Source organism: Ambystoma mexicanum, chromosome 10 (genome assembly GCF_040938575.1).
Source record: "Ambystoma mexicanum isolate Mex_15411 chromosome 10, UKY_AmexF1_1, whole genome shotgun sequence".
In the NCBI taxonomy this organism is placed as follows: Eukaryota; Metazoa; Chordata; class Amphibia; order Caudata; family Ambystomatidae; genus Ambystoma; species Ambystoma mexicanum.
In genome coordinates this window covers 1536449480-1536587979 of record NC_090932.1, presented here as the reverse complement: position 1 = coordinate 1536587979, position 138500 = coordinate 1536449480, and the positions used below count along the sequence as shown (strand labels likewise).

The 138500-nt window shown below is 50.7% G+C and overlaps 35 non-coding genes across 35 annotated transcripts; all 35 read left to right on the top strand.

The window, feature by feature from the left end:
- Positions 1-2963: 2963 nt before the first annotated feature.
- LOC138496527 (U4 spliceosomal RNA) lies at positions 2964-3104 on the top strand. Its single transcript, XR_011278030.1, has one exon. It is a non-coding gene; the product is annotated as a U4 spliceosomal RNA (small nuclear RNA).
- Positions 3105-6616: 3512 nt separating this feature from the next.
- Positions 6617-6757, top strand: LOC138496525 (U4 spliceosomal RNA). Its single transcript, XR_011278029.1, has one exon. It is a non-coding gene; the product is annotated as a U4 spliceosomal RNA (small nuclear RNA).
- Positions 6758-10265: 3508 nt separating this feature from the next.
- On the top strand, positions 10266-10406 carry LOC138496524 (U4 spliceosomal RNA). Its single transcript, XR_011278028.1, has one exon. It is a non-coding gene; the product is annotated as a U4 spliceosomal RNA (small nuclear RNA).
- Positions 10407-13914: 3508 nt separating this feature from the next.
- On the top strand, positions 13915-14055 carry LOC138496523 (U4 spliceosomal RNA). The gene has a single exon (XR_011278027.1). It is a non-coding gene; the product is annotated as a U4 spliceosomal RNA (small nuclear RNA).
- A 3508-nt stretch (positions 14056-17563) lies between these two features.
- On the top strand, positions 17564-17704 carry LOC138496522 (U4 spliceosomal RNA). Its single transcript, XR_011278026.1, has one exon. It is a non-coding gene; the product is annotated as a U4 spliceosomal RNA (small nuclear RNA).
- Positions 17705-21212: 3508 nt separating this feature from the next.
- On the top strand, positions 21213-21353 carry LOC138496520 (U4 spliceosomal RNA). The gene has a single exon (XR_011278024.1). It is a non-coding gene; the product is annotated as a U4 spliceosomal RNA (small nuclear RNA).
- Positions 21354-24861: 3508 nt separating this feature from the next.
- Positions 24862-25002, top strand: LOC138496519 (U4 spliceosomal RNA). Its single transcript, XR_011278023.1, has one exon. It is a non-coding gene; the product is annotated as a U4 spliceosomal RNA (small nuclear RNA).
- Positions 25003-32484: 7482 nt separating this feature from the next.
- LOC138496747 (U4 spliceosomal RNA) lies at positions 32485-32625 on the top strand. Its single transcript, XR_011278230.1, has one exon. It is a non-coding gene; the product is annotated as a U4 spliceosomal RNA (small nuclear RNA).
- Positions 32626-40112: 7487 nt separating this feature from the next.
- On the top strand, positions 40113-40253 carry LOC138496745 (U4 spliceosomal RNA). The gene has a single exon (XR_011278229.1). It is a non-coding gene; the product is annotated as a U4 spliceosomal RNA (small nuclear RNA).
- Positions 40254-43761: 3508 nt separating this feature from the next.
- Positions 43762-43902, top strand: LOC138496518 (U4 spliceosomal RNA). Its single transcript, XR_011278022.1, has one exon. It is a non-coding gene; the product is annotated as a U4 spliceosomal RNA (small nuclear RNA).
- Positions 43903-47410: 3508 nt separating this feature from the next.
- On the top strand, positions 47411-47551 carry LOC138496666 (U4 spliceosomal RNA). The gene has a single exon (XR_011278157.1). It is a non-coding gene; the product is annotated as a U4 spliceosomal RNA (small nuclear RNA).
- A 3507-nt stretch (positions 47552-51058) lies between these two features.
- On the top strand, positions 51059-51199 carry LOC138496665 (U4 spliceosomal RNA). The gene has a single exon (XR_011278156.1). It is a non-coding gene; the product is annotated as a U4 spliceosomal RNA (small nuclear RNA).
- Positions 51200-54706: 3507 nt separating this feature from the next.
- Positions 54707-54847, top strand: LOC138496517 (U4 spliceosomal RNA). Its single transcript, XR_011278021.1, has one exon. It is a non-coding gene; the product is annotated as a U4 spliceosomal RNA (small nuclear RNA).
- A 3508-nt stretch (positions 54848-58355) lies between these two features.
- Positions 58356-58496, top strand: LOC138496516 (U4 spliceosomal RNA). Its single transcript, XR_011278020.1, has one exon. It is a non-coding gene; the product is annotated as a U4 spliceosomal RNA (small nuclear RNA).
- A 3885-nt stretch (positions 58497-62381) lies between these two features.
- Positions 62382-62522, top strand: LOC138496648 (U4 spliceosomal RNA). Its single transcript, XR_011278140.1, has one exon. It is a non-coding gene; the product is annotated as a U4 spliceosomal RNA (small nuclear RNA).
- A 3910-nt stretch (positions 62523-66432) lies between these two features.
- Positions 66433-66573, top strand: LOC138496514 (U4 spliceosomal RNA). The gene has a single exon (XR_011278019.1). It is a non-coding gene; the product is annotated as a U4 spliceosomal RNA (small nuclear RNA).
- Positions 66574-70081: 3508 nt separating this feature from the next.
- LOC138496513 (U4 spliceosomal RNA) lies at positions 70082-70222 on the top strand. Its single transcript, XR_011278018.1, has one exon. It is a non-coding gene; the product is annotated as a U4 spliceosomal RNA (small nuclear RNA).
- A 3508-nt stretch (positions 70223-73730) lies between these two features.
- On the top strand, positions 73731-73871 carry LOC138496767 (U4 spliceosomal RNA). Its single transcript, XR_011278249.1, has one exon. It is a non-coding gene; the product is annotated as a U4 spliceosomal RNA (small nuclear RNA).
- Positions 73872-77378: 3507 nt separating this feature from the next.
- Positions 77379-77519, top strand: LOC138496512 (U4 spliceosomal RNA). Its single transcript, XR_011278017.1, has one exon. It is a non-coding gene; the product is annotated as a U4 spliceosomal RNA (small nuclear RNA).
- A 3508-nt stretch (positions 77520-81027) lies between these two features.
- LOC138496511 (U4 spliceosomal RNA) lies at positions 81028-81168 on the top strand. The gene has a single exon (XR_011278016.1). It is a non-coding gene; the product is annotated as a U4 spliceosomal RNA (small nuclear RNA).
- Positions 81169-84676: 3508 nt separating this feature from the next.
- Positions 84677-84817, top strand: LOC138496510 (U4 spliceosomal RNA). The gene has a single exon (XR_011278015.1). It is a non-coding gene; the product is annotated as a U4 spliceosomal RNA (small nuclear RNA).
- Positions 84818-88329: 3512 nt separating this feature from the next.
- On the top strand, positions 88330-88470 carry LOC138496508 (U4 spliceosomal RNA). Its single transcript, XR_011278013.1, has one exon. It is a non-coding gene; the product is annotated as a U4 spliceosomal RNA (small nuclear RNA).
- Positions 88471-91979: 3509 nt separating this feature from the next.
- LOC138496507 (U4 spliceosomal RNA) lies at positions 91980-92120 on the top strand. Its single transcript, XR_011278012.1, has one exon. It is a non-coding gene; the product is annotated as a U4 spliceosomal RNA (small nuclear RNA).
- A 3508-nt stretch (positions 92121-95628) lies between these two features.
- On the top strand, positions 95629-95769 carry LOC138496506 (U4 spliceosomal RNA). Its single transcript, XR_011278011.1, has one exon. It is a non-coding gene; the product is annotated as a U4 spliceosomal RNA (small nuclear RNA).
- A 3508-nt stretch (positions 95770-99277) lies between these two features.
- LOC138496505 (U4 spliceosomal RNA) lies at positions 99278-99418 on the top strand. The gene has a single exon (XR_011278010.1). It is a non-coding gene; the product is annotated as a U4 spliceosomal RNA (small nuclear RNA).
- A 3507-nt stretch (positions 99419-102925) lies between these two features.
- LOC138496503 (U4 spliceosomal RNA) lies at positions 102926-103066 on the top strand. Its single transcript, XR_011278009.1, has one exon. It is a non-coding gene; the product is annotated as a U4 spliceosomal RNA (small nuclear RNA).
- Positions 103067-106577: 3511 nt separating this feature from the next.
- On the top strand, positions 106578-106718 carry LOC138496501 (U4 spliceosomal RNA). Its single transcript, XR_011278007.1, has one exon. It is a non-coding gene; the product is annotated as a U4 spliceosomal RNA (small nuclear RNA).
- Positions 106719-110225: 3507 nt separating this feature from the next.
- LOC138496500 (U4 spliceosomal RNA) lies at positions 110226-110366 on the top strand. The gene has a single exon (XR_011278006.1). It is a non-coding gene; the product is annotated as a U4 spliceosomal RNA (small nuclear RNA).
- Positions 110367-113874: 3508 nt separating this feature from the next.
- Positions 113875-114015, top strand: LOC138496499 (U4 spliceosomal RNA). Its single transcript, XR_011278005.1, has one exon. It is a non-coding gene; the product is annotated as a U4 spliceosomal RNA (small nuclear RNA).
- A 3507-nt stretch (positions 114016-117522) lies between these two features.
- LOC138496498 (U4 spliceosomal RNA) lies at positions 117523-117663 on the top strand. The gene has a single exon (XR_011278004.1). It is a non-coding gene; the product is annotated as a U4 spliceosomal RNA (small nuclear RNA).
- Positions 117664-121171: 3508 nt separating this feature from the next.
- LOC138496497 (U4 spliceosomal RNA) lies at positions 121172-121312 on the top strand. Its single transcript, XR_011278003.1, has one exon. It is a non-coding gene; the product is annotated as a U4 spliceosomal RNA (small nuclear RNA).
- Positions 121313-124815: 3503 nt separating this feature from the next.
- LOC138496495 (U4 spliceosomal RNA) lies at positions 124816-124956 on the top strand. The gene has a single exon (XR_011278001.1). It is a non-coding gene; the product is annotated as a U4 spliceosomal RNA (small nuclear RNA).
- Positions 124957-128464: 3508 nt separating this feature from the next.
- Positions 128465-128605, top strand: LOC138496494 (U4 spliceosomal RNA). Its single transcript, XR_011278000.1, has one exon. It is a non-coding gene; the product is annotated as a U4 spliceosomal RNA (small nuclear RNA).
- Positions 128606-132113: 3508 nt separating this feature from the next.
- Positions 132114-132254, top strand: LOC138496492 (U4 spliceosomal RNA). The gene has a single exon (XR_011277999.1). It is a non-coding gene; the product is annotated as a U4 spliceosomal RNA (small nuclear RNA).
- A 3508-nt stretch (positions 132255-135762) lies between these two features.
- Positions 135763-135903, top strand: LOC138496491 (U4 spliceosomal RNA). Its single transcript, XR_011277998.1, has one exon. It is a non-coding gene; the product is annotated as a U4 spliceosomal RNA (small nuclear RNA).
- The last annotated feature ends 2597 nt before the right edge of the window (positions 135904-138500 follow it).

Sequence of the window (138500 nt, the reverse complement as noted above, 5' to 3'; positions counted from 1 at the left end):
CCGGGGCACTAGTGGTCCAGGGAGGAATATCGCTTTCTAGACCATCAATCAGTCCCACACCTCTAGTACACCGGAAGGGGTCCGAACAGTGGACGGAACGTCAGGCTGGTTAGTTGCAACAGAGCGAAAAAACAATTGTGACCCACTGATAAAAGGGACTGTCCAGTCAAGGTTGTACACAAATATCTACTTTAGTATTAATACAACAGACAGTTCTAACACACTACAAAATACAACCCACCCTATAAAGGAAAACAGGGGACAGACAGTTTCACAAAGGAGAGGGATGCACTCTGGATACTGACAGGAGTGCAGTCGGTAAAGCAATCAGTCTGAACTGTTCAAGGTTATTTGGTTGCAGCAGCAAGGGAGCAAGAGGTCGTAAATGTCACTAAGGGCCTTCGGAGAAGGACCAGGGGGACAGAACCACAATGTAACTGGTGTTTGAGATGATCTTGGTACTCGACAGCATCGAGTGGCTTCCAGCATGCTTTGTAGCTCCGGCGACAGAGTTCAAGAGGGACGACAGATGCGGATATCAGTTGGCAGGCAGTTTGGTAAGCGAGGCTGGGCGGACGGCTGCAGGCTGCCCTACCCGGCGGCTCGGGGTGAAGAATCGTTGTCTGTGTGCTGGTTGGTGGATCTGGCACGCTGGTCGAGGGTTCTCAGACGGCTTTAGTGACTGCAGCGTGAGAACAGCCACAGTGGTGCAGCCGGTCGCAGTTTGAGAGCTCGACTGCTTCGAAAAAGTCCTTAAAAGATGGACGCTGGTTGATGCTTGTTGTGGCACTCCTCCGAGCTTCTTCTCAATGCTTGGGTCGACGTTTAAGGCGGCCGACCCAAAGCTGAGAAGAGTGTTTGCCGGCAACGGCCTTGTCCTTTGTTCAGAGACTCTCTGGCACTTCCCACCTAGGAAGCTTGCTGGCTTAACCTAGCAGGGCACGCTGTGTGCTGGCTGGGTACCGGTTCTGGTGCTGCTTGATGGATCCTCTGAGTCGGGTATCTCCCTCTGTTCCCTGGGAGATGTTTTGGGAGGTATTTTGCTTCCCTCTTGGAAATCCTGGACTTCCTTCACTGGCGGAAGCCGTGAGGCAGACTGTACCATCACCGAGGGTCCGAATGAGTCCTTCTTCGTACTCCTTTTGAAGTCGTCGGATGATCTGCTTAGTGAGGGGCTCAGCCCTCTTTTAAAGCCAAATGGGCCCCAGTGATTGGAGCATGCTAAGCCTACCTTAAAGACCCAATCCTGGGTCCCCACCACCAATCTTCTGTCATGCGTAAGGTCATGACCAGAGTGCTTTGCAACAGGAAAGGTAAGGGGTGACAACATGTACTACTAAGCCGCACCCATCTTCCTGTCTCCTGTGGATCAAAGTGGCTCTCTGGTTAATTGAGCTCGAGAACAGACTGTCTGCATCAAATCACATATATCTTCCCTCTGAAAGGGGGTGGCCCTGCAGCGGTTGCCTACTGTAAACAGTTGTTCCACACATGACATTCAATGGCCTTCATACAGAGGGGTGGGAGCTAGCTTCAAGCTGACACATTGCATATGAAAAAGATGTTGGGGTTTCCTGCCCTGTGTTAGTTCTGTGAACAGGCCTCTTGGCAGGCCTGCTTCACTTAACTCTCATCAGTATGCGCTGCCATCAGAGAGAACCTAACAATAGGCAGGGCATATCGATGGAGCCTTTGCTATTTTAAGCAGGCTGACCAGGGCCGGAGGAAGGCGTTGCCTTCCCCCTTCAGAGATGCTTTGATGTACCCATGGCTCTCACATTGCAGCTAAATGTGACAGGAGGACCGCACCGGTAGACTGTGTCCCCCAGAGTGCACTTGACTATGTGTTTGTTGTGCAGTGTCCATTGGGAAATGTGTGCGGAATAGCCCCACACATTTCCAGGAGGTTTACCTACCAACATTCCATTTCTTTTTTAAAAGTATCAAACCAGCCCAGGCGGAGCGCACACTCCCCGTGCGGATGGTCTAATTCCTCACTCTTGGTCAGGTTCTTCAATTCCTACCAGTCAAGTGGTCTCTTCTGTCTGTGTCTGCACTTCATTTGCACAGCAAACAGGCATGTCTTTCCCATGGCAACAGTGTCTTCTCCAAGCTGCACACACAGACAGCCGTTTCTCAGGCTAAATGTTCTCTTCTGACCTCAGTGGCAGAGCCACACTAAGCAGATGGCTCTGCAAAGGCCCAGGGGCTACAGCAAAAAGCCTGAACAGGGCAAGGCCGCTTCATTTTTGGCAGTGGAGTGGAAGTAGAATTGCAGGGTCCGCCCTATGAGACAGGGTACAAGACGTGAATTACATAGGACCTTTTCACTTTTCCCAGAGTCCCCTGCAAAATCGGGTCTATTTTCAAGGACAAGTGCAATTATCACAAACAGGTAGGTATGTGATGGCATGGAAATGTATCGAAATTGTAATGGTTTGGTCAACAGTTGGAACGCTCAGAGACAAATTGATTCACTTCTTGTCAATGTCCTGGCTGCACTGCAGAAACAGCTGGTCGTCCTGGTGGAGCATCACTTCACCTGTCCCCAAAGGAGCCCATTTCTCGATGCTGTCCTCGGTCCTGTGCAATCCTCCAATGGCTCTTTGCATTCGCAAGCCTCTCCCATGTTGTCTTGGCAGCGGCCTGCCCAATAATCTCTCAGGAGGGCGGGGTCACTTGCCAACAGGCCACCGATCATGCTAAGGGAAAGAGCGCACAGGTAGCAGCCTGCTCATTTGCATGTTTACACCCAGAATCCTATGCATACCTTGCTACTATATTTGCTGTCAGTTTGGTGAGCGCAAGATGATACAGGTGTTCACCTCAACAAATCTCGGCACTGGAATCCAGGCGGTTTTATGAGTTTGACAAAGGATGCTCAGGATGGAGCTTGCTGGGATCAGTGCAAGTTAAATGGGAATCCATTCCCGGGGCGCACGGGCCTCTGGGTCAGGTGCTTTAGCTTTGCGCAGTGGCAGTATCGTAGCTCATGAGGTTTAACCGAGGCGCGATTATTGCTTATTGAAAACTTTACCCAATACCCCGCCATGACAGCTTGAAATATAGCTGGAATTGGTAATTTTTGACAGTCTCTACGGAGGCTGAACCGATTTGTTTGAAAAGGAGACAATGACGCTTTTACTCCACTGGAGAAGACCTAGCAAGAGGGGTGTGTTTTTCGGAACCCATCCCTTCTATTCTTTGTTCTCTCGTGGCCTACCCTCAACAAAGGGGTTTACTTCCAGAAGCTAGCGCATTCGTAAACTCCAAGCGGCGCAGCGAAGTCTATGGAACCGTGACCATGCAGCAGGTGCATTAAGCGCCTCAGTTGTCTCGCTGCCTTCCTGATCTCACGACATGAAAACCATGAGCTTTCAGAACCTAGCAGACAGTGACCTGTCTGCCTTCGATCCTCTTTGCCACATCTGCTCTTGCGAAAGTCATCAGATTGTTGGATGGTTACTCAGGGAGGTCTGGCTGCCACTGAAGCCAACCGCAGCAGAGGGGTCGCTTTACCTTTGGCCTTCGCTCACCATCTCAGTCTTCCCAAGAGAGGCAAAAGGGCATTTCTGTCCCCATGCATTCTATAGACACATATTCACGTGGAGTCAACAACCCGACCTCTCTTGGTGTGACGAATCAACTTCCGGGGCACTAGTGGTCCAGGGAGGAATATCGCTTTCTAGACCATCAATCAGTCCCACACCTCTAGTACACCGGAAGGGGTCCGAACAGTGGACGGAACGAACGTCAGGCTGGTTAGTTGCAACAGAGCGAAAAAACAATTGTGACCCACTGATAAAAGGGACTGTCCAGTCAAGGTTGTATACAAATATCTACTTTAGTATTAATACAACAGACAGTTCTAACACACTACAAAATACAACCCACCCTATAAAGGAAAACAGGGGACAGACAGTTTCACAAAGGAGAGGGATGCACTCTGGATACTGACAGGAGTGCAGTCGGTAAAGCAATCAGTCTGAACTGTTCAAGGTTATTTGGTTGCAGCAGCAAGTGAGCAAGAGGTCGTAAATGTCACTAAGGGCCTTCGGAGAAGGACCAGGGGGACAGAACCACAATGTAACTGGTGTTTGAGATGATCTTGGTACTCGACAGCATCGAGTGGCTTCCAGCATGCTTTGTAGCTCCGGCGACAGAGTTCAAGAGGGACGACAGATGCGGATATCAGTTGGCAGGCAGTTTGGTAAGCGAGGCTGGGCGGACGGCTGCAGGCTGCCCTACCCGGCGGCTCGGGGTGAAGAATCGTTGTCTGTGTGCTGGTTGGTGGATCTGGAACGCTGGTCGAGGGTTCTCAGACGGCTTTAGTGACTGCAGCGTGAGAACAGCCACAGTGGTGCAGCCGGTCGCAGTTTGAGAGCTCGACTGCTTCGAAAAAGTCCTTAAAAGATGGACGCTGGTTGATGCTTGTTGTGGCACTCCTCCGAGCTTCTTCTCAATGCTTGGGTCGACGTTTAAGGCGGCCGACCCAAAGCTGAGAAGAGTGTTTGCCGGCAACGGCCTTGTCCTTTGTTCAGAGACTCTCTGGCACTTCCCACCTAGGAAGCTTGCTGGCTTAACCTAGCAGGGCACGCTGTGTGCTGGCTGGGTACCGGTTCTGGTGCTGCTTGATGGATCCTCTGAGTCGGGTATCTCCCTCTGTTCCCTGGGAGATGTTTTGGGAGGTATTTTGCTTCCCTCTTGGAAATCCTGGACTTCCTTCACTGGCGGAAGCCGTGAGGCAGACTGTACCATCACCGAGGGTCCGAATGAGTCCTTCTTCGTACTCCTTTTGAAGTCGTCGGATGATCTGCTTAGTGAGGGGCTCAGCCCTCTTTTAAAGCCAAATGGGCCCCAGTGATTGGAGCATGCTAAGCCTACCTTAAAGACCCAATCCTGGGTCCCCACCACCAATCTTCTGTCATGCGTAAGGTCATGACCAGAGTGCTTTGCAAAAGGAAAGGTAAGGGGTGACAACATGTACTACTAAGCCGCACCCATCTTCCTGTCTCCTGTGGATCAAAGTGGCTCTCTGGTTAATTGAGCTCGAGAACAGACTGTCTGCATCAAATCACATATATCTTCCCTCTGAAAGGGGGTGGCCCTGCAGCGGTTGCCTACTGTAAACAGTTGTTCCACACATGACATTCAATGGCCTTCATACAGAGGGGTGGGAGCTAGCTTCAAGCTGACACATTGCATATGAAAAAGGTGTTGGGGTTTCCTGCCCTGTGTTAGTTCTGTGAACAGGCCTCTTGGCAGGCCTGCTTCACTTAACTCTCATCAGTATGCGCTGCCATCAGAGAGAACCTAACAATAGGCAGGGCATATCGATGGAGCCTTTGCTATTTTAAGTAGGCTGACCAGGGCCGGAGGAAGGCGTTGCCTTCCCCCTTCAGAGATGCTTTGATGTACCCATGGCTGTCACATTGCAGCTAAATGTGACAGGAGGACCGCACCGGTAGACTGTGTCCCCCAGAGTGCACTTGACTATGTGTTTGTTGTGCAGTGTCCATTGGGAAATGTGTGCGGAATAGCCCCACACATTTCCAGGAGGTTTACCTACCAACATTCCATTTCTTTTTTAAAAGTATCAAACCAGCCCAGGCGGAGCGCACACTCCCCGTGCGGATGGTCTAATTCCTCACTCTTGGTCAGGTTCTTCAATTCCTACCAGTCAAGTGGTCTCTTCTGTCTGTGTCTGCACTTCATTTGCACAGCAAACAGGCATGTCTTTCCCATGGCAACAGTGTCTTCTCCAAGCTGCACACACAGACAGCCGTTTCTCAGGCTAAATGTTCTCTTCTGACCTCAGTGGCAGAGCCACACTAAGCAGATGGCTCTGCAAAGGCCCAGGGGCTACAGCAAAAAGCCTGAACAGGGCAAGGCCGCTTCATTTTTGGCAGTGGAGTGGAAGTAGAATTGCAGGGTCCGCCCTATGAGACAGGGTACAAGACGTGAATTACATAGGACCTTTTCACTTTTCCCAGAGTCCCCTGCAAAATCGGGTCTATTTTCAAGGACAAGTGCAATTATCACAAACAGGTAGGTATGTGATGGCATGGAAATGTATCGAAATTGTAATGGTTTGGTCAACAGTTGGAACGCTCAGAGACAAATTGATTCACTTCTTGTCATTGTCCTGGCTGCACTGCAGAAACAGCTGGTCGTCCTGGTGGAGCATCACTTCACCTGTCCCCAAAGGAGCCCATTTCTCGATGCTGTCCTCGCTCCTGTGCAATCCTCCAATGGCTCTTTGCATTCTCAAGCCTCTCCCATGTTGCCTTGGCAGCGGCCTGCCCAATAATCTCTCAGGAGGGCGGGGTCACTTGCCAACAGGCCACCGATCATGCTAAGGGAAAGAGCGCACAGGTAGCAGCCTGCTCATTTGCATGTTTACTCCCAGAATCCTATGCATACCTTGCTACTATATTTGCTGTCAGTTTGGTGAGCGCAAGATGATACAGGTGTTCACCTCAACAAATCTCGGCACTGGAATCCAGGCGGTTTTATGAGTTTGACAAAGGATGCTCAGGATGGAGCTTGCTGGGATCAGTGCAAGTTAAATGGGAATCCATTCCCGGGGCGCACGGGCCTCTGGGTCAGATGCTTTAGCTTTGCGCAGTGGCAGTATCGTAGCTCATGAGGTTTAACCGAGGCGCGATTATTGCTTATTGAAAACTTTACCCAATACCCCGCCATGACAGCTTGAAATATAGCTGGAATTGGTAATTTTTGACAGTCTCTACGGAGGCTGAACCGATTTGTTTGAAAAGGAGACAATGACGCTTTTACTCCACTGGAGAAGACCTAGCAAGAGGGGTGTGTTTTTCGGAACCCATCCCTTCTATTCTTTGTTCTCTCGTGGCCTACCCTCAACAAAGGGGTTTACTTCCAGAAGCTAGCGCATTCGTAAACTCCAAGCGGCGCAGCGAAGTCTATGGAACCGTGACCATGCAGCAGGTGCATTAAGCGCCTCAGTTGTCTCGCTGCCTTCCTGATCTCACGACATGAAAACCATGAGCTTTCAGAACCTAGCAGACAGTGACCTGTCTGCCTTCGATCCTCTTTGCCACATCTGCTCTTGCGAAAGTCATCAGATTGTTGGATGGTTACTCAGGGAGGTCTGGCTGCCACTGAAGCCAACCGCAGCAGAGGGGTCGCTTTACCTTTGGCCTTCGCTCACCATCTCAGTCTTCCCAAGAGAGGCAAAAGGGCATTTCTGTCCCTGTGCATTCTATAGACACATATTCACGTGGAGTCAACAACCCGACCTCTCTTGGTGTGACGAATCAACTTCCGGGGCACTAGTGGTCCAGGGAGGAATATCGCTTTCTAGACCATCAATCAGTCCCACACCTCTAGTACACCGGAAGGGGTCCGAACAGTGGACGGAACGTCAGGCTGGTTAGTTGCAACAGAGCGAAAAAACAATTGTGACCCACTGATAAAAGAGACTGTCCAGTCAAGGTTGTATACAAATATCTACTTTAGTATTAATACAACAGACAGTTCTAACACACTACAAAATACAACCCACACTATAAAGGAAAACAGGGGACAGACAGTTTCACAAAGGAGAGGGATGCACTCTGGATACTGACAGGAGTGCAGTCGGTAAAGCAATCAGTCTGAACTGTTCAAGGTTATTTGGTTGCAGCAGCAAGGGAGCAAGAGGTCGTAAATGTCACTAAGGGCCTTCGGAGAAGGACCAGGGGGACAGAACCACAATGTAACTGGTGTTTGAGATGATCTTGGTACTCGACAGCATCGAGTGGCTTCCAGCATGCTTTGTAGCTCCGGCGACAGAGTTCAAGAGGGACGACAGATGCGGATATCAGTTGGCAGGCAGTTTGGTAAGCGAGGCTGGGCGGACGGCTGCAGGCTGCCCTACCCGGCGGCTCGGGGTGAAGAATCGTTGTCTGTGTGCTGGTTGGTGGATCTGGAACGCTGGTCGAGGGTTCTCAGACGGCTTTAGTGACTGCAGCGTGAGAACAGCCACAGTGGTGCAGCCGGTCGCAGTTTGAGAGCTCGACTGCTTCGAAAAAGTCCTTAAAAGATGGACGCTGGTTGATGCTTGTTGTTGCACTCCTCCGAGCTTCTTCTCAATGCTTGGGTCGACGTTTAAGGCGGCCGACCCAAAGCTGAGAAGAGTGTTTGCTGGCAACGGCCTTGTCCTTTGTTCAGAGACTCTCTGGCACTTCCCACCTAGGAAGCTTGCTGGCTTAACCTAGCAGGGCACGCTGTGTGCTGGCTGGGTACCGGTTCTGGTGCTGCTTGATGGATCCTCTGAGTCGGGTATCTCCCTCTGTTCCCTGGGAGATGTTTTGGGAGGTATTTTGCTTCCCTCTTGGAAATCCTGGACTTCCTTCACTGGCGGAAGCCGTGAGGCAGACTGTACCATCACCGAGGGTCCGAATGAGTCCTTCTTCGTACTCCTTTTGAAGTCGTCGGATGATCTGCTTAGTGAGGGGCTCAGCCCTCTTTTAAAGCCAAATGGGCCCCAGTGATTGGAGCATGCTAAGCCTACCTTAAAGACCCAATCCTGGGTCCCCACCACCAATCTTCTGTCATGCGTAAGGTCATGACCAGAGTGCTTTGCAACAGGAAAGGTAAGGGGTGACAACATGTACTACTAAGCCGCACCCCTCTTCCTGTCTCCTGTGGATCAAAGTGGCTCTCTGGTTAATTGAGCTCGAGAACAGACTGTCTGCATCAAATCACATATATCTTCCCTCTGAAAGGGGGTGGCCCTGCAGCGGTTGCCTACTGTAAACAGTTGTTCCACACATGACATTCAATGGCCTTCATACAGAGGGGTGGGAGCTAGCTTCAAGCTGACACATTGCATATGAAAAAGGTGTTGGGGTTTCCTGCCCTGTGTTAGTTCTGTGAACAGGCCTCTTGGCAGGCCTGCTTCACTTAACTCTCATCAGTATGCGCTGCCATCAGAGAGAACCTAACAATAGGCAGGGCATATCGATGGAGCCTTTGCTATTTTAAGTAGGCTGACCAGGGCCGGAGGAAGGCGTTGCCTTCCCCCTTCAGAGATGCTTTGATGTACCCATGGCTGTCACATTGCAGCTAAATGTGACAGGAGGACCGCACCGGTAGACTGTGTCCCCCAGAGTGCACTTGACTATGTGTTTGTTGTGCAGTGTCCATTGGGAAATGTGTGCGGAATAGCCCCACACATTTCCAGGAGGTTTACCTACCAACATTCCATTTCTTTTTTAAAAGTATCAAACCAGCCCAGGCGGAGCGCACACTCCCCGTGCGGATGGTCTAATTCCTCACTCTTGGTCAGGTTCTTCAATTCCTACCAGTCAAGTGGTCTCTTCTGTCTGTGTCTGCACTTCATTTGCACAGCAAACAGGCATGTCTTTCCCATGGCAACAGTGTCTTCTCCAAGCTGCACACACAGACAGCCGTTTCTCAGGCTAAATGTTCTCTTCTGACCTCAGTGGCAGAGCCACACTAAGCAGATGGCTCTGCAAAGGCCCAGGGGCTACAGCAAAAAGCCTGAACAGGGCAAGGCCGCTTCATTTTTGGCAGTGGAGTGGAAGTAGAATTGCAGGGTCCGCCCTATGAGACAGGGTACAAGACGTGAATTACATAGGACCTTTTCACTTTTCCCAGAGTCCCCTGCAAAATCGGGTCTATTTTCAAGGACAAGTGCAATTATCACAAACAGGTAGGTATGTGATGGCATGGAAATGTATCGAAATTGTAATGGTTTGGTCAACAGTTGGAACGCTCAGAGACAAATTGATTCACTTCTTGTCAATGTCCTGGCTGCACTGCAGAAACAGCTGGTCGTCCTGGTGGAGCATCACTTCACCTGTCCCCAAAGGAGCCCATTTCTCGATGCTGTCCTCGCTCCTGTGCAATCCTCCAATGGCTCTTTGCATTCTCAAGCCTCTCCCATGTTGCCTTGGCAGCGGCCTGCCCAATAATCTCTCAGGAGGGCGGGGTCACTTGCCAACAGGCCACCGATCATGCTAAGGGAAAGAGCGCACAGGTAGCAGCCTGCTCATTTGCATGTTTACTCCCAGAATCCTATGCATACCTTGCTACTATATTTGCTGTCAGTTTGGTGAGCGCAAGATGATACAGGTGTTCACCTCAACAAATCTCGGCACTGGAATCCAGGCGGTTTTATGAGTTTGACAAAGGATGCTCAGGATGGAGCTTGCTGGGATCAGTGCAAGTTAAATGGGAATCCATTCCCGGGGCGCACGGGCCTCTGGGTCAGATGCTTTAGCTTTGCGCAGTGGCAGTATCGTAGCTCATGAGGTTTAACCGAGGCGCGATTATTGCTTATTGAAAACTTTACCCAATACCCCGCCATGACAGCTTGAAATATAGCTGGAATTGGTAATTTTTGACAGTCTCTACGGAGGCTGAACCGATTTGTTTGAAAAAGAGACAATGACGCTTTTACTCCACTGGAGAAGACCTAGCAAGAGGGGTGTGTTTTTCGGAACCCATCCCTTCTATTCTTTGTTCTCTCGTGGCCTACCCTCAACAAAGGGGTTTACTTCCAGAAGCTAGCGCATTCGTAAACTCCAAGCGGCGCAGCGAAGTCTATGGAACCGTGACCATGCAGCAGGTGCATTAAGCGCCTCAGTTGTCTCGCTGCCTTCCTGATCTCACGACATGAAAACCATGAGCTTTCAGAACCTAGCAGACAGTGACCTGTCTGCCTTCGATCCTCTTTGCCACATCTGCTCTTGCGAAAGTCATCAGATTGTTGGATGGTTACTCAGGGAGGTCTGGCTGCCACTGAAGCCAACCGCAGCAGAGGGGTCGCTTTACCTTTGGCCTTCGCTCACCATCTCAGTCTTCCCAAGAGAGGCAAAAGGGCATTTCTGTCCCCATGCATTCTATAGACACATATTCACGTGGAGTCAACAACCCGACCTCTCTTGGTGTGACGAATCAACTTCCGGGGCACTAGTGGTCCAGGGAGGAATATCGCTTTCTAGACCATCAATCAGTCCCACACCTCTAGTACACCGGAAGGGGTCCGAACAGTGGACGGAACGTCAGGCTGGTTAGTTGCAACAGAGCGAAAAAACAATTGTGACCCACTGATAAAAGGGACTGTCCAGTCAAGGTTGTATACAAATATCTACTTTAGTATTAATACAACAGACAGTTCTAACACACTACAAAATACAACCCACCCTATAAAGGAAAACAGGGGACAGACAGTTTCACAAAGGAGAGGGATGCACTCTGGATACTGACAGGAGTGCAGTCGGTGAAGCAATCAGTCTGAACTGTTCAAGGTTATTTGGTTGCAGCAGCAAGGGAGCAAGAGGTCGTAAATGTCACTAAGGGCCTTCGGAGAAGGACCAGGGGGACAGAACCACAATGTAACTGGTGTTTGAGATGATCTTGGTACTCGACAGCATCGAGTGGCTTCCAGCATGCTTTGTAGCTCCGGCGACAGAGTTCAAGAGGGACGACAGATGCAGATATCAGTTGGCAGGCAGTTTGGTAAGCGAGGCTGGGCGTACGGCTGCAGGCTGCCCTACCCGGCGGCTCGGGGTGAAGAATCGTTGTTTGTGTGCTGGTTGGTGGATCTGGAACGCTGGTCGAGGGTTCTCAGACGGCTTTAGTGACTGCAGCGTGAGAACAGCCACAGTGGTGCAGCCGGTCGCAGTTTGAGAGCTCGACTGCTTCGAAAAAGTCCTTAAAAGATGGACGCTGGTTGATGCTTGTTGTGGCACTCCTCCGAGCTTCTTCTCAATGCTTGGGTCGACGTTTAAGGCGGCCGACCCAAAGCTGAGAAGAGTGTTTGCCGGCAACGGCCTTGTCCTTTGTTCAGAGACTCTCTGGCACTTCCCACCTAGGAAGCTTGCTGGCTTAACCTAGCAGGGCACGCTGTGTGCTGGCTGGGTACCGGTTCTGGTGCTGCTTGATGGATCCTCTGAGTCGGGTATCTCCCTCTGTTCCCTGGGAGATGTTTTGGGAGGTATTTTGCTTCCCTCTTGGAAATCCTGGACTTCCTTCACTGGCGGAAGCCGTGAGGCAGACTGTACCATCACCGAGGGTCCGAATGAGTCCTTCTTCGTACTCCTTTTGAAGTCGTCGGATGATCTGCTTAGTGAGGGGCTCAGCCCTCTTTTAAAGCCAAATGGGCCCCAGTGATTGGAGCATGCTAAGCCTACCTTAAAGACCCAATCCTGGGTCCCCACCACCAATCTTCTGTCATGCGTAAGGTCATGACCAGAGTGCTTTGCAACAGGAAAGGTAAGGGGTGACAACATGTACTACTAAGCCGCACCCATCTTCCTGTCTCCTGTGGATCAAAGTGGCTCTCTGGTTAATTGAGCTCGAGAACAGACTGTCTGCATCAAATCACATATATCTTCCCTCTGAAAGGGGGTGGCCCTGCAGCGGTTGCCTACTGTAAACAGTTGTTCCACACATGACATTCAATGGCCTTCATACAGAGGGGTGGGAGCTAGCTTCAAGCTGACACATTGCATATGAAAAAGGTGTTGGGGTTTCCTGCCCTGTGTTAGTTCTGTGAACAGGCCTCTTGGCAGGCCTGCTTCACTTAACTCTCATCAGTATGCGCTGCCATCAGAGAGAACCTAACAATAGGCAGGGCATATCGATGGAGATTTTGCTATTTTAAGTAGGCTGACCAGGGCCGGAGGAAGGCGTTGCCTTCCCCCTTCAGAGATGCTTTGATGTACCCATGGCTGTCACATTGCAGCTAAATGTGACAGGAGGACCGCACCGGTAGACTGTGTCCCCCAGAGTGCACTTGACTATGTGTTTGTTGTGCAGTGTCCATTGGGAAATGTGTGCGGAATAGCCCCACACATTTCCAGGAGGTTTACCTACCAACATTCCATTTCTTTTTTAAAAGTATCAAACCAGCCCAGGCGGAGCGCACACTCCCCGTGCGGATGGTCTAATTCCTCACTCTTGGTCAGGTTCTTCAATTCCTACCAGTCAAGTGGTCTCTTCTGTCTGTGTCTGCACTTCATTTGCACAGCAAACAGGCATGTCTTTCCCATGGCAACAGTGTCTTCTCCAAGCTGCACACACAGACAGCCGTTTCTCAGGCTAAATGTTCTCTTCTGACCTCAGTGGCAGAGCCACACTAAGCAGATGGCTCTGCAAAGGCCCAGGGGCTACAGCAAAAAGCCTGAACAGGGCAAGGCCGCTTCATTTTTGGCAGTGGAGTGGAAGTAGAATTGCAGGGTCCGCCCTATGAGACAGGGTACAAGACGTGAATTACATAGGACCTTTTCACTTTTCCCAGAGTCCCCTGCAAAATCGGGTCTATTTTCAAGGACAAGTGCAATTATCACAAACAGGTAGGTATGTGATGGCATGGAAATGTATCGAAATTGTAATGGTTTGGTCAACAGTTGGAACGCTCAGAGACAAATTGATTCACTTCTTGTCAATGTCCTGGCTGCACTGCAGAAACAGCTGGTCGTCCTGGTGGAGCATCACTTCACCTGTCCCCAAAGGAGCCCATTTCTCGATGCTGTCCTCGCTCCTGTGCAATCCTCCAATGGCTCTTTGCATTCTCAAGCCTCTCCCATGTTGCCTTGGCAGCGGCCTGCCCAATAATCTCTCAGGAGGGCGGGGTCACTTGCCAACAGGCCACCGATCATGCTAAGGGAAAGAGCGCACAGGTAGCAGCCTGCTCATTTGCATGTTTACTCCCAGACTCCTATGCATACCTTGCTACTATATTTGCTGTCAGTTTGGTGAGCGCAAGATGATACAGGTGTTCACCTCAACAAATCTCGGCACTGGAATCCAGGCGGTTTTATGAGTTTGACAAAGGATGCTCAGGATGGAGCTTGCTGGGATCAGTGCAAGTTAAATGGGAATCCATTCCCGGGGCGCACGGGCCTCTGGGTCAGGTGCTTTAGCTTTGCGCAGTGGCAGTATCGTAGCTCATGAGGTTTAACCGAGGCGCGATTATTGCTTATTGAAAACTTTACCCAATACCCCGCCATGACAGCTTGAAATATAGCTGGAATTGGTAATTTTTGACAGTCTCTACGGAGGCTGAACCGATTTGTTTGAAAAGGAGACAATGACGCTTTTGCTCCACTGGAGAAGACCTAGCAAGAGGGGTGTGTTTTTCGGAACCCATCCCTTCTATTCTTTGTTCTCTCGTGGCCTACCCTCAACAAAGGGGTTTACTTCCAGAAGCTAGCGCATTCGTAAACTCCAAGCGGCGCAGCGAAGTCTATGGAACCGTGACCATGCAGCAGGAGCATTAAGCGCCTCAGTTGTCTCGCTGCCTTCCTGATCTCACGACATGAAAACCATGAGCTTTCAGAACCTAGCAGACAGTGACCTGTCTGCCTTCGATCCTCTTTGCCACATCTGCTCTTGCGAAAGTCATCAGATTGTTGGATGGTTACTCAGGGAGGTCTGGCTGCCACTGAAGCCAACCGCAGCAGAGGGGTCGCTTTACCTTTGGCCTTCGCTCACCATCTCAGTCTTCCCAAGAGAGGCAAAAGGGCATTTCTGTCCCCATGCATTCTATAGACACATATTCACGTGGAGTCAACAACCCGACCTCTCTTGGTGTGACGAATCAACTTCCGGGGCACTAGTGGTCCAGGGAGGAATATCGCTTTCTAGACCATCAATCAGTCCCACACCTCTAGTACACCGGAAGGGTTCCGAACAGTGGACGGAACGTCAGGCTGGTTAGTTGCAACAGAGCGAAAAAACAATTGTGACCCACTGATAAAAGGGACTGTCCAGTCAAGGTTGTATACAAATATCTACTTTAGTATTAATACAACAGACAGTTCTAACACACTACAAAATACAACCCACCCTATAAAGGAAAACAGGGGACAGACAGTTTCACAAAGGAGAGGGATGCACTCTGGATACTGACAGGAGTGCAGTCGGTAAAGCAATCAGTCTGAACTGTTCAAGGTTATTTGGTTGCAGCAGCAAGGGAGCAAGAGGTCGTAAATGTCACTAAGGGCCTTCGGAGAAGGACCAGGGGGACAGAACCACAATGTAACTGGTGTTTGAGATGATCTTGGTACTCGACAGCATCGAGTGGCTTCCAGCATGCTTTGTAGCTCCGGCGACAGAGTTCAAGAGGGACGACAGATGCGGATATCAGTTGGCAGGCAGTTTGGTAAGCGAGGCTGGGCGGACGGCTGCAGGCTGCCCTACCCGGCGGCTCGGGGTGAAGAATCGTTGTCTGTGTGCTGGTTGGTGGATCTGGAACGCTGGTCGAGGGTTCTCAGACGGCTTTAGTGACTGCAGCGTGAGAACAGCCACAGTGGTGCAGCCGGTCGCAGTTTGAGAGCTCGACTGCTTCGAAAAAGTCCTTAAAAGATGGACGCTGGTTGATGCTTGTTGTGGCACTCCTCCGAGCTTCTTCTCAATGCTTGGGTCGACGTTTAAGGCGGCCGACCCAAAGCTGAGAAGAGTGTTTGCCGGCAACGGCCTTGTCCTTTGTTCAGAGACTCTCTGGCACTTCCCACCTAGGAAGCTTGCTGGCTTAACCTAGCAGGGCACGCTGTGTGCTGGCTGGGTACCGGTTCTGGTGCTGCTTGATGGATCCTCTGAGTCGGGTATCTCCCTCTGTTCCCTGGGAGATGTTTTGGGAGGTATTTTGCTTCCCTCTTGGAAATCCTGGACTTCCTTTACTGGCGGAAGCCGTGAGGCAGACTGTACCATCACCGAGGGTCCGAATGAGTCCTTCTTCGTACTCCTTTTGAAGTCGTCGGATGATCTGCTTAGTGAGGGGCTCAGCCCTCTTTTAAAGCCAAATGGGCCCCAGTGATTGGAGCATGCTAAGCCTACCTTAAAGACCCAATCCTGGGTCCCCACCACCAATCTTCTGTCATGCGTAAGGTCATGACCAGAGTGCTTTGCAACAGGAAAGGTAAGGGGTGACAACATGTGCTACTAAGCCGCACCCATCTTCCTGTCTCCTGTGGATCAAAGTGGCTCTCTGGTTAATTAAGCTCGAGAACAGACTGTCTGCATCAAATCACATATATCTTCCCTCTGAAAGGGGGTGGCCCTGCAGCGGTTGCCTACTGTAAACAGTTGTTCCACAGATGACATTCAATGGCCTTCATACAGAGGGGTGGGAGCTAGCTTCAAGCTGACACATTGCATATGAAAAAGGTGTTGGGGTTTCCTGCCCTGTGTTAGTTCTGTGAACAGGCCTCTTGGCAGGCCTGCTTCACTTAACTCTCATCAGTATGCGCTGCCATCAGAGAGAACCTAACAATAGGCAGGGCATATCGATGGAGCCTTTGCTATTTTAAGTAGGCTGACCAGGGCCGGAGGAAGGCGTTGCCTTCCCCCTTCAGAGATGCTTTGATGTACCCATGGCTGTCACATTGCAGCTAAATGTGACAGGAGGACCGCACCGGTAGACTGTGTCCCCCAGAGTGCACTTGACTATGTGTTTGTTGTGCAGTGTCCATTGGGAAATGTGTGCGGAATAGCCCCACACATTTCCAGGAGGTTTACCTACCAACATTCCATTTCTTTTTTAAAAGTATCAAACCAGCCCAGGCGGAGCGCACACTCCCCGTGCGGATGGTCTAATTCCTCACTCTTGGTCAGGTTCTTCAATTCCTACCAGTCAAGTGGTCTCTTCTGTCTGTGTCTGCACTTCATTTGCACAGCAAACAGGCATGTCTTTCCCATGGCAACAGTGTCTTCTCCAAGCTGCACACACAGACAGCCGTTTCTCAGGCTAAATGTTCTCTTCTGACCTCAGTGGCAGAGCCACACTAAGCAGATGGCTCTGCAAAGGCCCAGGGGCTACAGCAAAAAGCCTGAACAGGGCAAGGCCGCTTCATTTTTGGCAGTGGAGTGGAAGTAGAATTGCAGGGTCCGCCCTATGAGACAGGGTACAAGACGTGAATTACATAGGACCTTTTCACTTTTCCCAGAGTCCCCTGCAAAATCGGGTCTATTTTCAAGGACAAGTGCAATTATCACAAACAGGTAGGTATGTGATGGCATGGAAATGTATCGAAATTGTAATGGTTTGGTCAACAGTTGGAACGCTCAGAGACAAATTGATTCACTTCTTGTCAATGTCCTGGCTGCACTGCAGAAACAGCTGGTCGTCCTGGTGGAGCATCACTTCACCTGTCCCCAAAGGAGCCCATTTCTCGATGCTGTCCTCGCTCCTGTGCAATCCTCCAATGGCTCTTTGCATTCTCAAGCCTCTCCCATGTTGCCTTGGCAGCGGCCTGCCCAATAATCTCTCAGGAGGGCGGGGTCACTTGCCAACAGGCCACCGATCATGCTAAGGGAAAGAGCGCACAGGTAGCAGCCTGCTCATTTGCATGTTTACTCCCAGAATCCTATGCATACCTTGCTACTATATTTGCTGTCAGTTTGGTGAGCGCAAGATGATACAGGTGTTCACCTCAACAAATCTCGGCACTGGAATCCAGGCGGTTTTATGAGTTTGACAAAGGATGCTCAGGATGGAGCTTGCTGGGATCAGTGCAAGTTAAATGGGAATCCATTCCCGGGGCGCACGGGCCTCTGGGTCAGGTGCTTTAGCTTTGCGCAGTGGCAGTATCGTAGCTCATGAGGTTTAACCGAGGCGCGATTATTGCTTATTGAAAACTTTACCCAATACCCCGCCATGACAGCTTGAAATATAGCTGGAATTGGTAATTTTTGACAGTCTCTACGGAGGCTGAACCGATTTGTTTGAAAAGGAGACAATGACGCTTTTACTCCACTGGAGAAGACCTAGCAAGAGGGGTGTGTTTTTCGGAACCCATCCCTTCTATTCTTTGTTCTCTCGTGGCCTACCCTCAACAAAGGGGCTTACTTCCAGAAGCTAGCGCATTCGTAAACTCCAAGCGGCGCAGCGAAGTCTATGGAACCGTGACCATGCAGCAGGTGCATTAAGCGCCTCAGTTGTCTCGCTGCCTTCCTGATCTCACGACATGAAAACCATGAGCTTTCAGAACCTAGCAGACAGTGACCTGTCTGCCTTCGATCCTCTTTGCCACATCTGCTCTTGCGAAAGTCATCAGATTGTTGGATGGTTACTCAGGGAGGTCTGGCTGCCACTGAAGCCAACCGCAGCAGAGGGGTCGCTTTACCTTTGGCCTTCGCTCACCATCTCAGTCTTCCCAAGAGAGGCAAAAGGGCCTTTCTGTCCCCATGCATTCTATAGACACATATTCACGTGGAGTCAACAACCCGACCTCTCTTGGTGTGACGAATCAACTTCCGGGGCACTAGTGGTCCAGGGAGGAATATCGCTTTCTAGACCATCAATCAGTCCCACACCTCTAGTACACCGGAAGGGGTCCGAACAGTGGACGGAACGTCAGGCTGGTTAGTTGCAACAGAGCGAAAAAACAATTGTGACCCACTGATAAAAGGGACTGTCCAGTCAAGGTTGTATACAAATATCTACTTTAGTATTAATACAACAGACAGTTCTAACACACTACAAAATACAACCCACCCTATAAAGGAAAACAGGGGACAGACAGTTTCACAAAGGAGAGGGATGCACTCTGGATACTGACAGGAGTGCAGTCGGTAAAGCAATCAGTCTGAACTGTTCAAGGTTATTTGGTTGCAGCAGCAAGGGAGCAAGAGGTCGTAAATGTCACTAAGGGCCTTCGGAGAAGGACCAGGGGGACAGAACCACAATGTAACTGGTGTTTGAGATGATCTTGGTACTCGACAGCATCGAGTGGCTTCCAGCATGCTTTGTAGCTCCGGCGACAGAGTTCAAGAGGGACGACAGATGCGGATATCAGTTGGCAGGCAGTTTGGTAAGCGAGGCTGGGCGGACGGCTGCAGGCTGCCCTACCCGGCGGCTCGGGGTGAAGAATCGTTGTCTGTGTGCTGGTTGGTGGATCTGGAACGCTGGTCGAGGGTTCTCAGACGGCTTTAGTGACTGCAGCGTGAGAACAGCCACAGTGGTGCAGCCGGTCGCAGTTTGAGAGCTCGACTGCTTCGAAAAAGTCCTTAAAAGATGGACGCTGGTTGATGCTTGTTGTGGCACTCCTCCGAGCTTCTTCTCAATGCTTGGGTCGACGTTTAAGGCGGCCGACCCAAAGCTGAGAAGAGTGTTTGCCGGCAACGGCCTTGTCCTTTGTTCAGAGACTCTCTGGCACTTCCCACCTAGGAAGCTTGCTGGCTTAACCTAGCAGGGCACGCTGTGTGCTGGCTGGGTACCGGTTCTGGTGCTGCTTGATGGATCCTCTGAGTCGGGTATCTCCCTCTGTTCCCTGGGAGATGTTTTGGGAGGTATTTTGCTTCCCTCTTGGAAATCCTGGACTTCCTTCACTGGCGGAAGCCGTGAGGCAGACTGTACCATCACCGAGGGTCCGAATGAGTCCTTCTTCGTACTCCTTTTGAAGTCGTCGGATGATCTGCTTAGTGAGGGGCTCAGCCCTCTTTTAAAGCCAAATGGGCCCCAGTGATCGGAGCATGCTAAGCCTACCTTAAAGCCCCAATCCTGGGTCCCCACCACCAATCTTCTGTCATGCGTAAGGTCATGACCAGAGTGCTTTGCAACAGGAAAGGTAAGGGGTGACAACATGTACTACTAAGCCGCACCCATCTTCCTGTCTCCTGTGGATCAAAGTGGCTCTCTGGTTAATTGAGCTCGAGAACAGACTGTCTGCATCAAATCCCATATATCTTCCCTCTGAAAGGGGGTGGCCCTGCAGCGGTTGCCTACTGTAAACAGTTGTTCCACACATGACATTCAATGGCCTTCATACAGAGGGGTGGGAGCTAGCTTCAAGCTGACACATTGCATATGAAAAAGGTGTTGGGGTTTCCTGCCCTGTGTTAGTTCTGTGAACAGGCCTCTTGGCAGGCCTGCTTCACTTAACTCTCATCAGTATGCGCTGCCATCAGAGAGAACCTAACAATAGGCAGGGCATATCGATGGAGCCTTTGCTATTTTAAGTAGGCTGACCAGGGCCGGAGGAAGGCGTTGCCTTCCCCCTTCAGAGATGCTTTGATGTACCCATGGCTGTCACATTGCAGCTAAATGTGACAGGAGGACCGCACCGGTAGACTGTGTCCCCCAGAGTGCACTTGACTATGTGTTTGTTGTGCAGTGTCCATTGGGAAATGTGTGCGGAATAGCCCCACACATTTCCAGGAGGTTTACCTACCAACATTCCATTTCTTTTTTAAAAGTATCAAACCAGCCCAGGCGGAGCGCACACTCCCCGTGCGGATGGTCTAATTCCTCACTCTTGGTCAGGTTCTTCAATTCCTACCAGTCAAGTGGTCTCTTCTGTCTGTGTCTGCACTTCATTTGCACAGCAAACAGGCATGTCTTTCCCATGGCAACAGTGTCTTCTCCAAGCTGCACACACAGACAGCCGTTTCTCAGGCTAAATGTTCTCTTCTGACCTCAGTGGCAGAGCCACACTAAGCAGATGGCTCTGCAAAGGCCCAGGGGCTACATCAAAAAGCCTGAACAGGGCAAGGCCGCTTCATTTTTGGCAGTGGAGTGGAAGTAGAATTGCAGGGTCCGCCCTATGAGACAGGGTACAAGACGTGAATTACATAGGACCTTTTCACTTTTCCCAGAGTCCCCTGCAAAATCGGGTCTATTTTCAAGGACAAGTGCAATTATCACAAACAGATAGGTATGTGATGGCATGGAAATGTATCGAAATTGTAATGGTTTGGTCAACAGTTGGAACGCTCAGAGACAAATTGATTCACTTCTTGTCAATGTCCTGGCTGCACTGCAGAAACAGCTGGTCGTCCTGGTGGAGCATCACTTCACCTGTCCCCAAAGGAGCCCATTTCTCGATGCTGTCCTCGCTCCTGTGCAATCCTCCAATGGCTCTTTGCATTCTCAAGCCTCTCCCATGTTGCCTTGGCAGCGGCCTGCCCAATAATCTCTCAGGAGGGCGGGGTCACTTGCCAACAGGCCACCGATCATGCTAAGGGAAAGAGCGCACAGGTAGCAGCCTGCTCATTTGCATGTTTACTCCCAGAATCCTATGCATACCTTGCTACTATATTTGCTGTCAGTTTGGTGAGCGCAAGATGATACAGGTGTTCACCTCAACAAATCTCGGCACTGGAATCCAGGCGGTTTTATGAGTTTGACAAAGGATGCTCAGGATGGAGCTTGCTGGGATCAGTGCAAGTTAAATGGGAATCCATTCCCGGGGCGCACGGGCCTCTGGGTCAGGTGCTTTAGCTTTGCGCAGTGGCAGTATCGTAGCTCATGAGGTTTAACCGAGGCGCGATTATTGCTTATTGAAAACTTTACCCAATACCCCGCCATGACAGCTTGAAATATAGCTGGAATTGGTAATTTTTGACAGTCTCTACGGAGGCTGAACCGATTTGTTTGAAAAGGAGACAATGACGCTTTTACTCCACTGGAGAAGACCTAGCAAGAGGGGTGTGTTTTTCGGAACCCATCCCTTCTATTCTTTGTTCTCTCGTGGCCTACCCTCAACAAAGGGGTTTACTTCCAGAAGCTAGCGCATTCGTAAACTCCAAGCGGCGCAGCGAAGTCTATGGAACCGTGACCATGCAGCAGGTGCATTAAGCTCCTCAGTTGTCTCGCTGCCTTCCTGATCTCACGACATGAAAACCATGAGCTTTCAGAACCTAGCAGACAGTGACCTGTCTGCCTTCGATCCTCTTTGCCACATCTGCTCTTGCGAAAGTCATCAGATTGTTGGATGGTTACTCAGGGAGGTCTGGCTGCCACTGAAGCCAACCGCAGCAGAGGGGTCGCTTTACCTTTGGCCTTCGCTCACCATCTCAGTCTTCCCAAGAGAGGCAAAAGGGCATTTCTGTCCCCATGCATTCTATAGACACATATTCACGTGGAGTCAACAACCCGACCTCTCTTGGTGTGACGAATCAACTTCCGGGGCACTAGTGGTCCAGGGAGGAATATCGCTTTCTAGACCATCAATCAGTCCCACACCTCTAGTACACCGGAAGGGGTCCGAACAGTGGACGGAACGTCAGGCTGGTTAGTTGCAACAGAGCGAAAAAACAATTGTGACCCACTGATAAAAGGGACTGTCCAGTCAAGGTTGTATACAAATATCTACTTTAGTATTAATACAACAGACAGTTCTAACACACTACAAAATACAACCCACCCTATAAAGGAAAACAGGGGACAGACAGTTTCACAAAGGAGAGGGATGCACTCTGGATACTGACAGGAGTGCAGTCGGTAAAGCAATCAGTCTGAACTGTTCAAGGTTATTTGGTTGCAGCAGCAAGGGAGCAAGAGGTCGTAAATGTCACTAAGGGCCTTCGGAGAAGGACCAGGGGGACAGAACCACAATGTAACTGGTGTTTGAGATGATCTTGGTACTCGACAGCATCGAGTGGCTTCCAGCATGCTTTGTAGCTCCGGCGACAGAGTTCAAGAGGGACGACAGATGCGGATATCAGTTGGCAGGCAGTTTGGTAAGCGAGGCTGGGCGGACGGCTGCAGGCTGCCCTACTCGGCGGCTCGGGGTGAAGAATCGTTGTCTGTGTGCTGGTTGGTGGATCTGGAACGCTGGTCGAGGGTTCTCAGACGGCTTTAGTGACTGCAGCGTGAGAACAGCCACAGTGGTGCAGCCGGTCGCAGTTTGAGAGCTCGACTGCTTCGAAAAAGTCCTTAAAAGATGGACGCTGGTTGATGCTTGTTGTGGCACTCCTCCGAGCTTCTTCTCAATGCTTGGGTCGACGTTTAAGGCGGCCGACCCAAAGCTGAGAAGAGTGTTTGCCGGCAACGGCCTTGTCCTTTGTTCAGAGACTCTCTGGCACTTCCCACCTAGGAAGCTTGCTGGCTTAACCTAGCAGGGCACGCTGTGTGCTGGCTGGGTACCGGTTCTGGTGCTGCTTGATGGATCCTCTGAGTCGGGTATCTCCCTCTGTTCCCTGGGAGATGTTTTGGGAGGTATTTTGCTTCCCTCTTGGAAATCCTGGACTTCCTTCACTGGCGGAAGCCGTGAGGCAGACTGTACCATCACCGAGGGTCCGAATGAGTCCTTCTTCGTACTCCTTTTGAAGTCGTCGGATGATCTGCTTAGTGAGGGGCTCAGCCCTCTTTTAAAGCCAAATGGGCCCCAGTGATTGGAGCATGCTAAGCCTACCTTAAAGACCCAATCCTGGGTCCCCACCACCAATCTTCTGTCATGCGTAAGGTCATGACCAGAGTGCTTTGCAACAGGAAAGGTAAGGGGTGACAACATGTACTACTAAGCCGCACCCATCTTCCTGTCTCCTGTGGATCAAAGTGGCTCTCTGGTTAATTGAGCTCGAGAACAGACTGTCTGCATCAAATCACATATATCTTCCCTCTGAAAGGGGGTGGCCCTGCAGCGGTTGCCTACTGTAAACAGTTGTTCCACACATGACATTCAATGGCCTTCATACAGAGGGGTGGGAGCTAGCTTCAAGCTGACACATTGCATATGAAAAAGGTGTTGGGGTTTCCTGCCCTGTGTTAGTTCTGTGAACAGGCCTCTTGGCAGGCCTGCTTCACTTAACTCTCATCAGTATGCGCTGCCATCAGAGAGAACCTAACAATAGGCAGGGCATATCGATGGAGCCTTTGCTATTTTAAGTAGGCTGACCAGGGCTGGAGGAAGGCGTTGCCTTCCCCCTTCAGAGATGCTTTGATGTACCCATGGCTGTCACATTGCAGCTAAATGTGACAGGAGGACCGCACCGGTAGACTGTGTCCCCCAGAGTGCACTTGACTATGTGTTTGTTGTGCAGTGTCCATTGGGAAATGTGTGCGGAGTAGCCCCACACATTTCCAGGAGGTTTACCTACCAACATTCCATTTCTTTTTTAAAAGTATCAAACCAGCCCAGGCGGAGCGCACACTCCCCGTGCGGATGGTCTAATTCCTCACTCTTGGTCAGGTTCTTCAATTCCTACCAGTCAAGTGGTCTCTTCTGTCTGTGTCTGCACTTCATTTGCACAGCAAACAGGCATGTCTTTCCCATGGCAACAGTGTCTTCTCCAAGCTGCACACACAGACAGCCGTTTCTCAGGCTAAATGTTCTCTTCTGACCTCAGTGGCAGAGCCACACTAATCAGATGGCTCTGCAAAGGCCCAGGGGCTACAGCAAAAAGCCTGAACAGGGCAAGGCCGCTTCATTTTTGGCAGTGGAGTGGAAGTAGAATTGCAGGGTCCGCCCTATGAGACAGGGTACAAGACGTGAATTACATAGGACCTTTTCACTTTTCCCAGAGTCCCCTGCAAAATCGGGTCTATTTTCAAGGACAAGTGCAATTATCACAAACAGGTAGGTATGTGATGGCATGGAAATGTATCGAAATTGTAATGGTTTGGTCAACAGTTGGAACGCTCAGAGACAAATTGATTCACTTCTTGTCAATGTCCTGGCTGCACTGCAGAAACAGCTGGTCGTCCTGGTGGAGCATCACTTCACCTGTCCCCAAAGGAGCCCATTTCTCGATGCTGTCCTCGCTCCTGTGCAATCCTCCAATGGCTCTTTGCATTCTCAAGCCTCTCCCATGTTGCCTTGGCAGCGGCCTGCCCAATAATCTCTCAGGAGGGCGGGGTCACTTGCCAACAGGCCACCGATCATGCTAAGGGAAAGAGCGCACAGGTAGCAGCCTGCTCATTTGCATGTTTACTCCCAGAATCCTATGCATACCTTGCTACTATATTTGCTGTCAGTTTGGTGAGCGCAAGATGATACAGGTGTTCACCTCAACAAATCTCGGCACTGGAATCCAGGCGGTTTTATGAGTTTGACAAAGGATGCTCAGGATGGAGCTTGCTGGGATCAGTGCAAGTTAAATGGGAATCCATTCCCGGGGCGCACGGGCCTCTGGGTCAGGTGCTTTAGCTTTGCGCAGTGGCAGTATCGTAGCTCATGAGGTTTAACCGAGGCGCGATTATTGCTTATTGAAAACTTTACCCAATACCCCGCCATGACAGCTTGAAATATAGCTGGAATTGGTAATTTTTGACAGTCTCTACGGAGGCTGAACCGATTTGTTTGAAAAGGAGACAATGACGCTTTTACTCCACTGGAGAAGACCTAGCAAGAGGGGTGTGTTTTTCGGAACCCATCCCTTCTATTCTTTGTTCTCTCGTGGCCTACCCTCAACAAAGGGGTTTACTTCCAGAAGCTAGCGCATTCGTAAACTCCAAGCGGCGCAGCGAAGTCTATGGAACCGTGACCATGCAGCAGGTGCATTAAGCGCCTCAGTTGTCTCGCTGCCTTCCTGATCTCACGACATGAAAACCATGAGCTTTCAGAACCTAGCAGACAGTGACCTGTCTGCCTTCGATCCTCTTTGCCACATCTGCTCTTGCGAAAGTCATCAGATTGTTGGATGGTTACTCAGGGAGGTCTGGCTGCCACTGAAGCCAACCGCAGCAGAGGGGTCGCTTTACCTTTGGCCTTCGCTCACCATCTCAGTCTTCCCAAGAGAGGCAAAAGGGCATTTCTGTCCCCATGCATTCTATAGACACATATTCACGTGCAGTCAACAACCCGACCTCTCTTGGTGTGACGAATCAACTTCCGGGGCACTAGTGGTCCAGGGAGGAATATCGCTTTCTAGACCATCAATCAGTCCCACACCTCTAGTACACCGGAAGGGGTCCGAACAGTGGACGGAACGTCAGGCTGGTTAGTTGCAACAGAGCGAAAAAACAATTGTGACCCACTGATAAAAGGGACTGTCCAGTCAAGGTTGTATACAAATATCTACTTTAGTATTAATACAACAGACAGTTCTAACACACTACAAAATACAACCCACCCTATAAAGGAAAACAGGGGACAGACAGTTTCACAAAGGAGAGGGATGCACTCTGGATACTGACAGGAGTGCAGTCGGTAAAGCAATCAGTCTGAACTGTTCAAGGTTATTTGGTTGCAGCAGCAAGGGAGCAAGAGGTCGTAAATGTCACTAAGGGCCTTCGGAAAAGGACCAGGGGGACAGAACCACAATGTAACTGGTGTTTGAGATGATCTTGGTACTGGACAGCATCGAGTGGCTTCCAGCATGCTTTGTAGCTCCGGCGACAGAGTTCAAGAGGGACGACAGATGCGGATATCAGTTGGCAGGCAGTTTGGTAAGCGAGGCTGGGCGGACGGCTGCAGGCTGCCCTACCCGGCGGCTCGGGGTGAAGAATCGTTGTCTGTGTGCTGGTTGGTGGATCTGGAACGCTGGTCGAGGGTTCTCAGACGGCTTTAGTGACTGCAGCGTGAGAACACCCACAGTGGTGCAGCCGGTCGCAGTTTGAGAGCTCGACTGCTTCGAAAAAGTCCTTAAAAGATGGACGCTGGTTGATGCTTGTTGTTGCACTCCTCCGAGCTTCTTCTCAATGCTTGGGTCGACGTTTAAGGCGGCCGACCCAAAGCTGAGAAGAGTGTTTGCCGGCAGCGGCCTTGTCCTTTGTTCAGAGACTCTCTGGCACTTCCCACCTAGGAAGCTTGCTGGCTTAACCTAGCAGGGCACGCTGTGTGCTGGCTGGGTACCGGTTCTGGTGCTGCTTGATGGATCCTCTGAGTCGGGTATCTCCCTCTGTTCCCTGGGAGATGTTTTGGGAGGTATTTTGCTTCCCTCTTGGAAATCCTGGACTTCCTTCACTGGCGGAAGCCGTGAGGCAGACTGTACCATCACCGAGGGTCTGAATGAGTCCTTCTTCGTACTCCTTTTGAAGTCGTCGGATGATCTGCTTAGTGAGGGGCTCAGCCCTCTTTTAAAGCCAAATGGGCCCCAGTGATTGGAGCATGCTAAGCCTACCTTAAAGACCCAATCCTGGGTCCCCACCACCAATCTTCTGTCATGCGTAAGGTCATGACCAGAGTGCTTTGCAACAGGAAAGGTAAGGGGTGACAACATGTACTACTAAGCCGCACCCATCTTCCTGTCTCCTGTGGATCAAAGTGGCTCTCTGGTTAATTGAGCTCGAGAACAGACTGTCTGCATCAAATCACATATATCTTCCCTCTGAAAGGGGGTGGCCCTGCAGCGGTTGCCTACTGTAAACAGTTGTTCCACACATGACATTCAATGGCCTTCATACAGAGGGGTGGGAGCTAGCTTCAAGCTGACACATTGCATATGAAAAAGGTGTTGGGGTTTCCTGCCCTGTGTTAGTTCTGTGAACAGGCCTCTTGGCAGGCCTGCTTCACTTAACTCTCATCAGTATGCGCCGCCATCAGAGAGAACCTAACAATAGGCAGGGCATATCGATGGAGCCTTTTCTATTTTAAGTAGGCTGACCAGGGCCGGAGGAAGGCGTTGCCTTCCCCCTTCAGAGATGCTTTGATGTACCCATGGCTGTCACATTGCAGCTAAATGTGACAGGAGGACCGCACCGGTAGACTGTGTCCCCCAGAGTGCACTTGACTATGTGTTTGTTGTGCAGTGTCCATTGGGAAATGTGTGCGGAATAGCCCCACACATTTCCAGGAGGTTTACCTACCAACATTCCATTTCTTTTTTAAAAGTATCAAACCAGCCCAGGCGGAGCGCACACTCCCCGTGCGGATGGTCTAATTCCTCACTCTTGGTCAGGTTCTTCAATTCCTACCAGTCAAGTGGTCTCTTCTGTCTGTGTCTGCACTTCATTTGCACAGCAAACAGGCATGTCTTTCCCATGGCAACAGTGTCTTCTCCAAGCTGCACACACAGACAGCCGTTTCTCAGGCTAAATGTTCTCTTCTGACCTCAGTGGCAGAGCCACACTAAGCAGATGGCTCTGCAAAGGCCCAGGGGCTACAGCAAAAAGCCTGAACAGGGCAAGGCCGCTTCATTTTTGGCAGTGGAGTGGAAGTAGAATTGCAGGGTCCGCCCTATGAGACAGGGTACAAGACGTGAATTACATAGGACCTTTTCACTTTTCCCAGAGTCCCCTGCAAAATCGGGTCTATTTTCAAGGACAAGTGCAATTATCACAAACAGGTAGGTATGTGATGGCATGGAAATGTATCGAAATTGTAATGGTTTGGTCAACAGTTGGAACGCTCAGAGACAAATTGATTCACTTCTTGTCAATGTCCTGGCTGCACTGCAGAAACAGCTGGTCGTCCTGGTGGAGCATCACTTCACCTGTCCCCAAAGGAGCCCATTTCTCGATGCTGTCCTCGCTCCTGTGCAATCCTCCAATGGCTCTTTGCATTCTCAAGCCTCTCCCATGTTGCCTTGGCCTCTACGGAGGCTGAACCGATTTGTTTGAAAAGGAGACAATGGGCCTCATTACGACCCAGGCGGTAAGTTACCGCCTGGGCCGTGACTTTACCACCATGGCGTAAACTACGTTTACGCCATGGTGGTTGGCGGACTTACCGCCCCATTCCGACCTTGGCGGGGCGGTAAGTCCCCAATCCCCATTTACCCTTCCCCATTCCCATTTTTGCCCCATAGGGCATAATGGGAGTGGGGAAGGCGTTAATTACGCCACCGTAAATTACGGTGGCGTAATTAACTCCATGGTCCCTTAGCGCCATGGATTTTAAAACCCGCTGGGCCTCATTACGACCCAGGCGGTAAGTTACCGCCTGGGCCGTCACTTTACCACCATGGCGTAAACTATGTTTACGCCATGGTGGTTGGCGGACTTACCCCCCCATTCCGACCTTGGCGGGGCGGTAAGTCCCCAATCCCCATTTACCCTTCCCCATTCCCATTTTTGCCCCATAGGGCATAATGGGAGTGGGGAAGGCGTTAATTACGCCACCGTAAATTACGGTGGCGTAATTAACTCCATGGTCCCTTAGCGCCATGGATTTTAACACCCAGCGGGTGTTAAAACCTCCATGGCGCTAAGGGACCTCGTAATTGGCGGTAAGGGGTCGGCGCAGCTAACGCTGGCGTAAACCCCTTACCGCCAGGGTCGTAATGAGGCCCGCTGAAAGCGGGTGTTAAGACCTCCATGGCGCTAAGGGACCTCGTAATTGGCGGTAAGGGGTCGGCGCAGCTAACGATGGCGTAAACCCCTTACCGCCAGGGTCGTAATGAGGCCCAATGACGCTTTTACTCCACTGGAGAAGACCTAGCAAGAGGGGTGTGTTTTTCGGAACCCATCCCTTCTATTCTTTGTTCTCTCGTGGCCTACCCTCAACAAAGGGGTTTACTTCCAGAAGCTAGCGCATTCGTAAACTCCAAGCTGCGCAGCGAAGTCTATGGAACCGTGACCATGCAGCAGGTGCATTAAGCACCTCAGTTGTCTCGCTGCCTTCCTGATCTCACGACATGAAAACCATGAGCTTTCAGAACCTAGCAGACAGTGACCTGTCTGCCTTCGATCCTCTTTGCCACATCTGCTCTTGCGAAAGTCATCAGATTGTTGGATGGTTACTCAGGGAGGTCTGGCTGCCACTGAAGCCACCCGCAGCAGAGGGGTCGCTTTACCTTTGGCCTTCGCTCACCATCTCAGTCTTCCCAAGAGAGGCAAAAGGGCATTTCTGTCCCCATGCATTCTATAGACACATATTCACGTGGAGTCAACAACCCGACCTCTCTTGGTGTGACGAATCAACTTCCGGGGCACTAGTGGTCCAGGGAGGAATATCGCTTTCTAGACCATCAATCAGTCCCACACCTCTAGTACACCGGAAGGGGTCCGAACAGTGGACGGAACGTCAGGCTGGTTAGTTGCAACAGAGCGAAAAAACAATTGTGACCCACTGATAAAAGGGACTGTCCAGTCAAGGTTGTATACAAATATCTACTTTAGTATTAATACAACAGACAGTTCTAACACACTACAAAATACAACCCACCCTATAAAGGAAAACAGAGGACCGACAGTTTCACAAAGGAGAGGGATGCACTCTGGATACTGACAGGAGTGCAGTCGGTAAAGCAATCAGTCTGAACTGTTCAAGGTTATTTGGTTGCAGCAGCAAGGGAGCAAGAGGTCGTAAATGTCACTAAGGGCCTTCGGAGAAGGACCAGGGGGACAGAACCACAATGTAACTGGTGTTTGAGATGATCTTGGTACTCGACAGCATCGAGTGGCTTCCAGCATGCTTTGTAGCTCCGGCGACAGAGTTCAAGAGGGACGACAGATGCGGATATCAGTTGGCAGGCAGTTTGGTAAGCGAGGCTGGGCGGACGGCTGCCGGCTGCCCTACCCGGCGGCTCGGGGTGAAGAATCGTTGTCTGTGTGCTGGTTGGTGGATCTGGAACGCTGGTCGAGGGTTCTCAGACGGCTTTAGTGACTGCAGCGTGAGAACAGCCACAGTGGTGCAGCCGGTCGCAGTTTGAGAGCTCGACTGCTTCGAAAAAGTCCTTAAAAGATGGACGCTGGTTGATGCTTGTTGTTGCACTCCTCCGAGCTTCTTCTCAATGCTTGGGTCGACGTTTAAGGCGGCCGACCCAAAGCTGAGAAGAGTGTTTGCCGGCAACGGCCTTGTCCTTTGTTCAGAGACTCTCTGGCACTTCCCACCTAGGAAGCTTGCTGGCTTAACCTAGCAGGGCACGCTGTGTGCTGGCTGGGTACCGGTTCTGGTGCTGCTTGATGGATCCTCTGAGTCGGGTATCTCCCTCTGTTCCCTGGGAGATGTTTTGGGAGATATTTTGCTTCCCTCTTGGAAATCCTGGACTTCCTTCACTGGCGGAAGCCGTGAGGCAGACTGTACCATCACCGAGGGTCCGAATGAGTCCTTCTTCGTACTCCTTTTGAAGTCGTCGGATGATCTGCTTAGTGAGGGGCTCAGCCCTCTTTTAAAGCCAAATGGGCCCCAGTGATTGGAGCATGCTAAGCCTACCTTAAAGACCCAATCCTGGGTCCCCACCACCAATCTTCTGTCATGCGTAAGGTCATGACCAGAGTGCTTTGCAACAGGAAAGGTAAGGGGTGACAACATGTACTACTAAGCCGCACCCATCTTCCTGTCTCCTGTGGATCAAAGTGGCTCTCTGGTTAATTGAGCTCGAGAACAGACTGTCTGCATCAAATCACATATATCTTCCCTCTGAAAGGGGGTGGCCCTGCAGCGGTTGCCTACTGTAAACAGTTGTTCCACACATGACATTCAATGGCCTTCATACAGAGGGGTGGGAGCTAGCTTCAAGCTGACACATTGCATATGAAAAAGGTGTTGGGGTTTCCTGCCCTGTGTTAGTTCTGTGAACAGGCCTCTTGGCAGGCCTGCTTCACTTAACTCTCATCAGTATGCGCCGCCATCAGAGAGAACCTAACAATAGGCAGGGCATATCGATGGAGCCTTTGCTATTTTAAGTAGGCTGACCAGGGCCGGAGGAAGGCGTTGCCTTCCCCCTTCAGAGATGCTTTGATGTACCCATGGCTGTCACATTGCAGCTAAATGTGACAGGAGGACCGCACCGGTAGACTGTGTCCCCCAGAGTGCACTTGACTATGTGTTTGTTGTGCAGTGTCCATTGGGAAATGTGTGCGGAATAGCCCCACACATTTCCAGGAGGTTTACCTACCAACATTCCATTTCTTTTTTAAAAGTATCAAACCAGCCCAGGCGGAGCGCACACTCCCCGTGCGGATGGTCTAATTCCTCACTCTTGGTCAGGTTCTTCAATTCCTACCAGTCAAGTGGTCTCTTCTGTCTGTGTCTGCACTTCATTTGCACAGCAAACAGGCATGTCTTTCCCATGGCAACAGTGTCTTCTCCAAGCTGCACACACAGACAGCCGTTTCTCAGGCTAAATGTTCTCTTCTGACCTCAGTGGCAGAGCCACACTAAGCAGATGGCTCTGCAAAGGCCCAGGGGCTACAGCAAAAAGCCTGAACAGGGCAAGGCCGCTTCATTTTTGGCAGTGGAGTTGAAGTAGAATTGCAGGGTCCGCCCTATGAGACAGGGTACAAGACGTGAATTACATAGGACCTTTTCACTTTTCCCAGAGTCCCCTGCAAAATCGGGTCTATTTTCAAGGACAAGTGCAATTATCACAAACAGGTAGGTATGTGATGGCATGGAAATGTATCGAAATTGTAATGGTTTGGTCAACAGTTGGAACGCTCAGAGACAAATTGATTCACTTCTTGTCAATGTCCTGGCTGCACTGCAGAAACAGCTGGTCGTCCTGGTGGAGCATCACTTCACCTGTCCCCAAAGGAGCCCATTTCTCGATGCTGTCCTCGCTCCTGTGCAATCCTCCAATGGCTCTTTGCATTCTCAAGCCTCTCCCATGTTGCCTTGGCAGCGGCCTGCCCAATAATCTCTCAGGAGGGCGGGGTCACTTGCCAACAGGCCACCGATCATGCTAAGGGAAAGAGCGCACAGGTAGCAGCCTGCTCATTTGCATGTTTACTCCCAGAATCCTATGCATACCTTGCTACTATATTTGCTGTCAGTTTGGTGAGCGCAAGATGATACAGGTGTTCACCTCAACAAATCTCGGCACTGGAATCCAGGCGGTTTTATGAGTTTGACAAAGGATGCTCAGGATGAAGCTTGCTGGGATCAGTGCAAGTTAAATGGGAATCCATTCCCGGGGCGCACGGGCCTCTGGGTCAGGTGCTTTAGCTTTGCGCAGTGGCAGTATCGTAGCTCATGAGGTTTAACCGGGGCGCGATTATTGCTTATTGAAAACTTTACCCAATAACCCGCCATGACAGCTTGAAATATAGCTGGAATTGGTAATTTTTGACAGTCTCTACGGAGGCTGAACCGATTTGTTTGAAAAGGAGACAATGACGCTTTTACTCCACTGGAGAAGACCTAGCAAGAGGGGTGTGTTTTTCGGAACCCATCCCTTCTATTCTTTGTTCTCTCGTGGCCTACCCTCAACAAAGGGGTTTACTTCCAGAAGCTAGCGCATTCGTAAACTCCAAGCGGCGCAGCGAAGTCTATGGAACCGTGACCATGCAGCAGGTGCATTAAGCGCCTCAGTTGTCTCGCTGCCTTCCTGATCTCACGACATGAAAACCATGAGCTTTCAGAACCTAGCAGACAGTGACCTGTCTGCCTTCGATCCTCTTTGCCACATCTGCTCTTGCGAAAGTCATCAGATTGTTGGATGGTTACTCAGGGAGGTCTGGCTGCCACTGAAGCCAACCGCAGCAGAGGGGTCGCTTTACCTTTGGCCTTCGCTCACCATCTCAGTCTTCCCAAGAGAGGCAAAAGGGCATTTCTGTCCCCATGCATTCTATAGACACATATTCACGTGCAGTCAACAACCCGACCTCTCTTGGTGTGACGAATCAACTTCCGGGGCACTAGTGGTCCAGGGAGGAATATCGCTTTCTAGACCATCAATCAGTCCCACACCTCTAGTACACCGGAAGGGGTCCGAACAGTGGACGGAACGTCAGGCTGGTTAGTTGCAACAGAGCGAAAAAACAATTGTGACCCACTGATAAAAGGGACTGTCCAGTCAAGGTTGTATACAAATATCTACTTTAGTATTAATACAACAGACAGTTCTAACACACTACAAAATACAACCCACCCTATAAAGGAAAACAGGGGACAGACAGTTTCACAAAGGAGAGGGATGCACTCTGGATACTGACAGGAGTGCAGTCGGTAAAGCAATCAGTCTGAACTGTTCAAGGTTATTTGGTTGCAGCAGCAAGGGAGCAAGAGGTCGTAAATGTCACTAAGGGCCTTCGGAGAAGGACCAGGGGGACAGAACCACAATGTAACTGGTGTTTGAGATGATCTTGGTACTCGACAGCATCGAGTGGCTTCCAGCATGCTTTGTAGCTCCGGCGACAGAGTTCAAGAGGGACGACAGATGCGGATATCAGTTGGCAGGCAGTTTGGTAAGCGAGGCTGGGCGGACGGCTGCAGGCTGCCCTACCCGGCGGCTCGGGGTGAAGAATCGTTGTCTGTGTGCTGGTTGGTGGATCTGGAACGCTGGTCGAGGGTTCTCAGACGGCTTTAGTGACTGCAGCGTGAGAACAGCCACAGTGGTGCAGCCGGTCGCAGTTTGAGAGCTCGACTGCTTCGAAAAAGTCCTTAAAAGATGGACGCTGGTTGATGCTTGTTGTGGCACTCCTCCGAGCTTCTTCTCAATGCTTGGGTCGACGTTTAAGGCGGCCGACCCAAAGCTGAGAAGAGTGTTTGCCGGCAGCGGCCTTGTCCTTTGTTCAGAGACTCTCTGGCACTTCCCACCTAGGAAGCTTGCTGGCTTAACCTAGCAGGGCACGCTGTGTGCTGGCTGGGTACCGGTTCTGGTGCTGCTTGATGGATCCTCTGAGTCGGGTATCTCCCTCTGTTCCCTGGGAGATGTTTTGGGAGGTATTTTGCTTCCCTCTTGGAAATCCTGGACTTCCTTCACTGGCGGAAGCCGTGAGGCAGACTGTACCATCACCGAGGGTCTGAATGAGTCCTTCTTCGTACTCCTTTTGAAGTCGTCGGATGATCTGCTTAGTGAGGGGCTCAGCCCTCTTTTAAAGCCAAATGGGCCCCAGTGATTGGAGCATGCTAAGCCTACCTTAAAGACCCAATCCTGGGTCCCCACCACCAATCTTCTGTCATGCGTAAGGTCATGACCAGAGTGCTTTGCAACAGGAAAGGTAAGGGGTGACAACATGTACTACTAAGCCGCACCCATCTTCCTGTCTCCTGTGGATCAAAGTGGCTCTCTGGTTAATTGAGCTCGAGAACAGACTGTCTGCATCAAATCACATATATCTTCCCTCTGAAAGGGGGTGGCCCTGCAGCGGTTGCCTACTGTAAACAGTTGTTCCACACATGACATTCAATGGCCTTCATACAGAGGGGTGGGAGCTAGCTTCAAGCTGACACATTGCATATGAAAAAGGTGTTGGGGTTTCCTGCCCTGTGTTAGTTCTGTGAACAGGCCTCTTGGCAGGCCTGCTTCACTTAACTCTCATCAGTATGCGCCGCCATCAGAGAGAACCTAACAATAGGCAGGGCATATCGATGGAGCCTTTTCTATTTTAAGTAGGCTGACCAGGGCCGGAGGAAGGCGTTGCCTTCCCCCTTCAGAGATGCTTTGATGTACCCATGGCTGTCACATTGCAGCTAAATGTGACAGGAGGACCGCACCGGTAGACTGTGTCCCCCAGAGTGCACTTGACTATGTGTTTGTTGTGCAGTGTCCATTGGGAAATGTGTGCGGAATAGCCCCACACATTTCCAGGAGGTTTACCTACCAACATTCCATTTCTTTTTTAAAAGTATCAAACCAGCCCAGGCGGAGCGCACACTCCCCGTGCGGATGGTCTAATTCCTCACTCTTGGTCAGGTTCTTCAATTCCTACCAGTCAAGTGGTCTCTTCTGTCTGTGTCTGCACTTCATTTGCACAGCAAACAGGCATGTCTTTCCCATGGCAACAGTGTCTTCTCCAAGCTGCACACACAGACAGCCGTTTCTCAGGCTAAATGTTCTCTTCTGACCTCAGTGGCAGAGCCACACTAAGCAGATGGCTCTGCAAAGGCCCAGGGGCTACAGCAAAAAGCCTGAACAGGGCAAGGCCGCTTCATTTTTGGCAGTGGAGTGGAAGTAGAATTGCAGGGTCCGCCCTATGAGACAGGGTACAAGACGTGAATTACATAAGACCTTTTCACTTTCCCAGAGTCCCCTGCAAAATCGGGTCTATTTTCAAGGACAAGTGCAATTATCACAAACAGGTAGGTATGTGATGGCATGGAAATGTATCGAAATTGTAATGGTTTGGTCAACAGTTGGAACGCTCAGAGACAAATTGATTCACTTCTTGTCAATGTCCTGGCTGCACTGCAGAAACAGCTGGTCGTCCTGGTGGAGCATCACTTCACCTGTCCCCAAAGGAGCCCATTTCTCGATGCTGTCCTCGCTCCTGTGCAATCCTCCAATGGCTCTTTGCATTCTCAAGCCTCTTCCATGTTGCCTTGGCCTCTACGGAGGCTGAACCGATTTGTTTGAAAAGGAGACAATGGGCCTCATTACGACCCAGGCGGTAAGTTACCGCCTGGGCCGTGACTTTACCACCATGGCGTAAACTACGTTTACGCCATGGTGGTTGGCGGACTTACCGCCCCATTCCGACCTTGGCGGGGCGGTAAGTCCCCAATCCCCATTTACCCTTCCCCATTCCCATTTTTGCCCCATAGGGCATAATGGGAGTGGGGAAGGCGTTAATTACGCCACCGTAAATTACGGTGGCGTAATTAACTCCATGGTCCCTTAGCGCCATGGATTTTAAAACCCGCTGGGCCTCATTACGACCCAGGCGGTAAGTTACCGCCTGGGCCGTCACTTTACCACCATGGCGTAAACTATGTTTACGCCATGGTGGTTGGCGGACTTACCCCCCCATTCCGACCTTGGCGGGGCGGTAAGTCCCCAATCCCCATTTACCCTTCCCCATTCCCATTTTTGCCCCATAGGGCATAATGGGAGTGGGGAAGGCGTTAATTACGCCACCGTAAATTACGGTGGCGTAATTAACTCCATGGTCCCTTAGCGCCATGGATTTTAACACCCGCTAAAAGCGGGTGTTAAAACCTCCATGGCGCTAAGGGACCTCGTAATTGGCGGTAAGGGGTCGGCGCAGCTAACGCTGGCGTAAACCCCTTACCGCCAGGGTCGTAATGAGGCCCGCTGAAAGCGGGTGTTAAGACCTCCATGGCGCTAAGGGACCTCGTAATTGGCGGTAAGGGGTCGGCGCAGCTAACGATGGCGTAAACCCCTTACCGCCAGGGTCGTAATGAGGCCCAATGACGCTTTTACTCCACTGGAGAAGACCTAGCAAGAGGGGTGTGTTTTTCGGAACCCATCCCTTCTATTCTTTGTTCTCTCGTGGCCTACCCTCAACAAAGGGGTTTACTTCCAGAAGCTAGCGCATTCGTAAACTCCAAGCTGCGCAGCGAAGTCTATGGAACCGTGACCATGCAGCAGGTGCATTAAGCACCTCAGTTGTCTCGCTGCCTTCCTGATCTCACGACATGAAAACCATGAGCTTTCAGAACCTAGCAGACAGTGACCTGTCTGCCTTCGATCCTCTTTGCCACATCTGCTCTTGCGAAAGTCATCAGATTGTTGGATGGTTACTCAGGGAGGTCTGGCTGCCACTGAAGCCACCCGCAGCAGAGGGGTCGCTTTACCTTTGGCCTTCGCTCACCATCTCAGTCTTCCCAAGAGAGGCAAAAGGGCATTTCTGTCCCCATGCATTCTATAGACACATATTCACGTGGAGTCAACAACCCGACCTCTCTTGGTGTGACGAATCAACTTCCGGGGCACTAGTGGTCCAGGGAGGAATATCGCTTTCTAGACCATCAATCAGTCCCACACCTCTAGTACACCGGAAGGGGTCCGAACAGTGGACGGAACGTCAGGCTGGTTAGTTGCAACAGAGCGAAAAAACAATTGTGACCCACTGATAAAAGGGACTGTCCAGTCAAGGTTGTATACAAATATCTACTTTAGTATTAATACAACAGACAGTTCTAACACACTACAAAATACAACCCACCCTATAAAGGAAAACAGAGGACCGACAGTTTCACAAAGGAGAGGGATGCACTCTGGATACTGACAGGAGTGCAGTCGGTAAAGCAATCAGTCTGAACTGTTCAAGGTTATTTGGTTGCAGCAGCAAGGGAGCAAGAGGTCGTAAATGTCACTAAGGGCCTTCGGAGAAGGACCAGGGGGACAGAACCACAATGTAACTGGTGTTTGAGATGATCTTGGTACTCGACAGCATCGAGTGGCTTCCAGCATGCTTTGTAGCTCCGGCGACAGAGTTCAAGAGGGACGACAGATGCGGATATCAGTTGGCAGGCAGTTTGGTAAGCGAGGCTGGGCGGACGGCTGCCGGCTGCCCTACCCGGCGGCTCGGGGTGAAGAATCGTTGTCTGTGTGCTGGTTGGTGGATCTGGAACGCTGGTCGAGGGTTCTCAGACGGCTTTAGTGACTGCAGCGTGAGAACAGCCACAGTGGTGCAGCCGGTCGCAGTTTGAGAGCTCGACTGCTTCGAAAAAGTCCTTAAAAGATGGACGCTGGTTGATGCTTGTTGTTGCACTCCTCCGAGCTTCTTCTCAATGCTTGGGTCGACGTTTAAGGCGGCCGACCCAAAGCTGAGAAGAGTGTTTGCCGGCAACGGCCTTGTCCTTTGTTCAGAGACTCTCTGGCACTTCCCACCTAGGAAGCTTGCTGGCTTAACCTAGCAGGGCACGCTGTGTGCTGGCTGGGTACCGGTTCTGGTGCTGCTTGATGGATCCTCTGAGTCGGGTATCTCCCTCTGTTCCCTGGGAGATGTTTTGGGAGATATTTTGCTTCCCTCTTGGAAATCCTGGACTTCCTTCACTGGCGGAAGCCGTGAGGCAGACTGTACCATCACCGAGGGTCCGAATGAGTCCTTCTTCGTACTCCTTTTGAAGTCGTCGGATGATCTGCTTAGTGAGGGGCTCAGCCCTCTTTTAAAGCCAAATGGGCCCCAGTGATTGGAGCATGCTAAGCCTACCTTAAAGACCCAATCCTGGGTCCCCACCACCAATCTTCTGTCATGCGTAAGGTCATGACCAGAGTGCTTTGCAACAGGAAAGGTAAGGGGTGACAACATGTACTACTAAGCCGCACCCATCTTCCTGTCTCCTGTGGATCAAAGTGGCTCTCTGGTTAATTGAGCTCGAGAACAGACTGTCTGCATCAAATCACATATATCTTCCCTCTGAAAGGGGGTGGCCCTGCAGCGGTTGCCTACTGTAAACAGTTGTTCCACACATGACATTCAATGGCCTTCATACAGAGGGGTGGGAGCTAGCTTCAAGCTGACACATTGCATATGAAAAAGGTGTTGGGGTTTCCTGCCCTGTGTTAGTTCTGTGAACAGGCCTCTTGGCAGGCCTGCTTCACTTAACTCTCATCAGTATGCGCCGCCATCAGAGAGAACCTAACAATAGGCAGGGCATATCGATGGAGCCTTTGCTATTTTAAGTAGGCTGACCAGGGCCGGAGGAAGGCGTTGCCTTCCCCCTTCAGAGATGCTTTGATGTACCCATGGCTGTCACATTGCAGCTAAATGTGACAGGAGGACCGCACCGGTAGACTGTGTCCCCCAGAGTGCACTTGACTATGTGTTTGTTGTGCAGTGTCCATTGGGAAATGTGTGCGGAATAGCCCCACACATTTCCAGGAGGTTTACCTACCAACATTCCATTTCTTTTTTAAAAGTATCAAACCAGCCCAGGCGGAGCGCACACTCCCCGTGCGGATGGTCTAATTCCTCACTCTTGGTCAGGTTCTTCAATTCCTACCAGTCAAGTGGTCTCTTCTGTCTGTGTCTGCACTTCATTTGCACAGCAAACAGGCATGTCTTTCCCATGGCAACAGTGTCTTCTCCAAGCTGCACACACAGACAGCCGTTTCTCAGGCTAAATGTTCTCTTCTGACCTCAGTGGCAGAGCCACACTAAGCAGATGGCTCTGCAAAGGCCCAGGGGCTACAGCAAAAAGCCTGAACAGGGCAAGGCCGCTTCATTTTTGGCAGTGGAGTGGAAGTAGAATTGCAGGGTCCGCCCTATGAGACAGGGTACAAGACGTGAATTACATAGGACCTTTTCACTTTTCCCAGAGTCCCCTGCAAAATCGGGTCTATTTTCAAGGACAAGTGCAATTATCACAAACAGGTAGGTATGTGATGGCATGGAAATGTATCGAAATTGTAATGGTTTGGTCAACAGTTGGAACGCTCAGAGACAAATTGATTCACTTCTTGTCAATGTCCTGGCTGCACTGCAGAAACAGCTGGTCGTCCTGGTGGAGCATCACTTCACCTGTCCCCAAAGGAGCCCATTTCTCGATGCTGTCCTCGCTCCTGTGCAATCCTCCAATGGCTCTTTGCATTCTCAAGCCTCTCCCATGTTGCCTTGGCAGCGGCCTGCCCAATAATCTCTCAGGAGGGCGGGGTCACTTGCCAACAGGCCACCGATCATGCTAAGGGAAAGAGCGCACAGGTAGCAGCCTGCTCATTTGCATGTTTACTCCCAGAATCCTATGCATACCTTGCTACTATATTTGCTGTCAGTTTGGTGAGCGCAAGATGATACAGGTGTTCACCTCAACAAATCTCGGCACTGGAATCCAGGCGGTTTTATGAGTTTGACAAAGGATGCTCAGGATGGAGCTTGCTGGGATCAGTGCAAGTTAAATGGGAATCCATTCCCGGGGCGCACGGGCCTCTGGGTCAGGTGCTTTAGCTTTGCGCAGTGGCAGTATCGTAGCTCATGAGGTTTAACCGGGGCGCGATTATTGCTTATTGAAAACTTTACCCAATAACCCGCCATGACAGCTTGAAATATAGCTGGAATTGGTAATTTTTGACAGTCTCTACGGAGGCTGAACCGATTTGTTTGAAAAGGAGACAATGACGCTTTTACTCCACTGGAGAAGACCTAGCAAGAGGGGTGTGTTTTTCGGAACCCATCCCTTCTATTCTTTGTTCTCTCGTGGCCTACCCTCAACAAAGGGGTTTACTTCCAGAAGCTAGCGCATTCGTAAACTCCAAGCGGCGCAGCGAAGTCTATGGAACCGTGACCATGCAGCAGGTGCATTAAGCGCCTCAGTTGTCTCGCTGCCTTCCTGATCTCACGACATGAAAACCATGAGCTTTCAGAACCTAGCAGACAGTGACCTGTCTGCCTTCGATCCTCTTTGCCACATCTGCTCTTGCGAAAGTCATCAGATTGTTGGATGGTTACTCAGGGAGGTCTGGCTGCCACTGAAGCCAACCGCAGCAGAGGGGTCGCTTTACCTTTGGCCTTCGCTCACCATCTCAGTCTTCCCAAGAGAGGCAAAAGGGCATTTTTGTCCCCATGCATTCTATAGACACATATTCACGTGGAGTCAACAACCCGACCTCTCTTGGTGTGACGAATCAACTTCCGGGGCACTAGTGGTCCAGGGAGGAATATCGCTTTCTAGACCATCAATCAGTCCCACACCTCTAGTACACCGGAAGGGGTCCGAACAGTGGACGGAACGTCAGGCTGGTTAGTTGCAACAGAGCGAAAAAACAATTGTGACCCACTGATAAAAGGGACTGTCCAGTCAAGGTTGTATACAAATATCTACTTTAGTATTAATACAACAGACAGTTCTAACACACTACAAAATACAACCCACCCTATAAAGGAAAACAGGGGACAGACAGTTTCACAAAGGAGAGGGATGCACTCTGGATACTGACAGGAGTGCAGTCGGTAAAGCAATCAGTCTGAACTGTTCAAGGTTATTTGGTTGCAGCAGCAAGGGAGCAAGAGGTCGTAAATGTCACTAAGGGCCTTCGGAGAAGGACCAGGGGGACAGAACCACAATGTAACTGGTGTTTGAGATGATCTTGGTACTCGACAGCATCGAGTGGCTTCCAGCATGCTTTGTAGCTCAGGCGACAGAGTTCAAGAGGGACGACAGATGCGGATATCAGTTGGCAGGCAGTTTGGTAAGCGAAGCTGGGCGGACGGCTGCAGGCTGCCCTACCCGGCGGCCCGGGGTGAAGAATCGTTGTCTGTGTGCTGGTTGGTGGATCTGGAACGCTGGTCGAGGGTTCTCAGACGGCTTTAGTAACTGCAGCGTGAGAACAGCCACAGTGGTGCAGCCGGTCGCAGTTTGAGAGCTCGACTGCTTCGAAAAAGTCCTTAAAAGATGGACGCTGGTTGATGCTTGTTGTGGCACTCCTCCGAGCTTCTTCTCAATGCTTGGGTCGACGTTTAAGGCGGCCGACCCAAAGCTGAGAAGAGTGTTTGCCGGCAACGGCCTTGTCCTTTGTTCAGAGACTCTCTGGCACTTCCCACCTAGGAAGCTTGCTGGCTTAACCTAGCAGGGCACGCTGTGTGCTGGCTGGGTACCGGTTCTGGTGCTGCTTGATGGATCCTCTGAGTCGGGTATCTCCCTCTGTTCCCTGGGAGATGTTTTGGGAGGTATTTTGCTTCCCTCTTGGAAATCCTGGACTTCCTTCACTGGCGGAAGCCGTGAGGCAGACTGTACCATCACCGAGGGTCCGAATGAGTCCTTCTTCGTACTCCTTTTGAAGTCGTCGGATGATCTGCTTAGTGAGGGGCTCAGCCCTCTTTTAAAGCCAAATGGGCCCCAGTGATTGGAGCATGCTAAGCCTACCTTAAAGACCCAATCCTGGGTCCCCACCACCAATCTTCTGTCATGCGTAAGGTCATGACCTGAGTGCTTTGCAACAGGAAAGGTAAGGGGTGACAACATGTACTACTAAGCCGCACCCATCTTCCTGTCTCCTGTGGATCAAAGTGGCTCTCTGGTTAATTGAGCTCGAGAACAGACTGTCTGCATCAAATCACATATATCTTCCCTCTGAAAGGGGGTGGCCCTGCAGCGGTTGCCTACTGTAAATAGTTGTTCCACACATGACATTCAATGGCCTTCATACAGAGGGGTGGGAGCTAGCTTCAAGCTGACACATTGCATATGAAAAAGGTGTTGGGGTTTCCTGCCCTGTGTTAGTTCTGTGAACAGGCCTCTTGGCAGGCCTGCTTCACTTAACTCTCATCAGTATGCGCTGCCATCAGAGAGAACCTAACAATAGGCAGGGCATATCGATGGAGCCTTTGCTATTTTAAGTAGGCTGACCAGGGCCGGAGGAAGGCGTTGCCTTCCCCCTTCAGAGATGCTTTGATGTACCCATGGCTGTCACATTGCAGCTAAATGTGACAGGAGGACCGCACCGGTAGACTGTGTCCCCCAGAGTGCACTTGACTATGTGTTTGTTGTGCAGTGTCCATTGGGAAATGTGTGCGGAATAGCCCCACACATTTCCAGGAGGTTTACCTACCAACATTCCATTTCTTTTTTAAAAGTATCAAACCAGCCCAGGCGGAGCGCACACTCCCCGTGCGGATGGTCTAATTCCTCACTCTTGGTCAGGTTCTTCAATTCCTACCAGTCAAGTGGTCTCTTCTGTCTGTGTCTGCACTTCATTTGCACAGCAAACAGGCATGTCTTTCCCATGGCAACAGTGTCTTCTCCAAGCTGCACACACAGACAGCCGTTTCTCAGGCTAAATGTTCTCTTCTGACCTCAGTGGCAGAGCCACACTAAGCAGATGGCTCTGCAAAGGCCCAGGGGCTACAGCAAAAAGCCTGAACAGGGCAAGGCCGCTTCATTTTTGGCAGTGGAGTGGAAGTAGAATTGCAGGGTCCGCCCTATGAGACAGGGTACAAGACGTGAATTACATAGGACCTTTTCACTTTTCCCAGAGTCCCCTGCAAAATCGGGTCTATTTTCAAGGACAAGTGCAATTATCACAAACAGGTAGGTATGTGATGGCATGGAAATGTATCGAAATTGTAATGGTTTGGTCAACAGTTGGAACGCTCAGAGACAAATTGATTCACTTCTTGTCAATGTCCTGGCTGCACTGCAGAAACAGCTGGTCGTCCTGGTGGAGCATCACTTCACCTGTCCCCAAAGGAGCCCATTTCTCGATGCTGTCCTCGCTCCTGTGCAATCCTCCAATGGCTCTTTGCATTCTCAAGCCTCTCCCATGTTGCCTTGGCAGCGGCCTGCCCAATAATCTCTCAGGAGGGCGGGGTCACTTGCCAACAGACCACCGATCATGCTAAGGGAAAGAGCGCACAGGTAGCAGCCTGCTCATTTGCATGTTTACTCCCAGAATCCTATGCATACCTTGCTACTATATTTGCTGTCAGTTTGGTGAGCGCAAGATGATACAGGTGTTCACCTCAACAAATCTCGGCACTGGAATCCAGGCGGTTTTATGAGTTTGACAAAGGATGCTCAGGATGGAGCTTGCTGGGATCAGTGCAAGTTAAATGGGAATCCATTCCCGGGGCGCACGGGCCTCTGGGTCAGGTGCTTTAGCTTTGCGCAGTGGCAGTATCGTAGCTCATGAGGTTTAACCGAGGCGCGATTATTGCTTATTGAAAACTTTACCCAATACCCCGCCATGACAGCTTGAAATATAGCTGGAATTGGTAATTTTTGACAGTCTCTACGGAGGCTGAACCGATTTGTTTGAAAAGGAGACAATGACGCTTTTACTCCACTGGAGAAGACCTAGCAAGAGGGGTGTGTTTTTCGGAACCCATCCCTTCTATTCTTTGTTCTCTCGTGGCCTACCCTCAACAAAGGGGTTTACTTCCAGAAGCTAGCGCATTCGTAAACTCCAAGCGGCGCAGCGAAGTCTATGGAACCGTGACCATGCAGCAGGTGCATTAAGCGCCTCAGTTGTCTCGCTGCCTTCCTGATCTCACGACATGAAAACCATGAGCTTTCAGAACCTAGCAGACAGTGACCTGTCTGCCTTCGATCCTCTTTGCCACATCTGCTCTTGCGAAAGTCATCAGATTGTTGGATGGTTACTCAGGGAGGTCTGGCTGCCACTGAAGCCAACCTCAGCAGAGGGGTCGCTTTACCTTTGGCCTTCGCTCACCATCTCTGTCTTCCCAAGAGAGGCAAAAGGGCATTTCTGTCCGCATGCATTCTATAGACACATATTCACGTGGAGTCAACAACCCGACCTCTCTTGGTGTGACGAATCAACTTCCGGGGCACTAGTGGTCCAGGGAGGAATATCGCTTTCTAGACCATCAATCAGTCCCACACCTCTAGTACACCGGAAGGGGTCCGAACAGTGGACGGAACGTCAGGCTGGTTAGTTGCAACAGAGCGAAAAAACAATTGTGACCCACTGATAAAAGGGACTGTCCAGTCAAGGTTGTATACAAATATCTACTTTAGTATTAATACAACAGACAGTTCTAACACACTACAAAATACAACCCACCCTATAAAGGAAAACAGGGGACAGACAGTTTCACAAAGGAGAGGGATGCACTCTGGATACTGACAGGAGTGCAGTCGGTAAAGCAATCAGTCTGAACTGTTCAAGGTTATTTGGTTGCAGCAGCAAGGGAGCAAGAGGTCGTAAATGTCACTAAGGGCCTTCGGAGAAGGACCAGGGGGACAGAACCACAATGTAACTGGTGTTTGAGATGATCTTGGTACTCGACAGCATCGAGTGGCTTCCAGCATGCTTTGTAGCTCCGGCGACAGAGTTCAAGAGGGACGACAGATGCGGATATCAGTTGGCAGGCAGTTTGGTAAGCGAGGCTGGGCGGACGGCTGCAGGCTGCCCTACCCGGCGGCTCGGGGTGAAGAATCGTTGTCTGTGTGCTGGTTGGTGGATCTGGAACGCTGGTCGAGGGTTCTCAGACGGCTTTAGTGACTGCAGCGTGAGAACAGCCACAGTGGTGCAGCCGGTCGCAGTTTGAGAGCTCGACTGCTTCGAAAAAGTCCTTAAAAGATGGACGCTGGTTGATGCTTGTTGTGGCACTCCTCCGAGCTTCTTCTCAATGCTTGGGTCGACGTTTAGGGCGGCCGACCCAAAGCTGAGAAGAGTGTTTGCCGGCAACGGTCTTGTCCTTTGTTCAGAGACTCTCTGGCACTTCCCACTTAGGAAGCTTGCTGGCTTAACCTAGCAGGGCACGCTGTGTGCTGGCTGGGTACCGGTTCTGGTGCTGCTTGATGGATCCTCTGAGTCGGGTATCTCCCTCTGTTCCCTGGGAGATGTTTTGGGAGGTATTTTGCTTCCCTCTTGGAAATCCTGGACTTCCTTCACTGGCGGAAGCCGTGAGGCAGACTGTACCATCACCGAGGGTCCGAATGAGTCCTTCTTCGTACTCCTTTTGAAGTCGTCGGATGATCTGCTTAGTGAGGGGCTCAGCCCTCTTTTAAAGCCAAATGGGCCCCAGTGATTGGAGCATGCTAAGCCTACCTTAAAGACCAAATCCTGGGTCCCCACCACCAATCTTCTGTCATGCGTAAGGTCATGACCAGAGTGCTTTGCAACAGGAAAGGTAAGGGGTGACAACATGTACTACTAAGCCGCACCCATCTTCCTGTCTCCTGTGGATCAAAGTGGCTCTCTGGTTAATTGAGCTCGAGAACAGACTGTCTGCATCAAATCACATATATCTTCCCTCTGAAAGGGGGTGGCCCTGCAGCGGTTGCCTACTGTAAACAGTTGTTCCACACATGACATTCAATGGCCTTCATACAGAGGGGTGGGAGCTAGCTTCAAGCTGACACATTGCATATGAAAAAGGTGTTGGGGTTTCCTGCCCTGTGTTAGTTCTGTGAACAGGCCTCTTGGCAGGCCTGATTCACTTAACTCTCATCAGTATGCGCTGCCATCAGAGAGAACCTAACAATAGGCAGGGCATATCGATGGAGCCTTTGCTATTTTAAGTAGGCTGACCAGGGCCGGAGGAAGGCGTTGCCTTCCCCCTTCAGAGATGCTTTGATGTACCCATGGCTGTCACATTGCAGCTAAATGTGACAGGAGGACCGCACCGGTAGACTGTGTCCCCCAGAGTGCACTTGACTATGTGTTTGTTGTGCAGTGTCCATTGGGAAATGTGTGCGGAATAGCCCCACACATTTCCAGGAGGTTTACCTACCAACATTCCATTTCTTTTTTAAAAGTATCAAACCAGCCCAGGCGGAGCGCACACTCCCCGTGCGGATGGTCTAATTCCTCACTCTTGGTCAGGTTCTTCAATTCCTACCAGTCAAGTGGTCTCTTCTGTCTGTGTCTGCACTTCATTTGCACAGCAAACAGGCATGTCTTTCCCATGGCAACAGTGTCTTCTCCAAGCTGCACACACAGACAGCCGTTTCTCAGGCTAAATGTTCTCTTCTGACCTCAGTGGCAGAGCCACACTAAGCAGATGGCTCTGCAAAGGCCCAGGGGCTACAGCAAAAAGCCTGAACAGGGCAAGGCCGCTTCATTTTTGGCAGTGGAGTGGAAGTAGAATTGCAGGGTCCGCCCTATGAGACAGGGTACAAGACGTGAATTACATAGGACCTTTTCACTTTTCCCAGAGTCCCCTGCAAAATCGGGTCTATTTTCAAGGACAAGTGCAATTATCACAAACAGGTAGGTATGTGATGGCATGGAAATGTATCGAAATTGTAATGGTTTGGTCAACAGTTGGAACGCTCAGAGACAAATTGATTCACTTCTTGTCAATGTCCTGGCTGCACTGCAGAAACAGCTGGTCGTCCTGGTGGAGCATCACTTCACCTGTCCCCAAAGGAGCCCATTTCTCGATGCTGTCCTCGCTCCTGTGCAATCCTCCAATGGCTCTTTGCATTCTCAAGCCTCTCCCATGTTGCCTTGGCAGCGGCCTGCCCAATAATCTCTCAGGAGGGCGGGGTCACTTGCCAACAGGCCACCGATCATGCTAAGGGAAAGAGCGCACAGGTAGCAGCCTGCTCATTTGCATGTTTACTCCCAGAATCCTATGCATACCTTGCTACTATATTTGCTGTCAGCTTGGTGAGCGCAAGATGATACAGGTGTTCACCTCAACAAATCTCGGCACTGGAATCCAGGCGGTTTTATGAGTTTGACAAAGGATGCTCAGGATGGAGCTTGCTGGGATCAGTGCAAGTTAAATGGGAATCCATTCCCGGGGCCCACGGGCCTCTGGGTCAGGTGCTTTAGCTTTGCGCAGTGGCAGTATCGTAGCTCATGAGGTTTAACTGAGGCGCGATTATTGCTTATTGAAAACTTTACCCAATACCCCGCCATGACAGCTTGAAATATAGCTGGAATTGGTAATTTTTGACAGTCTCTACGGAGGCTGAACCGATTTGTTTGAAAAGGAGACAATGACGCTTTTACTCCACTGGAGAAGACCTAGCAAGAAGGGTGTGTTTTTCGGAACCCATCCCTTCTATTCTTTGTGTTCTCGTGGCCTACCCTCAACAAAGGGGTTTACTTCCAGAAGCTAGCGCATTCGTAAACTCCAAGCGGCGCAGCGAAGTCTATGGAACCGTGACCATGCAGCAGGTGCATTAAGCGCCTCAGTTGTCTCGCTGCCTTCCTGATCTCACGACATGAAAACCATGAGCTTTCAGAACCTAGCAGACAGTGACCTGTCTGCCTTCGATCCTCTTTGCCACATCTGCTCTTGCGAAAGTCATCAGATTGTTGGATGGTTACTCAGGGAGGTCTGGCTGCCACTGAAGCCAACCGCAGCAGAGGGGTCGCTTTACCTTTGGCCTTCGCTCACCATCTCAGTCTTCCCAAGAGAGGCAAAAGGGCATTTCTGTCCCCATGCATTCTATAGACACATATTCACATGGAGTCAACAACCCGACCTCTCTTGGTGTGACGAATCAACTTCCGGGGCACTAGTGGTCCAGGGAGGAATATCGCTTTCTAGACCATCAATCAGTCCCACACCTCTAGTACACCGGAAGGGGTCCGAACAGTGGACGGAACGTCAGGCTGGTTAGTTGCAACAGAGCGAAAAAACAATTGTGACCCACTGATAAAAGGGACTGTCCAGTCAAGGTTGTATACAAATATCTACTTTAGTATTAATACAACAGACAGTTCTAACACACTACAAAATACAACCCACCCTATAAAAGAAAACAGGGGACAGACAGTTTCACAAAGGAGAGGGATGCACTCTGGATACTGACAGGAGTGCAGTCGGTAAAGCAATCAGTCTGAACTGTTCAAGGTTATTTGGTTGCAGCAGCAAGGGAGCAAGAGGTCGTAAATGTCACTAAGGGCCTTCGGAGAAGGACCAGGGGGACAGAACCACAATGTAACTGGTGTTTGAGATGATCTTGGTACTCGACAGCATCGAGCGGCTTCCAGCATGCTTTGTAGCTCCGGCGACAGAGTTCAAGAGGGACGACAGATGCGGATATCAGTTGGCAGGCAGTTTGGTAAGCGAGGCTGGGCGGACGGCTGCAGGCTGCCCTACCCGGCGGCTCGGGGTGAAGAATCGTTGTCTGTGTGCTGGTTGGTGGATCTGGAACGCTGGTCGAGGGTTCTCAGACGGCTTTAGTGACTGCAGCGTGAGAACAGCCACAGTGGTGCAGCCGGTCGCAGTTTGAGAGCTCGACTGCTTCGAAAAAGTCCTTAAAAGATGGACGCTGGTTGATGCTTGTTGTGGCACTCCTCCGAGCTTCTTCTCAATGCTTGGGTCGACGTTTAAGGCGGCCGACCCAAAGCTGAGAAGAGTGTTTGCCGGCAACGGCCTTGTCCTTTGTTCAGAGACTCTCTGGCACTTCCCACCTAGGAAGCTTGCTGGCTTAACCTAGCAGGGCACGCTGTGTGCTGGCTGGGTACCGGTTCTGGTGCTGCTTGATGGATCCTCTGAGTCGGGTATCTCCCTCTGTTCCCTGGGAGATGTTTTGGGAGGTATTTTGCTTCCCTCTTGGAAATCCTGGACTTCCTTTACTGGCGGAAGCCGTGAGGCAGACTGTACCATCACCGAGGGTCCGAATGAGTCCTTCTTCGTACTCCTTTTGAAGTCGTCGGATGATCTGCTTAGTGAGGGGCTCAGCCCTCTTTTAAAGCCAAATGGGCCCCAGTGATTGGAGCATGCTAAGCCTACCTTGAAGACCCAATCCTGGGTCCCCACCACCAATCTTCTGTCATGCGTAAGGTCATGACCAGAGTGCTTTGCAACAGGAAAGGTAAGGGGTGACAACATGTACTACTAAGCCGCACCCATCTTCCTGTCTCCTGTGGATCAAAGTGGCTCTCTGGTTAATTGAGCTCGAGAACAGACTGTCTGCATCAAATCACATATATCTTCCCTCTGAAAGGGGGTGGCCCTGCAGCGGTTGCCTACTGTAAACAGTTGTTCCACACATGACATTCAATGGCCTTCATACAGAGGGGTGGGAGCTAGCTTCAAGCTGACACATTGCATATGAAAAAGGTGTTGGGGTTTCCTGCCCTGTGTTAGTTCTGCAACAGGCCTCTTGGCAGGCCTGCTTCACTTAACTCTCATCAGTATGCGCTGCCATCAGAGAGAACCTAACAATAGGCAGGGCATATCGATGGAGCCTTTGCTATTTTAAGTAGGCTGACCAGGGCCGGAGGAAGGCGTTGCCTTCCCCCTTCAGAGATGCTTTGATGTACCCATGGCTGTCACATTGCAGCTAAATGTGTCAGGAGGACCGCACCGGTAGACTGTGTCCCCCAGAGTGCACTTGACTATGTGTTTGTTGTGCAGTGTCCATTGGGAAATGTGTGCGGAATAGCCCCACACATTTCCAGGAGGTTTACCTACCAACATTCCATTTCTTTTTTAAAAGTATCAAACCAGCCCAGGCGGAGCGCACACTCCCCGTGCGGATGGTCTAATTCCTCACTCTTGGTCAGGTTCTTCAATTCCTACCAGTCAAGTGGTCTCTTCTGTCTGTGTCTGCACTTCATTTGCACAGCAAACAGGCATGTCTTTCCCATGGCAACAGTGTCTTCTCCAAGCTGCACACACAGACAGCCGTTTCTCAGGCTAAATGTTCTCTTCTGACCTCAGTGGCAGAGCCACACTAAGCAGATGGCTCTGCAAAGGCCCAGGGGCTACAGCAAAAAGCCTGAACAGGGCAAGGCCGCTTCATTTTTGGCAGTGGAGTGGAAGTAGAATTGCAGGGTCCGCCCTATGAGACAGGGTACAAGACGTGAATTACATAGGACCTTTTCACTTTTCCCAGAGTCCCCTGCAAAATCGGGTCTATTTTCAAGGACAAGTGCAATTATCACAAACAGGTAGGTATGTGATGGCATGGAAATGTATCGAAATTGTAATGGTTTGGTCAACAGTTGGAACGCTCAGAGACAAATTGATTCACTTCTTGTCAATGTCCTGGCTGCACTGCAGAAACAGCTGGTCGTCCTGGTGGAGCATCACTTCACCTGTCCCCAAAGGAGCCCATTTCTCGATGCTGTCCTCGCTCCTGTGCAATCCTCCAATGGCTCTTTGCATTCTCAAGCCTCTCCCATGTTGCCTTGGCAGCGGCCTGCCCAATAATCTCTCAGGAGGGCGGGGTCACTTGCCAACAGGCCACCGATCATGCTAAGGGAAAGAGCGCACAGGTAGCAGCCTGCTCATTTGCATGTTTACTCCCAGAATCCTATGCATACCTTGCTACTATATTTGCTGTCAGCTTGGTGAGCGCAAGATGATACAGGTGTTCACCTCAACAAATCTCGGCACTGGAATCCAGGCGGTTTTATGAGTTTGACAAAGGATGCTCAGGATGGAGCTTGCTGGGATCAGTGCAAGTTAAATGGGAATCCATTCCCGGGGCGCACGGGCCTCTGGGTCAGGTGCTTTAGCTTTGCGCAGTGGCAGTATCGTAGCTCATGAGGTTTAACTGAGGCGCGATTATTGCTTATTGAAAACTTTACCCAATACCCCGCCATGACAGCTTGAAATATAGCTGGAATTGGTAATTTTTGACAGTCTCTACGGAGGCTGAACCGATTTGTTTGAAAAGGAGACAATGACGCTTTTCCTCCACTGGAGAAGACCTAGCAAGAAGGGTGTGTTTTTCGGAACCCATCCCTTCTATTCTTTGTTCTCTCGTGGCCTACCCTCAACAAAGGGGTTTACTTCCAGAAGCTAGCGCATTCGTAAACTCCAAGCGGCGCAGCGAAGTCTATGGAACCGTGACCATGCAGCAGGTGCATTAAGCGCCTCAGTTGTCTCGCTGCCTTCCTGATCTCACGACATGAAAACCATGAGCTTTCAGAACCTAGCAGACAGTGACCTGTCTGCCTTCGATCCTCTTTGCCACATCTGCTCTTGCGAAAGTCATCAGATTGTTGGGTGGTTACTCAGGGAGGTCTGGCTGCCACTGAAGCCAACCGCAGCAGAGGGGTCGCTTTACCTTTGGCCTTCGCTCACCATCTCAGTCTTCCCAAGAGAGGCAAAAGGGCATTTCTGTCCCCATGCATTCTATAGACACATATTCACGTGGAGTCAACAACCCGACCTCTCTTGGTGTGACGAATCAACTTCCGGGGCACTAGTGGTCCAGGGAGGAATATCGCTTTCTAGACCATCAATCAGTCCCACACCTCTAGTACACCGGAAGGGGTCCGAACAGTGGACGGAACGTCAGGCTGGTTAGTTGCAACAGAGCGAAAAAACAATTGTGACCCACTGATAAAAGGGACTGTCCAGTCAAGGTTGTATACAAATATCTACTTTAGTATTAATACAACAGACAGTTCTAACACACTACAAAATACAACCCACCCTATTAAGGAAAACAGGGGACAGACAGTTTCACAAAGGAGAGGGATGCACTCTGGATACTGACAGGAGTGCAGTCGGTAAAGCAATCAGTCTGAACTGTTCAAGGTTATTTGGTTGCAGCAGCAAGGGAGCAAGAGGTCGTAAATGTCACTAAGGGCCTTCGGAGAAGGACCAGGGGGACAGAACCACAATGTAACTGGTGTTTGAGATGATCTTGGTACTCGACAGCATCGAGTGGCTTCCAGCATGCTTTGTAGCTCCGGCGACAGAGTTCAAGAGGGACGACAGATGCGGATATCAGTTGGCAGGCAGTTTGTAAGCGAGGCTGGGCGGACGGCTGCAGGCTGCCCTACCCGGCGGCTCGGGGTGAAGAATCGTTGTCTGTGTGCTGGTTGGTGGATCTGGAACGCTGGTCGAGGGTTCTCAGACGGCTTTAGTGACTGCAGCGTGAGAACAGCCACAGTGGTGCAGCCGGTCGCAGTTTGAGAGCTCGACTGCTTCGAAAAGGTCCTTAAAAGATGGACGCTGGTTGATGCTTGTTGTGGCACTCCTCCGAGCTTCTTCTCAATGCTTGGGTCGACGTTTAAGGCGGCCGACCCAAAGCTGAGAAGAGTGTTTGCCGGCAACGGCCTTGTCCTTTGTTCAGAGACTCTCTGGCACTTCCCACCTAGGAAGCTTGCTGGCTTAACCTAGCAGGGCACGCTGTGTGCTGGCTGGGTACCGGTTCTGGTGCTGCTTGATGGATCCTCTGAGTCGGGTATCTCCCTCTGTTCCCTGGGAGATGTTTTGGGAGGTATTTTGCTTCCCTCTTGGAAATCCTGGACTTCCTTCACTGGCGGAAGCCGTGAGGCAGACTGTACCATCACCGAGGGTCCGAATGAGTCCTTCTTCGTACTCCTTTTGAAGTCGTCGGATGATCTGCTTAGTGAGGGGCTCAGCCCTCTTTTAAAGCCAAATGGGCCCCAGTGATTGGAGCATGCTAAGCCTACCTTAAAGACCCAATCCTGGGTCCCCACCACCAATCTTCTGTCATGCGTAAGGTCATGACCAGAGTGCTTTGCAACAGGAAAGGTAAGGGGTGACAACATGTACTACTAAGCCGCACCCATCTTCCTGTCTCCTGTGGATCAAAGTGGCTCTCTGGTTAATTGAGCTCGAGAACAGACTGTCTGCATCAAATCACATATATCTTCCCTCTGAAAGGGGGTGGCCCTGCAGCGGTTGCCTACTGTAAACAGTTGTTCCACACATAACATTCAATGGCCTTCATACAGAGGGGTGGGAGCTAGCTTCAAGCTGACACATTGCATATGAAAAAGGTGTTGGGGTTTCCTGCCCTGTGTTAGTTCTGTGAACAGGCCTCTTGGCAGGCCTGCTTCACTTAACTCTCATCAGTATGCGCTGCCATCAGAGAGAACCTAACAATAGGCAGGGCATATCGATGGAGCCTTTGCTATTTTAAGTAGGCTGACCAGGGCCGGAGGAAGGCGTTGCCCTCCCCCTTCAGAGATGCTTTGATGTACCCATGGCTGTCACATTGCAGCTAAATGTGACAGGAGGACCGCACCGGTAGACTGTGTCCCCCAGAGTGCACTTGACTATGTGTTTGTTGTGCAGTGTCCATTGGGAAATGTGTGCGGAATAGCCCCACACATTTCCAGGAGGTTTACCTACCAACATTCCATTTCTTTTTTAAAAGTATCAAACCAGCCCAGGCGGAGCGCACACTCCCCGTGCGGATGGTCTAATTCCTCACTCTTGGTCAGGTTCTTCAATTCCTACCAGTCAAGTGGTCTCTTCTGTCTGTGTCTGCACTTCATTTGCACAGCAAACAGGCATGTCTTTCCCATGGCAACAGTGTCTTCTCCAAGCTGCACACACAGACAGCCGTTTCTCAGGCTAAATGTTCTCTTCTGACCTCAGTGGCAGAGCCACACTAAGCAGATGGCTCTGCAAAGGCCCAGGGGCTACAGCAAAAAGCCTGAACAGGGCAAGGCCGCTTCATTTTTGGCAGTGGAGTGGAAGTAGAATTGCAGGGTCCGCCCTATGAGACAGGGTACAAGACGTGAATTACATAGGACCTTTTCACTTTTCCCAGAGTCCCCTGCAAAATCGGGTCTATTTTCAAGGACAAGTGCAATTATCACAAACAGGTAGGTATGTGATGGCATGGAAATGTATCGAAATTGTAATGGTTTGGTCAACAGTTGGAACGCTCAGAGACAAATTGATTCACTTCTTGTCAATGTCCTGGCTGCACTGCAGAAACAGCTGGTCGTCCTGGTGGAGCATCACTTCACCTGTCCCCAAAGGAGCCCATTTCTCGATGCTGTCCTCGCTCCTGTGCAATCCTCCAATGGCTCTTTGCATTCTCAAGCCTCTCCCATGTTGCCTTGGCAGCGGCCTGCCCAATAATCTCTCAGGAGGGCGGGGTCACTTGCCAACAGGCCACCGATCATGCTAAGGGAAAGAGCGCACAGGTAGCAGCCTGCTCATTTGCATGTTTACTCCCAGAATCCTATGCATACCTTGCTACTATATTTGCTGTCAGTTTGGTGAGCGCAAGATGATACAGGTGTTCACCTCAACAAATCTCGGCACTGGAATCCAGGCGGTTTTATGAGTTTGACAAAGGATGCTCAGGATGGAGCTTGCTGGGATCAGTGCAAGTTAAATGGGAATCCATTCCCGGGGCGCACGGGCCTCTGGGTCAGGTGCTTTAGCTTTGCGCAGTGGCAGTATCGTAGCTCATGAGGTTTAACCGAGGCGCGATTATTGCTTATTGAAAACTTTACCCAATACCCCGCCATGACAGCTTGAAATATAGCTGGAATTGGTAATTTTTGACAGTCTCTACGGAGGCTGAACCGATTTGTTTGAAAAGGAGACAATGACGCTTTTACTCCACTGGAGAAGACCTAGCAAGAGGGGTGTGTTTTTCGGAACCCATCCCTTCTATTCTTTGTTCTCTCGTGGCCTACCCTCAACAAAGGGGTTTACTTCCAGAAGCTAGCGCATTCGTAAACTCCAAGCGGCGCAGCGAAGTCTATGGAACCGTGACCATGCAGCAGGTGCATTAAGCGCCTCAGTTGTCTCGCTGCCTTCCTGATCTCACGACATGAAAACCATGAGCTTTCAGAACCTAGCAGACAGTGACCTGTCTGCCTTCGATCCTCTTTGCCACATCTGCTCTTGCGAAAGTCATCAGATTGTTGGATGGTTACTCAGGGAGGTCTGGCTGCCACTGAAGCCAACCGCAACAGAGGGGTCGCTTTACCTTTGGCCTTCGCTCACCATCTCAGTCTTCCCAAGAGAGGCAAAAGGGCATTTCTGTCCCCATGCATTCTATAGACACATATTCACGTGGAGTCAACAACCCGACCTCTCTTGGTGTGACGAATCAACTTCCGGGGCACTAGTGGTCCAGGGAGGAATATCGCTTTCTAGACCATCAATCAGTCCCACACCTCTAGTACACCGGAAGGGGTCCGAACAGTGGACGGAACGTCAGGCTGGTTAGTTGCAACAGAGCGAAAAAACAATTGTGACCCACTGATAAAAGGGACTGTCCAGTCAAGGTTGTATACAAATATCTACTTTAGTATTAATACAACAGACAGTTCTAACACACTACAAAATACAACCCACCCTATAAAGGAAAACAGGGGACAGACAGTTTCACAAAGGAGAGGGATGCACTCTGGATACTGACAGGAGTGCAGTCGGTAAAGCAATCAGTCTGAACTGTTCAAGGTTATTTGGTTGCAGCAGCAAGGGAGCAAGAGGTCGTAAATGTCACTAAGGGCCTTCGGAGAAGGACCAGGGGGACAGAACCACAATGTAACTGGTGTTTGAGATGATCTTGGTACTCGACAGCATCGAGTGGCTTCCAGCATGCTTTGTAGCTCCGGCGACAGAGTTCAAGAGGGACGACAGATGCGGATATCAGTTGGCAGGCAGTTTGGTAAGCGAGGCTGGGCGGACGGCTGCAGGCTGCCCTACCCGGCGGCTCGGGGTGAAGAATCGTTGTCTGTGTGCTGGTTGGTGGATCTGGAACGCTGGTCGAGGGTTCTCAGACGGCTTTAGTGACTGCAGCGTGAGAACAGCCACAGTGGTGCAGCCGGTCGCAGTTTGAGAGCTCGACTGCTTCGAAAAAGTCCTTAAAAGATGGACGCTGGTTGATGCTTGTTGTGGCACTCCTCCGAGCTTCTTCTCAATGCTTGGGTCGACGTTTAAGGCGTCCGACCCAAAGCTGAGAAGAGTGTTTGCCGGCAACGGCCTTGTCCTTTGTTCAGAGACTCTCTGGCACTTCCCACCTAGGAAGCTTGCTGGCTTAACCTAGCAGGGCACGCTGTGTGCTGGCTGGGTACCGGTTCTGGTGCTGCTTGATGGATCCTCTGAGTCGGGTATCTCCCTCTGTTCCCTGGGAGATGTTTTGGGAGGTATTTTGCTTCCCTCTTGGAAATCCTGGACTTCCTTCACTGGCGGAAGCCGTGAGGCAGACTGTACCATCACCGAGGGTCCGAATGAGTCCTTCTTCGTACTCCTTTTGAAGTCGTCGGATGATCTGCTTAGTGAGGGACTCAGCCCTCTTTTAAAGCCAAATGGGCCCCAGTGATTGGAGCATGCTAAGCCTACCTTAAAGACCCAATCCTGGGTCCCCACCACCAATCTTCTGTCATGCGTAAGGTCATGACCAGAGTGCTTTGCAACAGGAAAGGTAAGGGGTGACAACATGTACTACTAAGCCGCACCCATCTTCCTGTCTCCTGTGGATCAAAGTGGCTCTCTGGTTAATTGAGCTCGAGAACAGACTGTCTGCATCAAATCACATATATCTTCCCTCTGAAAGGGGGTGGCCCTGCAGCGGTTGCCTACTGTAAACAGTTGTTCCACACATGACATTCAATGGCCTTCATACAGAGGGGTGGGAGCTAGCTTCAAGCTGACACATTGCATATGAAAAAGGTGTTGGGGTTTCCTGCCCTGTGTTAGTTCTGTGAACAGGCCTCTTGGCAGGCCTGCTTCACTTAACTCTCATCAGTATGCGCTGCCATCAGAGAGAACCTAACAATAGGCAGGGCATATCGATGAAGCCTTTGCTATTTTAAGTAGGCTGACCAGGGCCGGAGGAAGGCGTTGCCTTCCCCCTTCAGAGATGCTTTGATGTACCCATGGCTGTCACATTGTAGCTAAATGTGACAGGAGGACCGCACCGGTAGACTGTGTCCCCCAGAGTGCACTTGACTATGTGTTTGTTGTGCAGTGTCCATTGGGAAATGTGTGCGGAATAGCCCCACACATTTCCAGGAGGTTTACCTACCAACATTCCATTTCTTTTTTAAAAGTATCAAACCAGCCCAGGCGGAGCGCACACTCCCCGTGCGGATGGTCTAATTCCTCACTGTTGGTCAGGTTCTTCAATTCCTACCAGTCAAGTGGTCTCTTCTGTCTGTGTCTGCACTTCATTTGCACAGCAAACAGGCATGTCTTTCCCATGGCAACAGTGTCTTCTCCAAGCTGCACACACAGACAGCCGTTTCTCAGGCTAAATGTTCTCTTCTGATCTCAGTGGCAGAGCCACACTAAGCAGATGGCTCTGCAAAGGCCCAGGGGCTACAGCAAAAAGCCTGAACAGGGCAAGGCCGCTTCATTTTTGGCAGTGGAGTGGAAGTAGAATTGCAGGGTCCGCCCTATGAGACAGGGTACAAGACGTGAATTACATAGGACCTTTTCACTTTTCCCAGAGTCCCCTGCAAAATCGGGTCTATTTTCAAGGACAAGTGCAATTATCACAAACAGGTAGGTATGTGATGGCATGGAAATGTATCGAAATTGTAATGGTTTGGTCAACAGTTGGAACGCTCAGAGACAAATTGATTCACTTCTTGTCAATGTCCTGGCTGCACTGCAGAAACAGCTGGTCGTCCTGGTGGAGCATCACTTCACCTGTCCCCAAAGGAGCCCATTTCTCGATGCTGTCCTCGCTCCTGTGCAATCCTCCAATGGCTCTTTGCATTCTCAAGCCTCTCCCATGTTGCCTTGGCAGCGGCCTGCCCAATAATCTCTCAGGAGGGCGGGGTCACTTGCCAACAGGCCACCGATCATGCTAAGGGAAAGAGCGCACAGGTAGCAGCCTGCTCATTTGCATGTTTACTCCCAGAATCCTATGCATACCTTGCTACTATATTTGCTGTCAGTTTGGTGAGCGCAAGATGATACAGGTGTTCACCTCAACAAATCTCGGCACTGGAATCCAGGCGGTTTTATGAGTTTGACAAAGGATGCTCAGGATGGAGCTTGCTGGGATCAGTGCAAGTTAAATGGGAATCCATTCCCGGGGCGCACGGGCCTCTGGGTCAGGTGCTTTAGCTTTGCGCAGTGGCAGTATCGTAGCTCATGAGGTTTAACCGAGGCGCGATTATTGCTTATTGAAAACTTTACCCAATACCCCGCCATGACAGCTTGAAATATAGCTGGAATTGGTAATTTTTGACAGTCTCTACGGAGGCTGAACCGATTTGTTTGAAAAGGAGACAATGACGCTTTTACTCCACTGGAGAAGAACTAGCAAGAGGGGTGTGTTTTTCGGAACCCATCCCTTCTATTCTTTGTTCTCTCGTGGCCTACCCTCAACAAAGGGGTTTACTTCCAGAAGCTAGCGCATTCGTAAACTCCAAGCGGCGCAGCGAAGTCTATGGAACCGTGACCATGCAGCAGGTGCATTAAGCGCCTCAGTTGTCTCGCTGCCTTCCTGATCTCACGACATGAAAACCATGAGCTTTCAGAACCTAGCAGACAGTGGCCCTCATTACGACCCTGGCGCTAAGGGGTCTGCGCCAGCGTTAGCTGCGCCGACCCCTTACCGCCAACTACGAGTTTCCAGAGCGCCATGGACACTTTTCCGCCCGCTTTTTGCGGGCGGAAAAATCCATGGCGCTCTGGGACCCTGGTGTTAATTACGCCACCGTATTTTACGGTGGCGTAATTAACTCCTTCCCCACTCCCATTGAGCCCTATGGGGCCGAAATGGGAATGGGGAAGGGTAAATGGGACAATGGGGACTTACCGCCCCGCCGACCTCGGAATGGGGCGGTAAGTCCGCCATCGGCCATGGCGTAAAGGGACTTTGCGCCATGGCCGGAAAGTCCGTGGATGGCGGTAAAAATCCGCCAGGGTCGTAATGAGGGCCAGTGACCTGTCTGCCTTCGATCCTCTTTGCCACATCTGCTCTTGCGAAAGTCATCAGATTGTTGGATGGTTACTCAGGGAGGTCTGGCTGCCACTGAAGCCAACCGCAGCAGAGGGGTCGCTTTACCTTTGGCCTTCGCTCACCATCTCAGTCTTCCCAAGAGAGGCAAAAGGGCATTTCTGTCCCCATGCATTCTATAGACACATATTCACGTGGAGTCAACAACCTGACCTCTCTTGGTGTGACGAATCAACTTCCGGGGCACTAGTGGTCCAAGGAGGAATATCGCTTTCTAGACCATCAATCAGTCCCACACCTCTAGTACACCGGAAGGGGTCCGAACAGTGGACGGAACGTCAGGCTGGTTAGTTGCAACAGAGCGAAAAAACAATTGTGACCCACTGATAAAAGGGACTGTCCAGTCAAGGTTGTATACAAATATCTACTTTAGTATTAATACAACAGACAGTTCTAACACACTACAAAATACAACCCACCCTATAAAGGAAAACAGGGGACAGACAGTTTCACAAAGGAGAGGGATGCACTCTGGATACTGACAGGAGTGCAGTCGGTAAAGCAATCAGTCTGAACTGTTCAAGGTTATTTGGTTGCAGCAGCAAGGGAGCAAGAGGTCGTAAATGTCACTAAGGGCCTTCGGAGAAGGACCAGGGGGACAGAACCACAATGTAACTGGTGTTTGAGATGATCTTGGTACTCGACAGCATCGAGTGGCTTCCAGCATGCTTTGTAGCTCCGGCGACAGAGTTCAAGAGGGACGACAGATGCGGATATCAGTTGGCAGGCAGTTTGGTAAGCGAGGCTGGGCGGACGGCTGCAGGTTGCCCTACCCGGCGGCTCGGGGTGAAGAATCGTTGTCTGTGTGCTGGTTGGTGGATCTGGAACGCTGGTCGAGGGTTCTCAGACGGCTTTAGTGACTGCAGCGTGAGAACAGCCACAGTGGTGCAGCCGGTCGCAGTTTGAGAGCTCGACTGCTTCGAAAAAGTCCTTAAAAGATGGACGCTGGTTGATGCTTGTTGTGGCACTCCTCCGAGCTTCTTCTCAATGCTTGGGTCGACGTTTAAGGCGGCCGACCCAAAGCTGAGAAGAGTGTTTGCCGGCAACGGCCTTGTCCTTTGTTCAGAGACTCTCTGGCACTTCCCACCTAGGAAGCTTGCTGGCTTAACCTAGCAGGGCACGCTGTGTGCTGGCTGGGTACCGGTTCTGGTGCTGCTTGATGGATCCTCTGAGTCGGGTATCTCCCTCTGTTCCCTGGGAGATGTTTTGGGAGGTATTTTGCTTCCCTCTTGGAAATCCTGGACTTCCTTCACTGGCGGAAGCCGTGAGGCAGACTGTACCATCACCGAGGGTCCGAATGAGTCCTTCTTCGTACTCCTTTTGAAGTCGTCGGATGATCTGTTTAGTGAGGGCTCAGCCCTCTTTTAAAGCCAAATGGGCCCCAGTGATTGGAGCATGCTAAGCCTACCTTAAAGACCCAATCCTGGGTCCCCACCACCAATCTTCTGTCATGCGTAAGGTCATGACCAGAGTGCTTTGCAACAGGAAAGGTAAGGGGTGACAACATGTACTACTAAGCCGCACCCATCTTCCTGTCTCCTGTGGATCAAAGTGGCTCTCTGGTTAATTGAGCTCGAGAACAGACTGTCTGCATCAAATCACATATATCTTCCCTCTGAAAGGGGGTGGCCCTGCAGCGGTTGCCTACTGTAAACAGTTGTTCCACACATGACATTCAATGGCCTTCATACAGAGGGGTGGGAGCTAGCTTCAAGCTGACACATTGCATATGAAAAAGGTGTTGGGGTTTCCTGCCCTGTGTTAGTTCTGTGAACAGGCCTCTTGGCAGGCCTGCTTCACTTAACTCTCATCAGTATGCGCTGCCATCAGAGAGAACCTAACAATAGGCAGGGCATATCGATGGAGCCTTTGCTATTTTAAGTAGGCTGACCAGGGCCGGAGGAAGGCGTTGCCTTCCCCCTTCAGAGATGCTTTGATGTACCCATGGCTGTCACATTGCAGCTAAATGTGACAGGAGGACCGCACCGGTAGACTGTGTCCCCCAGAGTGCACTTGACTATGTGTTTGTTGTGCAGTGTCCATTGGGAAATGTGTGCGGAATAGCCCCACACATTTCCAGGAGGTTTACCTACCAACATTCCATTTCTTTTTTAAAAGTATCAAACCAGCCCAGGCGGAGCGCACACTCCCCGTGCGGATGGTCTAATTCCTCACTCTTGGTCAGGTTCTTCAATTCCTACCAGTCAAGTGGTCTCTTCTGTCTGTGTCTGCACTTCATTTGCACAGCAAACAGGCATGTCTTTCCCATGGCAAGTGTCTTCTCCAAGCTGCACACACAGACAGCCGTTTCTCAGGCTAAATGTTCTCTTCTGACCTCAGTGGCAGAGCCACACTAAGCAGATGGCTCTGCAAAGGCCCAGGGGCTACAGCAAAAAGCCTGAACAGGGCAAGGCCGCTTCATTTTTGGCAGTGGAGTGGAAGTAGAATTGCAGGGTCCGCCCTATGAGACAGGGTACAAGACGTGAATTACATAGGACCTTTTCACTTTTCCCAGAGTCCCCTGCAAAATCGGGTCTATTTTCAAGGACAAGTGCAATTATCACAAACAGGTAGGTATGTGATGGCATGGAAATGTATCGAAATTGTAATGGTTTGGTCAACAGTTGGAACGCTCAGAGACAAATTGATTCACTTCTTGTCAATGTCCTGGCTGCACTGCAGAAACAGGTGGAGCATCACTTCACCTGTCCCCAAAGGAGCCCATTTCTCGATGCTGTCCTCGCTCCTGTGCAATCCTCCAATGGCTCTTTGCATTCTCAAGCCTCTCCCATGTTGCCTTGGCAGCGGCCTGCCCAATAATCTCTCAGGAGGGCGGGGTCACTTGCCAACAGGCCACCGATCATGCTAAGGGAAAGAGCGCACAGGTAGCAGCCTGCTCATTTGCATGTTTACTCCCAGAATCCTATGCATACCTTGCTACTATATTTGCTGTCAGTTTGGTGAGCGCAAGATGATACAGGTGTTCACCTCAACAAATCTCGGCACTGGAATCCAGGCGGTTTTATGAGTTTGACAAAGGATGCTCAGGATGGAGCTTGCTGGGATCAGTGCAAGTTAAATGGGAATCCATTCCCGGGGCGCACGGGCCTCTGGGTCAGGTGCTTTAGTTTTGCGCAGTGGCAGTATCGTAGCTCATGAGGTTTAACCGAGGCGCGATTATTGCTTATTGAAAACTTTACCCAATACCCCGCCATGACAGCTTGAAATATAGCTGGAATTGGTAATTTTTGACAGTCTCTACGGAGGCTGAACCGATTTGTTTGAAAAGAAGACAATGGGCCTCATTCCGAGTACGGCGCTAACCAATGGCGCTATTAACGCCTTGGTTGACGCCGTACCCGGACCGGCAGCGCCTTGGTGGTTGGCGGAATTACCGCCCCATTCCAAGGTTGGCGGGGCGGTAATTCCCCAATCCCCATTTACCCTTCCCCATTCCCATTCTTGCCCCATAGGGCATAATGGGAGTGGGGAAGGCGTCAATTACGCCACCGTAAATTACGGTGGCGTAATTAACATCAAGGTCCCTTAGCGCCATGGTATTTAACGCCTGCTAAAAGCAGGTGTTAAAAGCACCATGGCGCTAAGGGAACTCGGAGTATGGCGGTAAGGGATTACCGCCACCGCTCTCGTTAGCGGTGGCCGCTATCCCTTACCGCCATACTCGGAATGAGGCCCAATGACGCTTTTACTCCACTGGAGAAGACCTATCAAGAGGGGTGTGTTTTTCGGAACCCATCCCTTCTATTCTTTGTTCTCTCGTGGCCTACCCTCAACAAAGGGGTTTACTTCCAGAAGCTAGCGCATTCGTAAACTCCAAGCGGCGCAGCGAAGTCTATGGAACCGTGACCATGCAGCAGGTGCATTAAGCGCCTCAGTTGTCTCGCTGCCTTCCTGATCTCACGACATGAAAACCATGAGCTTTCAGAACCTAGCAGACAGTGACCTGTCTGCCTTCGATCCTCTTTGCCACATCTGCTCTTGCGAAAGTCATCAGATTGTTGAATGGTTACTCAGGGAGGTCTGGCTGCCACTGAAGCCAACCGCAGCAGAGGGGTCGCTTTACCTTTGGCCTTCGCTCACCATCTCAGTCTTCCCAAGAGAGGCAAAAGGGCATTTCTGTCCCCATGCATTCTATAGACACATATTCACGTGGAGTCAACAACCCGACCTCTCTTGGTGTGACGAATCAACTTCCGGGGCACTAGTGGTCCAGGGAGGAATATCGCTTTCTAGACCATCAATCAGTCCCACACCTCTAGTACACCGGAAGGGGTCCGAACAGTGGACGGAACGTCAGGCTGGTTAGTTGCAACAGAGCGAAAAAACAATTGTGACCCACTGATAAAAGGGACTGTCCAGTCAAGGTTGTATACAAATATCTACTTTAGTATTAATACAACAGACAGTTCTAACACACTACAAAATACAACCCACCCTATAAAGGAAAACAGGGGACAGACAGTTTCACAAAGGAGAGGGATGCACTCTGGATACTGACAGGAGTGCAGTCGGTAAAGCAATCAGTCTGAACTGTTCAAGGTTATTTGGTTGCAGCAGCAAGGGAGCAAGAGGTCGTAAATGTCACTAAGGGCCTTCGGAGAAGGACCAGGGGGACAGAACCACAATGTAACTGGTGTTTGAGATGATCTTGGTACTCGACAGCATCGAGTGGCTTCCAGCATGCTTTGTAGCTCCGGCGACAGAGTTCAAGAGGGACGACAGATGCGGATATCAGTTGGCAGGCAGTTTGGTAAGCGAGGCTGGGCGGACGGCTGCAGGCTGCCCTACCCGGCGGCTCGGGGTGAAGAATCGTTGTCTGTGTGCTGGTTGGTGGATCTGGAACGCTGGTCGAGGGTTCTCAGACGGCTTTAGTGACTGCAGCGTGAGAACAGCCACAGTGGTGCAGCCGGTCGCAGTTTGAGAGCTCGACTGCTTCGAAAAAGTCCTTAAAAGATGGACGCTGGTTGATGCTTGTTGTGGCACTCCTCCGAGCTTCTTCTCAATGCTTGGGTCGACGTTTAAGGCGGCCGACCCAAAGCTGAGAAGAGTGTTTGCCGGCAACGGCCTTGTCCTTTGTTCAGAGACTCTCTGGCACTTCCCACCTAGGAAGCTTGCTGGCTTAACCTAGCAGGGCACGCTGTGTGCTGGCTGGGTACCGGTTCTGGTGCTGCTTGATGGATCCTCTGAGTCGGGTATCTCCCTCTGTTCCCTGGGAGATGTTTTGGGAGGTATTTTGCTTCCCTCTTGGAAATCCTGGACTTCCTTCACTGGCGGAAGCCGTGAGGCAGACTGTACCATCACCGAGGGTCCGAATGAGTCCTTCTTCGTACTCCTTTTGAAGTCGTCGGATGATCTGCTTAGTGAGGGGCTCAGCCCTCTTTTAAAGCCAAATGGGCCCCAGTGATTGGAGCATGCTAAGCCTACCTTAAAGACCCAATCCTGGGTCCCCACCACCAATCTTCTGTCATGCGTAAGGTCATGACCAGAGTGCTTTGCAACAGGAAAGGTAAGGGGTGACAACATGTACTACTAAGCCGCACCCATCTTCCTGTCTCCTGTGGATCAAAGTGGCTCTCTGGTTAATTGAGCTCGAGAACAGACTGTCTGCATCAAATCACATATATCTTCCCTCTGAAAGGGGGTGGCCCTGCAGCGGTTGCCTACTGTAAACAGTTGTTCCACACATGACATTCAATGGCCTTCATACAGAGGGGTGGGAGCTAGCTTCAAGCTGACACATTGCATATGAAAAAGGTGTTGGGGTTTCCTGCCCTGTGTTAGTTCTGTGAACAGGCCTCTTGGCAGGCCTGCTTCACTTAACTCTCATCAGTATGCGCTGCCATCAGAGAGAACCTAACAATAGGCAGGGCATATCGATGGAGCCTTTGCTATTTTAAGTAGGCTGACCAGGGCCGGAGGAAGGCGTTGCCTTCCCCCTTCAGAGATGCTTTGATGTACCCATGGCTGTCACATTGCAGCTAAATGTGACAGGAGGACCGCACCGGTAGACTGTGTCCCCCAGAGTGCACTTGACTATGTGTTTGTTGTGCAGTGTCCATTGGGAAATGTGTGCGGAATAGCCCCACACATTTCCAGGAGGTTTACCTACCAACATTCCATTTCTTTTTTAAAAGTATCAAACCAGCCCAGGCGGAGCGCACACTCCCCGTGCGGATGGTCTAATTCCTCACTCTTGGTCAGGTTCTTCAATTCCTACCAGTCAAGTGGTCTCTTCTGTCTGTGTCTGCACTTCATTTGCACAGCAAACAGGCATGTCTTTCCAATGGCAACAGTGTCTTCTCCAAGCTGCACACACAGACAGCCGTTTCTCAGGCTAAATGTTCTCTTCTGACCTCAGTGGCAGAGCCACACTAAGCAGATGGCTCTGCAAAGGCCCAGGGGCTACAGCAAAAAGCCTGAACAGGGCAAGGCCGCTTCATTTTTGGCAGTGGAGTGGAAGTAGAATTGCAGGGTCCGCCCTATGAGACAGGGTACAAGACGTGAATTACATAGGACCTTTTCACTTTTCCCAGAGTCCCCTGCAAAATCGGGTCTATTTTCAAGGACAAGTGCAATTATCACAAACAGGTAGGTATGTGATGGCATGGAAATGTATCGAAATTGTAATGGTTTGGTCAACAGTTGGAACGCTCAGAGACAAATTGATTCACTTCTTGTCAATGTCCTGGCTGCACTGCAGAAACAGCTGGTCGTCCTGGTGGAGCATCACTTCACCTGTCCCCAAAGGAGCCCATTTCTCGATGCTGTCCTCGCTCCTGTGCAATCCTCCAATGGCTCTTTGCATTCTCAAGCCTCTCCCATGTTGCCTTGGCAGCGGCCTGCCCAATAATCTCTCAGGAGGGCGGGGTCACTTGCCAACAGGCCACCGATCATGCTAAAGGAAAGAGCGCACAGGTAGCAGCCTGCTCATTTGCATGTTTACTCCCAGAATCCTATGCATACCTTGCTACTATATTTGCTGTCAGTTTGGTGAGCGCAAGATGATACAGGTGTTCACCTCAACAAATCTCGGCACTGGAATCCAGGCGGTTTTATGAGTTTGACAAAGGATGCTCAGGATGGAGCTTGCTGGGATCAGTGCAAGTTAAATGGGAATCCATTCCCGGGGCGCACGGGCCTCTGGGTCAGGTGCTTTAGCTTTGCGCAGTGGCAGTATCGTAGCTCATGAGGTTTAACCGAGGCGCGATTATTGCTTATTGAAAACTTTACCCAATACCCCGCCATGACAGCTTGAAATATAGCTGGAATTGGTAATTTTTGACAGTCTCTACGGAGGCTGAACCGATTTGTTTGAAAAGGAGACAATGACGCTTTTACTCCACTGGAGAAGACCTAGCAAGAGGGGTGTGTTTTTCGGAACCCATCCCTTCTATTCTTTGTTCCCTCGTGGCCTACCCTCAACAAAGGGGTTTACTTCCAGAAGCTAGCGCATTCGTAAACTCCAAGCGGCGCAGCGAAGTCTATGGAACCGTGACCATGCAGCAGGTGCATTAAGCGCCTCAGTTGTCTCGCTGCCTTCCTGATCTCACGACATGAAAACCATGAGCTTTCAGAACCTAGCAGACAGTGACCTGTCTGCCTTCGATCCTCTTTGCCACATCTGCTCTTGCGAAAGTCATCAGATTGTTGGATGGTTACTCAGGGAGGTCTGGCTGCCACTGAAGCCAACCGCAGCAGAGGGGTCGCTTTACCTTTGGCCTTCGCTCACCATCTCAGTCTTCCCAAGAGAGGCAAAAGGGCATTTCTGTCCCCATGCATTCTATAGACACATATTCACGTGGAGTCAACAACCCGACCTCTCTTGGTGTGACGAATCAACTTCCGGGGCACTAGTGGTCCAGGGAGGAATATCGCTTTCTAGACCATCAATCAGTCCCACACCTCTAGTACACCAGAAGGGGTCCGAACAGTGGACGGAACGTCAGGCTGGTTAGCTGCAACAGAGCGAAAAAACAATTGTGACCCACTGATAAAAGGGACTGTCCAGTCAAGGTTGTATACAAATATCCACTTTAGTATTAATACAACAGACAGTTCTAACACACTACAAAATACAACCCACCCTATAAAGGAAAACAGGGGACAGACAGTTTCACAAAGGAGAGGGATGCACTCTGGATACTGACAGGAGTGCAGTCGGTAAAGCAATCAGTCTGAACTGTTCAAGGTTATTTGGTTGCAGCAGCAAGGGAGCAAGAGGTCGTAAATGTCACTAAGGGCCTTCGGAGAAGGACCAGGGGGACAGAACCACAATGTAACTGGTGTTTGAGATGATCTTGGTACTCGACAGCATCGAGTGGCTTCCAGCATGCTTTGTAGCTCCGGCGACAGAGTTCAAGAGGGACGACAGATGCGGATATCAGTTGGCAGGCAGTTTGGTAAGCGAGGCTGGGCGGACGGCTGCAGGCTGCCCTACCCGGCGGCTCGGGGTGAAGAATCGTTGTCTGTGTGCTGGTTGGTGGATCTGGAACGCTGGTCGAGGGTTCTCAGACGGCTTTAGTGACTGCAGCGTGAGAACAGCCACAGTGGTGCAGCCGGTCGCAGTTTGAGAGCTCGACTGCTTCGAAAAAGTCCTTAAAAGATGGACGCTGGTTGATGCTTGTTGTGGCACTCCTCCGAGCTTCTTCTCAATGCTTGGGTCGACGTTTAAGGCGGCCGACCCAAAGCTGAGAAGAGTGTTTGCCGGCAACGGCCTTGTCCTTTGTTCAGAGACTCTCTGGCACTTCCCACCTAGGAAGCTTGCTGGCTTAACCTAGCAGGGCACGCTGTGTGCTGGCTGGGTACCAGTTCTGGTGCTGCTTGATGGATCCTCTGAGTCGGGTATCTCCCTCTGTTCCCTGGGAGATGTTTTGGGAGGTATTTTGCTTCCCTCTTGGAAATCCTGGACTTCCTTCACTGGCGGAAGCCGTGAGGCAGACTGTACCATCACCGAGGGTCCGAATGAGTCCTTCTTCGTACTCCTTTTGAAGTCGTCGGATGATCTGTTTAGTGAGGGGCTCAGCCCTCTTTTAAAGCCAAATGGGCCCCAGTGATTGGAGCATGCTAAGCCTACCTTAAAGACCCAATCCTGGGTCCCCACCACCAATCTTCTGTCATGCGTAAGGTCATGACCAGAGTGCTTTGCAACAGGAAAGGTAAGGGGTGACAACATGTACTACTAAGCCGCACCCATCTTCCTGTCTCCTGTGGATCAAAGTGGCTCTCTGGTTAATTGAGCTCGAGAACAGACTGTCTGCATCAAATCACATATATCTTCCCTCTGAAAGGGGGTGGCCCTGCAGCGGTTGCCTACTGTAAACAGTTGTTCCACACATGACATTCAATGGCCTTCATACAGAGGGGTGGGAGCTAGCTTCAAGCTGACACATTGCATATGAAAAAGGTGTTGGGGTTTCCTGCCCTGTGTTAGTTCTGTGAACAGGCCTCTTGGCAGGCCTGCTTCACTTAACTCTCATCAGTATGTGCTGCCATCAGAGAGAACCTAACAATAGGCAGGGCATATCGATGGAGCCTTTGCTATTTTAAGTAGGCTGACCAGGGCCGGAGGAAGGCGTTGCCTTCCCCCTTCAGAGATGCTTTGATGTACCCATGGCTGTCACATTGCAGCTAAATGTGACAGGAGGACCGCACCGGTAGACTGTGTCCCCCAGAGTGCACTTGACTATGTGTTTGTTGTGCAGTGTCCATTGGGAAATGTGTGCGGAATAGCCCCACACATTTCCAGGAGGTTTACCTACCAACATTCCATTTCTTTTTTAAAAGTATCAAACCAGCCCAGGCGGAGCGCACACTCCCCGTGCGGATGGTCTAATTCCTCACTCTTGGTCAGGTTCTTCAATTCCTACCAGTCAAGTGGTCTCTTCTGTCTGTGTCTGCACTTCATTTGCACAGCAAACAGGCATGTCTTTCCCATGGCAACAGTGTCTTCTCCAAGCTGCACACACAGACAGCCGTTTCTCAGGCTAAATGTTCTCTTCTGACCTCAGTGGCAGAGCCACACTAAGCAGATGGCTCTGCAAAGGCCCAGGGGCTACAGCAAAAAGCCTGAACAGGGCAAGGCCGCTTCATTTTTGGCAGTGGAGTGGAAGTAGAATTGCAGGGTCCGCCCTATGAGACAGGGTACAAGACGTGAATTACATAGGACCTTTTCACTTTTCCCAGAGTCCCCTGCAAAATCGGGTCTATTTTCAAGGACAAGTGCAATTATCACAAACAGGTAGGTATGTGATGGCATTGAAATGTATCGAACTTGTAATGGTTTGGTCAACAGTTGGAACGCTCAGAGACAAATTGATTCACTTCTTGTCAATGTCCTGGCTGCACTGCAGAAACAGCTGGTCGTCCTGGTGGAGCATCACTTCACCTGTCCCCAAAGGAGCCCATTTCTCGATGCTGTCCTCGCTCCTGTGCAATCCTCCAATGGCTCTTTGCATTCTCAAGCCTCTCCCATGTTGCCTTGGCAGCGGCCTGCCCAATAATCTCTCAGGAGGGCGGGGTCACTTGCCAACAGGCCACCGATCATGCTAAGGGAAAGAGCGCACAGGTAGCAGCCTGCTCATTTGCATGTTTACTCCCAGAATCCTATGCATACCTTGCTACTATATTTGCTGTCAGTTTGGTGAGCGCAAGATGATACAGGTGTTCACCTCAACAAATCTCGGCACTGGAATCCAGGCGGTTTTATGAGTTTGACAAAGGATGCTCAGGATGGAGCTTGCTGGGATCAGTGCAAGTTAAATGGGAATCCATTCCCGGGGCGCACGGGCCTCTGGGTCAGGTGCTTTAGCTTTGCGCAGTGGCAGTATCGTAGCTCATGAGGTTTAACCGAGGCGCGATTATTGCTTATTGAAAACTTTACCCAATACCCCGCCATGACAGCTTGAAATATAGCTGGAATTGGTAATTTTTGACAGTCTCTACGGAGGCTGAACCGATTTGTTTGAAAAGGAGACAATGACGCTTTTACTCCACTGGAGAAGACCTAGCAAGAGGGATGTGTTTTTCGGAACCCCTCCCTTCTATTCTTTGTTCTCTCGTGGCCTACCCTCAACAAAGGGGTTTACTTCCAGAAGCTAGCGCATTCGTAAACTCCAAGCGGCGCAGCGAAGTCTATGGAACCGTGACCATGCAGCAGGTGCATTAAGCGCCTCAGTTGTCTCGCTGCCTTCCTGATCTCACGACATGAAAACCATGAGCTTTCAGAACCTAGCAGACAGTGACCTGTCTGCCTTCGATCCTCTTTGCCACATCTGCTCTTGCGAAAGTCATCAGATTGTTGGATGGTTACTCAGGGAGGTCTGGCTGCCACTGAAGCCAACCGCAGCAGAGGGGTCGCTTTACCTTTGGCCTTCGCTCACCATCTCAGTCTTCCCAAGAGAGGCAAAAGGGCATTTCTGTCCCCATGCATTCTATAGACACATATTCACGTGGAGTCAACAACCCGACCTCTCTTGGTGTGACGAATCAACTTCCGGGGCACTAGTGGTCCAGGGAGGAATATCGCTTTCTAGACCATCAATCAGTCCCACACCTCTAGTACACCGGAAGGGGTCCGAACAGTGGACGGAACGTCAGGCTGGTTAGTTGCAACAGAGCGAAAAAACAATTGTGACCCACTGATAAAAGGGACTGTCCAGTCAAGGTTGTATACAAATATCTACTTTAGTATTAATACAACAGACAGTTCTAACACACTACAAAATACAACCCACCCTATAAAGGAAAACAGGGGACAGACAGTTTCACAAAGGAGAGGGATGCACTCTGGATACTGACAGGAGTGCAGTCGGTAAAGCAATCAGTCTGAACTGTTCAAGGTTATTTGGTTGCAGCAGCAAGGGAGCAAGAGGTCGTAAATGTCACTAAGGGCCTTCGGAGAAGGACCAGGGGGACAGAACCACAATGTAACTGGTGTTTGAGATGATCTTGGTACTCGACAGCATCGAGTGGCTTCCAGCATGCTTTGTAGCTCCGGCGACAGAGTTCAAGAGGGACGACAGATGCGGATATCAGTTGGCAGGCAGTTTGGTAAGCGAGGCTGGGCGGACGGCTGCAGGCTGCCCTACCCGGCGGCTCGGGGTGAAGAATCGTTGTCTGTGTGCTGGTTGGTGGATCTGGAACGCTGGTCGAGGGTTCTCAGACGGCTTTAGTGACTGCAGCGTGAGAACAGCCACAGTGGTGCAGCCGGTCGCAGTTTGAGAGCTCGACTGCTTCGAAAAAGTCCTTAAAAGATGGACGCTGGTTGATGCTTGTTGTGGCACTCCTCCGAGCTTCTTCTCAATGCTTGGGTCGACGTTTAAGGCGGCCGACCCAAAGCTGAGAAGAGTGTTTGCCGGCAACGGCCTTGTCCTTTGTTCAGAGACTCTCTGGCACTTCCCACCTAGGAAGCTTGCTGGCTTAACCTAGCAGGGCACGCTGTGTGCTGGCTGGGTACCGGTTCTGGTGCTGCTTGATGGATCCTCTGAGTCGGGTATCTCCCTCTGTTCCCTGGGAGATGTTTTGGGAGGTATTTTGCTTCCCTCTTGGAAATCCTGGACTTCCTTCACTGGCGGAAGCCGTGAGGCAGACTGTACCATCACCGAGGGTCCGAATGAGTCCTTCTTCGTACTCCTTTTGAAGTCGTCGGATGATCTGTTTAGTGAGGGGCTCAGCCCTCTTTTAAAGCCAAATGGGCCCCAGTGATTGGAGCATGCTAAGCCTACCTTAAAGACCCAATCCTGGGTCCCCACCACCAATCTTCTGTCATGCGTAAGGTCATGACCAGAGTGCTTTGCAACAGGAAAGGTAAGGGGTGACAACATGTACTACTAAGCCGCACCCATCTTCCTGTCTCCTGTGGATCAAAGTGGCTCTCTGGTTAATTGAGCTCGAGAACAGACTGTCTGCATCAAATCACATATATCTTCCCTCTGAAAGGGGGTGGCCCTGCAGCGGTTGCCTACTGTAAACAGTTGTTCCACACATGACATTCAATGGCCTTCATACAGAGGGGTCGGAGCTAGCTTCAAGCTGACACATTGCATATGAAAAAGGTGTTGGGGTTTCCTGCCCTGTGTTAGTTCTGTGAACAGGCCTCTTGGCAGGCCTGCTTCACTTAACTCTCATCAGTATGCGCTGCCATCAGAGAGAACCTAACAATAGGCAGGGCATATCGATGGAGCCTTTGCTATTTTAAGTAGGCTGACCAGGGCCGGAGGAAGGCGTTGCCTTCCCCCTTCAGAGATGCTTTGATGTACCCATGGCTGTCACATTGCAGCTAAATGTGACAGGAGGACCGCACCGGTAGACTGTGTCCCCCAGAGTGCACTTGACTATGTGTTTGTTGTGCAGTGTCCATTGGGAAATGTGTGCGGAATAGCCCCACACATTTCCAGGAGGTTTACCTACCAACATTCCATTTCTTTTTTAAAAGTATCAAACCAGCCCAGGCGGAGCGCACACTCCCCGTGCGGATGGTCTAATTCCTCACTCTTGGTCAGGTTCTTCAATTCCTACCAGTCAAGTGGTCTCTTCTGTCTGTGTCTGCACTTCATTTGCACAGCAAACAGGCATGTCTTTCCCATGGCAACAGTGTCTTCTCCAAGCTGCACACACAGACAGCCGTTTCTCAGGCTAAATGTTCTCTTCTGACCTCAGTGGCAGAGCCACACTAAGCAGATGGCTCTGCAAAGGCCCAGGGGCTACAGCAAAAAGCCTGAACAGGGCAAGGCCGCTTCATTTTTGGCAGTGGAGTGGAAGTAGAATTGCAGGGTCCGCCCTATGAGACAGGGTACAAGACGTGAATTACATAGGACCTTTTCACTTTTCCCAGAGTCCCCTGCAAAATCGGGTCTATTTTCAAGGACAAGTGCAATTATCACAAACAGGTAGGTATGTGATGGCATGGAAATGTATCGAAATTGTAATGGTTTGGTCAACAGTTGGAACGCTCAGAGACAAATTGATTCACTTCTTGTCAATGTCCTGGCTGCACTGCAGAAACAGCTGGTCGTCCTGGTGGAGCATCACTTCACCTGTCCCCAAAGGAGCCCATTTCTCGATGCTGTCCTCGCTCCTGTGCAATCCTCCAATGGCGCTTTGCATTCTCAAGCCTCTCCCATGTTGCCTTGGCAGCGGCCTGCCCAATAATCTCTCAGGAGGGCGGGGTCACTTGCCAACAGGCCACCGATCATGCTAAGGGAAAGAGCGCACAGGTAGCAGCCTGCTCATTTGCATGTTTACTCCCAGAATCCTATGCATACCTTGCTACTATATTTGCTGTCAGTTTGGTGAGCGCAAGATGATACAGGTGTTCACCTCAACAAATCTCGGCACTGGAATCCAGGCGGTTTTATGAGTTTGACAAAGGATGCTCAGGATGGAGCTTGCTGGGATCAGTGCAAGTTAAATGGGAATCCATTCCCGGGGCGCACGGGCCTCTGGGTCAGGTGCTTTAGCTTTGCGCAGTGGCAGTATCGTGGCTCACGAGGTTTAACCGAGGCGCGATTATTGCTTATTGAAAACTTTACCCAATACCCCGCCATGACAGCTTGAAATATAGCTGGAATTGGTAATTTTTGACAGTCTCTACGGAGGCTGAACCGATTTGTTTGAAAAGGAGACAATGACGCTTTTACTCCACTGGAGAAGACCTAGCAAGAGGGATGTGTTTTTCGGAACCCATCCCTTCTATTCTTTGTTCTCTCGTGGCCTACCCTCAACAAAGGGGTTTACTTCCAGAAGCTAGCGCATCCGTAAACTCCAAGCGGCGCAGCGAAGTCTATGGAACCGTGACCATGCAGCAGGTGCATTAAGCACCTCAGTTGTCTCGCTGCCTTCCTGATCTCACGACATGAAAACCATGAGTTTTCAGAACCTAGCAGACAGTGACCTGTCTGCCTTCGATCCTCTTTGCCACATCTGCTCTTGCGAAAGTCATCAGTTTTTGGATGGTTACTCAGGGAGGTCTGGCTGCCACTGAAGCCAACCGCAGCAGAGGGGTCGCTTTACCTTTGGCCTTCGCTCACCATCTCAGTCTTCCCAAGAGAGGCAAAAGGGCATTTCTGTCCCCATGCATTCTATAGACACATATTCACGTGGAGTCAACAACCCGACCTCTCTTGGTGTGACGAATCAACTTCCGGGGCACTAGTGGTCCAGGGAGGAATATCGCTTTCTAGACCATCAATCAGTCCCACACCTCTAGTACACCGGAAGGGGTCCGAACAGTGGACGGAACGTCAGGCTGGTTAGTTGCAACAGAGCGAAAAAACAATTGTGACCCACTGATAAAAGGGACTGTCCAGTCAAGGTTGTATACAAATATCTACTTTAGTATTAATACAACAGACAGTTCTAACACACTACAAAATACAACCCACCCTATAAAGGAAAACAGGGGACAGACAGTTTCACAAAGGAGAGGGATGCACTCTGGATACTGACAGGAGTGCAGTCGGTAAAGCAATCAGTCTGAACTGTTCAAGGTTATTTGGTTGCAGCAGCAAGGGAGCAAGAGGTCGTAAATGTCACTAAGGGCCTTCGGAGAAGGACCAGGGGGACAGAACCACAATGTAACTGGTGTTTGAGATGATCTTGGTACTCGACAGCATCGAGTGGCTTCCAGCATGCTTTGTAGCTCCGGCGACAGAGTTCAAGAGGGACGACAGATGCGGATATCAGTTGGCAGGCAATTTGGTAAGCGAGGCTGGGCGGACGGCTGCAGGCTGCCCTACCCGGCGGCTCGGGGTGAAGAATCGTTGTCTGTGTGCTGGTTGGTGGATCTGGAACGCTGGTCGAGGGTTCTCAGACGGCTTTAGTGACTGCAGCGTGAGAACAGCCACAGTGGTGCAGCCGGTCGCAGTTTGAGAGCTCGACTGCTTCGAAAAAGTCCTTAAAAAATGGACGCTGGTTGATGCTTGTTGTGGCACTCCTCCGAGCTTCTTCTCAATGCTTGGGTCGACGTTTAAGGCGGCCGACCCAAAGCTGAGAAGAGTGTTTGCCGGCAACGGCCTTGTCCTTTGTTCAGAGACTCTCTGGCACTTCCCACCTAGGAAGCTTGCTGGCTTAACCTAGCAGGGCACGCTGTGTGCTGGCTGGGTACCGGTTCTGGTGCTGCTTGATGGATCCTCTGAGTCGGGTATCTCCCTCTGTTCCCTGGGAGATGTTTTGGGAGGTATTTTGCTTCCCTCTTGGAAATCCTGGACTTCCTTCACTGGCGGAAGCCGTGAGGCAGACTGTACCATCACCGAGGGTCCGAATGAGTCCTTCTTCGTACTCCTTTTGAAGTCGTCGGATGATCTGCTTAGTGAGGGGCTCAGCCCTCTTTTAAAGCCAAATGGGCCCCAGTGATTGAAGCATGCTAAGCCTACCTTAAAGACCCAATCCTGGGTCCCCACCACCAATCTTCTGTCATGCGTAAGGTCATGACCAGAGTGCTTTGCAACAGGAAAGGTAAGGGGTGACAACATGTACTACTAAGCCGCACCCATCTTCCTGTCTCCTGTGGATCAAAGTGGCTCTCTGGTTAATTGAGCTCGAGAACAGACTGTCTGCATCAAATCACATATATCTTCCCTCTGAAAGGGGGTGGCCCTGCAGCGGTTGCCTACTGTAAACAGTTGTTCCACACATGACATTCAATGGCCTTCATACAGAGGGGTGGGAGCTAGCTTCAAGCTGACACATTGCATATGAAAAAGGTGTTGGGGTTTCCTGCCCTGTGTTAGTTCTGTGAACAGGCCTCTTGGCAGGCCTGCTTCACTTAACTCTCATCAGTATGCGCTGCCATCAGAGAGAACCTAACAATAGGCAGGGCATATCGATGGAGCCTTTGCTATTTTAAGTAGGCTGACCAGGGCCGGAGGAAGGCGTTGCCTTCCCCCTTCAGAGATGCTTTGATGTACCCATGGCTGTCACATTGCAGCTAAATGTGACAGGAGGACCGCACCGGTAGACTGTGTCCCCCAGAGTGCACTTGACTATGTGTTTGTTGTGCAGTGTCCATTGGGAAATGTGTGCGGAATAGCCCCACACATTTCCAGGAGGTTTACCTACCAACATTCCATTTCTTTTTTAAAAGTATCAAACCAGCCCAGGCGGAGCGCACACTCCCCGTGCGGATGGTCTAATTCCTCACTCTTGGTCAGGTTCTTCAATTCCTACCAGTCAAGTGGTCTCTTCTGTCTGTGTCTGCACTTCATTTGCACAGCAAACAGGCATGTCTTTCCCATGGCAACAGTGTCTTCTCCAAGCTGCACACACAGACAGCCGTTTCTCAGGCTAAATGTTCTCTTCTGACCTCAGTGGCAGAGCCACACTAAGCAGATGGCTCTGCAAAGGCCCAGGGGCTACAGCAAAAAGCCTGAACAGGGCATGGCCGCTTCATTTTTGGCAGTGGAGTGGAAGTAGAATTGCAGGGTCCGCCCTATGAGACAGGGTACAAGACGTGAATTACATAGGACCTTTTCACTTTTCCCAGAGTCCCCTGCAAAATCGGGTCTATTTTCAAGGACAAGTGCAATTATCACAAACAGGTAGGTATGTGATGGCATGGACATGTATCGAAATTGTAATGGTTTGGTCAACAGTTGGAACGCTCAGAGACAAATTGATTCACTTCTTGTCAATGTCCTGGCTGCACTGCAGAAACAGCTGGTCGTCCTGGTGGAGCATCACTTCACCTGTCCCCAAAGGAGCCCATTTCTCGATGCTGTCCTCGCTCCTGTGCAATCCTCCAATGGCTCTTTGCATTCTCAAGCCTCTCCCATGTTGCCTTGGCAGCGGCCTGCCCAATAATCTCTCAGGAGGGCGGGGTCACTTGCCAACAGGCCACCGATCATGCTAAGGGAAAGAGCGCACAGGTAGCAGCCTGCTCATTTGCATGTTTACTCCCAGAATCCTATGCATACCTTGCTACTATATTTGCTGTCAGTTTGGTGAGCGCAAGATGATACAGGTGTTCACCTCAACAAATCTCGGCACTGGAATCCAGGCGGTTTTATGAGTTTGACAAAGGATGCTCAGGATGGAGCTTGCTGGGATCAGTGCAAGTTAAATGGGAATCCATTCCCGGGGCGCACGGGCCTCTGGGTCAGGTGCTTTAGCTTTGCGCAGTGGCAGTATCGTAGCTCATGAGGTTTAACCGAGGCGCGATTATTGCTTATTGAAAACTTTACCCAATACCCCGCCATGACAGCTTGAAATATAGCTGGAATTGGTAATTTTTGACAGTCTCTACGGAGGCTGAACCGATTTGTTTGAAAAGGAGACAATGACGCTTTTACTCCACTGGAGAAGACCTAGCAAGAGGGGTGTGTTTTTCGGAACCCATCCCTTCTATTCTTTGTTCTCTCGTGGCCTACCCTCAACAAAGGGGTTTACTTCCAGAAGCTAGCGCATTCGTAAACTCCAAGCGGCGCAGCGAAGTCTATGGAACCGTGACCATGCAGCAGGTGCATTAAGCGCCTCAGTTGTCTCGCTGCCTTCCTGATCTCACGACATGAAAACCATGAGCTTTCAGAACCTAGCAGACAGTGACTTGTCTGCCTTCGATCCTCTTTGCCACATCTGCTCTTGCGAAAGTCATCAGATTGTTGGATGGTTACTCAGGGAGGTCTGGCTGCCACTGAAGCCAACCGCAGCAGAGGGGTCGCTTTACCTTTGGCCTTCGCTCACCATCTCAGTCTTCCCAAGAGAGGCAAAAGGGCATTTCTGTCCCCATGCATTCTATAGACACATATTCACGTGGAGTCAACAACCCGACCTCTCTTGGTGTGACGAATCAACTTCCGGGGCACTAGTGGTCCAGGGAGGAATATCGCTTTCTAGACCATCAATCAGTCCCACACCTCTAGTACACCGGAAGGGGTCCGAACAGTGGACGGAACGTCAGGCTGGTTAGTTGCAACAGAGCGAAAAAACAATTGTGACCCACTGATAAAAGGGACTGTCCAGTCAAGGTTGTATACAAATATCTACTTTAGTATTAATACAACAGACAGTTCTAACACACTACAAAATACAACCCACCCTATAAAGGAAAACAGGGGACAGACAGTTTCACAAAGGAGAGGGATGCACTCTGGATACTGACAGGAGTGCAGTCGGTAAAGCAATCAGTCTGAACTGTTCAAGGTTATTTGGTTGCAGCAGCAAGGGAGCAAGAGGTCGTAAATGTCACTAAGGGCCTTCGGAGAAGGACCAGGGGGACAGAACCACAATGTAACTGGTGTTTGAGATGATCTTGGTACTCGACAGCATCGAGTGGCTTCCAGCATGCTTTGTAGCTCCGGCGACAGAGTTCAAGAGGGACGACAGATGCGGATATCAGTTGGCAGGCAGTTTGGTAAGCGAGGCTGGGCGGACGGCTGCAGGCTGCCCTACCCGGCGGCTCGGGGTGAAGAATCGTTGTCTGTGTGCTGGTTGGTGGATCTGGAACGCTGGTCGAGGGTTCTCAGACGGCTTTAGTGACTGCAGCGTGAGAACAGCCACAGTGGTGCAGCCGGTCGCAGTTTGAGAGCTCGACTGCTTCGAAAAAGTCCTTAAAAGATGGACGCTGGTTGATGCTTGTTGTGGCACTCCTCCGAGCTTCTTCTCAATGCTTGGGTCGACGTTTAAGGCGGCCGACCCAAAGCTGAGAAGAGTGTTTGCCGGCAACGGCCTTGTCCTTTGTTCAGAGACTCTCTGGCACTTCCCACCTAGGAAGCTTGCTGGCTTAACCTAGCAGGGCACGCTGTGTGCTGGCTGGGTACCGGTTCTGGTGCTGCTTGATGGATCCTCTGAGTCGGGTATCTCCCTCTGTTCCCTGGGAGATGTTTTGGGAGGTATTTTGCTTCCCTCTTGGAAATCCTGGACTTCCTTCACTGGCGGAAGCCGTGAGGCAGACTGTACCATCACCGAGGGTCCGAATGAGTCCTTCTTCGTACTCCTTTTGAAGTCGTCGGATGATCTGCTTAGTGAGGGGCTCAGCCCTCTTTTAAAGCCAAATGGGCCCCAGTGATTGGAGCATGCTAAGCCTACCTTAAAGACCCAATCCTGGGTCCCCACCACCAATCTTCTGTCATGCGTAAGGTCATGACCAGAGTGCTTTGCAACAGGAAAGGTAAGGGGTGACAACATGTACTACTAAGCCGCACCCATCTTCCTGTCTCCTGTGGATCAAAGTGGCTCTCTGGTTAATTGAGCTCGAGAACAGACTGTCTGCATCAAATCACATATATCTTCCCTCTGAAAGGGGGTGGCCTTGCAGCGGTTGCCTACTGTAAACAGTTGTTCCACACATGACATTCAATGGCCTTCATACAGAGGGGTGGGAGCTAGCTTCAAGCTGACACATTGCATATGAAAAAGGTGTTGGGGTTTCCTGCCCTGTGTTAGTTCTGTGAACAGGCCTCTTGGCAGGCCTGCTTCACTTAACTCTCATCAGTATGCGCTGCCATCAGAGAGAACCTAACAATAGGCAGGGCATATCGATGGAGCCTTTGCTATTTTAAGTAGGCTGACCAGGGCCGGAGGAAGGCGTTGCCTTCCCCCTTCAGAGATGCTTTGATGTACCCATGGCTGTCACATTGCAGCTAAATGTGACAGGAGGACCGCACCGGTAGACTGTGTCCCCCAGAGTGCACTTGACTATGTGTTTGTTGTGCAGTGTCCATTGGGAAATGTGTGCGGAATAGCCCCACACATTTCCAGGAGGTTTACCTACCAACATTCCATTTCTTTTTTAAAAGTATCAAACCAGCCCAGGCGGAGCGCACACTCCCCGTGCGGATGGTCTAATTCCTCACTCTTGGTCAGGTTCTTCAATTCCTACCAGTCAAGTGGTCTCTTCTGTCTGTGTCTGCACTTCATTTGCACAGCAAACAGGCATGTCTTTCCCATGGCAACAGTGTCTTCTCCAAGCTGCACACACAGACAGCCGTTTCTCAGGCTAAATGTTCTCTTCTGACCTCAGTGGCAGAGCCACACTAAGCAGATGGCTCTGCAAAGGCCCAGGGGCTACAGCAAAAATCCTGAACAGGGCAAGGCCGCTTCATTTTTGGCAGTGGAGTGGAAGTAGAATTGCAGGGTCCGCCCTATGAGACAGGGTACAAGATGTGAATTACATAGGACCTTTTCACTTTTCCCAGAGTCCCCTGCAAAATCGGGTCTATTTTCAAGGACAAGTGCAATTATCACAAACAGGTAGGTATGTGATGGCATGGAAATGTATCGAAATTGTAATGGGTTGGTCAACAGTTGGAACGCTCAGAGACAAATTGATTCACTTCTTGTCAATGTCCTGGCTGCACTGCAGAAACAGCTGGTCGTCCTGGTGGAGCATCACTTCACCTGTCCCCAAAGGAGCCCATTTCTCGATGCTGTCCTCGCTCCTGTGCAATCCTCCAATGGCTCTTTGCATTCTCAAGCCTCTCCCATGTTGCCTTGGCAGCGGCCTGCCCAATAATCTCTCAGGAGGGCGGGGTCACTTGCCAACAGGCCACCGATCATGCTAAGGGAAAGAGCGCACAGGTAGCAGCCTGCTCATTTGCATGTTTACTCCCAGAATCCTATGCATACCTTGCTACTATATTTGCTGTCAGTTTGGTGAGCGCAAGATGATACAGGTGTTCACCTCAACAAATCTCGGCACTGGAATCCAGGCGGTTTTATGAGTTTGACAAAGGATGCTCAGGATGGAGCTTGCTGGGATCAGTGCAAGTTAAATGGGAATCCATTCCCGGGGCGCACGGGCCTCTGGGTCAGGTGCTTTAGCTTTGCGCAGTGGCAGTATCGTAGCTCATGAGGTTTAACCGAGGCGCGATTATTGCTTATTGAAAACTTTACCCAATACCCCGCCATGACAGCTTGAAATATAGCTGGAATTGGTAATTTTTGACAGTCTCTACGGAGGCTGAACCGATTTGTTTGAAAAGGAGACAATGACGCTTTTACTCCACTGGAGAAGACCTAGCAAGAGGGGTGTGTTTTTCGGAACCCATCCCTTCTATTCTTTGTTCTCTCGTGGCCTACCCTCAACAAAGGGGTTTACTTCCAGAAGCTAGCGCATTCGTAAACTCCAAGCGGCGCAGCGAAGTCTATGGAACCGTGACCATGCAGCAGGTGCATTAAGCGCCTCAGTTGTCTCGCTGCCTTCCTGATCTCACGACATGAAAACCATGAGCTTTCAGAACCTAGCAGACAGTGACCTGTCTGCCTTCGATCCTCTTTGCCACATCTGCTCTTGCGAAAGTCATCAGATTGTTGGATGGTTACTCAGGGAGGTCTGGCTGCCACTGAAGCCAACCGCAGCAGAGGGGTCGCTTTACCTTTGGCCTTCGCTCACCATCTCAGTCTTCCCAAGAGAGGCAAAAGGGCATTTCTGTCCCCATGCATTCTATAGACACATATTCACGTGGAGTCAACAACCCGACCTCTCTTGGTGTGACGAATCAACTTCCGGGGCACTAGTGGTCCAGGGAGGAATATCGCTTTCTAGACCATCAATCAGTCCCACACCTCTAGTACACCGGAAGGGGTCCGAACAGTGGACGGAACATCAGGCTGGTTAGTTGCAACAGAGCGAAAAAACAATTGTGACCCACTGATAAAAGGGACTGTCCAGTCAAGGTTGTATACACATATCTACTTTAGTATTAATACAACAGACAGTTCTAACACACTACAAAATACAACCCACCCTATAAAGGAAAACAGGGGACAGACAGTTTCACAAAGGAGAGGGATGCACTCTGGATACTGACAGGAGTGCAGTCGGTAAAGCAATCAGTCTGAACTGTTCAAGGTTATTTGGTTGCAGCAGCAAGGGAGCAAGAGGTCGTAAATGTCACTAAGGGCCTTCGGAGAAGGACCAGGGGGACAGAACCACAATGTAACTGGTGTTTGAGATGATCTTGGTACTCGACAGCATCGAGTGGCTTCCAGCATGCTTTGTAGCTCCGGCGACAGAGTTCAAGAGGGACGACAGATGCGGATATCAGTTGGCAGGCAGTTTGGTAAGCGAGGCTGGGCGGCCGGCTGCAGGCTGCCCTACCCGGCGGCTCGGGGTGAAGAATCGTTGTCTGTGTGCTGGTTGGTGGATCTGGAACGCTGGTCGAGGGTTCTCAGACGGCTTTAGTGACTGCAGCGTGAGAACAGCCACAGTGGTGCAGCCGGTCGCAGTTTGAGAGCTCGACTGCTTCGAAAAAGTCCTTCAAAGATGGACGCTGGTTGAGGCTTGTTGTGGCACTCCTCCGAGCTTCTTCTCAATGCTTGGGTCGACGTTTAAGGCGGCCGACCCAAAGCTGAGAAGAGTGTTTGCCGGCAACGGCCTTGTCCTTTGTTCAGAGACTCTCTGGCACTTCCCACCTAGGAAGCTTGCTGGCTTAACCTAGCAGGGCACGCTGTGTGCTGGCTGGGTACCGGTTCTGGTGCTGCTTGATGGATCCTCTGAGTCGGGTATCTCCCTCTGTTCCCTGGGAGATGTTTTGGGAGGTATTTTGCTTCCCTCTTGGAAATCCTGGACTTCCTTCACTGGCGGAAGCCGTGAGGCAGACTGTACCATCACCGAGGGTCCGAATGAGTCCTTCTTCGTACTCCTTTTGAAGTCGTCGGATGATCTGCTTAGTGAGGGGCTCAGCCCTCTTTTAAAGCCAAATGGGCCCCAGTGATTGGAGCATGCTAAGCCTACCTTAAAGACCCAATCCTGGGTCCCCACCACCAATCTTCTGTCATGCGTAAGGTCATGACCAGAGTGCTTTGCAACAGGAAAGGTAAGGGGTGACAACATGTACTACTAAGCCGCACCCATCTTCCTGTCTCCTGTGGATCAAAGTGGCTCTCTGGTTAATTGAGCTCGAGAACAGACTGTCTGCATCAAATCACATATATCTTCCCTCTGAAAGGGGGTGGCCCTGCAGCGGTTGCCTACTGTAAACAGTTGTTCCACACATGACATTCAATGGCCTTCATACAGAGGGGTGGGAGCTAGCTTCAAGCTGACACATTGCATATGAAAAAGGTGTTGGGGTTTCCTGCCCTGTGTTAGTTCTGTGAACAGGCCTCTTGGCAGGCCTGCTTCACTTAACTCTCATCAGTATGCGCTGCCATCAGAGAGAACCTAACAATATGCAGGGCATATCGATGGAGCCTTTGCTATTTTAAGTAGGCTGACCAGGGCCGGAGGAAGGCGTTGCCTTCCCCCTTCAGAGATGCTTTGATGTACCCATGGCTGTCACATTGCAGCTAAATGTGACAGGAGGACCGCACCGGTAGACTGTGTCCCCCAGAGTGCACTTGACTATGTGTTTGTTGTGCAGTGTCCATTGGGAAATGTGTGCGGAATAGCCCCACACATTTCCAGGAGGTTTACCTACCAACATTCCATTTCTTTTTTAAAAGTATCAAACCAGCCCAGGCGGAGCACACACTCCCCGTGCAGATGGTCTAATTCCTCACTCTTGGTCAGGTTCTTCAATTCCTACCAGTCAAGTGGTCTCTTCTGTCTGTGTCTGCACTTCATTTGCACAGCAAACAGGCATGTCTTTCCCATGGCAACAGTGTCTTCTCCAAGCTGCACACACAGACAGCCGTTTCTCAGGCTAAATGTTCTCTTCTGACCTCAGTGGCAGAGCCACACTAAGCAGATGGCTCTGCAAAGGCCCAGGGGCTACAGCAAAAAGCCTGAACAGGGCAAGGCCGCTTCATTTTTGGCAGTGGAGTGGAAGTAGAATTGCAGGGTCCGCCCTATGAGACAGGGTACAAGACGTGAATTACATAGGACCTTTTCACTTTTCCCAGAGTCCCCTGCAAAATCGGGTCTATTTTCAAGGACAAGTGCAATTATCACAAACAGGTAGGTATGTGATGGCATGGAAATGTATCGAAATTGTAATGGTTTGGTCAACAGTTGGAACGCTCAGAGACAAATTGATTCACTTCTTGTCAATGTCCTGGCTGCACTGCAGAAACAGCTGGTCGTCCTGGTGGAGCATCACTTCACCTGTCCCCAAAGGAGCCCATTTCTCGATGCTGTCCTCGCTCCTGTGCAATCCTCCAATGGCTCTTTGCATTCTCAAGCCTCTCCCATGTTGCCTTGGCAGCGGCCTGCCCAATAATCTCTCAGGAGGGCGGGGTCACTTGCCAACAGGCCACCGATCATGCTAAGGGAAAGAGCGCACAGGTAGCAGCCTGCTCATTTGCATGTTTACTCCCAGAATCCTATGCATACCTTGCTACTATATTTGCTGTCAGTTTGGTGAGCGCAAGATGATACAGGTGTTCACCTCAACAAATCTCGGCACTGGAATCCAGGCGGTTTTATGAGTTTGACAAAGGATGCTCAGGATGGAGCTTGCTGGGATCAGTGCAAGTTAAATGGGAATCCATTCCCGGGGCGCACGGGCCTCTGGGTCAGGTGCTTTAGCTTTGCGCAGTGGCAGTATCGTAGCTCATGAGGTTTAACCGAGGCGCGATTATTGCTTATTGAAAACTTTACCCAATACCCCGCCATGACAGCTTGAAATATAGCTGGAATTGGTAATTTTTGACAGTCTCTACGGAGGCTGAACCGATTTGTTTGAAAAGGAGACAATGACGCTTTTACTCCACTGGAGAAGACCTAGCAAGAGGGGTGTGTTTTTCGGAACCCATCCCTTCTATTCTTTGTTCTCTCGTGGCCTACCCTCAACAAAGGGGTTTACTTCCAGAAGCTAGCGCATTCGTAAACTCCAAGCGGCGCAGCGAAGTCTATGGAACCGTGACCATGCAGCAGGTGCATTAAGCGCCTCAGTTGTCTCGCTGCCTTCCTGATCTCACGACATGAAAACCATGAGCTTTCAGAACCTAGCAGAGAGTGACCTGTCTGCCTTCGATCCTCTTTGCCACATCTGCTCTTGCGAAAGTCATCAGATTGTTGGATGGTTACTCAGGGAGGTCTGGCTGCCACTGAAGCCAACCGCAGCAGAGGGGTCGCTTTACCTTTGGCCTTCGCTCACCATCTCAGTCTTCCCAAGAGAGGCAAAAGGGCATTTCTGTCCCCATGCATTCTATAGACACATATTCACGTGGAGTCAATAACCCGACCTCTCTTGGTGTGACGAATCAACTTCCGGGGCACTAGTGGTCCAGGGAGGAATATCGCTTTCTAGACCATCAATCAGTCCCACACCTCTAGTACACCGGAAGGGGTCCGAACAGTGGACGGAACGTCAGGCTGGTTAGTTGCAACAGAGCGAAAAAAAAAAAATTGTGACCCACTGATAAAAGGGACTGTCCAGTCAAGGTTGTATACAAATATCTACTTTAGTATTAATACAACAGACAGTTCTAACACACTACAAAATACAACCCACCCTATAAAGGAAAACAGGGGACAGACAGTTTCACAAAGGAGAGGGATGCACTCTGGATACTGACAGGAGTGCAGTCGGTAAAGCAATCAGTCTGAACTGTTCAAGGTTATTTGGTTGCAGCAGCAAGGGAGCAAGAGGTCGTAAATGTCACTAAGGGCCTTCGGAGAAGGACCAGGGGGACAGAACCACAATGTAACTGGTGTTTGAGATGATCTTGGTACTCGACAGCATCGAGTGGCTTCCAGCATGCTTTGTAGCTCCGGCGACAGAGTTCAAGAGGGACGACAGATGCGGATATCAGTTGGCAGGCAGTTTGGTAAGCGAGGCTGGGCGGACGGCTTCAGGCTGCCCTACCCGGCGGCTCGGGGTGAAGAATCGTTGTCTGTGTGCTGGTTGGTGGATCTGGAACGCTGGTCGAGGGTTCTCAGACGGCTTTAGTGACTGCAGCGTGAGAACAGCCACAGTGGTGCAGCCGGTCGCAGTTTGAGAGCTCGACTGCTTCGAAAAAGTCCTTAAAAGATGGACGCTGGTTGATGCTTGTTGTGGCACTCCTCCGAGCTTCTTCTCAATGCTTGGGTCGACGTTTAAGGCGGCCGACCCAAAGCTGAGAAGAGTGTTTGCCGGCAACGGCCTTGTCCTTTGTTCAGAGACTCTCTGGCACTTCCCACCTAGGAAGCTTGCTGGCTTAACCTAGCAGGGCACGCTGTGTGCTGGCTGGGTACCGGTTCTGGTGCTGCTTGATGGATCCTCTGAGTCGGGTATCTCCCTCTGTTCCCTGGGAGATGTTTTGGGAGGTATTTTGCTTCCCTCTTGGAAATCCTGGACTTCCTTCACTGGCGGAAGCCGTGAGGCAGACTGTACCATCACCGAGGGTCCGAATGAGTCCTTCTTCGTACTCCTTTTGAAGTCGTCGGATGATCTGCTTAGTGAGGGGCTCAGCCCTCTTTTAAAGCCAAATGGGCCCCAGTGATTGGAGCATGCTAAGCCTACCTTAAAGACCCAATCCTGGGTCCCCACCACCAATCTTCTGTCATGCGTAAGGTCATGACCAGAGTGCTTTGCAACAGGAAAGGTAAGGGGTGACAACATGTACTACTAAGCCGCACCCATCTTCCTGTCTCCTGTGGATCAAAGTGGCTCTCTGGTTAATTGAGCTCGAGAACAGACTGTCTGCATCAAATCACATATATCTTCCCTCTGAAAGGGGGTGGCCCTGCAGCGGTTGCCTACTGTAAACAGTTGTTCCACACATGACATTCAATGGCCTTCATACAGAGGGGTGGGAGCTAGCTTCAAGCTGACACATTGCATATGAAAAAGGTGTTGGGGTTTCCTGCCCTGTGTTAGTTCTGTGAACAGGCCTCTTGGCAGGCCTGCTTCACTTAACTCTCATCAGTATGCGCTGCCATCAGAGAGAACCTAACAATAGGCAGGGCATATCGATGGAGCCTTTGCTATTTTAAGTAGGCTGACCAGGGCCGGAGGAAGGCGTTGCCTTCCCCCTTCAGAGATGCTTTGATGTACCCATGGCTGTCACATTGCAGCTAAATGTGACAGGAGGACCGCACCGGTAGACTGTGTCCCCCAGAGTGCACTTGACTATGTGTTTGTTGTGCAGTGTCCATTGGGAAATGTGTGCGGAATAGCCCCACACATTTCCAGGAGGTTTACCTACCAACATTCCATTTCTTTTTTAAAAGTATCAAACCAGCCCAGGCGGAGCGCACACCGGATGGTGCGGATGGTCTAATTCCTCACTCTTGGTCAGGTTCTTCAATTCCTACCAGTCAAGTGGTCTCTTCTGTCTGTGTCTGCACTTCATTTGCACAGCAAACAGGCATGTCTTTCCCATGGCAACAGTGTCTTCTCCAAGCTGCACACACAGACAGCCGTTTCTCAGGCTAAATGTTCTCTTCTGACCTCAGTGGCAGAGCCACACTAAGCAGATGGCTCTGCAAAGGCCCAGGGGCTACAGCAAAAAGCCTGAACAGGGCAAGGCCGCTTCATTTTTGGCAGTGGAGTGGAAGTAGAATTGCAGGGTCCGCCCTATGAGACAGGGTACAAGACGTGAATTACATAGGACCTTTTCACTTTTCCCAGAGTCCCCTGCAAAATCGGGTCTATTTTCAAGGACAAGTGCAATTATCACAAACAGGTAGGTATGTGATGGCATGGAAATGTATCGAAATTGTAATGGTTTGGTCAACAGTTGGAACGCTCAGAGACAAATTGATTCACTTCTTGTCAATGTCCTGGCTGCACTGCAGAAACAGCTGGTCGTCCTGGTGGAGCATCACTTCACCTGTCCCCAAAGGAGCCCATTTCTCGATGCTGTCCTCGCTCCTGTGCAATCCTCCAATGGCTCTTTGCATTCTCAAGCCTCTCCCATGTTGCCTTGGCAGCGGCCTGCCCAATAATCTCTCAGGAGGGCGGGGTCACTTGCCAACAGGCCACCGATCATGCTAAGGGAAAGAGCGCACAGGTAGCAGCCTGCTCATTTGCATGTTTACTCCCAGAATCCTATGCATACCTTGCTACTATATTTGCTGTCAGTTTGGTGAGCGCAAGATGATACAGGTGTTCACCTCAACAAATCTCGGCACTGGAATCCAGGCGGTTTTATGAGTTTGACAAAGGATGCTCAGGATGGAGCTTGCTGGGATCAGTGCAAGTTAAATGGGAATCCATTCCCGGGGCGCACGGGCCTCTGGGTCAGGTGCTTTAGCTTTGCGCAGTGGCAGTATCGTAGCTCATGAGGTTTAACCGAGGCGCGATTATTGCTTATTGAAAACTTTACCCAATACCCCGCCATGACAGCTTGAAATATAGCTGGAATTGGTAATTTTTGACAGTCTCTACGGAGGCTGAACCGATTTGTTTGAAAAGGAGACAATGACGCTTTTACTCCACTGGAGAAGACCTAGCAAGAGGGGTGTGTTTTTCGGAACCCATCCCTTCTATTCTTTGTTCTCTCGTGGCCTACCCTCAACAAAGGGGTTTACTGCCAGAAGCTAGCGCATTCGTAAACTCCAAGCGGCGCAGCGAAGTCTATGGAACCGTGACCATGCAGCAGGTGCATTAAGCGCCTCAGTTGTCTCGCTGCCTTCCTGATCTCACGACATGAAAACCATGAGCTTTCAGAACCTAGCAGACAGTGACCTGTCTGCCTTCGATCCTCTTTGCCACATCTGCTCTTGCGAAAGTCATCAGATTGTTGGATGGTTACTCAGGGAGGTCTGGCTGCCACTGAAGCCAACCGCAGCAGAGGGGTCGCTTTACCTTTGGCCTTCGCTCACCATCTCAGTCTTCCCAAGAGAGGCAAAAGGGCATTTCTGTCCCCATGCATTCTATAGACACATATTCACGTGGAGTCAACAACCCGACCTCTCTTGGTGTGACGAATCAACTTCCGGGGCACTAGTGGTCCAGGGAGGAATATCGCTTTCTAGACCATCAATCAGTCCCACACCTCTAGTACACCGGAAGGGGTCCGAACAGTGGACGGAACGTCAGGCTGGTTAGTTGCAACAGAGCGAAAAAACAATTGTGACCCACTGATAAAAGGGACTGTCCAGTCAAGGTTGTATACAAATATCTACTTTAGTATTAATACAACAGACAGTTCTAACACACTACAAAATACAACCCACCCTATAAAGGAAAACAGGGGACAGACAGTTTCACAAAGGAGAGGGATGCACTCTGGATACTGACAGGAGTGCAGTCGGTAAAGCAATCAGTCTGAACTGTTCAAGGTTATTTGGTTGCAGCAGCAAGGGAGCAAGAGGTCGTAAATGTCACTAAGGGCCTTCGGAGAAGGACCAGGGGGACAGAACCACAATGTAACTGGTGTTTGAGATGATCTTGGTACTCGACAGCATCGAGTGGCTTCCAGCATGCTTTGTAGCTCCGGCGACAGAGTTCAAGAGGGACGACAGATGCGGATATCAGTTGGCAGGCAGTTTGGTAAGCGAGGCTGGGCGGACGGCTTCAGGCTGCCCTACCCGGCGGCTCGGGGTGAAGAATCGTTGTCTGTGTGCTGGTTGGTGGATCTGGAACGCTGGTCGAGGGTTCTCAGACGGCTTTAGTGACTGCAGCGTGAGAACAGCCACAGTGGTGCAGCCGGTCGCAGTTTGAGAGCTCGACTGCTTCGAAAAAGTCCTTAAAAGATGGACGCTGGTTGATGCTTGTTGTGGCACTCCTCCGAGCTTCTTCTCAATGCTTGGGTCGACGTTTAAGGCGGCCGACCCAAAGCTGAGAAGAGTGTTTGCCGGCAACGGCCTTGTCCTTTGTTCAGAGACTCTCTGGCACTTCCCACCTAGGAAGCTTGCTGGCTTAACCTAGCAGGGCACGCTGTGTGCTGGCTGGGTACCGGTTCTGGTGCTGCTTGATGGATCCTCTGAGTCGGGTATCTCCCTCTGTTCCCTGGGAGATGTTTTGGGAGGTATTTTGCTTCCCTCTTGGAAATCCTGGACTTCCTTCACTGGCGGAAGCCGTGAGGCAGACTGTACCATCACCGAGGGTCCGAATGAGTCCTTCTTCGTACTCCTTTTGAAGTCGTCGGATGATCTGCTTAGTGAGGGGCTCAGCCCTCTTTTAAAGCCAAATGGGCCCCAGTGATTGGAGCATGCTAAGCCTACCTTAAAGACCCAATCCTGGGTCCCCACCACCAATCTTCTGTCATGCGTAAGGTCATGACCAGAGTGCTTTGCAACAGGAAAGGTAAGGGGTGACAACATGTACTACTAAGCCGCACCCATCTTCCTGTCTCCTGTGGATCAAAGTGGCTCTCTGGTTAATTGAGCTCGAGAACAGACTGTCTGCATCAAATCACATATATCTTCCCTCTGAAAGGGGGTGGCCCTGCAGCGGTTGCCTACTGTAAACAGTTGTTCCACACATGACATTCAATGGCCTTCATACAGAGGGGTGGGAGCTAGCTTCAAGCTGACACATTGCATATGAAAAAGGTGTTGGGGTTTCCTGCCCTGTGTTAGTTCTGTGAACAGGCCTCTTGGCAGGCCTGCTTCACTTAACTCTCATCAGTATGCGCTGCCATCAGAGAGAACCTAACAATAGGCAGGGCATATCGATGGAGCCTTTGCTATTTTAAGTAGGCTGACCAGGGCCGGAGGAAGGCGTTGCCTTCCCCCTTCAGAGATGCTTTGATGTACCCATGGCTGTCACATTGCAGCTAAATGTGACAGGAGGACCGCACCGGTAGACTGTGTCCCCCAGAGTGCACTTGACTATGTGTTTGTTGTGCAGTGTCCATTGGGAAATGTGTGCGGAATAGCCCCACACATTTCCAGGAGGTTTACCTACCAACATTCCATTTCTTTTTTAAAAGTATCAAACCAGCCCAGGCGGAGCGCACACCGGATGGTGCGGATGGTCTAATTCCTCACTCTTGGTCAGGTTCTTCAATTCCTACCAGTCAAGTGGTCTCTTCTGTCTGTGTCTGCACTTCATTTGCACAGCAAACAGGCATGTCTTTCCCATGGCAACAGTGTCTTCTCCAAGCTGCACACACAGACAGCCGTTTCTCAGGCTAAATGTTCTCTTCTGACCTCAGTGGCAGAGCCACACTAAGCAGATGGCTCTGCAAAGGCCCAGGGGCTACAGCAAAAAGCCTGAACAGGGCAAGGCCGCTTCATTTTTGGCAGTGGAGTGGAAGTAGAATTGCAGGGTCCGCCCTATGAGACAGGGTACAAGACGTGAATTACATAGGACCTTTTCACTTTTCCCAGAGTCCCCTGCAAAATCGGGTCTATTTTCAAGGACAAGTGCAATTATCACAAACAGGTAGGTATGTGATGGCATGGAAATGTATCGAAATTGTAATGGTTTGGTCAACAGTTGGAACGCTCAGAGACAAATTGATTCACTTCTTGTCAATGTCCTGGCTGCACTGCAGAAACAGCTGGTCGTCCTGGTGGAGCATCACTTCACCTGTCCCCAAAGGAGCCCATTTCTCGATGCTGTCCTCGCTCCTGTGCAATCCTCCAATGGCTCTTTGCATTCTCAAGCCTCTCCCATGTTGCCTTGGCAGCGGCCTGCCCAATAATCTCTCAGGAGGGCGGGGTCACTTGCCAACAGGCCACCGATCATGCTAAGGGAAAGAGCGCACAGGTAGCAGCCTGCTCATTTGCATGTTTACTCCCAGAATCCTATGCATACCTTGCTACTATATTTGCTGTCAGTTTGGTGAGCGCAAGATGATACAGGTGTTCACCTCAACAAATCTCGGCACTGGAATCCAGGCGGTTTTATGAGTTTGACAAAGGATGCTCAGGATGGAGCTTGCTGGGATCAGTGCAAGTTAAATGGGAATCCATTCCCGGGGCGCACGGGCCTCTGGGTCAGGTGCTTTAGCTTTGCGCAGTGGCAGTATCGTAGCTCATGAGGTTTAACCGAGGCGCGATTATTGCTTATTGAAAACTTTACCCAATACCCCGCCATGACAGCTTGAAATATAGCTGGAATTGGTAATTTTTGACAGTCTCTACGGAGGCTGAACCGATTTGTTTGAAAAGGAGACAATGACGCTTTTACTCCACTGGAGAAGACCTAGCAAGAGGGGTGTGTTTTTCGGAACCCATCCCTTCTATTCTTTGTTCTCTCGTGGCCTACCCTCAACAAAGGGGTTTACTGCCAGAAGCTAGCGCATTCGTAAACTCCAAGCGGCGCAGCGAAGTCTATGGAACCGTGACCATGCAGCAGGTGCATTAAGCGCCTCAGTTGTCTCGCTGCCTTCCTGATCTCACGACATGAAAACCATGAGCTTTCAGAACCTAGCAGACAGTGACCTGTCTGCCTTCGATCCTCTTTGCCACATCTGCTCTTGCGAAAGTCATCAGATTGTTGGATGGTTACTCAGGGAGGTCTGGCTGCCACTGAAGCCAACCGCAGCAGAGGGGTCGCTTTACCTTTGGCCTTCGCTCACCATCTCAGTCTTCCCAAGAGAGGCAAAAGGGCATTTCTGTCCCCATGCATTCTATAGACACATATTCACGTGGAGTCAACAACCCGACCTCTCTTGGTGTGACGAATCAACTTCCGGGGCACTAGTGGTCCAGGGAGGAATATCGCTTTCTAGACCATCAATCAGTCCCACACCTCTAGTACACCGGAAGGGGTCCGAACAGTGGACGGAACGTCAGGCTGGTTAGTTGCAACAGAGCGAAAAAACAATTGTGACCCACTGATAAAAGGGACTGTCCAGTCAAGGTTGTATACAAATATCTACTTTAGTATTAATACAACAGACAGTTCTAACACACTACAAAATACAACCCACCCTATAAAGGAAAACAGGGGACAGACAGTTTCACAAAGGAGAGGGATGCACTCTGGATACTGACAGGAGTGCAGTCGGTAAAGCAATCAGTCTGAACTGTTCAAGGTTATTTGGTTGCAGCAGCAAGGGAGCAAGAGGTCGTAAATGTCACTAAGGGCCTTCGGAGAAGGACAGGGGGGACAGAACCACAATGTAACTGGTGTTTGAGATGATCTTGGTACTCGACAGCATCGAGTGGCTTCCAGCATGCTTTGTAGCTCCGGCGACAGAGTTCAAGAGGGACGACAGATGCGGATATCAGTTGGCAGGCAGTTTGGTAAGCGAGGCTGGGCGGACGGCTGCAGGCTGCCCTACCCGGCGGCTCGGGGTGAAGAATCGTTGTCTGTGTGCTGGTTGGTGGATCTGGAACGCTGGTCGAGGGTTCTCAGACGGCTTTAGTGACTGCAGCGTGAGAACAGCCACAGTGGTGCAGCCGGTCGCAGTTTGAGAGCTCGACTGCTTCGAAAAAGTCCTTAAAAGATGGACGCTGGTTGATGCTTGTTGTGGCACTCCTCCGAGCTTCTTCTCAATGCTTGGGTCGACGTTTAAGGCGGCCGACCCAAAGCTGAGAAGAGTGTTTGCCGGCAACGGCCTTGTCCTTTGTTCAGAGACTCTCTGGCACTTCCCACCTAGGAAGTTTGCTGGCTTAACCTAGCAGGGCACGCTGTGTGCTGGCTGGGTACCGGTTCTGGTGCTGCTTGATGGATCCTCTGAGTCGGGTATCTCCCTCTGTTCCCTGGGAGATGTTTTGGGAGGTATTTTGCTTCCCTCTTGGAAATCCTGGACTTCCTTCACTGGCGGAAGCCGTGAGGCAGACTGTACCATCACCGAGGGTCCGAATGAGTCCTTCTTTGTACTCCTTTTGAAGTCGTCGGATGATCTGCTTAGTGAGGGGCTCAGCCCTCTTTTAAAGCCAAATGGGCCCCAGTGATTGGAGCATGCTAAGCCTACCTTAAAGACCCAATCCTGGGTCCCCACCACCAATCTTCTGTCATGCGTAAGGTCATGACCAGAGTGCTTTGCAACAGGAAAGGTAAGGGGTGACAACATGTACTACTAAGCCGCACCCATCTTCCTGTCTCCTGTGGATCAAAGTGGCTCTCTGGTTAATTGAGCTCGAGAACAGACTGTCTGCATCAAATCACATATATCTTCCCTCTGAAAGGGGGTGGCCCTGCAGCGGTTGCCTACTGTAAACAGTTGTTCCACACATGACATTCAATGGCCTTCATACAGAGGGGTGGGAGCTAGCTTCAAGCTGACACATTGCATATGAAAAAGGTGTTGGGGTTTCCTGCCCTGTGTTAGTTCTGTGAACAGGCCTCTTGGCAGGCCTGCTTCACTTAACTCTCATCAGTATGCGCTGCCATCAGAGAGAACCTAACAATAGGCAGGGCATATCGATGGAGCCTTTGCTATTTTAAGTAGGCTGACCAGGGCCGGAGGAAGGCGTTGCCTTCCCCCTTCAGAGATGCTTTGATGTACCCATGGCTGTCACATTGCAGCTAAATGTGACAGGAGGACCGCACCGGTAGACTGTGTCCCCCAGAGTGCACTTGACTATGTGTTTGTTGTGCAGTGTCCATTGGGAAATGTGTGCGGAATAGCCCCACACATTTCCAGGAGGTTTACCTACCAACATTCCATTTCTTTTTTAAAAGTATCAAACCAGCCCAGGCGGAGCGCACACTCCCCGTGCGGATGGTCTAATTCCTCACTCTTGGTCAGGTTCTTCAATTCCTACCAGTCAAGTGGTCTCTTCTGTCTGTGTCTGCACTTCATTTGCACAGCAAACAGGCATGTCTTTCCCATGGCAACAGTGTCTTCTCCAAGCTGCACACACAGACAGCCGTTTCTCAGGCTAAATGTTCTCTTCTGACCTCAGTGGCAGAGCCACACTAAGCAGATGGCTCTGCAAAGGCCCAGGGGCTACAGCAAAAAGCCTGAACAGGGCAAGGCCGCTTCATTTTTGGCAGTGGAGTGGAAGTAGAATTGCAGGGTCCGCCCTATGAGACAGGGTACAAGACGTGAATTACATAGGACCTTTTCACTTTTCCCAGAGTCCCCTGCAAAATCGGGTCTATTTTCAAGGACAAGTGCAATTATCACAAACAGGTAGGTATGTGATGGCATGGAAATGTATCGAAATTGTAATGGTTTGGTCAACAGTTGGAACGCTCAGAGACAAATTGATTCACTTCTTGTCAATGTCCTGGCTGCACTGCAGAAACAGCTGGTCGTCCTGGTGGAGCATCACTTCACCTGTCCCCAAAGGAGCCCATTTCTCGATGCTGTCCTCGCTCCTGTGCAATCCTCCAATGGCTCTTTGCATTCTCAAGCCTCTCCCATGTTGCCTTGGCAGCGGCCTGCCCAATAATCTCTCAGGAGGGCGGGGTCACTTGCCAACAGGCCACCGATCATGCTAAGGGAAAGAGCGCACAGGTAGCAGCCTGCTCATTTGCATGTTTACTCCCAGAATCCTATGCATACCTTGCTACTATATTTGCTGTCAGTTTGGTGAGCGCAAGATGATACAGGTGTTCACCTCAACAAATCTCGGCACTGGAATCCAGGCGGTTTTATGAGTTTGACAAAGGATGCTCAGGATGGAGCTTGCTGGGATCAGTGCAAGTTAAATGGGAATCCATTCCCGGGGCGCACGGGCCTCTGGGTCAGGTGCTTTAGCTTTGCGCAGTGGCAGTATCGTAGCTCATGAGGTTTAACCGAGGCGCGATTATTGCTTATTGAAAACTTTACCCAATACCCCGCCATGACAGCTTGAAATATAGCTGGAATTGGTAATTTTTGACAGTCTCTACGGAGGCTGAACCGATTTGTTTGAAAAGGAGACAATGACGCTTTTACTCCACTGGAGAAGACCTAGCAAGAGGGGTGTGTTTTTCGGAACCCATCCCTTCTATTCTTTGTTCTCTCGTGGCCTACCCTCAACAAAGGGGTTTACTTCCAGAAGCTAGCGCATTCGTAAACTCCAAGCGGCGCAGCGAAGTCTATGGAACCGTGACCATGCAGCAGGTGCATTAAGCGCCTCAGTTGTCTCGCTGCCTTCCTGATCTCACGACATGAAAACCATGAGCTTTCAGAACCTAGCAGACAGTGACCTGTCTGCCTTCGATCCTCTTTGCCACATCTGCTCTTGCGAAAGTCATCAGATTGTTGGATGGTTACTCAGGGAGGTCTGGCTGCCACTGAAGCCAACCGCAGCAGAGGGGTCGCTTTACCTTTGGCCTTCGCTCACCATCTCAGTCTTCCCAAGAGAGGCAAAAGGGCATTTCTGTCCCCATGCATTCTATAGACACATATTCACGTGGAGTCAACAACCCGACCTCTCTTGGTGTGACGAATCAACTTCCGGGGCACTAGTGGTCCAGGGAGGAATATCGCTTTCTAGACCATCAATCAGTCCCACACCTCTAGTACACCGGAAGGGGTCCGAACAGTGGACGGAACGTCAGGCTGGTTAGTTGCAACAGAGCGAAAAAACAATTGTGACCCACTGATAAAAGGGACTGTCCAGTCAAGGTTGTATACAAATATCTACTTTAGTATTAATACAACAGACAGTTCTAACACACTACAAAATACAACCCACCCTATAAAGGAAAACAGGGGACAGACAGTTTCACAAAGGAGAGGGATGCACTCTGGATACTGACAGGAGTGCAGTCGGTAAAGCAATCAGTCTGAACTGTTCAAGGTTATTTGGTTGCAGCAGCAAGGGAGCAAGGGGTCGTAAATGTCACTAAGGGCCTTCGGAGAAGGACCAGGGGGACAGAACCACAATGTAACTGGTGTTCGAGATGATCTTGGTACTCGACAGCATCGAGTGGCTTCCAGCATGCTTTGTAGCTCCGGCGACAGAGTTCAAGAGGGACGACAGATGCGGATATCAGTTGGCAGGCAGTTTGGTAAGCGAGGCTGGGCGGACGGCTGCAGGCTGCCCTACCCGGCGGCTCGGGGTGAAGAATCGTTGTCTGTGTGCTGGTTGGTGGATCTGGAACGCTGGTCGAGGGTTCTCAGACGGCTTTAGTGACTGCAGCGTGAGAACAGCCACAGTGGTGCAGCCGGTCGCAGTTTGAGAGCTCGACTGCTTCGAAAAAGTCCTTAAAAGATGGACGCTGGTTGATGCTTGTTGTGGCACTCCTCCGAGCTTCTTCTCAATGCTTGGGTAGACGTTTAAGGCAGCCGACCCAAAGCTGAGAAGAGTGTTTGCCGGCAACGGCCTTGTCCTTTGTTCAGAGACTCTCTGGCACTTCCCACCTAGGAAGCTTGCTGGCTTAACCTTTCAGGGCACGCTGTGTGCTGGCTGGGTACCGGTTCTGGTGCTGCTTGATGGATCCTCTGAGTCGGGTATCTCCCTCTGTTCCCTGGGAGATGTTTTGGGAGGTATTTTGCTTCCCTCTTGGAAATCCTGGACTTCCTTCACTGGCGGAAGCCGTGAGGCAGACTGTACCATCACCGAGGGTCCGAATGAGTCCTTCTTCGTACTCCTTTTGAAGTCGTCGGATGATCTGCTTAGTGAAGGGCTCAGCCCTCTTTTAAAGCCAAATGGGCCCCAGTGATTGGAGCATGCTAAGCCTACCTTAAAGACCCAATCCTGGGTCCCCACCACCAATCTTCTGTCATGCGTAAGGTCATGACCAGAGTGCTTTGCAACAGGAAAGGTAAGGGGTGACAACATGTACTACTAAGCCGCACCCATCTTCCTGTCTCCTGTGGATCAAAGTGGCTCTCTGGTTAATTGAGCTCGAGAACAGACTGTCTGCATCAAATCACATATATCTTCCCTCTGAAAGGGGGTGGCCCTGCAGCGGTTGCCTACTGTAAACAGTTGTTCCACACATGACATTCAATGGCCTTCATACAGAGGGGTGGGAGCTAGCTTCAAGCTGACACATTGCATATGAAAAAGGTGTTGGGGTTTCCTGCCCTGTGTTAGTTCTGTGAACAGGCCTCTTGGCAGGCCTGCTTCACTTAACTCTCATCAGTATGCGCTGCCATCAGAGAGAACCTAACAATAGGCAGGGCATATCGATGGAGCCTTTGCTATTTTAAGTAGGCTGACCAGGGCCGGAGGAAGGCGTTGCCTTCCCCCTTCAGAGATGCTTTGATGTACCCATGGCTGTCACATTGCAGCTAAATGTGACAGGAGGACCGCACCGGTAGACTGTGTCCCCCAGAGTGCACTTGACTATGTGTTTGTTGTGCAGTGTCCATTGGGAAATGTGTGCGGAATAGCCCCACACATTTCCAGGAGGTTTACCTACCAACATTCCATTTCTTTTTTAAAAGTATCAAACCAGCCCAGGCGGAGCGCACACTCCCCGTGCGGATGGTCTAATTCCTCACTCTTGGTCAGGTTCTTCAATTCCTACCAGTCAAGTGGTCTCTTCTGTCTGTGTCTGCACTTCATTTGCACAGCAAACAGGCATGTCTTTCCCATGGCAACAGTGTCTTCTCCAAGCTGCACACACAGACAGCCGTTTCTCAGGCTAAATGTTCTCTTCTGACCTCAGTGGCAGAGCCACACTAAGCAGATGGCTCTGCAAAGGCCCAGGGGCTACAGCAAAAAGCCTGAACAGGGCAAGGCCGCTTCATTTTTGGCAGTGGAGTGGAAGTAGAATTGCAGGGTCCGCCCTATGAGACAGGGTACAAGACGTGAATTACATAGGACCTTTTCACTTTTCCCAGAGTCCCCTGCAAAATCGGGTCTATTTTCAAGGACAAGTGCAATTATCACAAACAGGTAGGTATGTGATGGCATGGAAATGTATCGAAATTGTAATGGTTTGGTCAACTGTTGGAACGCTCAGAGACAAATTGATTCACTTCTTGTCAATGTCCTGGCTGCACTGCAGAAACAGCTGGTCGTCCTGGTGGAGCATCACTTCACCTGTCCCCAAAGGAGCCCATTTCTCGACGCTGTCCTCGCGTCTGTGCAATCCTCCAATGGCTCTTTGCATTGTCAAGCCTCTCCCATGTTGCCTTGGCAGCGGCCTGCCCAATAATCTCTCAGGAGGGCGGGGTCACTTGCCAACAGGCCACCGATCATGCTAAGGGAAAGAGCGCACAGGTAGCAGCCTGCTCATTTGCATGTTTACTCCCAGAATCCTATGCATACCTTGCTACTATATTTGCTGTCAGTTTGGTGAGCGCAAGATGATACAGGTGTTTACCTCAACAAATCTCGGCACTGGAATCCAGGCGGTTTTATGAGTTTGACAAAGGATGCTCAGGATGGAGCTTGCTGGGATCAGTGCAAGTTAAATGGGAATCCATTCCCGGGGCGCACGGGCCTCTGGGTCAGGTGCTTTAGCTTTGCGCAGTGGCAGTATCGTAGCTCATGAGGTTTAACCGAGGCGCGATTATTGCTTATTGAAAACTTTACCCAATACCCCGCCATGACAGCTTGAAATATAGCTGGAATTGGTAATTTTTGACAGTCTCTACGGAGGCTGAACCGATTTGTTTGAAAAGGAGACAATGACGCTTTTACTCCACTGGAGAAGACCTAGCAAGAGGGGTGTGTTTTTCGGAACCCATCCCTTCTATTCTTTGTTCTCTCTTGGCCTACCCTCAACAAAGGGGTTTACTTCCAGAAGCTAGCGCATTCGTAAACTCCAAGCGGCGCAGCGAAGTCTATGGAACCGTGACCATGCAGCAGGTGCATTAAGCGCCTCAGTTGTCTCGCTGCCTTCCTGATCTCACGACATGAAAACCATGAGCTTTCAGAACCTAGCAGACAGTGACCTGTCTGCCTTCGATCCTCTTTGCCACATCTGCTCTTGCGAAAGTCATCAGATGGTTGGATGGTTACTCAGGGAGGTCTGGCTGCCACTGAAGCCAACCGCAGCAGAGGGGTCGCTTTACCTTTGGCCTTCGCTCACCATCTCAGTCTTCCCAAGAGAGGCAAAAGGGCATTTCTGTCCCCATGCATTCTATAGACACATATTCACGTGGAGTCAACAACCCGACCTCTCTTGGTGTGACGAATCAACTTCCGGGGCACTAGTGGTCCAGGGAGGAATATCGCTTTCTAGACCATCAATCAGTCCCACACCTCTAGTACACCGGAAGGGGTCCGAACAGTGGACGGAACGTCAGGCTGGTTAGTTGCAACAGAGCGAAAAAACAATTGTGACCCACTGATAAAAGGGACTGTCCAGTCAAGGTTGTATACAAATATCTACTTTAGTATTAATACAACAGACAGTTCTAACACACTACAAAATACAACCCACCCTATAAAGGAAAACAGGGGACAGACAGTTTCACAAAGGAGAGGGATGCACTCTGGATACTGACAGGAGTGCAGTCGGTAAAGCAATCAGTCTGAACTGTTCAAGGTTATTTGGTTGCAGCAGCAAGGGAGCAAGAGGTCGTAAATGTCACTAAGGGCCTTCGGAGAAGGACCAGGGGGACAGAACCACAATGTAACTGGTGTTTGAGATGATCTTGGTACTCGACAGCATCGAGTGGCTTCCAGCATGCTTTGTAGCTCCGGCGACAGAGTTCAAGAGGGACGACAGATGCGGATATCAGTTGGCAGGCAGTTTGGTAAGCGAGGCTGGGCGGACGGCTGCAGGCTGCCCTACCCGGCGGCTCGGGGTGAAGAATCGTTGTCTGTGTGCTGGTTGGTGGATCTGGAACGCTGGTCGAGGGTTCTCAGACGGCTTTAGTGACTGCAGCGTGAGAACAGCCACAGTGGTGCAGCCGGTCGCAGTTTGAGAGCTCGACTGCTTCGAAAAAGTCCTTAAAAGATGGACGCTGGTTGATGCTTGTTGTGGCACTCCTCCGAGCTTCTTCTCAATGCTTGGGTCGACGTTTAAGGCGGCCGACCCAAAGCTGAGAAGAGTGTTTGCCGGCAACGGCCTTGTCCTTTGTTCAGAGACTCTCTGGCACTTCCCACCTAGGAAGCTTGCTGGCTTAACCTAGCAGGGCACGCTGTGTGCTGCTGGGTACCGGTTCTGGTGCTGCTTGATGGATCCTCTGAGTCAGGTATCTCCCTCTGTTCCCTGGGAGATGTTTTGGGAGGTATTTTGCTTCCCTCTTGGAAATCCTGGACTTCCTTCACTGGCGGAAGCCGTGAGGCAGACTGTACCATCACCGAGGGTCCGAATGAGTCCTTCTTCGTACTCCTTTTGAAGTCGTCGGATGATCTGCTTAGTGAGGGGCTCAGCCCTCTTTTAAAGCCAAATGGGCCCCAGTGATTGGAGCATGCTAAGCCTACCTTAAAGACCCAATCCTGGGTCCCCACCACCAATCTTCTGTCATGCGTAAGGTCATGACCAGAGTGCTTTGCAACAGGAAAGGTAAGGGGTGACAACATGTACTACTAAGCCGCACCCATCTTCCTGTCTCCTGTGGATCAAAGTGGCTCTCTGGTTAATTGAGCTCGAGAACAGACTGTCTGCATCAAATCACATATATCTTCCCTCTGAAAGGGGGTGGCCCTGCAGCGGTTGCCTACTGTAAACAGTTGTTCCACACATGACATTCAATGGCCTTCATACAGAGGGGTGGGAGCTAGCTTCAAGCTGACACATTGCATATGAAAAAGGTGTTGGGGTTTCCTGCCCTGTGTTAGTTCTGTGAACAGGCCTCTTGGCAGGCCTGCTTCACTTAACTCTCATCAGTATGCGCTGCCATCAGAGAGAACCTAACAATAGGCAGGGCATATCGATGGAGCCTTTGCTATTTTAAGTAGGCTGACCAGGGCCGGAGGAAGGCGTTGCCTTCCCCCTTCAGAGATGCTTTGATGTACCCATGGCTGTCACATTGCAGCTAAATGTGACAGGAGGACCGCACCGGTAGACTGTGTCCCCCAGAATGCACTTGACTATGTGTTTGTTGTGCAGTGTCCATTGGGAAATGTGTGCGGAATAGCCCCACACATTTCCAGGAGGTTTACCTACCAACATTCCATTTCTTTTTTTAAAGTATCAAACCAGCCCAGGCGGAGCGCACACTCCCCGTGCGGATGGTCTAATTCCTCACTCTTGGTCAGGTTCTTCAATTCCTACCAGTCAAGTGGTCTCTTCTGTCTGTGTCTGCACTTCATTTGCACAGCAAACAGGCATGTCTTTCCCATGGCAACAGTGTCTTCTCCAAGCTGCACACACAGACAGCCGTTTCTCAGGCTAAATGTTCTCTTCTGACCTCCGTGGCAGAGCCACACTAAGCAGATGGCTCTGCAAAGGCCCAGGGGCTACAGCAAAAAGCCTGAACAGGGCAAGGCCGCTTCATTTTTGGCAGTGGAGTGGAAGTAGAATTGCAGGGTCCGCCCTATGAGACAGGGTACAAGACGTGAATTACATAGGACCTTTTCACTTTTCCCAGAGTCCCCTGCAAAATCGGGTCTATTTTCAAGGACAAGTGCAATTATCACAAACAGGTAGGTATGTGATGGCATGGAAATGTATCGAAATTGTAATGGTTTGGTCAACAGTTGGAACGCTCAGAGACAAATTGATTCACTTCTTGTCAATGTCCTGGCTGCACTGCAGAAACAGCTGGTCGTCCTGGTGGAGCATCACTTCACCTGTCCCCAAAGGAGCCCATTTCTCGATGCTGTCCTCGCTCCTGTGCAATCCTCCAATGGCTCTTTGCATTCTCAAGCCTCTCCCATGTTGCCTTGGCAGCGGCCTGCCCAATAATCTCTCAGGAGGGCGGGGTCACTTGCCAACAGGCCACCGATCATGCTAAGGGAAAGAGCGCACAGGTAGCAGCCTGCTCATTTGCATGTTTACTCCCAGAATCCTATGCATACCTTGCTACTATATTTGCTGTCAGTTTGGTGAGCGCAAGATGATACAGGTGTTCACCTCAACAAATCTCGGCACTGGAATCCAGGCGGTTTTATGAGTTTGACAAAGGATGCTCAGGATGGAGCTTGCTGGGATCAGTGCAGGTTAAATGGGAATCCATTCCCGGGGCGCACGGGCCTCTGGGTCAGGTGCTTTAGCTTTGCGCAGTGGCAGTATCGTAGCTCATGAGGTTTAACCGAGGCGCGATTATTGCTTATTGAAAACTTTACCCAATACCCCGCCATGACAGCTTGAAATATAGCTGGAATTGGTAATTTTTGACAGTCTCTACGGAGGCTGAACCGATTTGTTTGAAAAGGAGACAATGACGCTTTTACTCCACTGGAGAAGACCTAGCAAGAGGGGTGTGTTTTTCGGAACCCATCCCTTCTATTCTTTGTTCTCTCGTGGCCTACCCTCAACAAAGGGGTTTACTTCCAGAAGCTAGCGCATTCGTAAACTCCAAGCGGCGCAGCGAAGTCTATGGAACCGTGACCATGCAGCAGGTGCATTAAGCGCCTCAGTTGTCTCGCTGCCTTCCTGATCTCACGACATGAAAACCATGAGCTTTCAGAACCTAGCAGACAGTGACCTGTCTGCCTTCGATCCTCTTTGCCACATCTGCTCTTGCGAAAGTCATCAGATTGTTGGATGGTTACTCAGGGAGGTCTGGCTGCCACTGAAGCCAACCGCAGCAGAGGGGTCGCTTTACCTTTGGCCTTCGCTCACCATCTCAGTCTTCCCAAGAGAGGCAAAAGGGCATTTCTGTCCCCATGCATTCTATAGACACATATTCACGTGGAGTCAATAACCCGACCTCTCTTGGTGTGACGAATCAACTTCCGGGGCACTAGTGGTCCAGGGAGGAATATCGCTTTCTAGACCATCAATCAGTCCCACACCTCTAGTGCACCGGAAGGGGTCCGAACAGTGGACGGAACGTCAGGCTGGTTAGTTGCAACAGAGCGAAAAAAAAAAAATTGTGACCCACTGATAAAAGGGACTGTCCAGTCAAGGTTGTATACAAATATCTACTTTAGTATTAATACAACAGACAGTTCTAACACACTACAAAATACAACCCACCCTATAAAGGAAAACAGGGGACAGACAGTTTCACAAAGGAGAGGGATGCACTCTGGATACTGACAGGAGTGCAGTCGGTAAAGCAATCAGTCTGAACTGTTCAAGGTTATTTGGTTGCAGCAGCAAGGGAGCAAGAGGTCGTAAATGTCACTAAGGGCCTTCGGAGAAGGACCAGGGGGACAGAACCACAATGTAACTGGTGTTTGAGATGATCTTGGTACTCGACAGCATCGAGTGGCTTCCAGCATGCTTTGTAGCTCCGGCGACAGAGTTCAAGAGGGACGACAGATGCGGATATCAGTTGGCAGGCAGTTTGGTAAGCGAGGCTGGGCGGACGGCTGCAGGCTGCCCTACCCGGCGGCTCGGGGTGAAGAATCGTTGTCTGTGTGCTGGTTGGTGGATCTGGAACGCTGGTCGAGGGTTCTCAGACGGCTTTAGTGACTGCAGCGTGAGAACAGCCACAGTGGTGCAGCCGGTCGCAGTTTGAGAGCTCGACTGCTTCGAAAAAGTCCTTAAAAGATGGACGCTGGTTGATGCTTGTTGTGGCACTCCTCCGAGCTTCTTCTCAATGCTTGGGTCGACGTTTAAGGCGGCCGACCCAAAGCTGAGAAGAGTGTTTGCCGGCAACGGCCTTGTCCTTTGTTCAGAGACTCTCTGGCACTTCCCACCTAGGAAGCTTGCTGGCTTAACCTAGCAGGGCACGCTGTGTGCTGGCTGGGTACCGGTTCTGGTGCTGCTTGATGGATCCTCTGAGTCGGGTATCTCCCTCTGTTCCCTGGGAGATGTTTTGGGAGGTATTTTGCTTCCCTCTTGGAAATCCTGGACTTCCTTCACTGGCGGAAGCCGTGAGGCAGACTGTACCATCACCGAGGGTCCGAATGAGTCCTTCTTCGTACTCCTTTTGAAGTCGTCGGATGATCTGCTTAGTGAGGGGCTCAGCCCTCTTTTAAAGCCAAATGGGCCCCAGTGATTGGAGCATGCTAAGCCTACCTTAAAGACCCAATCCTGGGTCCCCACCACCAATCTTCTGTCATGCGTAAGGTCATGACCAGAGTGCTTTGCAACAGGAAAGGTAAGGGGTGACAACATGTACTACTAAGCCGCACCCATCTTCCTGTCTCCTGTGGATCAAAGTGGCTCTCTGGTTAATTGAGCTCGAGAACAGACTGTCTGCATCAAATCACATATATCTTCCCTCTGAAAGGGGGTGGCCCTGCAGCGGTTGCCTACTTTAAACAGTTGTTCCACACATGACATTCAATGGCCTTCATACAGAGGGGTGGGAGCTAGCTTCAAGCTGACACATTGCATATGAAAAAGGTGTTGGGGTTTCCTGCCCTGTGTTAGTTCTGTGAACAGGCCTCTTGGCAGGCCTGCTTCACTTAACTCTCATCAGTATGCGCTGCCATCAGAGAGAACCTAACAATAGGCAGGGCATATCGATGGAGCCTTTGCTATTTTAAGTAGGCTGACCAGGGCCGGAGGAAGGCGTTGCCTTCCCCCTTCAGAGATGCTTTGATGTACCCATGGCTGTCACATTGCAGCTAAATGTGACAGGAGGACCGCACCGGTAGACTGTGTCCCCCAGAGTGCACTTGACTATGTGTTTGTTGTGCAGTGTCCATTGGGAAATGTGTGCGGAATAGCCCCACACATTTCCAGGAGGTTTACCTACCAACATTCCATTTCTTTTTTAAAAGTATCAAACCAGCCCAGGCGGAGCGCACACTCCCCGTGCGGATGGTCTAATTCCTCACTCTTGGTCAGGTTCTTCAATTCCTACCAGTCAAGTGGTCTCTTCTGTCTGTGTCTGCACTTCATTTGCACAGCAAACAGGCATGTCTTTCCCATGGCAACAGTGTCTTCTCCAAGCTGCACACACAGACAGCCGTTTCTCAGGCTAAATGTTCTCTTCTGACCTCAGTGGCAGAGCCACACTAAGCAGATGGCTCTGCAAAGGCCCAGGGGCTACAGCAAAAAGCCTGAACAGGGCAAGGCCGCTTCATTTTTGGCAGTGGAGTGGAAGTAGAATTGCAGGGTCCGCCCTATGAGACAGGGTACAAGACGTGAATTACATAGGACCTTTTCACTTTTCCCAGAGTCCCCTGCAAAATCGGGTCTATTTTCAAGGACAAGTGCAATTATCACAAACAGGTAGGTATGTGATGGCATGGAAATGTATCGAAATTGTAATGGTTTGGTCAACAGTTGGAACGCTCAGAGACAAATTGATTCACTTCTTGTCAATGTCCTGGCTGCACTGCAGAAACAGCTGGTCGTCCTGGTGGAGCATCACTTCACCTGTCCCCAAAGGAGCCCATTTCTCGATGCTGTCCTCGCTCCTGTGCAATCCTCCAATGGCTCTTTGCATTCTCAAGCCTCTCCCATGTTGCCTTGGCAGCGGCCTGCCCAATAATCTCTAAGGAGGGCGGGGTCACTTGCCAACAGGCCACCGATCATGCTAAGGGAAAGAGCGCACAGGTAGCAGCCTGCTCATTTGCATGTTTACTCCCAGAATCCTATGCATACCTTGCTACTATATTTGCTGTCAGTTTGGTGAGCGCAAGATGATACAGGTGTTCACCTCAACAAATCTCGGCACTGGAATCCAGGCGGTTTTATGAGTTTGACAAAGGATGGTCAGGATGGAGCTTGCTGGGATCAGTGCAAGTTAAATGGGAATCCATTCCCGGGGCGCACGGGCCTCTGGGTCAGGTGCTTTAGCTTTGCGCAGTGGCAGTATCGTAGCTCATGAGGTTTAACCGAGGCGCGATTATTGCTTATTGAAAACTTTACCCAATACCCCGCCATGACAGCTTGAAATATAGCTGGAATTGGTAATTTTTGACAGTCTCTACGGAGGCTGAACCGATTTGTTTGAAAAGGAGACAATGACGCTTTTACTCCACTGGAGAAGACCTAGCAAGAGGGGTGTGTTTTTCGGAACCCATCCCTTCTATTCTTTGTTCTCTCGTGGCCTACCCTCAACAAAGGGGTTTACTTCCAGAAGCTAGCGCATTCGTAAACTCCAAGCGGTGCAGCGAAGTCTATGGAACCGTGACCATGCAGCAGGTGCATTAAGCGCCTCAGTTGTCTCGCTGCCTTCCTGATCTCACGACATGAAAACCATGAGCTTTCAGAACCTAGCAGACAGTGACCTGTCTGCCTTCGATCCTCTTTGCCACAATTGCTCTTGCGAAAGTCATCAGATTGTTGGATGGTTACTCAGGGAGGTCTGGCTGCCACTGAAGCCAACCGCAGCAGAGGGGTCGCTTTACCTTTGGCCTTCGCTCACCATCTCAGTCTTCCCAAGAGAGGCAAAAGGGCATTTCTGTCCCCATGCATTCTATAGACACATATTCACGTGGAGTCAACAACCCGACCTCTCTTGGTGTGACGAATCAACTTCCGGGGCACTAGTGGTCCAGGGAGGAATATCGCTTTCTAGACCATCAATCAGTCCCACACCTCTAGTACACCGGAAGGGGTCCGAACAGTGGACGGAACGTCAGGCTGGTTAGTTGCAACAGAGCGAAAAAACAATTGTGACCCACTGATAAAAGGGACTGTCCAGTCAAGGTTGTATACAAATATCTACTTTAGTATTAATACAACAGACAGTTCTAACACACTACAAAATACAACCCACCCTATAAAGGAAAACAGGGGACAGACAGTTTCACAAAGGAGAGGGATGCACTCTGGATACTGACAGGAGTGCAGTCGGTAAAGCAATCAGTCTGAACTGTTCAAGGTTATTTGGTTGCAGCAGCAAGGGAGCAAGAGGTCGTAAATGTCACTAAGGGCCTTCGGAGAAGGACCAGGGGGACAGAACCACAATGTAACTGGTGTTTGAGATGATCTTGGTACTCGACAGCATCGAGTGGCTTCCAGCATGCTTTGTAGCTCCGGCGACAGAGTTCAAGAGGGACGACAGATGCGGATATCAGTTGGCAGGCAGTTTGGTAAGCGAGGCTGGGCGGACGGCTGCAGGCTGCCCTACCCGGCGGCTCGGGGTGAAGAATCGTTGTCTGTGTGCTGGTTGGTGGATCTGGAACGCTGGTCGAGGGTTCTCAGACGGCTTTAGTGACTGCAGCGTGAGAACAGCCACAGTGGTGAAGCCGGTCGCAGTTTGAGAGCTCGACTGCTTCGAAAAAGTCCTTAAAAGATGGACGCTGGTTGATGCTTGTTGTTGCACTCCTCCGAGCTTCTTCTCAATGCTTGGGTCGACGTTTAAGGCGGCCGACCCAAAGCTGAGAAGAGTGTTTGCTGGCAACGGCCTTGTCCTTTGTTCAGAGACTCTCTGGCACTTCCCACCTAGGAAGCTTGCTGGCTTAACCTAGCAGGGCACGCTGTGTGCTGGCTGGGTACCGGTTCTGGTGCTGCTTGATGGATCCTCTGAGTCGGGTATCTCCCTCTGTTCCCTGGGAGATGTTTTGGGAGGTATTTTGCTTCCCTCTTGGAAATCCTGGACTTCCTTCACTGGCGGAAGCCGTGAGGCAGACTGTACCATCACCGAGGGTCCGAATGAGTCCTTCTTCGTACTCCTTTTGAAGTCGTCGGATGATCTGCTTAGTGAGGGGCTCAGCCCTCTTTTAAAGCCAAATGGGCCCCAGTGATTGGAGCATGCTAAGCCTACCTTAAAGACCCAATCCTGGGTCCCCACCACCAATCTTCTGTCATGCGTAAGGTCATGACCAGAGTGCTTTGCAACAGGAAAGGTAAGGGGTGACAACATGTACTACTAAGCCGCACCCATCTTCCTGTCTCCTGTGGATCAAAGTGGCTCTCTGGTTAATTGAGCTCGAGAACAGACTGTCTGCATCAAATCACATATATCTTCCCTCTGAAAGGGGGTGGCCCTGCAGCGGTTGCCTACTGTAAACAGTTGTTCCACACATGACATTCAATGGCCTTCATACAGAGGGGTGGGAGCTAGCTGCAAGCTGACACATTGCATATGAAAAAGGTGTTGGGGTTTCCTGCCCTGTGTTAGTTCTGTGAACAGGCCTCTTGGCAGGCCTGCTTCACTTAACTCTCATCAGTATGCGCTGCCATCAGAGAGAACCTAACAATAGGCAGGGCATATCGATGGAGCCTTTGCTATTTTAAGTAGGCTGACCAGGGCCGGAGGAAGGCGTTGCCTTCCCCCTTCAGAGATGCTTTGATGTACCCATGGCTGTCACATTGCAGCTAAATGTGACAGGAGGACCGCACCGGTAGACTCTGTCCCCCAGAGTGCACTTGACTATGTGTTTGTTGTGCAGTGTCCATTGGGAAATGTGTGCGGAATAGCCCCACACATTTCCAGGAGGTTTACCTACCAACATTCCATTTCTTTTTTAAAAGTATCAAACCAGCCCAGGCGGAGCGCACACTCCCCGTGCGGATGGTCTAATTCCTCACTCTTGGTCAGGTTCTTCAATTCCTACCAGTCAAGTGGTCTCTTCTGTCTGTGTCTGCACTTCATTTGCACAGCAAACAGGCATGTCTTTCCCATGGCAACAGTGTCTTCTCCAAGCTGCACACACAGACAGCCGTTTCTCAGGCTAAATGTTCTCTTCTGACCTCAGTGGCAGAGCCACACTAAGCAGATGGCTCTGCAAAGGCCCAGGGGCTACAGCAAAAAGCCTGAACAGGGCAAGGCCGCTTCATTTTTGGCAGTGGAGTGGAAGTAGAATTGCAGGGTCCGCCCTATGAGACAGGGTACAAGACGTGAATTACATAAGACCTTTTCACTTTCCCAGAGTCCCCTGAAAAATCGGGTCTATTTTCAAGGACAAGTGCAATTATCACAAACAGGTAGGTATGTGATGGCATGGAAATGTATCGAAATTGTAATGGTTTGGTCAACAGTTGGAACGCTCAGAGACAAATTGATTCACTTCTTGTCAATGTCCTGGCTGCACTGCAGAAACAGCTGGTCGTCCTGGTGGAGCATCACTTCACCTGTCCCCAAAGGAGCCCATTTCTCGATGCTGTCCTCGCTCCTGTGCAATCCTCCAATGGCTCTTTGCATTCTCAAGCCTCTCCCATGTTGCCTTGGCAGCGGCCTGCCCAATAATCTCTCAGGAGGGCGGGGTCACTTGCCAACAGGCCACCGATCATGCTAAGGGAAAGAGCGCACAGGTAGCAGCCTGCTCATTTGCATGTTTACTCCCAGAATCCTATGCATACCTTGCTACTATATTTGCTGTCAGTTTGGTGAGCGCAAGATGATACAGGTGTTCACCTCAACAAATCTCGGCACTGGAATCCAGGCGGTTTTATGAGTTTGACAAAGGATGCTCAGGATGGAGCTTGCTGGGATCAGTGCAGGTTAAATGGGAATCCATTCCCGGGGCGCACGGGCCTCTGGGTCAGGTGCTTTAGCTTTGCGCAGTGGCAGTATCGTAGCTCATGAGGTTTAACCGAGGCGCGATTATTGCTTATTGAAAACTTTACCCAATACCCCGCCATGACAGCTTGAAATATAGCTGGAATTGGTAATTTTTGACAGTCTCTACGGAGGCTGAACCGATTTGTTTGAAAAGGAGACAATGACGCTTTTACTCCACTGGAGAAGACCTAGCAAGAGGGGTGTGTTTTTCGGAACCCATCCCTTCTATTCTTTGTTCTCTCGTGGCCTACCCTCAACAAAGGGGTTTACTTCCAGAAGCTAGCGCATTCGTAAACTCCAAGCGGCGCAGCGAAGTCTATGGAACCGTGACCATGCAGCAGGTGCATTAAGCGCCTCAGTTGTCTCGCTGCCTTCCTGATCTCACGACATGAAAACCATGAGCTTTCAGAACCTAGCAGACAGTGACCTGTCTGCCTTCGATCCTCTTTGCCACATCTGCTCTTGCGAAAGTCATCAGATTGTTGGATGGTTACTCAGGGAGGTCTGGCTGCCACTGAAGCCAACCGCAGCAGAGGGGTCGCTTTACCTTTGGCCTTCGCTCACCATCTCAGTCTTCCCAAGAGAGGCAAAAGGGCATTTCTGTCCCCATGCATTCTATAGACACATATTCACGTGGAGTCAACAACCCGACCTCTTTTGGTGTGACGAATCAACTTCCGGGGCACTAGTGGTCCAGGGAGGAATATCGCTTTCTAGACCATCAATCAGTCCCACACCTCTAGTACACCGGAAGGGGTCCGAACAGTGGACGGAACGTCAGGCTGGTTAGTTGCAACAGAGCGAAAAAACAATTGTGACCCACTGATAAAAGGGACTGTCCAGTCAAGGTTGTATACAAATATCTACTTTAGTATTAATACAACAGACAGTTCTAACACACTACAAAATACAACCCACCCTATAAAGGAAAACAGGGGACAGACAGTTTCACAAAGGAGAGGGATGCACTCTGGATACTGACAGGAGTGCAGTCGGTAAAGCAATCAGTCTGAACTGTTCAAGGTTATTTGGTTGCAGCAGCAAGGGAGCAAGAGGTCGTAAATGTCACTAAGGGCCTTCGGAGAAGGACCAGGGGGACAGAACCACAATGTAACTGGTGTTTGAGATGATCTTGGTACTCGACAGCATCGAGTGGCTTCCAGCATGCTTTGTAGCTCCGGCGACAGAGTTCAAGAGGGACGACAGATGCGGATATCAGTTGGCAGGCAGTTTGGTAAGCGAGGCTGGGCGGACGGCTGCAGGCTGCCCTACCCGGCGGCTCGGGGTGAAGAATCGTTGTCTGTGTGCTGGTTGGTGGATCTGGAACGCTGGTCGAGGGTTCTCAGACGGCTTTAGTGACTGCATCGTGAGAACAGCCACAGTGGTGCAGCCGGTCGCAGTTTGAGAGCTCGACTGCTTCGAAAAAGTCCTTAAAAGATGGACGCTGGTTGATGCTTGTTGTGGCACTCCTCCAAGCTTCTTCTCAATGCTTGGGTCGACGTTTAAGGCGGCCGACCCAAAGCTGAGAAGAGTGTTTGCCGGCAACGGCCTTGTCCTTTGTTCAGAGACTCTCTGGCACTTCCCACCTAGGAAGCTTGCTGGCTTAACCTAGCAGGGCACGCTGTGTGCTGGCTGGGTACCGGTTCTGGTGCTGCTTGATGGATCCTCTGAGTCGGGTATCTCCCTCTGTTCCCTGGGAGATGTTTTGGGAGGTATTTTGCTTCCCTCTTGGAAATCCTGGACTTCCTTCACTGGCGGAAGCCGTGAGGCAGACTGTACCATCACCGAGGGTCCGAATGAGTCCTTCTTCGTACTCCTTTTGAAGTCGTCGGATGATCTGCTTAGTGAGGGGCTCAGCCCTCTTTTAAAGCCAAATGGGCCCCAGTGATTGGAGCATGCTAAGCCTACCTTAAAGACCCAATCCTGGGTCCCCACCACCAATCTTCTGTCATGCGTAAGGTCATGACCAGAGTGCTTTGCAACAGGAAAGGTAAGGGGTGACAACATGTACTACTAAGCCGCACCCATCTTCCTGTCTCCTGTGGATCAAAGTGGCTCTCTGGTTAATTGAGCTCGAGAACAGACTGTCTGCATCAAATCACATATATCTTCCCTCTGAAAGGGGGTGGCCCTGCAGCGGTTGCCTACTTTAAACAGTTGTTCCACACATGACATTCAATGGCCTTCATACAGAGGGGTGGGAGCTAGCTTCAAGCTGACACATTGCATATGAAAAAGGTGTTGGGGTTTCCTGCCCTGTGTTAGTTCTGTGAACAGGCCTCTTGGCAGGCCTGCTTCACTTAACTCTCATCAGTATGCGCTGCCATCAGAGAGAACCTAACAATAGGCAGGGCATATCGATGGAGCCTTTGCTATTTTAAGTAGGCTGACCAGGGCCGGAGGAAGGCGTTGCCTTCCCCCTTCAGAGATGCTTTGATGTACCCATGGCTGTCACATTGCAGCTAAATGTGACAGGAGGACCGCACCGGTAGACTGTGTCCCCCAGAGTGCACTTGACTATGTGTTTGTTGTGCAGTGTCCATTGGGAAATGTGTGCGGAATAGCCCCACACATTTCCAGGAGGTTTACCTACCAACATTCCATTTCTTTTTTAAAAGTATCAAACCAGCCCAGGCGGAGCGCACACTCCCCGTGCGGATGGTCTAATTCCTCACTCTTGGTCAGGTTCTTCAATTCCTACCAGTCAAGTGGTCTCTTCTGTCTGTGTCTGCACTTCATTTGCACAGCAAACAGGCATGTCTTTCCCATGGCAACAGTGTCTTCTCCAAGCTGCACACACAGACAGCCGTTTCTCAGGCTAAATGTTCTCTTCTGACCTCAGTGGCAGAGCCACACTAAGCAGATGGCTCTGCAAAGGCCCAGGGGCTACAGCAAAAAGCCTGAACAGGGCAAGGCCGCTTCATTTTTGGCAGTGGAGTGGAAGTAGAATTGCAGGGTCCGCCCTATGAGACAGGGTACAAGACGTGAATTACATAGGACCTTTTCACTTTTCCCAGAGTCCCCTGCAAAATCGGGTCTATTTTCAAGGACAAGTGCAATTATCACAAACAGGTAGGTATGTGATGGCATGGAAATGTATCGAAATTGTAATGGTTTGGTCAACAGTTGGAACGCTCAGAGACAAATTGATTCACTTCTTGTCAATGTCCTGGCTGCACTGCAGAAACAGCTGGTCGTCCTGGTGGAGCATCACTTCACCTGTCCCCAAAGGAGCCCATTTCTCGATGCTGTCCTCGCTCCTGTGCAATCCTCCAATGGCTCTTTGCATTCTCAAGCCTCTCCCATGTTGCCTTGGCAGCGGCCTGCCCAATAATCTCTAAGGAGGGCGGGGTCACTTGCCAACAGGCCACCGATCATGCTAAGGGAAAGAGCGCACAGGTAGCAGCCTGCTCATTTGCATGTTTACTCCCAGAATCCTATGCATACCTTGCTACTATATTTGCTGTCAGTTTGGTGAGCGCAAGATGATACAGGTGTTCACCTCAACAAATCTCGGCACTGGAATCCAGGCGGTTTTATGAGTTTGACAAAGGATGGTCAGGATGGAGCTTGCTGGGATCAGTGCAAGTTAAATGGGAATCCATTCCCGGGGCGCACGGGCCTCTGGGTCAGGTGCTTTAGCTTTGCGCAGTGGCAGTATCGTAGCTCATGAGGTTTAACCGAGGCGCGATTATTGCTTATTGAAAACTTTACCCAATACCCCGCCATGACAGCTTGAAATATAGCTGGAATTGGTAATTTTTGACAGTCTCTACGGAGGCTGAACCGATTTGTTTGAAAAGGAGACAATGACGCTTTTACTCCACTGGAGAAGACCTAGCAAGAGGGGTGTGTTTTTCGGAACCCATCCCTTCTATTCTTTGTTCTCTCGTGGCCTACCCTCAACAAAGGGGTTTACTTCCAGAAGCTAGCGCATTCGTAAACTCCAAGCGGTGCAGCGAAGTCTATGGAACCGTGACCATGCAGCAGGTGCATTAAGCGCCTCAGTTGTCTCGCTGCCTTCCTGATCTCACGACATGAAAACCATGAGCTTTCAGAACCTAGCAGACAGTGACCTGTCTGCCTTCGATCCTCTTTGCCACATTTGCTCTTGCGAAAGTCATCAGATTGTTGGATGGTTACTCAGGGAGGTCTGGCTGCCACTGAAGCCAACCGCAGCAGAGGGGTCGCTTTACCTTTGGCCTTCGCTCACCATCTCAGTCTTCCCAAGAGAGGCAAAAGGGCATTTCTGTCCCCATGCATTCTATAGACACATATTCACGTGGAGTCAACAACCCGACCTCTCTTGGTGTGACGAATCAACTTCCGGGGCACTAGTGGTCCAGGGAGGAATATCGCTTTCTAGACCATCAATCAGTCCCACACCTCTAGTACACCGGAAGGGGTCCGAACAGTGGACGGAACGTCAGGCTGGTTAGTTGCAACAGAGCGAAAAAACAATTGTGACCCACTGATAAAAGGGACTGTCCAGTCAAGGTTGTATACAAATATCTACTTTAGTATTAATACAACAGACAGTTCTAACACACTACAAAATACAACCCACCCTATAAAGGAAAACAGGGGACAGACAGTTTCACAAAGGAGAGGGATGCACTCTGGATACTGACAGGAGTGCAGTCGGTAAAGCAATCAGTCTGAACTGTTCAAGGTTATTTGGTTGCAGCAGCAAGGGAGCAAGAGGTCGTAAATGTCACTAAGGGCCTTCGGAGAAGGACCAGGGGGACAGAACCACAATGTAACTGGTGTTTGAGATGATCTTGGTACTCGACAGCATCGAGTGGCTTCCAGCATGCTTTGTAGCTCCGGCAACAGAGTTCAAGAGGGACGACAGATGCGGATATCAGTTGGCAGGCAGTTTGGTAAGCGAGGCTGGGCGGACGGCTGCAGGCTGCCCTACCCGGCGGCTCGGGGTGAAGAATCGTTGTCTGTGTGCTGGTTGGTGGATCTGGAAAGCTGGTCGAGGGTTCTCAGACGGCTTTAGTGACTGCAGCGTGAGAACAGCCACAGTGGTGCAGCCGGTCGCAGTTTGAGAGCTCGACTGCTTCGAAAAAGTCCTTAAAAGATGGACGCTGGTTGATGCTTGTTGTGGCACTCCTCCGAGCTTCTTCTCAATGCTTGGGTCGACGTTTAAGGCGGCCGACCCAAAGCTGAGAAGAGTGTTTGCCGGCAACGGCCTTGTCCTTTGTTCAGAGACTCTCTGGCACTTCCCACCTAGGAAGCTTGCTGGCTTAACCTAGCAGGGCACGCTGTGTGCTGGCTGGGTACCGGTTCTGGTGCTGCTTGATGGATCCTCTGAGTCGGGTATCTCCCTCTGTTCCCTGGGAGATGTTTTGGGAGGTATTTTGCTTCCCTCTTGGAAATCCTGGACTTCCTTCACTGGCGGAAGCCGTGAGGCAGACTGTACCATCACCGAGGGTCCGAATGAGTCCTTCTTCGTACTCCTTTTGAAGTCGTCGGATGATCTGCTTAGTGAGGGGCTCAGCCCTCTTTTAAAGCCAAATGGGCCCAGTGATTGGAGCATGCTAAGCCTACCTTAAAGACCCAATCCTGGGTCCCCACCACCAATCTTCTGTCATGCGTAAGGTCATGACCAGAGTGCTTTGCAACAGGAAAGGTAAGGGGTGACAACATGTACTACTAAGCCGCACCCATCTTCCTGTCTCCTGTGGATCAAAGTGGCTCTCTGGTTAATTGAGCTCGAGAACAGACTGTCTGCATCAAATCACATATATCTTCCCTCTGAAAGGGGGTGGCCCTGCAGCGGTTGCCTACTGTAAACAGTTGTTCCACACATGACATTCAATGGCCTTCATACAGAGGGGTGGGAGCTAGCTTCAAGCTGACACATTGCATATGAAAAAGGTGTTGGGGTTTCCTGCCCTGTGTTAGTTCTGTGAACAGGCCTCTTGGCAGGCCTGCTTCACTTAACTCTCATCAGTATGCGCTGCCATCAGAGAGAACCTAACAATAGGCAGGGCATATCGATGGAGCCTTTGCTATTTTAAGTAGGCTGACCAGGGCCGGAGGAAGGCGTTGCCTTCCCCCTTCAGAGATGCTTTGATGTACCCATGGCTGTCACATTGCAGCTAAATGTGACAGGAGGACCGCACCGGTAGACTGTGTCCCCCAGAGTGCACTTGACTATGTGTTTGTTGTGCAGTGTCCATTGGGAAATGTGTGCGGAATAGCCCCACACATTTCCAGGAGGTTTACCTACCAACATTCCATTTCTTTTTTAAAAGTATCAAACCAGCCCAGGCCGAGCGCACACTCCCCGTGCGGATGGTCTAATTCCTCACTCTTGGTCAGGTTCTTCAATTCCTACCAGTCAAGTGGTCTCTTCTGTCTGTGTCTGCACTTCATTTGCACAGCAAACAGGCATGTCTTTCCCATGGCAACAGTGTCTTCTCCAAGCTGCACACACAGACAGCCGTTTCTCAGGCTAAATGTTCTCTTCTGACCTCAGTGGCAGAGCCACACTAAGCAGATGGCTCTGCAAAGGCCCAGGGGCTACAGCAAAAAGCCTGAACAGGGCAAGGCCGCTTCATTTTTGGCAGTGGAGTGGAAGTAGAATTGCAGGGTCCGCCCTATGAGACAGGGTACAAGACGTGAATTACATAGGACCTTTTCACTTTTCCCAGAGTCCCCTGCAAAATCGGGTCTATTTTCAAGGACAAGTGCAATTATCACAAACAGGTAGGTATGTGATGGCATGGAAATGTATCGAAATTGTAATGGTTTGGTCAACAGTTGGAACGCTCAGAGACAAATTGATTCACTTCTTGTCAATGTCCTGGCTGCACTGCAGAAACAGCTGGTCGTCCTGGTGGAGCATCACTTCACCTGTCCCCAAAGGAGCCCATTTCTCGATGCTGTCCTCGCTCCTGTGCAATCCTCCAATGGCTCTTTGCATTCTCAAGCCTCTCCCATGTTGCCTTGGCAGCGGCCTGCCCAATAATCTCTCAGGAGGGCGGGGTCACTTGCCAACAGGCCACCGATCATGCTAAGGGAAAGAGCGCACAGGTAGCAGCCTGCTCATTTGCATGTTTACTCCCAGAATCCTATGCATACCTTGCTACTATATTTGCTGTCAGTTTGGTGAGCGCAAGATGATACAGGTGTTCACCTCAACAAATCTCGGCACTGGAATCCAGGCGGTTTTATGAGTTTGACAAAGGATGCTCAGGATGGAGCTTGCTGGGATCAGTGCAAGTTAAATGGGAATCCATTCCCGGGGCGCACGGGCCTCTGGGTCAGGTGCTTTAGCTTTGCGCAGTGGCAGTATCGTAGCTCATGAGGTTTAACCGAGGCGCGATTATTGCTTATTGAAAACTTTACCCAATACCCCGCCATGACAGCTTGAAATATAGCTGGAATTGGTAATTTTTGACAGTCTCTACGGAGGCTGAACCGATTTGTTTGAAAAGGAGACAATGACGCTTTTACTCCACTGGAGAAGACCTAGCAAGAGGGGTGTGTTTTTCGGAACCCATCCCTTCTATTCTTTGTTCTCTCGTGGCCTACCCTCAACAAAGGGGTTTACTTCCAGAAGCTAGCGCATTCGTAAACTCCAAGCGGCGCAGCGAAGTCTATGGAACCGTGACCATGCAGCAGGTGCATTAAGCGCCTCAGTTGTCTCGCTGCCTTCCTGATCTCACGACATGAAAACCATGAGCTTTCAGAACCTAGCAGACAGTGACCTGTCTGCCTTCGATCCTCTTTGCCACATCTGCTCTTGCGAAAGTCATCAGATTGTTGGATGGTTACTCAGGGAGGTCTGGCTGCCACTGAAGCCAACCGCAGCAGAGGGGTCGCTTTACCTTTGGCCTTCGCTCACCATCTCAGTCTTCCCAAGAGAGGCAAAAGGGCATTTCTGTCCCCATGCATTCTATAGACACATATTCACGTGGAGTCAACAACCCGACCTCTCTTGGTGTGGCGAATCAACTTCCGGGGCACTAGTGGTCCAGGGAGGAATATCGCTTTCTAGACCATCAATCAGTCCCACACCTCTAGTACACCGGAAGGGGTCCGAACAGTGGACGGAACGTCAGGCTGGTTAGTTGCAACAGAGCGAAAAAACAATTGTGACCCACTGATAAAAGGGACTGTCCAGTCAAGGTTGTATACAAATATCTACTTTAGTATTAATACAACAGACAGTTCTAACACACTACAAAATACAACCCACCCTATAAAGGAAAACAGGGGACAGACAGTTTCACAAAGGAGAGGGATGCACTCTGGATACTGACAGGAGTGCAGTCGGTAAAGCAATCAGTCTGAACTGTTCAAGGTTATTTGGTTGCAGCAGCAAGGGAGCAAGAGGTCGTAAATGTCACTAAGGGCCTTCGGAGAAGGACCAGGGGGACAGAACCACAATGTAACTGGTGTTTGAGATGATCTTGGTACTCGACAGCATCGAGTGGCTTCCAGCATGCTTTGTAGCTCCGGCGACAGAGTTCAAGAGGGACGACAGATGCGGATATCAGTTGGCAGGCAGTTTGGTAAGCGAGGCTGGGCGGACGGCTGCAGGCTGCCCTACCCGGCGGCTCGGGGTGAAGAATCGTTGTCTGTGTGCTGGTTGGTGGATCTGGAACGCTGGTCGAGGGTTCTCAGACGGCTTTAGTGACTGCAGCGTGAGAACAGCCACAGTGGTGCAGCCGGTCGCAGTTTGAGAGCTCGACTGCTTCGAAAAAGTCCTTAAAAGATGGACGCTGGTTGATGCTTGTTGTGGCACTCCTCTGAGCTTCTTCTCAATGCTTGGGTCGACGTTTAAGGCGGCCGACCCAAAGCTGAGAAGAGTGTTTGCCGGCAACGGCCTTGTCCTTTGTTCAGAGACTCTCTGGCACTTCCCACCTAGGAAGCTTGCTGGCTTAACCTAGCAGGGCACGCTGTGTGCTGGCTGGGTACCGGTTCTGGTGCTGCTTGATGGATCCTCTGAGTCGGGTATCTCCCTCTGTTCCCTGGGAGATGTTTTGGGAGGTATTTTGCTTCCCTCTTGGAAATCTTGGACTTCCTTCACTGGCGGAAGCCGTGAGGCAGACTGTACCATCACCGAGGGTCCGAATGAGTCCTTCTTCGTACTCCTTTTGAAGTCGTCGGATGATCTGCTTAGTGAGGGGCTCAGCCCTCTTTTAAAGCCAAATGGGCCCCAGTGATTGGAGCATGCTAAGCCTACCTTAAAGACCCAATCCTGGGTCCCCACCACCAATCTTCTGTCATGCGTAAGGTCATGACCAGAGTGCTTTGCAACAGGAAAGGTAAGGGGTGACAACATGTACTACTAAGCCGCACCCATCTTCCTGTCTCCTGTGGATCAAAGTGGCTCTCTGGTTAATTGAGCTCGAGAACAGACTGTCTGCATCAAATCACATATATCTTCCCTCTGAAAGGGGGTGGCCCTGCAGCGGTTGCCTACTGTAAACAGTTGTTCCACACATGACATTCAATGGCCTTCATACAGAGGGGTGGGAGCTAGCTTCAAGCTGACACATTGCATATGAAAAAGGTGTTGGGGTTTCCTGCCCTGTGTTAGTTCTGTGAACAGGCCTCTTGGCAGGCCTGCTTCACTTAACTCTCATCAGTATGCGCTGCCATCAGAGAGAACCTAACAATAGGCAGGGCATATCGATGGAGCCTTTGCTATTTTAAGTAGGCTGACCAGGGCCGGAGGAAGGCGTTGCCTTCCCCCTTCAGAGATGCTTTGATGTACCCATGGCTGTCACATTGCAGCTAAATGTGACAGGAGGACCGCACCGGTAGACTGTGTCCCCCAGAGTGCACTTGACTATGTGTTTGTTGTGCAGTGTCCATTGGGAAATGTGTGCGGAATAGCCCCACACATTTCCAGGAGGTTTACCTACCAACATTCCATTTCTTTTTTAAAAGTATCAAACCAGCCCAGGCCGAGCGCACACTCCCCGTGCGGATGGTCTAATTCCTCACTCTTGGTCAGGTTCTTCAATTCCTACCAGTCAAGTGGTCTCTTCTGTCTGTGTCTGCACTTCATTTGCACAGCAAACAGGCATGTCTTTCCCATGGCAACAGTGTCTTCTCCAAGCTGCACACACAGACAGCCGTTTCTCAGGCTAAATGTTCTCTTCTGACCTCAGTGGCAGAGCCACACTAAGCAGATGGCTCTGCAAAGGCCCAGGGGCTACAGCAAAAAGCCTGAACAGGGCAAGGCCGCTTCATTTTTGGCAGTGGAGTGGAAGTAGAATTGCAGGGTCCGCCCTATGAGACAGGGTACAAGACGTGAATTACATAGGACCTTTTCACTTTTCCCAGAGTCCCCTGCAAAATCGGGTCTATTTTCAAGGACAAGTGCAATTATCACAAACAGGTAGGTATGTGATGGCATGGAAATGTATCGAAATTGTAATGGTTTGGTCAACAGTTGGAACGCTCAGAGACAAATTGATTCACTTCTTGTCAATGTCCTGGCTGCACTGCAGAAACAGCTGGTCGTCCTGGTGGAGCATCACTTCACCTGTCCCCAAAGGAGCCCATTTCTCGATGCTGTCCTCGCTCCTGTGCAATCCTCCAATGGCTCTTTGCATTCTCAAGCCTCTCCCATGTTGCCTTGGCAGCGGCCTGCCCAATAATCTCTCAGGAGGGCGGGGTCACTTGCCAACAGGCCACCGATCATGCTAAGGGAAAGAGCGCACAGGTAGCAGCCTGCTCATTTGCATGTTTACTCCCAGAATCCTATGCATACCTTGCTACTATATTTGCTGTCAGTTTGGTGAGCGCAAGATGATACAGGTGTTCACCTCAACAAATCTCGGCACTGGAATCCAGGCGGTTTTATGAGTTTGACAAAGGATGCTCAGGATGGAGCTTGCTGGGATCAGTGCAAGTTAAATGGGAATCCATTCCCGGGGCGCACGGGCCTCTGGGTCAGGTGCTTTAGCTTTGCGCAGTGGCAGTATCGTAGCTCATGAGGTTTAACCGAGGCGCGATTATTGCTTATTGAAAACTTTACCCAATACCCCGCCATGACAGCTTGAAATATAGCTGGAATTGGTAATTTTTGACAGTCTCTACGGAGGCTGAACCGATTTGTTTGAAAAGGAGACAATGACGCTTTTACTCCACTGGAGAAGACCTAGCAAGAGGGGTGTGTTTTTCGGAACCCATCCCTTCTATTCTTTGTTCTCTCGTGGCCTACCCTCAACAAAGGGGTTTACTTCCAGAAGCTAGCGCATTCGTAAACTCCAAGCGGCGCAGCGAAGTCTATGGAACCGTGACCATGCAGCAGGTGCATTAAGCGCCTCAGTTGTCTCGCTGCCTTCCTGATCTCACGACATGAAAACCATGAGCTTTCAGAACCTAGCAGACAGTGACCTGTCTGCCTTCGATCCTCTTTGCCACATCTGCTCTTGCGAAAGTCATCAGATTGTTGGATGGTTACTCAGGGAGGTCTGGCTGCCACTGAAGCCAACCGCAGCAGAGGGGTCGCTTTACCTTTGGCCTTCGCTCACCATCTCAGTCTTCCCAAGAGAGGCAAAAGGGCATTTCTGTCCCCATGCATTCTATAGACACATATTCACGTGGAGTCAACAACCCGACCTCTCTTGGTGTGGCGAATCAACTTCCGGGGCACTAGTGGTCCAGGGAGGAATATCGCTTTCTAGACCATCAATCAGTCCCACACCTCTAGTACACCGGAAGGGGTCCGAACAGTGGACGGAACGTCAGGCTGGTTAGTTGCAACAGAGCGAAAAAACAATTGTGACCCACTGATAAAAGGGACTGTCCAGTCAAGGTTGTATACAAATATCTACTTTAGTATTAATACAACAGACAGTTCTAACACACTACAAAATACAACCCACCCTATAAAGGAAAACAGGGGACAGACAGTTTCACAAAGGAGAGGGATGCACTCTGGATACTGACAGGAGTGCAGTCGGTAAAGCAATCAGTCTGAACTGTTCAAGGTTATTTGGTTGCAGCAGCAAGGGAGCAAGAGGTCGTAAATGTCACTAAGGGCCTTCGGAGAAGGACCAGGGGGACAGAACCACAATGTAACTGGTGTTTGAGATGATCTTGGTACTCGACAGCATCGAGTGGCTTCCAGCATGCTTTGTAGCTCCGGCGACAGAGTTCAAGAGGGACGACAGATGCGGATATCAGTTGGCAGGCAGTTTGGTAAGCGAGGCTGGGCGGACGGCTGCAGGCTGCCCTACCCGGCGGCTCGGGGTGAAGAATCGTTGTCTGTGTGCTGGTTGGTGGATCTGGAACGCTGGTCGAGGGTTCTCAGACGGCTTTAGTGACTGCAGCGTGAGAACAGCCACAGTGGTGCAGCCGGTCGCAGTTTGAGAGCTCGACTGCTTCGAAAAAGTCCTTAAAAGATGGACGCTGGTTGATGCTTGTTGTGGCACTCCTCTGAGCTTCTTCTCAATGCTTGGGTCGACGTTTAAGGCGGCCGACCCAAAGCTGAGAAGAGTGTTTGCCGGCAACGGCCTTGTCCTTTGTTCAGAGACTCTCTGGCACTTCCCACCTAGGAAGCTTGCTGGCTTAACCTAGCAGGGCACGCTGTGTGCTGGCTGGGTACCGGTTCTGGTGCTGCTTGATGGATCCTCTGAGTCGGGTATCTCCCTCTGTTCCCTGGGAGATGTTTTGGGAGGTATTTTGCTTCCCTCTTGGAAATCTTGGACTTCCTTCACTGGCGGAAGCCGTGAGGCAGACTGTACCATCACCGAGGGTCCGAATGAGTCCTTCTTCGTACTCCTTTTGAAGTCGTCGGATGATCTGCTTAGTGAGGGGCTCAGCCCTCTTTTAAAGCCAAATGGGCCCCAGTGATTGGAGCATGCTAAGCCTACCTTAAAGACCCAATCCTGGGTCCCCACCACCAATCTTCTGTCATGCGTAAGGTCATGACCAGAGTGCTTTGCAACAGGAAAGGTAAGGGGTGACAACATGTACTACTAAGCCGCACCCATCTTCCTGTCTCCTGTGGATCAAAGTGGCTCTCTGGTTAATTGAGCTCGAGAACAGACTGTCTGCATCAAATCACATATATCTTCCCTCTGAAAGGGGGTGGCCCTGCAGCGGTTGCCTACTGTAAACAGTTGTTCCACACATGACATTCAATGGCCTTCATACAGAGGGGTGGGAGCTAGCTTCAAGCTGACACATTGCATATGAAAAAGGTGTTGGGGTTTCCTGCCCTGTGTTAGTTCTGTGAACAGGCCTCTTGGCAGGCCTGCTTCACTTAACTCTCATCAGTATGCGCTGCCATCAGAGAGAACCTAACAATAGGCAGGGCATATCGATGGATGCTATTTTAAGTAGGCTGACCAGGGCCGGAGGAAGGCGTTGCCTTCCCCCTTCAGAGATGCTTTGATGTACCCATGGCTGTCACATTGCAGCTAAATGTGACAGGAGGACCGCACCGGTAGACTGTGTCCCCCAGAGTGCACTTGACTATGTGTTTGTTGTGCAGTGTCCATTGGGAAATGTGTGCGGAATAGCCCCACACATTTCCAGGAGGTTTACCTACCAACATTCCATTTCTTTTTTAAAAGTATCAAACCAGCCCAGGCGGAGCGCACACTCCCCGTGCGGATGGTCTAATTCCTCACTCTTGGTCAGGTTCTTCAATTCCTACCAGTCAAGTGGTCTCTTCTGTCTGTGTCTGCACTTCATTTGCACAGCAAACAGGCATGTCTTTCCCATGGCAACAGTGTCTTCTCCAAGCTGCACACACAGACAGCCGTTTCTCAGGCTAAATGTTCTCTTCTGACCTCAGTGGCAGAGCCACACTAAGCAGATGGCTCTGCAAAGGCCCAGGGGCTACAGCAAAAAGCCTGAACAGGGCAAGGCCGCTTCATTTTTGGCAGTGGAGTGGAAGTAGAATTGCAGGGTCTGCCCTATGAGACAGGGTACAAGACGTGAATTACATAGGACCTTTTCACTTTTCCCAGAGTCCCCTGCAAAATCGGGTCTATTTTCAAGGACAAGTGCAATTATCACAAACAGGTAGGTATGTGATGGCATGGAAATGTATCGAAATTGTAATGGTTTGGTCAACAGTTGGAACGCTCAGAGACAAATTGATTCACTTCTTGTCAATGTCCTGGCTGCACTGCAGAAACAGCTGGTCGTCCTGGTGGAGCATCACTTCACCTGTCCCCAAAGGAGCCCATTTCTCGATGCTGTCCTCGCTCCTGTGCAATCCTCCAATGGCTCTTTGCATTCTCAAGCCTCTCCCATGTTGCCTTGGCAGCGGCCTGCCCAATAATCTCTCAGGAGGGCGGGGTCACTTGCCAACAGGCCACCGATCATGCTAAGGGAAAGAGCGCACAGGTAGCAGCCTGCTCATTTGCATGTTTACTCCCAGAATCCTATGCATACCTTGCTACTATATTTGCTGTCAGTTTGGTGAGCGCAAGATGATACAGGTGTTCACCTCAACAAATCTCGGCACTGGAATCCAGGCGGTTTTATGAGTTTGACAAAGGATCCTCAGGATGGAGCTTGCTGGGATCAGTGCAAGTTAAATGGGAATCCATTCCCGGGGCGCACGGGCCTCTGGGTCAGGTGCTTTAGCTTTGCGCAGTGGCAGTATCGTAGCTCATGAGGTTTAACCGAGGCGCGATTATTGCTTATTGAAAACTTTACCCAATACCCCGCCATGACAGCTTGAAATATAGCTGGAATTGGTAATTTTTGACAGTCTCTACGGAGGCTGAACCGATTTGTTTGAAAAGGAGACAATGACGCTTTTACTCCACTGGAGAAGACCTATCAAGAGGGGTGTGTTTTTCGGAACCCATCCCTTCTATTCTTTGTTCTCTCGTGGCCTACCCTCAACTAAGGGGTTTACTTCCAGAAGCTAGCGCATTCGTAAAATCCAAGCGGCGCAGCGAAGTCTATGGAACCGTGACCATGCAGCAGGTGCATTAAGCGCCTCAGTTGTCTCGCTGCCTTCCTGATCTCACGACATGAAAACCATGAGCTTTCAGAACCTAGCAGACAGTGACCTGTCTGCCTTCGATCCTCTTTGCCACATCTGCTCTTGCGAAAGTCATCAGATTGTTGGATGGTTACTCAGGGAGGTCTGGCTGCCACTGAAGCCAACCGCAGCAGAGGGGTCGCTTTACCTTTGGCCTTCGCTCACCATCTCAGTCTTCCCAAGAGAGGCAAAAGGGCATTTCTGTCCCCATGCATTCTATAGACACATATTCACGTGGAGTCAACAACCCGACCTCTCTTGGTGTGACGAATCAACTTCGGGGGCACTAGTGGTCCAGGGAGGAATATCGCTTTCTAGACCATCAATCAGTCCCACACCTCTAGTACACCGGAAGGGGTCCGAACAGTGGACGGAACGTCAGGCTGGTTAGTTGCAACAGAGCGAAAAAACAATTGTGACCCACTGATAAAAGGGACTGTCCAGTCAAGGTTGTATACAAATATCTACTTTAGTATTAATACAACAGACAGTTCTAACACACTACAAAATACAACCCACCCTATAAAGGAAAACAGGGGACAGACAGTTTCACAAAGGAGAGGGATGCACTCTGGATACTGACAGGAGTGCAGTCGGTAAAGCAATCAGTCTGAACTGTTCAAGGTTATTTGGTTGCAGCAGCAAGGGAGCAAGAGGTCGTAAATGTCACTAAGGGCCTTCGGAGAAGGACCAGGGGGACAGAACCACAATGTAACTGGTGTTTGAGATGATCTTGGTACTCGACAGCATCGAGTGGCTTCCAGCATGCTTTGTAGCTCCGGCAACAGAGTTCAAGAGGGACGACAGATGCGGATATCAGTTGGCAGGCAGTTTGGTAAGCGAGGCTGGGCGGACGGCTGCAGGCTGCCCTACCCGGCGGCTCGGGGTGAAGAATCGTTGTCTGTGTGCTGGTTGGTGGATCTGGAACGCTGGTCGAGGGTTCTCAGACGGCTTTAGTGACTGCAGCGTGAGAACAGCCACAGTGGTGCAGCCGGTCGCAGTTTGAGAGCTCGACTGCTTCGAAAAAGTCCTTAAAAGATGGACGCTGGTTGATGCTTGTTGTGGCACTCCTCCGAGCTTCTTCTCAATGCTTGGGTCGACGTTTAAGGCGGCCGACCCAAAGCTGAGAAGAGTGTTTGCCGGCAACGGCCTTGTCCTTTGTTCAGAGACTCTCTGGCACTTCCCACCTAGGAAGCTTGCTGGCTTAACCTAGCAGGGCACGCTGTGTGCTGGCTGGGTACCAGTTCTGGTGCTGCTTGATGGATCCTCTGAGTCGGGTATCTCCCTCTGTTCCCTGGGAGATGTTTTGGGAGGTATTTTGCTTCCCTCTTGGAAATCCTGGACTTCCTTCACTGGCGGAAGCCGTGAGGCAGACTGTACCATCACCGAGGGTCCGAATGAGTCCTTCTTCGTACTCCTTTTGAAGTCGTCGGATGATCTGCTTAGTGAGGGGCTCAGCCCTCTTTTAAAGCCAAATGGGCCCCAGTGATTGGAGCATGCTAAGCCTACCTTAAAGACCCAATCCTGGGTCCCCACCACCAATCTTCTGTCATGCGTAAGGTCATGACCAGAGTGCTTTGCAACAGGAAAGGTAAGGGGTGACAACATGTACTACTAAGCCGCACCCATCTTCCTGTCTCCTGTGGATCAAAGTGGCTCTCTGGTTAATTGAGCTCAAGAACAGACTGTCTGCATCAAATCACATATATCTTCCCTCTGAAAGGGGGTGGCCCTGCAGCGGTTGCCTACTGTAAACAGTTGTTCCACACATGACATTCAATGGCCTTCATACAGAGGGGTGGGAGCTAGCTTCAAGCTGACACATTGCATATGAAAAAGGTGTTGGGGTTTCCTGCCCTGTGTTAGTTCTGTGAACAGGCCTCTTGGCAGGCCTGCTTCACTTAACTCTCATCAGTATGCGCTGCCATCAGAGAGAACCTAACAATAGGCAGGGCATATCGATGGAGCCTTTGCTATTTTAAGTAGGCTGACCAGGGCCGGAGGAAGGCGTTGCCTTCCCCCTTCAGAGATGCTTTGATGTACCCATGGCTGTCACATTGCAGCTAAATGTGACAGGAGGACCGCACCGGTAGACTGTGTCCCCCAGAGTGCACTTGACTATGTGTTTGTTGTGCAGTGTCCATTGGGAAATGTGTGCGGAATAGCCCCACACATTTCCAGGAGGTTTACCTACCAACATTCCATTTCTTTTTTAAAAGTATCAAACCAGCCCAGGCGGAGCGCACACTCCCCGTGCGGATGGTCTAATTCCTCACTCTTGGTCAGGTTCTTCAATTCCTACCAGTCAAGTGGTCTCTTCTGTCTGTGTCTGCACTTCATTTGCACAGCAAACAGGCATGTCTTTCCCATGGCAACAGTGTCTTCTCCAAGCTGCACACCCAGACAGCCGTTTCTCAGGCTAAATGTTCTCTTCTGACCTCAGTGGCAGAGCCACACTAAGCAGATGGCTCTGCAAAGGCCCAGGGGCTACAGCAAAAAGCCTGAACAGGGCAAGGCCGCTTCATTTTTGGCAGTGGAGTGGAAGTAGAATTGCAGGGTCCGCCCTATGAGACAGGGTACAAGACGTGAATTACATAGGACCTTTTCACTTTTCCCAGAGTCCCCTGCAAAATCGGGTCTATTTTCAAGGACAAGTGCAATTATCACAAACAGGTAGGTATGTGATGGCATGGAAATGTATCGAAATTGTAATGGTTTGGTCAACAGTTGGAACGCTCAGAGACAAATTGATTCACTTCTTGTCAATGTCCTGGCTGCACTGCAGAAACAGCTGGTCGTCCTGGTGGAGCATCACTTCACCTGTCCCCAAAGGAGCCCATTTCTCGATGCTGTCCTCGCTCCTGTGCAATCCTTCAATGGCTCTTTGCATTCTCAAGCCTCTCCCATGTTGCCTTGGCAGCGGCCTGCCCAATAATCTCTCAGGAGGGCGGGGTCACTTGCCAACAGGCCACCGATCATGCTAAGGGAAAGAGCGCACAGGTAGCAGCCTGCTCATTTGCATGTTTACTCCCAGAATCCTATGCATACCTTGCTACTATATTTGCTGTCAGTTTGGTGAGCGCAAGATGATACAGGTGTTCACCTCAACAAATCTCGGCACTGGAATCCAGGCGGTTTTATGAGTTTGACAAAGGATGCTCAGGATGGAGCATGCTGGGATCAGTGCAAGTTAAATGGGAATCCATTCCCGGGGCGCACGGGCCTCTGGGTCAGGTGCTTTAGCTTTGCGCAGTGGCAGTATCGTAGCTCATGAGGTTTAACCGAGGCGCGATTATTGCTTATTGAAAACTTTACCCAATACCCCGCCATGACAGCTTGAAATATAGCTGGAATTGGTAATTTTTGACAGTCTCTACGGAGGCTGAACCGATTTGTTTGAAAAGGAGACAATGACGCTTTTACTCCACTGGAGAAGACCTAGCAAGAGGGGTGTGTTTTTCGGAACCCATCCCTTCTATTCTTTGTTCTCTCGTGGCCTACCCTCAACAAAGGGGTTTACTTCCAGAAGCTAGCGCATTCGTAAACTCCAAGCGGCGCAGCGAAGTCTATGGAACCGTGACCATGCAGCAGGTGCATTAAGCGCCTCAGTTGTCTCGCTGCCTTCCTGATCTCACGACATGAAAACCATGAGCTTTCAGAACCTAGGAGACAGTGACCTGTCTGCCTTCGATCCTCTTTGCCACATCTGCTCTTGCGAAAGTCATCAGATTGTTGGATGGTTACTCAGGGAGGTCTGGCTGCCACTGAAGCCAACCGCAGCAGAGGGGTCGCTTTACCTTTGGCCTTCGCTCACCATCTCAGTCTTCCCAAGAGAGGCAAAAGGGCATTTCTGTCCCCATGCATTCTATAGACACATATTCACGTGGAGTCAACAACCCGACCTCTCTTGGTGTGACGAATCAACTTCCGGGGCACTAGTGGTCCAGGGAGGAATATCGCTTTCTAGACCATCAATCAGTCCCACACCTCTAGTACACCGGAAGGGGTCCGAACAGTGGACGGAACGTCAGGCTGGTTAGTTGCAACAGAGCGAAAAAACAATTGTGACCCACTGATAAAAGGGACTGTCCAGTCAAGGTTGTATACAAATATCTACTTTAGTATTAATACAACAGACAGTTCTAACACACTACAAAATACAACCCACCCTATAAAGGAAAACAGGGGACAGACAGTTTCACAAAGGAGAGGGATGCACTCTGGATACTGACAGGAGTGCAGTCGGTAAAGCAATCAGTCTGAACTGTTCAAGGTTATTTGGTTGCAGCAGCAAGGGAGCAAGAGGTCGTAAATGTCACTAAGGGCCTTCGGAGAAGGACCAGGGGGACAGAACCACAATGTAACTGGTGTTTGAGATGATCTTGGTACTCGACAGCATCGAGTGGCTTCCAGCATGCTTTGTAGCTCCGGCGACAGAGTTCAAGAGGGACGACAGATGGGGATATCAGTTGGCAGGCAGTTTGGTAAGCGAGGCTGGGCGGACGGCTGCAGGCTGCCCTACCCGGCGGCTCGGGGTGAAGAATCGTTGTCTGTGTGCTGGTTGGTGGATCTGGAACGCTGGTCGAGGGTTCTCAGACGGCTTTAGTGACTGCAGCGTGAGAACAGCCACAGTGGTGCAGCCGGTCGCAGTTTGAGAGCTCGACTGCTTCGAAAAAGTCCTTAAAAGATGGACGCTGGTTGATGCTTGTTGTGGCACTCCTCCGAGCTTCTTCTCAATGCTTGGGTCGACGTTTAAGGCGGCCGACCCAAAGCTGAGAAGAGTGTTTGCCGGCAACGGCCTTGTCCTTTGTTCAGAGACTCTCTGGCACTTCCCACCTAGGAAGCTTGCTGGCTTAACCTAGCAGGGCACGCTGTGTGCTGGCTGGGTACCGGTTCTGGTGCTGCTTGATGGATCCTCTGAGTCGGGTATCTCCCTCTGTTCCCTGGGAGATGTTTTGGGAGGTATTTTGCTTCCCTCTTGGAAATCCTGGACTTCCTTCACTGGCGGAAGCCGTGAGGCAGACTGTACCATCACCGAGGGTCCGAATGAGTCCTTCTTCGTACTCCTTTTGAAGTCGTCGGATGATCTGCTTAGTGAGGGGCTCAGCCCTCTTTTAAAGCCAAATGGGCCCCAGTGATTGGAGCATGCTAAGCCTACCTTAAAGACCCAATCCTGGGTCCCCACCACCAATCTTCTGTCATGCGTAAGGTCATGACCAGAGTGCTTTGCAACAGGAAAGGTAAGGGGTGACAACATGTACTACTAAGCCGCACCCATCTTCCTGTCTCCTGTGGATCAAAGTGGCTCTCTGGTTAATTGAGCTCGAGAACAGACTGTCTGCATCAAATCACATATATCTTCCCTCTGAAAGGGGGTGGCCCTGCAGCGGTTGCCTACTGTAAACAGGTGTTCCACACCTGACATTCAATAGCCTTCATACAGAGGGGTGGGATCTAGCTTCAAGCTGACACATTGCATATGAAAAAGGTGTTGGGGTTTCCTGCCCTGTGTTAGTTCTGTGAACAGGCCTCTTGGCAGGCCTGCTTCACTTAACTCTCATCAGTATGCGCTGCCATCAGAGAGAACCTAACAATAGGCAGGGCATATCGATGGAGCCTTTGCTATTTTAAGTAGGCTGACCAGGGCCGGAGGAAGGCGTTGCCTTCCCCCTTCAGAGATGCTTTGATGTACCCATGGCTGTCACATTGCAGCTAAATGTGACAGGAGGACCGCACCGGTAGACTGTGTCCCCCAGAGTGCACTTGACTATGTGTTTGTTGTGCAGTGTCCATTGGGAAATGTGTGCGGAATAGCCCCACACATTTCCAGGAGGTTTACCTACCAACATTCCATTTCTTTTTTAAAAGTATCAAACCAGCCCAGGCGGAGCGCACACTCCCCGTGCGGATGGTCTAATTCCTCACTCTTGGTCAGGTTCTTCAATTCCTACCAGTCAAGTGGTCTCTTCTGTCTGTGTCTGCACTTCATTTGCACAGCAAACAGGCATGTCTTTCCCATGGCAACAGTGTCTTCTCCAAGCTGCACACACAGACAGCCGTTTCTCAGGCTAAATGTTCTCTTCTGACCTCAGTGGCAGAGCCACACTAAGCAGATGGCTCTGCAAAGGCCCAGGGGCTACAGCAAAAAGCCTGAACAGGGCAAGGCCGCTTCATTTTTGGCAGTGGAGTGGAAGTAGAATTGCAGGGTCCGCCCTATGAGACAGGGTACAAGACGTGAATTACATAGGACCTTTTCACTTTTCCCAGAATCCCCTGCAAAATCGGGTCTGTTTTCAAGGACAAGTGCAATTATCACAAACAGGTAGGTATGTGATGGCATGGAAATGTATCGAAATTGTAATGGTTTGGTCAACAGTTGGAACGCTCAGAGACAAATTGATTCACTTCTTGTCAATGTCCTGGCTGCACTGCAGAAACAGCTGGTCGTCCTGGTGGAGCATCACTTCACCTGTCCCCAAAGGAGCCCATTTCTCGATGCTGTCTTCGCTCCTGTGCAATCCTCCAATGGCTCTTTGCATTCTCAAGCCTCTCCCATGTTGCCTTGGCAGCGGCCTGCCCAATAATCTCTCAGGAGGGCGGGGTCACTTGCCAACAGGCCACCGATCATGCTAAGGGAAAGAGCGCACAGGTAGCAGCCTGCTCATTTGCATGTTTACTCCCAGAATCCTATGCATACCTTGCTACTATATTTGCTGTCAGTTTGGTGAGCGCAAGATGATACAGGTGTTCACCTCAACAAATCTCGGCACTGGAATCCAGGCGGTTTTATGAGTTTGACAAAGGATGCTCAGGATGGAGCTTGCTGGGATCAGTGCAAGTTAAATGGGAATCCATTCCCGGGGCGCACGGGCCTCTGGGTCAGGTGCTTTAGCTTTGCGCAGTGGCAGTATCGTAGCTCATGAGGTTTAACCGAGGCGCGATTATTGCTTATTGAAAACTTTACCCAATACCCCGCCATGACAGCTTGAAATATAGCTGGAATTGGTAATTTTTGACAGTCTCTACGGAGGCTGAAACGATTTGTTTGAAAAGGAGACAATGACGCTTTTACTCCACTGGAGAAGACCTAGCAAGAGGGGTGTGTTTTTCGGAACCCATCCTTTCTATTCTTTGTTCTCTCGTGGCCTACCCTCAACAAAGGGGTTTACTTCCAGAAGCTAGCGCATTCGTAAACTCCAAGCGGCGCAGCGAAGTCTATGGAACCGTGACCATGCAGCAGGTGCATTAAGCGCCTCAGTTGTCTCGCTGCCTTCCTGATCTCACGACATGAAAACCATGAGCTTTCAGAACCTAGCAGACAGTGACCTGTCTGCCTTCGATCCTCTTTGCCACATCTGCTCTTGCGAAAGTCATCAGATTGTTGGATGGTTACTCAGGGAGGTCTGGCTGCCACTGAAGCCAACCGCAGCAGAGGGGTCGCTTTACCTTTGGCCTTCGCTCACCATCTCAGTCTTCCCAAGAGAGGCAAAAGGGCATTTCTGTCCCCATGCATTCTATAGACACATATTCACGTGGAGTCAACAACCCGACCTCTCTTGGTGTGACGAATCAACTTCCGGGGCACTAGTGGTCCAGGGAGGAATATCGCTTTCTAGACCATCAATCAGTCCCACACCTCTAGTACACCGTAAGGGGTCCGAACAGTGGACGGAACGTCAGGCTGGTTAGTTGCAACAGAGCGAAAAAACAATTGTGACCCACTGATAAAAGGGACTGTCCAGTCAAGGTTGTATACAAATATCTACTTTAGTATTAATACAACAGACAGTTCTAACACACTACAAAATACAACCCACCCTATAAAGGAAAACAGGGGACAGACAGTTTCACAAAGGAGAGGGATGCACTCTGGATACTGACAGGAGTGCAGTCGGTAAAGCAATCAGTCTGAACTGTTCAAGGTTATTTGGTTGCAGCAGCAAGGGAGCAAGAGGTCGTAAATGTCACTAAGGGCCTTCGGAGAAGGACCAGGGGGACAGAACCACAATGTAACTGGTGTTTGAGATGATCTTGGTACTCGACAGCATCGAGTGGCTTCCAGCATGCTTTGTAGCTCCGGCGACAGAGTTCAAGAGGGACGACAGATGCGGATATCAGTTGGCAGGCAGTTTGGTAAGCGAGGCTGGGCGGACGGCTGCAGGCTGCCCTACCCGGCGGCTCGGGGTGAAGAATCGTTGTCTGTGTGCTGGTTGGTGGATCTGGAACGCTGGTCGAGGGTTCTCAGACGGCTTTAGTGACTGCAGCGTGAGAACAGCCACAGTGCTGCAGCCGGTCGCAGTTTGAGAGCTCGACTGCTTCGAAAAAGTCCTTAAAAGATGGACGCTGGTTGATGCTTGTTGTGCCACTCCTCCGAGCTTCTTCTCAATGCTTGGGTCGACGTTTAAGGCGGCCGACCCAAAGCTGAGAAGAGTGTTTGCCGGCAACGGCCTTGTCCTTTGTTCAGAGACTCTCTGGCACTTCCCACCTAGGAAGCTTGCTGGCTTAACCTAGCAGGGCACGCTGTGTGCTGGCTGGGTACCGGTTCTGGTGCTGCTTGATGGATCCTCTGAGTCGGGTATCTCCCTCTGTTCCCTGGGAGATGTTTTGGGAGGTATTTTGCTTCCCTCTTGGAAATCCTGGACTTCCTTCACTGGCGGAAGCCGTGAGGCAGACTGTACCATCACCGAGGGTCCGAATGAGTCCTTCTTCGTACTCCTTTTGAAGCCGTCGGATGATCTGCTTAGTGAGGGGCTCAGCCCTCTTTTAAAGCCAAATGGGCCCCAGTGATTGGAGCATGCTAAGCCTACCTTAAAGACCCAATCCTGGGTCCCCACCACCAATCTTCTGTCATGCGTAAGGTCATGACCAGAGTGCTTTGCAACAGGAAAGGTAAGGGGTGACAACATGTACTACTAAGCCGCACCCATCTTCCTGTCTCCTGTGGATCAAAGTGGCTCTCTGGTTAATTGAGCTCGAGAACAGACTGTCTGCATCAAATCACATATATCTTCCCTCTGAAAGGGGGTGGCCCTGCAGCGGTTGCCTACTGTAAACAGTTGTTCCACACATGACATTCAATGGCCTTCATACAGAGGGGTGGGAGCTAGCTTCAAGCTGACACATTGCATATGAAAAAGGTGTTGGGGTTTCCTGCCCTGTGTTAGTTCTGTGAACAGGCCTCTTGGCAGGCCTGCTTCACTTAACTCTCATCAGTATGCGCTGCCATCAGAGAGAACCTAACAATAGGCAGGGCATATCGATGGAGCCTTTGCTATTTTAAGTAGGCTGACCAGGGCCGGAGGAAGGCGTTGCCTTCCCCCTTCAGAGATGCTTTGATGTACCCATGGCTGTCACATTGCAGCTAAATGTGACAGGAGGACCGCACCGGTAGACTGTGTCCCCCAGAGTGCACTTGACTATGTGTTTGTTGTGCAGTGTCCATTGGGAAATGTGTGCGGAATAGCCCCACACATTTCCAGGAGGTTTACCTACCAACATTCCATTTCTTTTTTAAAAGTATCAAACCAGCCCAGGCGGAGCGCACACTCCCCGTGCGGATGGTCTAATTCCTCACTCTTGGTCAGGTTCTTCAATTCCTACCAGTCAAGTGGTCTCTTCTGTCTGTGTCTGCACTTCATTTGCACAGCAAACAGGCATGTCTTTCCCATGGCAACAGTGTCTTCTCCAAGCTGCACACACAGACAGCCGTTTCTCAGGCTAAATGTTCTCTTCTGACCTCAGTGGCAGAGCCACACTAAGCAGATGGCTCTGCAAAGGCCCAGGGGCTACAGCAAAAAGCCTGAACAGGGCAAGGCCGCTTCATTTTTGGCAGTGGAGTGGAAGTAGAATTGCAGGGTCCGCCCTATGAGACAGGGTACAAGACGTGAATTACATAGGACCTTTTCACTTTTCCCAGAGTCCCCTGCAAAATCGGGTCTATTTTCAAGGACAAGTGCAATTATCACAAACAGGTAGGTATGTGATGGAATGGAAATGTATCGAAATTGTAATGGTTTGGTCAACAGTTGGAACGCTCAGAGACAAATTGATTCACTTCTTGTCAATGTCCTGGCTGCACTGCAGAAACAGCTGGTCGTCCTGGTGGAGCATCACTTCACCTGTCCCCAAAGGAGCCCATTTCTCGATGCTGTCCTCGCTCCTGTGCAATCCTCCAATGGCTCTTTGCATTCTCAAGCCTCTCCCATGTTGCCTTGGCAGCGGCCTGCCCAATAATCTCTCAGGAGGGCGGGGTCACTTGCCAACAGGCCACCGATCATGCTAAGGGAAAGAGCGCACAGGTAGCAGCCTGCTCATTTGCATGTTTACTCCCAGAATCCTATGCATACCTTGCTACTATATTTGCTGTCAGTTTGGTGAGCGCAAGATGATACAGGTGTTCACCTCAACAAATCTCGGCACTGGAATCCAGGCGGTTTTATGAGTTTGACAAAGGATGCTCAGGATGGAGCTTGCTGGGATCAGTGCAAGTTAAATGGGAATCCATTCCCGGGGCGCACGGGCCTCTGGGTCAGGTGCTTTAGCTTTGCGCAGTGGCAGTATCGTAGCTCATGAGGTTTAACCGAGGCGCGATTATTGCTTATTGAAAACTTTACCCAATACCCCGCCATGACAGCTTGAAATATAGCTGGAATTGGTAATTTTTGACAGTCTCTACGGAGGCTGAACCGATTTGTTTGAAAAGGAGACAATGACGCTTTTACTCCACTGGAGAAGACCTAGCAAGAGGGGTGTGTTTTTCGGAACCCATCCCTTCTATTCTTTCTTCTCTCGTGGCCTACCCTCAACAAAGGGGTTTACTTCCAGAAGCTAGCGCATTCGTAAACTCCAAGCGGCGCAGCGAAGTCTATGGAACCGTGACCATGCAGCAGGTGCATTAAGCGCCTCAGTTGTCTCGCTGCCTTCCTGATCTCACGACATGAAAACCATGAGCTTTCAGAACCTAGCAGACAGTGACCTGTCTGCCTTCGATCCTCTTTGCCACATCTGCTCTTGCGAAAGTCATCAGATTGTTGGATGGTTACTCAGGGAGGTCTGGCTGCCACTGAAGCCAACCGCAGCAGAGGGGTCGCTTTACCTTTGGCCTTCGCTCACCATCTCAGTCTTCCCAAGAGAGGCAAAAGGGCATTTCTGTCCCCATGCATTCTATAGACACATATTCACGTGGAGTCAACAACCCGACCTCTCTTGGTGTGGCGAATCAACTTCCGGGGCACTAGTGGTCCAGGGAGGAATATCGCTTTCTAGACCATCAATCAGTCCCACACCTCTAGTACACCGGAAGGGGTCCGAACAGTGGACGGAACGTCAGGCTGGTTAGTTGCAACAGAGCGAAAAAACAATTGTGACCCACTGATAAAAGGGACTGTCCAGTCAAGGTTGTATACAAATATCTACTTAAGTATTAATACAACAGACAGTTCTAACACACTACAAAATACAACCCACCCTATAAAGGAAAACAGGGGACAGACAGTTTCACAAAGGAGAGGGATGCACTCTGGATACTGACAGGAGTGCAGTCGGTAAAGCAATCAGTCTGAACTGTTCAAGGTTATTTGGTTGCAGCAGCAAGGGAGCAAGAGGTCGTAAATGTCACTAAGGGCCTTCGGAGAAGGACCAGGGGGACAGAACCACAATGTAACTGGTGTTTGAGATGATCTTGGTACTCGACAGCATCGAGTGGCTTCCAGCATGCTTTGTAGCTCCGGCGACAGAGTTCAAGAGGGACGACAGATGTGGATATCAGTTGGCAGGCAATTTGGTAAGCGAGGCTGGGCGGACGGCTGCAGGCTGCCCTACCCGGCGGCTCGGGGTGAAGAATCGTTGTCTGTGTGCTGGTTGGTGGATCTGGAACGCTGGTCGAGGGTTCTCAGACGGCTTTAGTGACTGCAGCGTGAGAACAGCCACAGTGGTGCAGCCGGTCGCAGTTTGAGAGCTCGACTGCTTCGAAAAAGTCCTTAAAAGATGGACGCTGGTTGATGCTTGTTGTGGCACTCCTCCGAGCTTCTTCTCAATGCTTGGGTCGACGTTTAAGGCGGCCGACCCAAAGCTGAGAAGAGTGTTTGCCGGCAACGGCCTTGTCCTTTGTTCAGAGACTCTCTGGCACTTCCCACCTAGGAAGCTTGCTGGCTTAACCTAGCAGGGCACGCTGTGTGCTGGCTGGGTACCGGTTCTGGTGCTGCTTGATGGATCCTCTGAGTCGGGTATCTCCCTCTGTTCCCTGGGAGATGTTTTGGGAGGTATTTTGCTTCCCTCTTGGAAATCCTGGACTTCCTTCACTGGCGGAAGCCGTGAGGCAGACTGTACCATCACCGAGGGTCCGAATGAGTCCTTCTTCGTACTCCTTTTGAAGTCGTCGGATGATCTGCTTAGTGAGGGGCTCAGCCCTCTTTTAAAGCCAAATGGGCCCCAGTGATTGGAGCATGCTAAGCCTACCTTAAAGACCCAATCCTGGGTCCCCACCACCAATCTTCTGTCATGCGTAAGGTCATGACCAGAGTGCTTTGCAACAGGAAAGGTAAGGGGTGACAACATGTACTACTAAGCCACACCCATCTTCCTGTCTCCTGTGGATCAAAGTGGCTCTCTGGTTAATTGATCTCGAGAACAGACTGTCTGCATCAAATCACATATATCTTCCCTCTGAAAGGGGGTGGCCCTGCAGCGGTTGCCTACTGTAAACAGTTGTTCCACACATGACATTCAATGGCCTTCATACAGAGGGGTGGGAGCTAGCTTCAAGCTGACACATTGCATATGAAAAAGGTGTTGGGGTTTCCTGCCCTGTGTTAGTTCTGTGAACAGGCCTCTTGGCAGGCCTGCTTCACTTAACTCTCACCAGTATGCGCTGCCATCAGAGAGAACCTAACAATAGGCAGGGCATATCGATGGAGCCTTTGCTATTTTAAGTAGGCTGACCAGGGCCGGAGGAAGGCGTTGCCTTCCCCCTTCAGAGATGCTTTGATGTACCCATGGCTGTCACATTGCAGCTAAATGTGACAGGAAGACCGCACCGGTAGACTGTGTCCCCCAGAGTGCACTTGACTATGTGTTTGTTGTGCAGTGTCCATTGGGAAATGTGTGCGGAATAGCCCCACACATTTCCAGGAGGTTTACCTACCAACATTCCATTTCTTTTTTAAAAGTATCAAACCAGCCCAGGCGGAGCGCACACTCCCCGTGCGGATGGTCTAATTCCTCACTCTTGGTCAGGTTCTTCAATTCCTACCAGTCAAGTGGTCTCTTCTGTCTGTGTC